The sequence below is a fragment of the Podarcis muralis genome, chromosome 12 (assembly GCF_964188315.1).
Source record: "Podarcis muralis chromosome 12, rPodMur119.hap1.1, whole genome shotgun sequence".
NCBI classification, from domain to species: domain Eukaryota; kingdom Metazoa; phylum Chordata; class Lepidosauria; order Squamata; family Lacertidae; genus Podarcis; species Podarcis muralis.
The window spans coordinates 53,504,169-53,648,347 of NC_135666.1; the positions used below are offsets into that span (position 1 = coordinate 53,504,169).

General features: G+C 42.8%; 3 protein-coding genes and 1 long non-coding RNA gene across 30 annotated transcripts in view; 2 read left to right on the forward strand and 2 right to left on the reverse strand.

The window, feature by feature from the left end:
* Positions 1–28,582: 28,582 nt before the first annotated feature.
* TRANK1 (tetratricopeptide repeat and ankyrin repeat containing 1) lies at positions 28,583–82,089 on the reverse strand. The gene is made up of 24 exons (XM_028750109.2): positions 81,886–82,089; positions 67,282–67,434; positions 66,822–66,951; positions 64,881–65,031; positions 63,259–63,377; positions 62,043–62,126; positions 61,438–61,576; positions 60,400–60,531; positions 58,367–58,531; positions 55,844–56,005; positions 53,815–54,069; positions 52,415–52,591; positions 46,789–49,746; positions 45,403–45,602; positions 44,817–44,954; positions 41,920–42,063; positions 41,132–41,288; positions 40,396–40,484; positions 38,110–38,213; positions 36,986–37,118; positions 35,997–36,142; positions 31,757–34,797; positions 31,249–31,350; positions 28,583–29,751 (listed from the first exon to the last, which is right to left on the reverse strand). Exons 2-24 carry the CDS (start codon positions 67,431–67,433, stop codon positions 29,639–29,641), a joined length of 8,991 nt encoding a protein of 2,996 aa, XP_028605942.2. The 5' UTR covers position 67,434; positions 81,886–82,089; the 3' UTR covers positions 28,583–29,638.
* Positions 82,090–88,765: 6,676 nt separating this feature from the next.
* On the forward strand, positions 88,766–89,624 carry LOC114607208 (uncharacterized). The gene is made up of 2 exons (XR_003709105.2): positions 88,766–88,848; positions 89,310–89,624. It is a non-coding gene; the product is annotated as an uncharacterized LOC114607208 (long non-coding RNA).
* Positions 89,625–101,085: 11,461 nt separating this feature from the next.
* On the forward strand, positions 101,086–130,130 carry MLH1 (mutL homolog 1). Of its 7 annotated transcripts, XR_003709244.2 has the most exons (20): positions 101,088–101,423; positions 104,649–104,739; positions 104,829–104,927; positions 105,861–105,934; positions 107,240–107,312; positions 108,663–108,754; positions 110,109–110,151; positions 115,115–115,203; positions 117,776–117,888; positions 119,495–119,588; positions 120,686–120,839; positions 121,555–121,907; positions 122,753–122,898; positions 124,211–124,319; positions 125,441–125,504; positions 126,141–126,305; positions 126,998–127,090; positions 127,481–127,594; positions 128,901–129,290; positions 129,854–130,130. XR_003709244.2 is itself a non-coding variant. In XM_028751493.2 (19 exons), exons 1-19 carry the CDS (start codon positions 101,308–101,310, stop codon positions 129,066–129,068), a joined length of 2,250 nt encoding a protein of 749 aa, XP_028607326.2. In that variant the 5' UTR covers positions 101,088–101,307; the 3' UTR covers positions 129,069–130,130. The 7 variants fall into 7 exon arrangements, 5 of the variants coding, with proteins under 5 accessions (XP_028607326.2, XP_028607328.2, XP_028607327.2 ...); XR_013390259.1 differs by lacking the exons at positions 128,901–129,290; positions 129,854–130,130 and adding an exon at positions 127,209–127,401 and having other exon boundaries at positions 101,086–101,423; XM_028751493.2 differs by having other exon boundaries at positions 128,901–130,130.
* Positions 129,786–144,179, reverse strand: part of LRRFIP2 (LRR binding FLII interacting protein 2) — a 51,632-nt gene continuing 37,238 nt past the window's right edge. For 8 of the 21 annotated variants that reach the window (XM_077916490.1, XM_028751525.2, XM_077916485.1 and 5 more), the window contains 10 exons: positions 142,620–142,790; positions 140,666–140,758; positions 139,852–139,944; positions 137,690–137,791; positions 137,331–137,463; positions 136,390–136,439; positions 135,189–135,309; positions 132,548–132,627; positions 131,520–131,624; positions 129,786–130,661 (listed from right to left, as the gene is read on the reverse strand). In XM_077916490.1, coding sequence (XP_077772616.1) covers positions 130,551–130,661; positions 131,520–131,624; positions 132,548–132,627; positions 135,189–135,309; positions 136,390–136,439; positions 137,331–137,463; positions 137,690–137,791; positions 139,852–139,944; positions 140,666–140,758; positions 142,620–142,790 — 1,059 coding nt within the window. In that variant the 3' untranslated portion in view covers positions 129,786–130,550. The remainder of the gene's footprint in view (positions 130,662–131,519; positions 131,625–132,547; positions 132,628–135,188; positions 135,310–136,389; positions 136,440–137,330; positions 137,464–137,689; positions 137,792–139,851; positions 139,945–140,665; positions 140,759–142,619; positions 142,791–144,179) is intronic. The other 13 variants (XM_077916491.1, XM_077916487.1, XM_028751529.2 and 10 more) reach the window with 6 other exon arrangements.

The following is a 144,179-nucleotide window of genomic DNA, read 5'->3' on the forward strand; positions in this document are numbered from 1 at the left end:
TTTCTTCCTCCTCGCCCTCTCATTTTTCTGTAGCTGCCCTGCCGTTTTGAAATGCCAGACTCAAGGACTCACAGAACACCTCATGAACCCTCTATGGTGAAGATGAGTGAATAAAATAAACATTTTGCTGATGAAAAGTAGTTGCTTGCATTTGACCTATAGGCAAGCACTTCAGGGCGGTTCCTCCTAGTAGGTACTGGATTTTGGGTGTCACAAATGGGCAGCAAATGGTTAGTGTCCTGTTGCTTTCTTTTGACTACTATGGAGGTGTGAGGTTGTTGTTTCCACCCCTCAAATGTCAAAATGACTGGACTGACGTTGAGTACTAGGCGCCCGGACTTGCATGGGTGTTGTGCTGATCCGTCTCAAGAAGTGGCAAAATGGCTTGACCTGGCTTGGGTGATGAAAGGACCTTAAACTTCGCCCGTCCATCAGTTTAATCTGGCTAAAAATCTGTGAGATTGTACAGCCTGAGTGGCAGACGATGGGAAGGGGAGTTCAAGCCTTTCCTGTTCTCCATCACCCTGCTGTTTCTCCCCCACTTAGATCTCACCCCTTTCTGAAGCCACAATCCAGGACTGGGGAACATAACTGGAGGAAGGTGGAGCTCCATAAATAACAGACTCAGGGACTAGTCACGGGTCCACTTGCCATACAGCACCTCCACGTTTCCAAGGCTCCACGTTTTCAAAACTCTTCTTCACTTCTTCACAATTTGAAAAGGAGAAAAGTTTTTTAATTTTTTTAAAAGCATTTTCAATTGCCACTTGTAAAATGTGGGCATTTTCCTGCAGCACTGAGAGACCCGTCCATTTTCTAATAAGCAGAGGCTGGTTAGCAATGAAGGCCATGCATTAACATTTTTTAAATTTACTTTGTAATTTACCCAGCAGTTAATTAGAACTTAAATAAATACCCATCTGTGTACATTAAGGCCCTGTTTCGTGTTGCTATCAAGAGGCAGCCGGAGACATTTTGGAGACTGAAGTAGAAAACCCAGCTTTTATTTAGCCTGTGTACATGATATACCTTTAAAGCGTTTGAAATTCTGCTCCTTGGAGAATTATCTGCCATTTACCTCTCACCGAATTACGATTCCCAGCAACCCTTAACAAACTACAGTGCCCAGGATTCTTTGAGGGTAAGAATGTGTTTTGAATGTGCTTTAAAGGAATATTATAAACACTATTCTGCAACCACAAAAGGGTTTCTAGGGCAGCTAAATTGCACAATCCATAGTGGTAAATAGATTAAACTCTTTCTATTTGATACTTCAAAAATAATCTGCTCCCTGTGGTGGGTTGCCCCTCCTGCCTAATGGCAAGGCTGGCCCTGGTGTTGTTTGACCTACATAGTTACTATAGCAATCGTCTGCCTCTGTTTCTCTATGCAGCATCTCACGGTCACTTCATTGCTCTCCTTCTAAGGATGACTAATGATAACACTGTTACTCCCCCCCATTCTGTACAATACAGTCAAACAAGGAGTGTTGCACTGTATTGCCATGCAGAATGAAATTGCCACCAGGATGAAAATACCCAGTATTTTTGTTGGTCTGGCTACTTTTGGAGGGGACAGGGATGCGGGGAAGGCAGTAATTTCATCTCCCACTAAGATGGATATGGGGAATGAAATATACTCGGAATCGAGCATGGATTTCATGCTCTTTATTCAGCTCATAGTGGTGAGGAGGAATGGAAGTTCCGCCAGAATGTCTGCCTTATATACATTATTTACACAATGGGCCCCACGTGATTGGCTAATTCCAGGATTCTCCTGTAGGCCAATCAGGTTGCGGATTCACTTCCACCTGGAGCTGGATTGGGTGGCTCCTGCGGACCAATCAGACTGCTGCATTCTGGATCCTATTGTTCTAGGACCAATCAGACTGCTGCATTCTGGATCCTATTGTTCTAGGACCAATCAGACTGCTGCATTTCGGATGCTATTCAACTCAGTACATAACAGGGAACATGTGGCCTACAGATATTGCTAGAGCTCAGCTCCCATCATTCCTGAGCTTAGGCTGTGCCGGCTTGGGGTGATGGAAGTTGGAGTCCCGCAACATCTGGGCAACCACAAGTTCCCCAGCCCTGCTGTAGAATGGCCACAAAAAGTTAGAAGGGTTCAGACAGAATGGCATGGGATAGGGCAAGCCCTTTGTCAACCCTGTTACTGAGCCATAACCTCAATATTGAAGAGGCTCACCCAGGAAGACCGAAATGTAGCAACAGAACTGAGCTGAACAAATGAACCTGTGCTCTGGAGAGCCACCGTAATCCCTCCTCCACTCTGTTTTCAGCTTGCCTATTGCAAATAGTTGTTCCAAAACAGAGCGGGGAAAGCAGCTTGCAGAGATCAAGCCTACAGACTCAGCACGGGCCAAATGGTTTGGTTTGTTTGATTTGTTTACAAAATACAATACCGCTGTCTATGTGTGCAAGATGCGACTTTAAAGCTAGCCCATTTAATTTTTACAGCTCCTGGGAGCTACCATCTGCCCTGCTGATCAGCAGACACCTGACACATAATACAATATAAAAATAAAAGTGGTTGTTTTGTCTGTTATATTAGCTTCAGTAGTAAACCAATTTATACGCAGTTATGGCATTAAAAAAAACACAGAAGGGAATTTCATTGCTACACAAATTCTTCTGGTGCAATATTTTTGCACCAGAGTTGCAATGTGATATCAGTGCCTGCCAGCTCTAATCCACCTTGGTACTATGATATTTATCCTACCAATAGCAAGGTGCCTGGCAGCGATGACACACTGGGCGCTATAGACATTTTATGAATCATATAATCTTGTTCAGAGTGCACTGACTCTGCTGCTTTTCAACAAGCTGTCCTGTACTTCAATCACCTCACAGGTCCTGAAATACTGCCAGCTGAAAAGGATTGATCTAACACCGATTCAGATATTATTCTGTTTAAACAGCTTGAAAAATGTTGCCCTCCCCCACCTCAGTCTGCCCCATCAGCACCTGCTCCACAGCAGCTGAATGACCCTGGGATCTACAGATGAAGGGTGAGAGCTGGACCATAAAGAAGGCTGATCGCCGAAGAATTGATGCCTTTGAATTCTGGTGCTGGAGGAGACTCTTGAGCATCCCATGGACTGCAAGAAGATCCAACCTATCCATTCTTAAGGAAATCAGCCCTGAGTGCTCACTGGAAGGACAGATCCTGAAGCTGAGGCTCCAATACTTTGGCCACCTCATGAGAAGAGAAGACTCCCTGGAAAAGACCCTGATGTTGGGAAAGAAGAAGGGGACGACAGAGGACAAGATGGTTGGACAGTGTTCTCGAAGCTACCAGCATGAGTTTGACCAAACTGCGGGAGGCAGTGGTAGACAGGAGTGCCTGGCGTGCTCTGGTCCATGGGGTCACGAAGAGTCGGACATGACTAAACGACTAAACAACAACAACAATAATAATAATGGCATTAAACATAGGAGTCAGCAGTAGAGTAGCCAGGGCTGGCTCATGACATTCCTGTGTCCTTTAAAGATAAAATAATGCTTGAATAGAGTTGTGGATGTTTGCAGACTAGGCAGCAGCAAAACCCTGCCATGAAAGAATCCCTTGCAGAGACAGACAGTCGCGTTGTGCATCCACAACAGGGACCAGGGGAGGAACGACGACCCCTGGGAGAAGCATGGAGAGAAGAAACACCCTGGTTCATCTGAAGCAGCACGACTAGATGCCTTCATCTGCCCCAGCTGCAACAAAACATGTCTCTTCCATATCTACAGCCACAGCAGACGCTGCGACCTTCCAACAGTGTGATTCACTCCCAAAGGCGCACTCCTCCGTTGTTTCCCGAGACAGATGGATACCAACAAGTACCATATATGGCAGAAACCGATTTCGATGCGTTCATAGCATGAGGGGTGGGGTCCTAAATTCCCCTGCGTTGACTGTTTGGTAAGTCGTACATGTAATTTTGAAGTAGTGCATGGGAAAGCTTTTTAATTAAACTGCAGCCAACAATCGGAAACTCACAAGGGACTAGCAGCTTGATCTGATAATTAGAGTGGAAGCACACATTACTTTAGCAAACATGTATTCCCAAGCTCATGCTTGTAAAGGTAAACACAGACGAGGAGGCAAAAGGAACATTTATAGGGAAGAACAGGGAAAAAGGATCCCTCTGGTACCCACCAATCCTGCTCTGTAAATACCCTCCTCCAACTAGGCAGCTGTTTCTCTGCCAATCTTCTTCTCATTTTAGAGCCTGGATGTTGAAAAGGCTTATTAAACATGGCCCAGGGAGGGCATGTTCCAGTGAAAAGTTGTGGTCGTGAGAAGGGTTAAGCCCCCTCTTCCTCCTGGCTGACGGAGTACAATTCAGTTGCCGCGTTGTGCAGTCCTTGCCTGGTGACAAATTAAGAACCCGACCAAAACCAGTCATTCTCTGGCAAAACGAAATCTCTTACAATACAATCTGCGTCACGTTTGCTCAGAATTAAGTCCCACTGTGTTCCGTGAGGTGTACTCTTTAGTGAGAGCGTCTAGGAATGCAGCGTGGCACATCCAATGTTGTCGTCGCCGCTTGTTACCTAAAGGGACACAAACATATATCCATTATACCATGGGGCAAAGGGACATTTATATAAAATGTTAACAAGAATAAGGGATCTTATTTCTTATCTGAAGGGCGACTGGTGGTGCAAACCACCAACTGTTTTCTTTTTGTGAGTGAGTGGCCTGGGGGATGCGTTTGAAAACATGGATCAAGTAAGCTGTTAGCTGGCCTGACCTGGCCTGATTAATCTCCCACTGGGTAAGTGAGAGCTTTGAAAGTGCAGATTGTGCAGCTGGCAGCTTAAGGGCCAAAGCATACCCTCCAACATTTCTCCAGTGAAAATAGGGACATCCTATTCAATAATAATAATAATAATAATAATAATAATCTGCTCATCTGACTGGGTTGCCCCAGCCACTCAGGGAAGCTTCCAACATATATTAAAACATAATAAAACATTTTTAAAAACCTTCCCTGTACAGAGCTGCCCCCTAAAGGTTGTACAGTTACTTATCTCCTTGGCTCGGGGGGGGGGTGTCACATAACTCCATACCCTCCAACACTTCTCCAATGAAAATAGGGACGTCCTAAGGAAAAGGGATGCGGGTGGTGCTGTGGGTTAAACCACAGAGCCTAGGACTTGCCGATCAGAAGGTCGGCGGTTCAAATCCCCGCGACAGGGCGAGCTCCCGTTGCTCGGTCCCAGATCCTGCCAACCTAGCAGTTCGAAAGCACGTCAAAGTGCAAGTAGATAAATAGGTACCGCTCCGGCGGGAAGGTAAACGGCATTTCCGTACGCTGCTCTGGTTCGCCAGAAGCGGCTTAGTCATGCTGGCCACATGACCCGGAAGCTGTACGCCGGCTCCCTTGGCCAATAAAGCGAGATGAGCGCCGCAACCCCAGAGTCGGTCACGACTGGACCTAATGGTCAGGGGTCCCTTTACCTTTACTTTAAGGAAAAGCAGGACATTCTGGGATCAAATCAGAAACCAGGACAGCTTCCGTAAATCTGGGAGTGTCCCTGGAAAATAGGGACACTCGGGGCATCTGCCAAAGCAGTGGTGTAGCGTGGGTTGTCAGCGCCCGGGGCCGTGTGGAACAGTATCTGCATCACTCAAAAGATCATAGCCACAGAAATGGAAACAGGAGGAGCTACCTACGATAGAAGAATGGAGAACCAAAATGATGGACTATGCAGAACTGGATAGAATGACAGGAAGGATCCGGAATCGACGAGATCAAAGATTTACAGAAGATTGGGAAAAGTTTATCCAATATTTGCAAAAACTGAGTGATAATCAGATTATGTTTGTAAGTTTTAAGGAAGCTCTGTGATGGGAAAATGTGAAAATACGTATTAGAAATGAACTGAAGTTAACAGCATTAATAACGATGGGTAGAAATGTGTAAAAAGTAATAAAGTGAAGGAATTGCAGACAATTTGAGGGAAGTCAAAAAGAGAAGCAAGATGTAATTAAGATGTTTGGAGTGTGTAATTTTGTTTTTGTATTTGAAAACCAATAAAAATATAATATAAAAAAACAAAAACAAAAGCTCGTAGCCACAGAGATAAGGAAAGAAGAGTCGTTCTGTTGTCTGGAGAGAGCACTTCTGGTTCGCATGGAGAAGCCGTTTTGAATGGAGCCCAGCAACAGAAGCATGCAGCTCTATGCGGGGAGCACCGGGTGTTGAAATTTTGTGCCTCTAACAATTTTGCTCTTGGGGCAACCGCCCCTGTGGTGCCCCCCCCCCATGCTTTGCCACTTGGCCAAAGGCCTAAACAGCTGGTTTGTGGCCTGGAGATTCCCTGCCCCTGGTTTCAAAAGACCTAACCATAAAACAATATTCTTGGGTGAAACAGGACCGGAGCTTCTGCAACAAGATAGGCGTTTGGCAGGGGGCAGTATGTGGAGGCTGTGTTCTCCTATCAGCCACCACGGCTACGTCTCCAATTTTGCCATCAGTCAAACGTGGAGTGTGATGGAAGTTAACTATTTATTCCAGATACACAATTCCAGAGCAATGGCCTAAGGGAGCCAGCACCTGTTGGGTGGTTTAGAAAGGGCTATGGTTCTTACTCTGCTTTCATAAAAGAGAGGGTGTGACAAAATAATTGCCTAGCATCAGAAACAATGCCTGAAGAACACTCAAATGATATCATACGTACAGTAATGTTATGCTTCCAGCACTGATATACATTGCAACAATAGCACACTTCATAAAAGCAAGAACAGTTGCACAGCAACAGCACGGCTCCCAAATAACTATGTTGTAAGAGTTAGGGGTCGGGGGGGGGGGGTTTAATGGTGCCAGAATGACTGCAAATTTTCCTTGATAATCACTGGGGAAATTGTCAGCCAGATCGTAAGTTAGGGTCCAAAAAGGCTAGAAAATTGTAAAAGAAAGTAAGTCATTCCTCTTTCCCCCTCCCCTTTCCACCTGAGTAAGGGGCAAGCTAGGCATGCGTGGAAAAATTAATAACAGCATATTCAGAGGCAGGCTACATTTTTGGAGAGAAAATGCAAAGAGGAAGCAACACTTTTTTGGAGGGGATGACCCTCTTTGGAGAGCTGAGAATTTTCTGCTGGCGTATTTAAGCTGTGTGCTTCCATTTATGTTCACCCTGTATATTTGCAAAATATTACTAAGTAGTTACACTTTACAAATGCTTTAAAATGCCAGAAGCTTCCAGTGGCTTCCTTCCAAAGGAAGCCAAACAGGAATAAACATGCCTGGAACTTCTCACCTCTCTGAGAAGTCGTGGGTTACAATACACTGGTACCTCAGGTTACAGACGCTTTAGGTTACAAACGCTTCAGGTTACAGACTCCGCTAACCCAGAAATAGTACCTCGGGTTAAGAACTTTACTTCAGGATGAGAACAGATATCGTGTGGCAGCAGTGGGAGGCCCCATTAGCTAAAGTGGTACCTCAGGTTAAGAAGAGTTTCAGGTTAAGAACGGATCTCCGGAACGAATTAAGTTCTTAACCAGAGGTACCACTGTATGTTCAGAGTACAATCTCTGTCACATGGACCAACAAAAAATACGCACTCATCAGGCTGCAGCAGAAGTAGTGCAACATGCACTGAGGCACCCCAGAAGAAGCATCGGTTGTACAACAGGTGTGGGGGAGAGGAACTATGGAAATCAATATGTTGCCTTCATCCTAGCATTCAGACCCAACTCACCAGATTCAGTAGGTGTTTCTTCACATGATCAAATCCCAGAGTGGACACAACATTTCCTGTGGTCTGTGAGGGAACAGGAGCAGTATTGTGTAGGCCAAGTGACTTCAGGGTCCAGGTCTTCGTACAGTGGTACCTCGGGTTACATACGCTTCAGGTTACATATGCTTCAGGTTACAGACTCCGCTAACCCAGAAATATTAATTACCTCGGGTTAAGAACTTTGCTTCAGGATGAGAACAGAAATTGTGAAGCAGCGGCGCAGCAGCAGCAGGAGGCCCCATTAGCTAAAGTGGTACCTCAGGTTAAGAAGAACAGTTTCAGGTTAAGAACAGACCTCTAGAACGAATTAAGTTCTTAATCTGAGGTACCACTGTACTTCCTTACCAGGAGATACCTATCCAGAAACCATTGTGCTTGTGCATGTCTTCCTCATCTGAATGCTTGCTCTGAAAAATAAGACTCCTTGGCTCAAATTACAGACACAAAGAGTTGGAAGGGACCCTGAGATCATTCTAGTCCAATCGCCTGCAATGCAGGAATATCTAGTTGTCCTATACGGGGATCAAACCCGCAACCTTGGCATTATCAGCACCATGCTTTAACCAACTGAGCTATCTACCCTAACCTGGCCAGATGTAGCAGAGGACAAGACTCTTGCACATTTAATATTCATCCAGGTGAGATAAATTATCAGCACTGGCCCCAACGTGGTGGAACGACCTGTCACAAGAGACTAGGCCCTTGCGGGATTTGACATCTTTCCGCAGGGCCTGCAAGACGGAGCTGTTCCACCAGGCCTTTGGCTTAGACTCACTCTGACCCCTTATGTGGGATTTGGTATATAAATTTTCCCTTGGCTTTTTTGCTGGCCCATGTAGGACCAGCATGGATAGCTGGCCCGGGTGAATACCTGATGTTTCCTCGCTTTATGGTCTTGATTTATGAGCTACTACTAAAATGAGGCTGTATTTTCAGCTGTATTTTAAGCCGTATTTTAATTAACTGTTTGTTTGTTTGTTTGTTTGTTTGTTTGTTGTTGTTGTTGTTTCCCTATTACGTTTTATTTCTAATTCATATTTTGTGTTAGCCACCCTGAGCCCGGCCCTGGCAGGGGAGGGCAGGGTATAAATAAAAAAGTATTATTATTATTATTATTATTATTATTATTATTATTATTATTATACACAACTATTAAAGGGACAGAAGCCCTGCCCACTTTTGCATTTGCTTAGATCGTCTAATAATTATATCATCGATTAGACTGAGATCCTATATACCAAGAGGAAACCACAAGACGCACCTGGTTTTTGGAGGAGGAAAACAAGAAAAAAAAATATTCTGAATCTCAGAAGCCAGAACAGCAAGAGGGATCGCTGCGCAGTGAAAGCAGCGATCCCTCTTGCTGTTCTGGCTTCTGTGATAGCTGCGCAGCCTGCATTCGCTACATAAGACGAGCACACATTTCCCCTTACTTTTTAGGAGGGAAAAAGTGAGTCTTATAGAGCAAAAAATACGGTAATTCAAATAACACCAACACAAGAGAGGGAGGTATCTCCAAGCTTTGCAGAAATACAAAATATTTTAGGGAAAAGCAAAATGTTGGAGATGGCAAAAACAGCACAATGAGGACCAAGCATCCTCAGCTGTCACAGAATAGTGGCTGGCTCTCTCTTTTTTGGGGGGGGGGAGAAGGGGATGCAATGGAAAGAAGGCATCGGCCCCTGGAACCCTGAACCGGTAGAATCTGCACTATAACTTTTTGTTGCAGGTCCCACTTGTAGAATATCTGTCAACTTTGAAATACAATCATTTGGGAAGGTTAAAGATTTAGCACCTGACACTGCCACAAGTTTTAAACTAATTAATCCGTAGGAGCACAAGATAATTAGAAACCAAAGTGTAGCAGGGGTATCTTGGTGGGCGGTCGTTTTTAAATCAACTGTGGCAGAAGCTGGAGAATTCTCAATAGATACATTATTATTTTTTAATGGCAAATGTGTCATCTCACAATTGCATGTCAAAAGTAAAATGAGTAGAAATGATGACTGCCTGGCATTCTATGCTCTTTTGCACCATAGATTTTATTATGTGTGATTTGTGTTGAGCTGCAATTATGGCCACTGTGTTGACCCCTATCTTTAGGCTGCACACTGAGAGATATGTGCCTCATGAAGTATGGCTCACAATACGCTGCAAACCACAATTATAATAATTTGCATGGGTTGAGTGCTATGCCTTTTAATTAAAGCTACCAAAAACACTGTTTTTATCCTGTTCTGATGAATGAATCATTTTTTGCAACATTGTCTATATACGTGTAAAGAAAGGCAGGCTGTTACAGTGGTACCTCACAAGACGAATGCCTCGCAAGACGGAAAACTCGCAAGACGAAAGGGTTTTTTGTTTTTTGAGCTGCTTCGCAAGACGATTTTCCCTATGGGCTTGCTTCGCAAGACGGAAACGTCTTGCAAGTTTGTTTCCTTTTTCTTAACACCGTTAATACAGTTGCGACTTGACTTCGAGGAGCAACTCATCGCACACGGTGTGGTAGCCTTTTTTGAGGTTTTTGAAGACTTTGGTGATTTTTGAAGCTTTTCCAAAACTTTCCCGACACCGTGCTTCGCAAGACGAAAAAAACCGCAAGACGACAAAACTCGCAGAATGAATTAATTTCGTATTGCGAGGCACCACTGTACTGAGCTTATCAAATCCAGAAAAAATATCTTCCACTTATTAATGAAGTAAATATTTGTTTGGGAGAAGTGAATTAAAAATCAAAAGCTGGATCAAACCCGGGGCTTTTCTAGCTGTGCTCTCTCTGGTAACTTACAGACAGGAATATTGCAATGCATTCTATATAGTGCTGCTCTCGTTACTATGGCATGTATTCCTGTGTTTTTATATTGTAAACTGCCCTGTGATCCTCGGAGGAAGGGCGGTATAGAACTTTAATTAATGAGATAATAACAAATAAATAAAGTTCCATCAGCAAGATGACAAACCCACCTGTGTTTCCTTCAGCATCCGGTAATCAGAGAGAGTGCTCCGGTACATGGAAGCACAATTACGAGCTATTGAAGCTAACCAGTGTTGTGCAGAACTAGAAATGCTTCTGTCCACTTGATAAGGGAGGGTCTTCTGAACTGATGCACCCTGATTGTGGAACAGGTTGCCTAGGAAGAAGCGCCCGGTTCCTTTACTGCCTGCCTTTTGACAGGCAATAGAAGCAATTACCGTATTTTTTGCTCTACAAGACGCACTTTTCCCCTCCTTAAAAGTAAGGGGAAATGTGTGTGCGTCTTATGGAGCGAATGCAGGCTGCGCAGCTATCCCAGAAGCCAGAACAGCAAGAGGGATCGCTGCTTTCGCTGTGCGGGAAGAATGCTCCCCCTGCCCTGAAGAGGCTTCGCGTGGCTGTTTGATCCCTCTTGCTGTTCTGGCTTCTGGGATTCAGATTTTTTTTTTCTTGTTTTCCTCCTCCAAAAACTATGTGCATCTTATGGTCTGGTGCGTCTTATAGGGCAAAAAATATGGTAGGTCCAAAAAGCAAATTCCTAATTTGACCTGGTGGGTGTCTCCCCCCCCCCAATTAATCATTGGTTTTTATTTAATGATTTGTAATGATTATTCTGAGCAGACTAAAGGATTAGGGTAGCCGGATGCAAAAGAAATTGGGGTTTCTGCACCATTTGTAGTTGTGAAAAAGAAGGAATAGCTGCTGCAGCTGCTAAAAAATTTGTGGTCTACTTGAAAGAATCAACACACTAAAAGCTTTGTCTGAACGGGTAAGATACTACCAAAATATTCAGAAAATAAAAACTCCACCTGAAGTATGTAAGAATTGTCTTTTTGAATCACAGGAGAACCAGCGTGATGTAGAGTGAGTTGTCTCCAACTGAGTTTTACTCAGAGTAAACCCATTGAAATTAATGGACCTAAGTTAGTAACGCCCATAGGTCTACTCTGGATAGAACTAACTTTGGATGCAACCCTTTGTTTTGGACTGAGAGACTTGAGTCCAAATCGATACCCAGAAATGAGTATCACTAGTCCAGCATGTTGATTCTGACAATGTATTGCATCTAAGCATCCAAAAAGGGCATCAAAGCTGCTAGTCCCTCCCGTGTTGGTTGCCCTCACCACCTTGGATGCACAAAGTATGCCATGCCTGCACAAAGATCTTCTATTTATAGCTATCCTGACTAATAAAATTAAGGAGAGCATTATCTACAGAGTTACAATGACATAGAGGGCACACTGAGTTTTGGACAACTAGGAGTCTCAAATAACCAAAGCTCAGATGACAGCCGTTGCACTACTAACTTAGTGGAAAAAGCTGTTTACCCATGTTTTATTTATATAAACCAAGTAACAAACTCTCAGTAAGATTTATTATTTATAATGCAATGGTATACACAGACAACTCTCAGTTTCATTAAAGAATATCATGGGATTTGGGGTCTTTCTAGAAGCATATTCTCCTGAAGGCTAAGAAATTTCAGTCAACCTGACACAAAACTGGATTTTTAGGAGCCATGCAGCTGTCTCATTGATGTTGAAACAATAAAATGTATTTGTAGGGCTTACAGACTGCATACAGGTGAGGCTATGTACACATTTAATTGCTGCATATCTGTTTACTTACTTCTCTGAGGTAGATGATCAAACATCTCATGGGAGATATTGTTTTTCAGAGTTATTGATGTTTGCCCTGCAAACATCACGAAATGCTATTACAGCACAGACTCTTATGCAGCGTATTTAAAATGAACAGGATTCAGTTGGTTTAATCACAAAAAAAATAATATGAAAGCATGTTTCTCCTTGGCATTCAATCTAGACCAATTCTCATTTTGTCTCACTTACCTGCAGTAAAACTGAGAATTAACAGACTCAGTATTTTATTTGCTTGGGGCGATCGCTGCTGGCTAAATCAAGTTGAAAGTAAGAAACAGGGCTCCATAATAATAATGCTCAACATGACTTTCATTTCAGGGCAGAGCTAGTGTGGCTAAGAGACGGAGCTATGAACCACAAAGTATCTAGTGCTTTCCACAGTAAGGCATTTTTGAATTGTCTAGGCCAGGCAACCCCAAACTCGGCCCTCCAGATGTTTTGGGACTACAATTCCCATCATCCCTGACCACTGGTCCGGTTAGCTAAGGATGATGGGAGTTGTAGTCCCAAAACATCTGGAGGGCCGAGTTTGGAGATGCCTGGCCTAGGCACTGTTCTCCTGCAATTTGCTGAAAGTGGAATTAACTGGGTGCGTCCACAAGGTGCAGAATACTGGTGATAAATTCTCCAGAAACTTCTCAGAAACCAGACCCTTCAAAAGAAAGAACAGGGAACACTGGAAGGCAAGAGGTTGTCTGTCTGGGTTCTCTGTTATTATTGAGTGCAGAAATTACGTACATGCTGAAGAAGTGTGTAAAACCAACCCCTTCATATCTGACCTCAGCCAGCCATTCATTCGCTAGGTGCCCTTTGATCAGGAATCTGTGGCCCTCAATGTTGTTGTAGTTCAGTTCCTATCAGCCAAAGCCAGTGCGACCAATACTCGGGGAGAATGGGCAATGCTATCCACCAGCTACTGTAGCAGGGGCATATTTTGGTAACATCTCATAATGTGGCACCCGGTGCAAGGCCAAAATTTGGCGCCCCCAGGTGAATCTTCTCAATTGTGGATCTTCTCAATTTTGTGCCCCCTCAGCTCCCTGTGCGTGGTAACTGCCAAAACCACCCTAGATCTGGTGCTGTCCGTAGGCCTCCCAGGTATCAAATACCTGCCTTAGGGCTCAGTTCCTTACCCAAAACATGAAATAAAACAGGCCAACCTTAAAGGTTCACTTTAAATATGACTGAAATCATGTGTTGCAAGTGCCGTATTTTTCGCTCTATAAGACGCACTTTTCCCCTCTTAAAAAGTGTTATGTACTGAAGTTCTCACCATGGGCCAGCAGGGGGATACTGTAGATAGTTATGCAAATGAAGGATCGAAAGTGATGTTTAGTGATTGGATAGTTTGTATGCAAATGAAGGATCAAAAGTGACGTTCAGTAATTGGATAGTTTCAGAAAGTTGCTACAGTTACGTTCTTCTGGAGCTCTATATAAGCAGGCTGACTGAGCTCTTCAGTTCAGTTCTGTTCTGGCCTTTGAATAAACAAAAGCTGTTTGAAGAATCGCTGTGTCGTCTGATATGTTTGCCCACAACTTAACAAAAAGTAAGGGGAAATGTGTGTGCGTCTTATGGAGCCAATGCAGGCTGCGCAGCTATCACTGAAGCCAGGAGAGCAAGAGGGATCGGTGCGCACCAATCCCTCTTGCTCTCCTGACTTCAGGGATAGCCATGCAAAGCCTCCTGAGTGCAGCAGGCCTTGTGTTTCCATTTCTCCTCCCGCTTTGCTGGAGAGGTGCTGTGCAGAGAGGGAGAGAATATTTTTCTTTTTGTTCTCCTCCTCTAAAACTAGGTGCATCTTGGGGTGGAGGAAAAAACTCCTTTTTTTCTGCTTGATGTGACATAAATAACCCTTCACCCCAGATAGAAACAAGATCGTTGCGTTTTTATGAATCACAGGCAGGATTTTAAGAACTATGTGGGATGGATTAAAACAGGAAAGAAGACTGGAGAATGGTGAGAAAAGTGGGAAATTCTTATGACGCAGTTAAAATATGGCGTCTCGCTAAGACAGGCTTGTCGGAGGAAGAAGGACTGGGGGAGGAGAATCAGGACTGTTCGAACGAGAAGGAATGTTGGAATGCAAGTTTGACCTGACAGAGCCCCCAGACTCATTTGATTTATTTGAAAAATAAAGGACAGATCGGAGACTAATCTTGTGTATGGAAGCGTTGTACAGAGGCTGTCCCTGATCGATATGATTTTTGGAAGAGTACAAAAATGCACATAGAATGCCAGCTTTCAACCTGCTTGTGAAAATCATCAGAGATCGCAAAGAAAGGAATTTATGATAACAACAAGAAGAGAAAGGAAGTAATAAAGGACTATCCGGATCAAACTGGACAGAACTGTCTAATGAAAGCGGTAAGATAAGTGATGCTGTTTTGGACTCGAGCCGAGCTTGATGTATGGGCACCCCCAACAAAATTTAAAATTTGACTGTATGATTTGGAACTAATGTGATATGATAATGTGATGTGATTGGCCTGTTAATAAAAATTATTTTTTTAAAAAACTAAGTGCATCTTATGGTCGGGTGCGTCTTATAGAGCGAAAAATGCGGCACTTTACGGGTTTAAAGCATTTCACATGCTAAGGATTGTTCATAGGAATAGGCAAAATTCCCAGCCTAGGTGGGTTCAAGCTGTCCCAGGTATTTAGCACAGGCATCCAGTTATGGTAGGTGGATGGGGGAGAAGAATTATCTCATGCCATGAGGAATTAGGAAAACAACCTAATTAATCCATCATTGCCTCAGGTTTGCCTTTTAACTGCAGGAGGTAGTTAAGTACTAAAGTAATCTCACCTGCAGGGGGGCAAAAAAGAAACTCAGGAAATGCCTCTTTGGGGAAGAAGAAAGTAGAAGAAATGTATTTATCCTCTCACAGGCAAAGTCCCAAGGCTGGATTCTCACCTGCCTGATTCCTGGCTTGGTTTGTGCTGACACAGATGTCAGCAAAATAACTTTGGGATGTCTGCCCACAAACAAGCAGCTGGGAGAAAAAGCAAGCAAGCAAGATGTTATGCACAGGTGATGGGTACAAAAAAAAGGTTACATAAGGAACTCCTCCCTGACCCCACGCGACACCAGCAGAGAAAAGGGACTGCGCAAGACTTCTGTCTAGAACAAGGCACAAACTTGTGCGCATATAGTAAACACCTAAAGAAACAGGAAACGGCATTAAACAATGACAGGTAATAGCAAACACTGAAGATTTTGCCACCTCTTTATACAATTAGCAGCTCAGCATAATCTTTACTAATATAGATAGTATTACTAGTAACTAGCCCAGGAATGGGGAGCTTGTGGGGAACTCATTTTATGTCAGGTGGACAGAAAATGAGGAACGGGCAGTTTCGAGAGAGATAATAATAATAATAATAATAATAATAATAATAATAATAATAATAATAATACATGCATTAAACCCCAAATAAGGGCATTACTCATTCAAGGGCCTCTCACCAATTAGGTACTGAAGATAAATTTCATGATTTGCATAAGCCGAGGAGAAAGAGTTGACAAGACTTATGGGGAACATGATAGCAATTAGCAGAATCTGTATCTTGTCTTCAATCCCACAAGCTACCTGCTATGCGGTTGAATTCCCACCTCGGCCAATCACTTCCAAGTATACTTCTTTAGTTTACCACCATAGAAATGATCCCTCTCTTCTTCCACCGTTTAAGCCAAAGGTCATTTTTTTCTTGCTAAATAATGAAATGCCTCGATTTACATTTGTCTGGCTGCCTTTGGTCCAGGCGATGTGGCTGCTGTTCCACTCGCCTCCAGGTCCAGGGAGTGTTGCTTGTTGTCGCTGCAGCTCCTTAATAAACAATTTAAAATCCCTAACATATGGGGGGTATTTATTATTTATTTAATGAATTTATATACCCCCCCCCATATACCCGAAAGTCTCAGGGCGGTTCACAGAACAAAAATGCTCTGTGAGGGGTAAGAAAAGCACTCTCACGGATGTGCAAAAAGCATGGATTAATCCTTAACTAGTGAAGAGTTAAAAGTGGCAACTCTCATTTCCATGGGGGGGGGGAAAACGCAAGAGAAAACTGAAGGGATTACATGGTGTTTACTTCAGCACACACGAGTCCACATTAACCTCTTTTCCAAATTTAGGCACACCCCAGGGAAAATAAATTCTGCAGATGTACATTTCTAAAGGGCATCCTCTTTGATGCACAACGTTATCCCAAAAAAAGGGAGTCACGCAGCAGCCTTCTCAGGTCTCTCTCGGCCTCAGGCACATAAACTGAGAACATGTGGGTTGTTGCTGCTTGAGTCCATTTCAATGCGGAACATTAGGATTCATTTCACCAGAGTGCGCAGACCCCACCACCGACTGTCTATAATAAATCTGTTTTATTATCTACAGAGAAGGGGGCCCTTCTTAGAAAAGAAAAAGAACTGATATTGCCAGTGCCCCCAAATAACTCTTTAGGGCTGTATTTGCTCATGTGTTTGGGGAAGAGGGAGAACAGAGAAAAGGTCAGAACAATGTTAATTTGCAGTGCACATTATATAACAAAGAGCAATTTGTCTTATTATGCAGGAAATCATACTGCATTGAAAAATGTTGCCGGCATCATTCTGACATGGCAAACAAATCCAGAAATTTGGAGCATCGTGCAATTTTTTTAACATATCAATTTTGGGAGTGGGGGAGGGAAGCAATCACAAAGTGGCACAAATTCTCCATTATTATGTTATTGCCAAGGGCAGAGGACTCAAATTTGCATTCAGGCTGTTTTACCATTAAGACCAAACTAGAAGTGTCATGGGAATTGCTTGAATGCAATAAACATGCAGTTTTTTAAAAATGTAAAAAGGATGAGAGGAAGTCTGATCATAGAGAATGAAGATGAGGGCTTTAACTCTCTCAGTCCCTGACCCCACCTCCCACTCCCCAAAAAAAATCCTGAAGGAAAAAAAATTAGTTTATCCCACTGCTTTCCAGTATACCTGAAGGAGCGTCTCCACCCCCATCGTTCTGCCCGGACACTGAGGTCCAGCGCCGAGGGCCTTCTGGCGGTTCCCTCGCTGTAAGAAGCCAAGATACAGGGAACCAGGCAGAGGGCCTTCTCGGTAGTGGCACCCTCCCTGTGGAACACCCTCCCATCAGATGTCAAAGAGAACAACAACTACCAGACTTTTAGAAGACATCTGAAGGCAGCCCTGTTTAGGGAAGCTTTTAATGTTTAATAGGTTATTCTATTTTAATATTCTGTTGGAAGCCGTCCAGGGTGGCTGGGGAAACCCAGCCAGATGGGTGGAGTAATAATAATAATAATAATAATAATAATAATAATAATAATAATAATAATAATTTCAAGGTTATTAATCAATTTTTCAATTAATATTATTAATATTATTATTTTCAAGAAAAATATGTGCCAGAACTCACCATGAAGTTGTTACAATAAGTCACTGGGCGACTCGGAGCAGTCCTGAACAGATGCTGGTTTGACCCATGGACATCTTAGGTAACGGTAAAGGGACCCCTGACCGTTAGGTCCAGTCGTGGATGACTCTGGGGTTGCGGCGCTCATCTCACTTTACTGGCCAGGGAGCCAGCATATGTCCACAGACAGCATCCGGGTCATGTTGGCCACTATGCCAACTATTAGCATGACTAAGCCGCTTCTGGCGAACCAGAGCAGCGCACGGAAACGCCGTTTACCTTCCCACCGGAGCGGTCCCTATTTATCTACTTGCACTTTGACGTGCTTTCGAACTGCTAGGTTGGCAGGAGCAGGGACTGAGCAACGGGAGCTCACCCCGTCGTGGGGATTCGAACCGCCGACCTTCTGATCGGCAAGTCCTAGGCTCTGTGGTTTAACCCACAGCATACAAGTTATGTTGACACAAAACCACACACACACACTACGTAAATAGAAGTATAGAAGCATAACCACCCCACTCACAATTCCCCCATCCCCCCTTTTTTCTTCCTAATTGTTTGAACCAGTTCATGAGCCAAGAACTTGTACATTGACCACTAACAATGAAACCTATGTTATAGATATTTTCCCACATTTATTGTGCTATTTTTGTGATATACAAATGACATGTAGGGGGGTGGGGGAACCATACACCATTTTCGCTAATTTCATTTACTATTTTGTTAAGAAAAAAATGGCTAAATGGTCTTTTTAAAGTCAATGCAGGGGGCTGTCTAATATTTCTTGGTTGGATTTTTCACTCGGCTCAGAGCAAGCCAGCAAAGTACTGTACTTAAATTCACCTTACATTCAATAGGTACCAATGGGCACAGATCTTCCTTTAGACTGGTGGAGAGAAAGTGCAGGATGTTCTGAAAAGAACTCCACAAAACCAAAGTACCCACTTTTCAGAGGCGTTTCCCCTTCCTTAAAAAAAAAAAAAACCTAAAGCACCACCACTACAAAATCAGTGTTTTGAGTGCTGTTGCCGAGAAAGAATTGCAGAAGGAAAGTTTATCTGCACAGACTTAGGAAACCCATTTCTAATCCCTCTCTGTTTATTAGGAATAGCCTCCCCTACATGCCATGGAGAATTCGTCATTAGGCCAGCAGCCTGGGGACTCTTCCTTTGCTGCCATGGCAACTTATCTGCATCATCTACAATGCCCTGTGGATAGTCTTCCTCAAGTCCTAGTTTCAGCTAAAAACAGGAGTCAAGATAACTCTAGTCATCTGTCTTTCCCATTAATACAAGTCGCATTCAGAGGGAGGGGAGGCTGAAGAGGATTAAAATCGACAACAAATTTGTCAAGAAGCATTATGTTTAGGGGGAAAAGACGCCTTTTAGCTAAGGCTCTGCAGGATTCCCTATACGCACAAGTACAACACAACTATAGATTTTCTTCTTCTTTTGAAAAAGGCTCATGAAAGGGTCTCCCTCCGCAAAGCTCTCAAACGAAACAGTGCTGGCTATAGCTTGTTCAAACATCTCCGGCCGTTCAAAGTCACACAGAGAAATGGGCCCGTTTCTTAGCTACAGAACTGAAATGGTAGCTCCACAGGAAAGCCGTCAGAGATCATGAAGCACTTTCTTCCCTGCTGGTTTAAGAAGTCCAAATTTGGGTTTCTGTAGACATGTGGTGGTATTTGCAACCATTTTGTCTCACTCACTTCCCCCATTTTATTCAAGACCCATGAATTGGAGGGGGTGGGGGGGAGAGAGAGAGGGAGGCCTGTTTTGTCCACTGGCTTAAATGGAGGCAGAGTGGTTAAAAGTGGATGGCAGATGTTTTCTTCTCAGGTCATCCTATGAAGAATGTCACCTGACCGTAAAATGACATTTGTCACAGCTGATGGCCCACAGCAGGCCATTTGCAAACCGGCAGTCTGATCCAAGAGCAATCAATCCCTTTTCCACTGGGTGGAGACAAGAAGAGAGGGAGCCAGGGTTGGTGCCACACACTCCTGGCTTTGGCCTTGCCCACAGTCACCATGAGGCCCATGGCAGATCCCTCCTAAATGTATGTGGCCCTCAATTTTAAGAAAACGTTGCCTAGCCTTGAGCTAAGAGAGGCAGCTGCTTGAGGCTGTGCCTGCAGACCCTCCAAGTGTCCCTATTTTCCAGGGGGAAGTTCTGGATTTACAGAAGCCGTCCCGGTTTCTGATCTGACCCCAGAATGTCCTGCTTTACCTAGGATGTTCCTATTTTCATTGAAGACATGTTGGAGAGTATGTGACCCTTGAGTCAAGGAGATAAGTAACTATACAACCTTTAGAAGAGATCTGAAGGCAGCCCTGTAGTGGGAAGCTTTAAAAAAAAATTTTTTTTAAATGTTATATTACGTTTTTATATGTCTTGGAAGCTGCCCAGAGGGGCTAGGGCAATCCAGTCAGATGGGTGTGGTATAAAAAATCAAATTATTATTTTATTATGGTGGAATAGGACATCCATATTTGCATTGGCTGGACTGTGGCCTTGAGGTTTCCTGCCCTTGCTTTAAAAAGACCTAAATATACAATAGTTAGCAGATAGCAAGGTGCGTGGGGGGGGGGGGGAGACTACCCTGAGCCCCTAACCTTGCCTGCTGCCCTCAGTCCTAGCAGCAAGATTCAAGAGCCAGTCCTGTCAGCTTCTGTATGCTCAGTGGGAGACGGGCGAGAGAGAGATGCCACCTTGTCCTTTGCCTTGCAGCCGACCCGTCCGATGGACCTTATTTGACCATCAAGAGCCACCATTTTCCACTAAGAATTCAAGGGATCATGACTGTCGAGATTGCCACTAAAGCCTGAGGTTTTCCCTGTGGTAGTTCTTTGAACCACAGGACTGCTTTGACCAAAGCTATTGAAACCGAGGATCAAATGACCCAAATGTTGTTGTTTAGTCGTGTTCGACTCTTCATGACCCCATGGACCAGAGCACGCCAGGAACTCCTGTCTTCCACTGCTACCCGCAGTTTGGCCAAACTCATGCTGGTAGCTTCGAGAACACTGTCCAACCATCTCGTCCTCTGTCATCCCCTTCTCCTTGTCCCAACATCAGGGTCTTTTCCAGGGAGCCTTCTCTTCTCATGAGGTGGCCAAAGTATTGGAGCCTCAGCTTCAGGATTTGTCCTTCCAGTGAGCACTCAGGGCTGATTTCCTTAAGAATGGATAGGTTTGACCCAAATACAGAGAGTTTATCGCGCTTCACGTGGACCACTTGCGCAGGATATCATGGCCTATGGCCATCTTTCTTTCTTCAGGTAGGGTTCAAATGTGTGCTTAACATCATATTGAACAGCAAATGTGGGAATTTTCCCAGCACAGAGATGAAGCACCAAGATGTGCGATTCTACGCACATTTAACACTGACCTGCTTCTGAGCGCAGACCCCTATTTCATTTCGTGTGATAATATGGTTTATGCTCTACACAGGAAAACCGCTCAGTAAACTTCAGATAAAGGAGTCTTTCTTTCATTGTGCAGTTGGGTTTTTAAAATTCATCCTTTTGTGCTCCTAATTTGTCATAAGTGCACACACCCCCTTGCAGGAGCAGCAACAAAAGACCAGAATGATGACATAATAGATTCTGAACTCCCTCCTCCATCCTCTAGCGAGAGAGATTTGTTTTCTTTCTTAAGAATAAGCTGGCTGGTTAAAAATGAGAGACGAGAGATGATATTGAGCTCTCCTCCACAACCACCCACACACATAGTTGGTTTTAATCACAGATGAATGTGCTTGCTGCAATGCTGCATGTTTGTGTAAGAAGAAATGGCTTCTTAGTAGCTGTAATAAAATAAGCCCTCATACCTTGTAAGGTGGGATAGGCTGCAAGGCAATGTTTGTAACTCATTGACTGCCACCATGACACTGGAGTACTAAATCTGGACACTTGGAATGCCCAATCTGTAGAGGTTTTTTATATTTTATTTTAAAGGGAGGAGCCAGAGAAAAAATGCACTCCTTCCAGTGTTAAGTAGCGTTAGACAGGGCAGTGGGCTGTTGGTGAGATCACTGAAATAAAAACTCTTTAATCAGTTCTAGCTTTCTGATTTAAAATGCTTCATTAACTGATTCAGGAGAAATCGGCAGCTGTGCTGAAACAAAAGCAAACCGTATTTGCTAACTGGTGCTTACACTTGATGTAGATCCTAAAACTATTTTCAAAAACCTATGTACGAAAGCATAGTTTCCTGTTGTGCACAAATGGCACAGTTCTCCCTTCTAGAGCTTCATTAACGTGTGACTCCAAAATTCCAGTTCCCCCCAAACTGATGTCAAACTTTACTGCTAGTTTCATGCCATTTCGTGCTGCGAACCCTGCATTTTGTGCTGCCCCCCCCCCTACCGAGTAATTGACACAGAAAATTTGGGTCACAAGTTAATGTCAAACATCCCACCTTGTCCGATTGACTCTAAACAGGTGCCAAAATTTTGAGCTCGTTTTGTGCTGTAAACCCGACGTTTAGTGCCACCCCAAAATCCAATCTTGTCTGATTGATTGCAAACTGCTGCCAAAGTGTTGTGCTAGTTTGGTGCCGTTTTGTTAATCAAGTCCAAGCAAAGCTTCTCCAGCCAAAAAGACAAAGACATGCCCATTTAAGGTTTTCCGCTTTCGTGCATACACACTGGTCACGATACTTTAACATGTTGAGAGTATGCACACATAATGTGTGCAGAAACTAGCATATAGCGCAAAGGCAAAATTCATATTGCTCCACCCACTATTGCCTCTGATCACACCCACCACTGGCATGCGGCCCCCAGCAGGTTGCTTAGAAAAGAATGTGGCCCCCAGTTCCTCCCTCCAGTCCTGGCTTACCATGCCACCCAACCCTGGCTTGTGGTTTGGTTTGGGGCTTAAGAGTTTCTGTTGGTCTGGAGGAGAAAGACCACAAACCTGGGTTTGGATGGCATGCCCAGCCAAATCATGGCTTCACTCTGAGCAACAACACAATAAAAGGAGAACTGGGTGCCACCATCTCCTCTCTAGGAACCCACACATTTGCATTTAGTCATGGTTTGGCTTGCAGTACACGTAAAACAGCTCATTGTTGAGCTGCTGATGAGGTTCATCTGATGCTTCTGCTAAATGTGGAAGGGGCTGCAGTAGCAAGTGCTGCTTTCCCCCAGCCAAACAGCCTTGCCTGTCGTGCCATAAAGGCAAAGGTAAAGGTACCCCTGCCCGTACGGGCCAGTCTTGACAGACTCTAGGGTTGTGCGCTCATCTCACTCAAGAGGCCGGGGGCCAGCGCTGTCCGGAGACACTTCCGGGTCACGTGGCCAGCGTGACATCGCTGCTCTGGCGAGCCAGCGCAGCACACGGAACACCGTTTACCTTCCCGCCAGTAAGCGGTCCCTATTTATCTACTTGCACCCGGGGGTGCTTTCGAACTGCTAGGTTGGCAGGTGCTGGGACCGAGCAACGGGAGCGCACCCCGCCGCGGGGATTCGAACCGCCGACCTTTCGATCGGCAAGCCCTGGGCGCTGAGGCTTTTACCCACAGCGCCACCCGCGTCCCTCTGTCGTGCCATAGTGACCTCTGAATTTGGCTGCTTTTAAAAAAGAAAAGAAAAGTTTAAACTGCAGTTTCTGCTCAAAGCTAGAGTCAGGGGGCTGCTGGTTAATACTGCCATGCTTGTTTTATGTGATCTGCACTGGTTTTTGATTAGTTTCCAGGAGCTGGCTTTGACATTTGAAGCACTTAAGTATTTTACTCATTTAAAAACCTTTAGAGTAAACCACCTTTCCAAATGATACTCTGCCAAAGGCAGCTTTCATATTAAAATTCTAAAACATATAATTTCTACCCCCCCAAAAAAAAGACCACACACCTGTGTATCATAATACAAAGAGGAAGAATAGAGTTATTTGCAGATGAAGTGATTGTTGTAGATTCCATTCCTTTGGGTGACATTCATGTAGTACATTTTAAGAGTGTTGCTTAAAATTTTTTTTGAAACTGGCATTGTTGCATACACATTCTCAACCCCGGTGGCCCCCAAACTATGTTTTGGGTTCCTTAGATGGAAGGTGATTGTTGACAAGAGCTGCTCAGTGTACTAAAAGCAGACAAAATTCTCTCAAAGAAGCTTGCACTGACCTCTACTGATCTCTTGGAATAATTAAATTGGGGAGAATATTTTTCCCCTTGTAATTGATGTCAGGGATGGGCAGACGTCAAGCTTACTTTTTTTTACTAGGACCCCTGATATCCACCAACCTGAGCCAAGCCAAACATACCATTAGAATCAAAACAAAAAAAATTCCTTGCAGTAGCACCTTAAAGACCAACTAAGTTAGTTCTTGGTATGAGCTTTCGTGTGCATGCACACTTCTTCAGATACACTGAAATAGAAGTTGCCAGATCCTTCTATATAGTGAGAAGGTGGGGAGGGGTATTACTCAGAGGGGGGTGGGAATGGGTGATTGGCAGATAGCTGTGATGAGCCTGTTGACGACTATTAACGACTACAGTAGGTCTTACAGGAAAAAGCAAGGGGTGAGAAGGTGAAAAATGGCTTTGTCATGTATAGTGAGATAAGAATCCAATGTCTTTATTCAGTCCAGGTGTCTCCATGGTTTTAAGTTTGGTACCAAACTTAAAACCATGGAGACACCTGGACTGAATAAAGACATTGGATTCTTATCTCACTATACATGACAAAGCCATTTTTCACCTTCTCACCCCTTGCTTTTTCCTGTAAGACCTACTGTAGTCGTTAATAGTCGTCAACAGGCTCATCACAGCTATCTGCCAATCACCCATTCCCACCCCCCTCTGAGTAATACCCCTCCCCACCTTCTCACTATATAGAAGGATCTGGCAACTTCTATTTCAGTGTATCTGAAGAAGTGTGCATGCACACGAAAGCTCATACCAAGAACTAACTTAGTTGGTCTTTAAGGTGCTACTGCAAGGAATTTTTTTTGTTTTGACTATGGCAGACCAACACGGCTACCCATCTGTAACTGGAACATTAGAATCAAGTAATTCTAGATATGTTAAGAAAGTAAAGGCAATATTAAGTTAGGAAATGCGTAAGAAGTGATTAAGATGGAGGATTATCAGAGGTGCTGATGGAAGTCCAATAAGAATGTATTTGTGATAAATTGTGTGGTATGTTTTATAATTTTGTATGTTAAAAACCGATAAATAAATAAATATATATATATATATATATATATATATATATATATATATGTTTTCGTAGATTTTCACGGGTACAGGAATGCAGGTTTTGGTGTCCTCGGGTATCTTCCCGTGTAAAAGTTGGGGTGTCTAGGCGACGTTTCGACGAGGTCTCACTCGTCATCTTCAGGCTGGTGCTTTCGGCTTCTTGTTACTGGAACAGAGCAGGATCTCAGTGTTTGAGTTCCTATAAACGAGACCTCGTCGAAACGTCGCCTAGACACCCCAACTTTTACACGGGAAGATACCCGAGGACACCAAAACCTGCATTCCTGTACCCGTGAAAATCTACGAAAACAAATATCTCACCTCTACGGGGAGGAAACCTTCCAGCTGACAAGAACCTACGAGAAACTAGAAATCCGAAGGGCAACCATCTTATGTGATCTCTTGTTCCTACGCAACTGCCGAGACAACAACTTAATTCCCACAAGCTTCCAACTTAAATTCCACTCTAAAACCCCAGCTACCGAAAGGATCCTGAAACGAACTGAACTATCCCTAATCAGAAACGAACTACACAAGAAAAGATACCTACTAAACCAAACCAACAAAGATCTGCTCACTCTTCACCTCAAACTCTGTAACAAAATCCACCCTGCACTCTGGGACAAATGCAAACAACTAGCCGTCTGGAGAGCTGAAACGGAGACCTCACATAAGACAGACACACATACCAACAAACTCCACAAACTAGAGAAACGCCAGAAGCCCAGCCACCCTCCACAACAACCCATGAAACAAACAGTACATAACATATCAGACAGGATCCTCACCTCAACTGAAACCAAAGTACTCTCCAAAGGTTTCAACTTTGCAGTCGCCCCGAGACGCATCCCCACGGAAAACATCATATGCGGAGTCGAAGCTAGCCTAACCAAAATCAACCCAGATGAAGCCAATAAAATCAGACTTGAAGTCACCAACATCCTCTGCTCCAGCAAACCACCCAGAAGCAATTTACACAAAGAAGAACAGAAAGCACTCACCAACCTGAGGAAAGACAACAACATAATCATTCTCCCAGCAGACAAAGGTAATGCCACTGTTGTGATGAACACATCGGACTACCAAGCAAAACTATCAAATCTACTCCAAGACCCTACCTACCAACCTATAAAAACAGATCCCACCACCTACCTGGAAAAAACCACCAAATCCAAAATAAAAGCCTCTCCTATCAGTGAAGAAATCCAGCTAAGAATCATCCCCAGAGAAAAATCATCCAGATGCCCCAAACTCTACGGCCTCCCCAAGATACACAAAGAAGGAACACCACTCAGACCAATAGTCAGCTCCATAGGCTCACCTCTACAAAATCTCGCTAAATTTCTCGCCAAGCAACTCCAGCCCTATGCAGAATCCATCTCTTCACACGTTCCAAACTCCTTCCAGTTCATAGAAACAATAAAGAAGCAAAACCTACATCCCAATGACCTACTTGTGAGCTTCGATGTTGTATCTCTCTTCACACAAGTGCCCATTAATGAAGCCTTGACAGCCATTCAAAACAAATACAATCCCCCCGAATACATCTTGGACCTGACCAACCACTGCCTAACCAACACGTACTTCATCCACAATGGACAAAGATACAAACAGATAGAAGGAGCACCTATGGGATCACCCCTCTCACCGGTCATCGCAAACCTGTACATGGAACACTTTGAAACCAATGCTTTAGACAAGTCAGAACACAAACCCAAACTTTGGCTCAGATATGTTGACGACACCTTTGTAATTTGGCCACACGGGAAGGAAAAACTGGACAGCTTCCTCACACATCTCAACAGCCTACACCCCAAAATACAATTCACTATGGAAATAGAAGCCAACAACCAACTTCCCTTTCTTGACGTCCTAATCTACAAAAAACCTGATGGCTCCCTAGGACACACTATCTACCGGAAAAAAACACACACCAACCGCTACTTACATGCACAATCACACCACCACCCTGCACAAATAAACTCCGTAGCCAAGACTCTCATCTCCAGAACCAAACGCCTGGCTGACAAAGACCACTTGACAACTGAGTTACAGAATCTCTCAAATGTGTTAATTGCCAATGGATACCAGCAAAACAGGGTTACGAAGCTAATCCAAAAAGAAACACCCCCCAAAAACCAAGACACAGAAGAAAACAATGGCATGGCCCTCCTTCCTTATATCAAGGGCACTACAGATAAAATTAGCAAAATCCTCCATAAACACAATATCAAAACAGCCTTTTGCGCCAACCAAAAAATAGCCAATATCCTCAGAAACCCCAAGGATAAAATCCAGTTGGAAAACCAAGGGGTCTATGAAATACCCTGCAAAGTCTGCCCAGCCACGTACATTGGACAAACAAACAGACGAATAAATGCACGTATCGCAGAACACAAGAATGCCGTCAAAAAAGAAGAAAAAACTTCCTCTCTCTTCCAACACATGAAAGAAACAGGACACGAAATTAATTTTGCAGATTCCAAATTGCTCTCTAACATGGAACATCACCACAAGAGAATAATCATGGAAGCCATCGAGATAGAGAAACACCCTCACAACATGAACAAGCGTGACGACACATCCCGCTTGCCAGACATCTGGAAATTAGCCCTCCCCACAAAAACTGACACCAGATCCAGAGGCACACAGAACGCCATCACCAATCAACCACACCAGACCCAAACCCAGACCCTCTCCACAGATAAATTACAGACACCATCCAGTAGCCAAACCATGGTGGCACCTCCGGATGCTGCACCCCCCTGCAATCCCTACACAGATCTGGCTGGCACAGGCCACAAAACCACAGCTCGCCCCTATACACGAAGCCAAGCCAGAGCACAACTAAATGTAGTACACCCATCTTCTCAGAAAAACTCTTCACAAAGTTCAAGAGGTCAAGACACAAAGGCTTTAGCAACTAATCCACACCTAATGACCCACCTAAGTGGTACTCAGGATATCACTCAAGAAATCACTCAAGATATCCCTCAAGCAATTAAGGAACAAAAGAAGAAAAGGCACACTAGCCTGGGAACTTCCTCTCTGCCCAGAACATTGGAGGCTATACACCATACCTCCTCAACAGTATTTATAGGAACTCAAACACTGAGATCCTGCTCTGTTCCAGTAACAAGAAGCCGAAAGCACCAGCCTGAAGATGACGAGTGAGACCTCGTCGAAACGTCGCCTAGACACCCCAACTTTTACACGGGAAGATACCCGAGGACACCAAAACCTGCATATATATATATATATATATATATATATATATATATATATATTAAAAAAGAATTAAATAATTCTGAAATCAGGAAACCGTTTTTTTAGAAAAAATCAGAATTCAATCGAACTTAAGAATTTCTACACCAGCACCTGTTCTTTATGCCCCCACCCCTGGCACACTTTCTTCATTTCAGCAGAATAACTGGGAAGGGGGCGAAAAGCAATGCTGTTGTTTCCAAGTTGGGAGTCAGAAATCCTCATGATAGACTTCAAGCCACCCACGCCTCTCTAAAACTGATTTTACAACCTCTGTAGAGAAAAGGCAGAGTCAGTTATAAACACCGATATTTGTTTTGTTTTATTTTGTAAAATAGTACAACACTGTATTTTATTTTGTTGAATTGCAAAAGTATAAAAAACCCTTTAAAATGCATATAAACCATAATGAAACTCTAGAGAAAGATTATCTTTTTTGACACATGTAGGAGAACAGTTTATATCAAATTAAGTTTGCAAGAAAAATGAGCACTCTCGTTATTCCTTGCAGTTTCCAGGAGACACGAGGAAAGGAGAAACGAGGCTGAGCTTCACAAATTCGCAGCTGCTTCTCACTTGCATAAGGTATTTCTGAACATTCTGCAAAAGTTAAAATTCTATGAAACTAAAAAACAAAACAAAAAACCTCTCCTGTTGTTGAGGATGCTCCTAGCCCAGCTTGTAGGCACACATTTAAAAATGGAAAGTAAAGAAGTTGAGAAAGGAAGGGGAAGGATTATTCTCTCTCCCTCCACTCCCAATTGCTTATGCATTGGCTTTGAAAGGTAGAATGACACATCTAAAAATGGCAGGAGTTTTCAAAAGCTGGACTTTTGCCAAGCAACTGCAAAGTAGCAGAGGGAAGGTGCAATTTTAAAGGGGGAAACACGAAACAGGAAGACACGTTTCCCCCCTAATGCAACCAATATCCATCTAGACACTGGTGGTAGTAGGGGGGAGTTACAGGGGAAAGTAAGAGGCGAACAAAAAAACCTAAGCATCTACCCCTCCTACCACTTCTGAGTTGAATTGTGTCCTCTCCCAACCACTCTATGTACCAGCAGGGACATGGGACTCCCTGCCAAATATGTGGCTCCAGATTCCTGTTGTGGAATTGACTCTATTCTACTTAAAGCTTATTTGGAGTACTTAAAAAAACCCCAACCCTAAATTACTAAAAGCCGACTGCTAACCTTCTATCCAAGTTACTGAGGGGAGAACCTTTGTTGGCAGGTTTCACCTTCCAATTTAATTTGTGTTTTCACATTTCAATACTCAAGTTATAAAATGTAAACGAAATACAACTCAAATCAAGGGAGGAATAAACCTCAGCTTAAAAAAAAAAGAATTAATTATTTTCTTCTTCTCTTCATCATCTTTCTTGAGGGCTTCTTGGGGTGCAGCTCTTCAAAAGTGTCCTCTTCGCATTTCACTTCACTGTCCAAGTCTTTGTCATGGTCAAACTCTAAAAGAGGAAAAATTGTTCAATTTTAAAGACAAAACAACGTGCCAAGGAATACTTACTAAGCTGCATCCTAGCGAGGGAAAAAAATTGTGGAGTCCCACAGCCTTGTTGTTCACTTTGTCATTGGCAAGTACGCCAGAATGGCTTAAATTTCTATTGTATCTAAAACCTTTTTCAACATATGTAAGTCTTAAGCCATCAAAAGGAGGTTAAACTTGCACTTGTTAGATGTCACTTATGAAATATCCCCTTGTACATGCAAGTTTAAACTTGTGGAAAAATGCTGCTAGAACTTTATGGGGGTTTCCCCCCTTCTTCACTAATGAAGCTGCTGGATCACATCTTGTTTCTTCTCTGGTCGCTTAGCCCCCAGTCCATAAGCTGCTCTGTGACAATGCATGAAAGATATACTTTCCAATTACTGTATCACCTTACTGAGAAGAGCCAGCTGGATTTGACCCTGATTCAGAAAACACACAATTTGGGGTAGGGTGGCGGAAGGGTTGTGTGTGAAAATAATCCAAATTCAATAGGACACTTGAAGTTGATGCTTCTGTTTAAATGCCTTACTGCAGTGGTTTACAACCAGTGTGGTGTGCCGCCCTGGGTTGCCTTGAATGATGGTCAGGGGTGCCATGGGCAACACTGGCCTCTGTCCCTCTTTCCTTCCCTTCCTCCTGATGCCCTCTTGCATCTCTGCCTCCCAAAGGCTTGTATAGCTGTTTGTATAGCTATATACAAAGCTTGTATAGCTGGCTACAAGCTCTGTAGGTGAATGGTGCCTCTGGAGCTGGCCAGGAGGTGCTGGTTGCCAGGGGCTGAGGTGGCAAGAAAGTGGGCGAGGGAGTCCAGCCAGCCAGCCAGCGTGCCAGCCCTTGCTGTTGGGAATGGGCAGACAAGTCCCAGGCCCCTGTGGGGCAGTGTGAGAAGGCACCTCTCTTTGGGGCAAGGGTGGCAGCTCAGAGATCAGGGGCAGTGGCAGCAGCTGCCCAGAGGACTCCCAAGGAGATGGGAGGAGGCCGAGGGAACATTCCCCAAGGGAGGGTGTTCAAAAAAAGGGTGAGGGACTGCCAGCTCAGCAGGCAAGGGGTGACATAACAGGGCTCCTGAGCCCCATGGGGGTGCCGCAGGAAGAATATAGTTGTTCAAGGGAGCTGTAGACTCAAAAAGGGTGAAAACCTCTGCCTTACTGAATGGCGCCCATGTGTCAATTCTAATTGCCAAAAGGAGGAGAAAGAAAATTCCCTGTCCCTTCAGCAGTTGAGCAAGAAAGGAAGAATTTAGTCAAGAAAAGCTCCTGACCTAGCAATAAGGCTGCATACATACTGAATCCACTATCTCAAATTACAAGTTCCATGCTAAGTAACTGAATGGGCTGCCAGCATGTCACTATTCTTACAAGCCACAGTACTGCTCACTTCTAAACGATACACGCTTCAGTTTTAACAGATGTAACATTATATAGTGAGCTGCATGTACTTAAAATTTAAAACGTACCTTCCTCCTTTAGTAGGCGGGACTCCGTTTCCTTCAGCCAATTAGAAGCTTTGTCTACATTAGAATTCAAATTGCTAGCCAACTTGGACATGGTTTCTTCAGCTAAAACATAACACAAAAAGATGTAACCAATTAGGATCATAGGTGTAATGGGAAGGGGTAACACCCCATTTAACACTTATTATAGGAACGTAGAAACAATGGAAGTTTGGGACAAGGGGTGGGCAGGAAACCACTACTTTCATCTGAAAAGGCAAGCCATTATTTAACTGTATATGTGCATGATGGCTGGTTCCTTATGAAGTGCTAGGCATTAGATCTAACACTTCATTACTGGAGTGGACTGTTGTTGCTGTTGAAAAGTCACATCTGCATAGTGTGGGTCCTGCCAGAATGCTTATATTCGCTAAATAATTTTGATGAATGACATTTCAGTATCATTCCCTGCAAAGGAAAACATTCCGTGACTGCTGAGATGATAGATGTTGAAACAACTGAAATGCCTTACCATCAGCCCATCCCTTTCTCCTATAGATGTCCTCCACCATATCAGAAATCTTCTTAATAGCCGCTTGGATTCTACTCTGCATGTGGTTAGACTGCTCGTTGGATGCAAAGTGGCCTTTGATGCATGTGTTATCGGCAATACTTCCCATCACATCCATCCCCTTTCGGATTAATGGCTCCACGTTAATTCTGAAAAACTCAAAATACCTCTGGTAAGAGGCAAAATTATTTCCATGTTCGTCCAGCATGATGTGATTTTCAAACGTTTCTCCAGCGGCAAAAATTTCATTTCTGTCCATGTTCTCTTCCCAGTCTGCCTCCGTTGGTGTTGTCACTTCTGTGGGTTCTTTTTCAGAAGGTTCTGTCTGAGCAGCAAAGTTTGCAGGCCTTTGGAGAAATTTGACTCCACAAAGGTCACACTGTGTTGGGTCAACGTCTGCTTTTTTGAAGACTCCCAGTGCCATATCCGGGGATTCTTGCTTTGAAGAGGAAATCCTTTTCCATCTAATGCAACAGTAGACAAACAGGAAAAGGCCCCGCAGCTTCCGCTTGGCAGAAGCTTTCTGCTGTTGCTTCTGTTGCCTTGTCCATGCTATATTGGCTAATGGGTCTTCTCTCTCTTCGATGTACATGTCTTTTTCAAGATCTATTTCTGCCTCTTCGAAATTCCTTGCCTGGCTCAGATATGCAAATCTGTCCAAGTCGGCAACCTCAAAGTAGATACCTCTGACAGGTTTGTTGTTCTCATACTTAGTAACCCTCGTTCCTTTAGGGTCCCACCTCCAACAACAGTCCGCTAAAAACTCTGTATCTCGACAAAGCAGCAGCTCCTTGAGGCCATCGACTACTTCTTTAACACAGGAAGTCTCACTCATCAGATCCACAATCTTAATCAATCTTTCAGGCACCTTGGAAGGGTAGTCCCTTTTCAGTTCTGCAAGGAATTCTCGGAGGGTGGGAAAAATTTTGGCTAAAAGATCTTTATATTTCCAACCAAGCACCTGATCAGCATTCACCAACATCACTAAGCAAAGCACCACAGTGCGCTCAGCTTCCCCAGACATGATGAAGCCAAGGTCGCCAAAAGCATCAAAGAGTACATTGAAGTTTTCATACCCACACAGAACATTGGCTAAATATCTCAGGTGAACCTTAAATTCCTTTATGGCTTGCTTCGTGTCCTGTGGCTTATACTCTTGTATGACAGAAAAGGTGAAGGCGTCTTTACATCGGTCCCCTCTTGCAAATAAATAGTCCCAGTAATGGAAGAGGGCAATATAACTCTTGGGGAGGCAGAGAGTCATGGTTTTGCAGAGGCGCATGAGGACAGCACAACACAGGATGAACTGAAATTCCAGCAAAGCCACAGTGTTTCCTATGCTTGGAATTAAAGGGTCAACGCATTTCTTCACCAAGACATTCATGAAACGATAAAAAAACCACCTGCACCGCTCAAGGTTTCTGTGAATGTAGAGTTGGTCCATGGATTCCTGCAAGAGTCTGATGAAACACAAGTATGTGCTCTCAGCATTGCCCGCATATTTATCAGGTAGCAGCATTCCATATCTGCCCTCTATGCCTTTGGATCTCCCTCTCCCCCTTTCATCTGCCATCTTCAGTTCTCTATTATAGTCATCTTCTTCTCTGGAAAGGAGTCTATCAAACTCTGCGGGGTAAGTGGAAGTAAAGGCAAAGACCTGCATCATTCTCAGCCACAGATCCGTCGATTCTCTCCTGTTCTGGGCCGTCTCATTTGTAAATTCGGACCGGATGCATTCTCTCAGAACCGCCCTGCAAGGATTAGAATTTTTATGGCTAAAGCAATAATGGCTCAGGATCTGTTTGCATGCTTTTGGATTTTCAGACACCATCCTCAGGTGGAAATGCTTGGGAAATATAGCATTGATAAGAGATTTGCACAGTGCATACTTATCAGAGGTCAACAGCTCATCAATGGCATTGGGTTCATGAAGCAAATCTTTTGGGAACACTTGCTTGGCTTCTAACAGTAGCCCATTTATTGCAGCCAGGTGCATTTTACACTGAAATATAGATTTTATCTCATGACGTGACAGGGAGCTATGGAAGTCCTCACAGGTTTCGTCCTCACACTTCAAGCCGGCAATAAACTTTGTGCAAATATTTGGGAAGCTCAGACCATGTAAATGGTGAATAATGGCAGTAAGCCTATTCAACAAATGTTTATTCAGTGCAAATTTCACCTCTTCCAGGCTTACACTGAGCTTATCACTTGTTCTCTTTTCTCTCTGTTTGTAACTCTCGGACAAATGTTCTAGAATACAGCCCGCTTCGTTCTGGGAGACCTGACAACTTTTCCCATCTATCAGGACAATTCCAAAGTATTCAAAACACGACTTCACCATTTCCTTCTCGGCGTTGGTGCTTGCTTTTTTGAAAGCCTTGACCAGATTTAGAAGGGCTTCGATTCCATAGGATGTTAATCCCAAGATGGCCTCACTCGCGACATCACAGCTTGTTGCTCCAAACAGAGCTTCCACAGCGCCAGCACTGTGATTCACACGCAAAAACATTCCAAAGGCCGCCTCCAACATATAGAAGTCTTTCTCTAAAAGTCCTATCAAATAGGTAGCCTCTGCGCTACCAGACTTTTGGTCTGTTCGCTGAAACAGATCTAAGGCTTCGCTCAAAATGTCTCTCACGTTTTCCACCTTACAAATCCCTGCTACACTAAGGCGGGCCGCAGCAAGCAGACACGATGCTCGGAACTCTTTTTGGTTAGTGAGCTTGGCTGCTTCCAGTACAAAGCCATGCTGCATCATCAGCTTTGCGGCTTCTTCATCTTTGCCTTCCCTCTTCAACAGGTCAGCAGCTTCAGCAAAGCATTTGTGCGTTTTCAGAAACACAAGCTGGTCTTCGGTGTCAAGGTGAGACAGCACCTCCTTCATTTCACTCATCTTGTTTGTGCGCAGGTACTTGGCAGCAGCTTCCAAATAAAACTGGTTTGCTGTGTATGAAAGTTTGGAAATTGGCAGTCCTTCTTTTCTCATCATCTTTTGATATCTGAAACAGACATATACAAGTAAGCTTCAACAGGGAATTGGAAGTAGATGCACAACTTAACATCCAGTGAGATGTGATCTAAGACTGCTACAAGTTGTTCTGGAGACTCAGAGCTTAATGTGAAGTTGAGCCAGGTCTGAGCTAGCTGACAATATTTCCGATTTCCCTTTCTTCATAATACTGGTGTTTGGTTTTATTATTGGTGTATAGACGCGGGTGGCGCTGTGGGTAAAAGCCTCAGCGCCTAGGGCTTGCCAATCGACCCGTTGCTCGGTCCCAGCGCCTGCCAACCTAGCAGTTCGAAAGCACCCCCGGGTGCAAGTAGATAAATAGGGACCGCTTACTGGCGGGAAGGTAAACGGCGTTTCCGTGTGCTGCGCTGGCTCGCCAGATGCAGCTTTGTCACGCTGGCCACGTGACCCGGAAGTGTCTCTGGACAGCGCTGGCCCCCGGCCTCTTGAGTGAGATGGGCGCACAACCCTAGAGTCTGTCAAGACTGGCCCGTACGGGCAGGGGTACCTTTACCTTTATATTTCATATTATGGTTTATAGTCTGGTTATATGTCATGGCATTTGACTAGTACAATCAACTCATTGAGTGACTGAATGATTTTCAAAGCTGATTTAAAAACAAAAAAGTACTGGGCACTGTTTCTTTTTTTAAAAAAAGATCAGCACTTTTACATTTCTATTAGATCTTTGTATTTGCACTGTAGAAATGGCTTAAATCAGGGGTCAGCAAACTTTTTCAGCAGGGGGCCGGTCCACTGTCCTTCAGACCTTGTGGGGACCTTGTGAATTCTTATGCCCCACAAATAACCCAGAGATGCGTTTTAAATAAAAGGACACATTCTACTCATGTAAAAACACCAGGCAGGCCCCACAAATAACCCAGAGATGCATTTTAAATAAAAGGAGACATTCTACTCATGTAAAAACACACTGATTCCTGGACCATTCGCAGGCCGGATTTAGAAGGCAATTGGGCCGGATCCGGCCCCCGGGCCTTAGTTTGCCTACCCATGGCTTAAACTATCTTCTCCAAGTAAAGTATTAACATTTTCATAGGCTACTTAGATATGCGGTTTTAAATGGCATGCATTGCAACCCAAGGACACAAATCAGCAATCTTTTCAAAAAAACTGGCAAGGCAGAAGAAATGCTATTTTTTTAATGAAACAGGTTCTTTAAATACAGACCTTTCAACAGATTTTGCTGCTTCTTCATACAGCTCCTCGTGGCAACACATTTTAAGCGCTAGATCAAACTCTTGCATCTGCTCAAAACATCTGTATGCGTCTTTGTAGTATTGTCCTCTTTTATAGTAATATGCTGCTTCTTTCACCTGTACGATGATGACACCACATGGATGCTTACATCAAGCATACAATAGCTGGCAACACCTTTCTAATTCTAGCAAATAGGGCTAGACTGACTGCAAGATGAGCCAACTTGCTTATGCTAATAGATCGGACATCAAATAGGAGTTTAGTTATCACCCGGAGTTTACTCAAGTACCACATATTTCAAGTGAATAAATACACATTCAGCAGCAAGTCACCAAGGGTACCACGACAAATGTAAACGAAATCAAATCATGTGCATGCATGTGTGATCCAGCCCTATCTGTGACAAATTTCTCCCTTTTAACACTTCTCATAATAGAAAGGAAATTGATTTGTCTGTCCTCATCACACAACACAAGGGCCAGCTTAAAATATTTACTGGTTCCTAGATTTTTACCACACTCTCTCCCCTCCCCCCCGTCCTCTGCTTCTCCATGGCTGACCTCAATTAAGTCTCACCCACTTACATAAAATTAAGGATTCATACACTCACATCCACACAACACACATATTCTGTTGGGACAACCACGTGTACACCAAGCTAGCTTTCATATCTGCCTACCGACTATGCAAAAGTGAAGGAATATGAACAACAGAAAATATGAAATAAGAAACCTTTTGCATGCAGAGTAGCTGTAGGATAAAATATACTGACCCAAACAGCTCTCCTGAGTCAAATGTCACTTCCATTAACTGTTAAAATAGCTCTCAATGCAATGCTTTGATGAGCAGAGATACGGTAAATCAACTTGGACTTTTTACTCTCCCATAGTGAAATACTAAAGAGTCCCCAAAAATAAACTGGACAATGAAAGATAAAGAAGTGGGGAAACCACATTTACCTTTCCTAATTTTTCATAAAGTTGTGCACAAAGCTGGTACTCTTTGGCGTGGATTAGGCATTTGAGAGCCAAATTTGGTTCATCACATTCTAGGTAAGTTTTAGCCAGTTCCATATATTCCATTTGCTTCTCTCTGTTTTTATATATATATAGAGAGAAAGAGAAATAAAACAAAGCAATCACATTTTGGAAAATAGGCAGCCAATTGATTCAAGGTATTTCATTCCATTAGCTATTTTTAAACATTAACAAGCTGAGACAGAAACAGATTCCAACATGCGCTCTTCATGCAGGCAAGAAATATAATAAACAGTGACTTCATTGCTCTAAAAGGGACCTCAAGTCTTCTTTTTGAATCAAGCGATGGTCTATGTTACATCTATCACAACTGTCTTTATTGGAAGCAAAAAGGAGTAAAGTACTTATGACAAATTTGTTCCATTGGCTTCAAAAGGAAGCTCTAGATATGGAAAGGCCAGGCAGGAGAAAGTCTGACGGAGAAACTACGTGGAATGATAATTGCAGGAAACAGAGGTGGTAGCAGCATCCTAAAGAGCTGGGTGTGCACCCTAGAGTAAGGCAAGATATTTACTTTTTATAGCATCTAAGATAGGAAGCCTAATACTGCCACAGATTCCCTATCACCGCCATGCCAATTCACAAGTCACAGCAAGCCACAAATAATGATTTACCACAAATACGCAGATTGTTCTTGTGACTCTCTACTAGCCAAGTGCAAAGAACAAAGCAAGATTGAACCTTGGGCTGCAAATCATGGTTTGCTTGGACCGAAATGAAACAACTAATCTCTGGTTCAAATTAACACTAAACCAAGGATTATGGCAGGCATAGGTAAACTCAGTCCTCCAGATGTTTTGGGACTACAATTCCCATCATCCCTGACCACTGGTCCTGTTAGCTAGGGATGATGGGAGTTGTAGTCCCAAAAAACATCTGGAGGGCCGAGTTTGCCTATGCCTGGATTATGCTTTGTTGCTTCTGTGTGCTTAAATTGGGGGAGGGCAATGTTTGCTGCAAACCAGCGTTTACAGTGATGCATCAACTGACCTTTAACCAAAAACTGTCAAACAGATTTATGTTTTTTACGTCTAGAAAACACTTACCTGGGGTTCATTTTCTTTGACTGTACTTTAAGCACAGCGTCATGTGCCAAGGCTAGTTTTTCCTTCTCGGTTGCTCCTCCTTTTTGATAGCATTTAGCAGCCACCTGAAACAGGAAAGCAACATTTATCCAGAGCGCTGGTTGTTTCACAGAGGAGCAGTGCTACCCACTTATTTGAATGGCAGACAACAGACCAGGCAGGCTTGCTAATTGTTGGGTGTGTTGTTGTTTTTTAAATCATATCTTGCTCTTGTGCCTGTAACAGTATCTTGACCTGCGGCTATTTGAGATATCAATGCTTCCCCAAAAAGCAGCGCTCCTAGAAGGCTTCACAAAGTGCCCGGACAGATGCTTGTAGGAAGCCCACAAGCGGATTGTTGTCCTTCTTCACTGTTGCTGCCCATCCCCAAAACAAAACTCAACATGGAGCTTCCATCTAGTCATCATAGCAAATAGCCACGGATAGACTTTCCCTCCATGAATTATCTGTTGAAAACCATCTAAGTATCGGGGGGTCGCTGGGAGGAAGGACATGCCCCCTGGCAAATGACATATACATGCCAGCCCATCTCTCCCTTCTTCGTGCTGCTCGGGAGATCCATCAACCTACTTCCCCGACGTGCTTCCGTGTCTCATGTCTTGAGACGATGAGCACATATTGACTTAGCAGAGTCAATAACAGCAGAGCTAGGCTTGAGGTGTGAGTACTAAGCTACTTTTATTATATACAAATCAGGACAAAGGAAACCAAGGCTCCTCTCTCTCTCTTCTTCCTCGGAGAGAAGGAATACAACAGTACAACAGAGCAGAACAGTGTAAAAACAACATCCGCTCCCATGACTCCATCAGTGATGGAATGTAAACACAGACATGTGATGAAACAATCCCACATATCTGCACAACGGGGGAATGGAATTCCAACACTAAGCAGGTATTGCTCTACACATCTTGCAGCAGTGAACTTCAAGTTAATTATAAACTGCAGAAAGATGCAGAATCAGAGTTGGGAAAGGATTTGAAAGGTCATTTGGCTCGTCCCACGCTCCAAGAGCCACTGCTGCTACAGCATCCATGAGAGGTGGCCATCCAGCCTCTACTTAAAAACCTCTAAGATAGTCCACCATATTCTGAGGCCATCTGCTTCACTCTCAACCCAAACATTTGCCCAACCTTGGTATAGGTTTAAGCTGTAGATTGGAACATGCAATTAGGGTGTGTGCAAAGAAATCGAGCAACAAACTACGGCAGAGTTAGATCCAAAGAAGTGTAAATGGAAGGAAAATAGCAACTAGCCCTGTTCCACAAACGTTGGCATAACAGCCTGGAGTTCACTCAGTGCTTTATGTAGCAGGGCAGGCTTCTACAGCAAAGAAGAACAGCATCTTTGAATTTAGTTTCATTTCTTTGCATACAACTCTGTAACCCTTGCCCTTCCATAAACACAAGCTGCCTTCTGCATCTGGAAAAGCACATCTGGATCCATTCCTAAATGTACATGCAAACCTCTCAAGAACATTGGTTTAAAAAAATAAAATTCTTAATATAAAATCCAAACTGCAAACAAAAAAGAAAACAGTTACAAAACACACTACTTTTCTATATTAACAAATATATATAGAAAAGCACACCCAATATTTCAAGTGTACCAAAGGTAACCCAAAACAAGTTGAGCATGCTCTATAGCATTTGGTTAATTAAACTACTGGGTTAAAAAACAAAAGCAGCACTGGATCTAGACTTAATTCTTAAGCATTTCTCAAAATTGTGCCAATTCGGCTATGACACACTGGTACATGACAACAAAGACAAAATGTGAAATTAGTTCCACAATTATCGGTCTACTTGCTATATGGTTTTCACTGAGTGACACTTTACCAATGAAAGCAACAAAAACAAGCCTTTGTGTTGCACTGCAAAAAAGAAAAAAACACCATTTTAAGTACAGCAAACATCAACAGGGCATACAGACTTAAAGACAGTGACTCAACAGGATTTGCAGGTGTGCTCCTAGTTGTGAATTAGAGGGACCACATCCATGGCATTTTGCCATGCCTCATCTGCAAAATTACTGAAAAGCATTAAAAAAATACTCAATTAAATGAGGTTCTGCCCCACCCTAGCAGAAGCCTGCCCCCCCCCCAGCTCTACAGGTACACAGGCTAGCATAATTCTAATCTGTATTGTTGTTTATTTGTTTGTGTTTGTAATTTCACTTCTATCTTTCATTGCCAAAGTTACTGTATTTTTCCTAAAATGCCCTCCCTTTTAAGCAAGTCTGTGAATTTACCTTCCAACACTGATGCTTTGCATAATATTCTCCTTGCGCAATCCATTCTTCTGGAGTTGAGGTTTTAACAAACATGCTGTCATCGAAATCTAGGAGGCAAAACAAGGATGGAAGGAATTGTTGCACTGTTAAAATTCTTGTGACATCAGCTCAGCTCACTTTTAATTCAGTCATCTGAGCAGTTCTTTTGACTCTAAGCCTGCTTTGGGGTGGAGAAAATGGGACACTGGTTCCCCAACTCACATCCCCTTCTCAAAATGGCCCTCTGGCAAAGCTAACTGTTGACCACAGATATAAATGTTCTTGGATATGTGACAGCCTTAGCCAATGCTTTCCTAGTATGTTGCAGTCAGCTGTGAGTTGGTTCCAAGGAACTCTTGAAGAGACAGAGATAAGAAGAAACCAGAGATATAGTAGACACAGATCTTTTTAAGTAAGACTTCCCCAACCTGGTGTCTGCCAAATGTTGTGGAATTACAACTTCCATCATCCCTGACCTTTGGCCAAATTGGTTGGGGCGGATGGATACTGCAGTTAAAAACAGGAAGGCTGTTTTTAAGCTCATTAAACTAGCCCTACTATTACTGAAGTCACTGGGCATTTCCTAAAATGTAGGCGATAAAAAACATTTAAGCATAAATTTCTCCTTCCTTAATTATTTGCACCTTCCATGCAAAAATCAAATGTTGATTATGAGACAGTCTAGTTTGCAGAATTTTGTAGCATTAGACCTTACCTTTATCTTCCTCTGTTTTGACAACCTGAACGAGTTCTCGCTTGATGAAATATCGAAATGCAGGTGCACGCCTGTCACTGTTTTCGTCAAAGATCCACAGATTGACTCTGGCCCTTGTAATAGCAGTATATAACTGCTTTAACTCTCCATTAAGCATCTAGGAATACAAATATGTTCCAAAGACTATCATAAAGAGCAGTGCTGCAGCTAAATACATTTGGACTAATGTTTCATCAAGAGAAATCAAACTCTAGGACACCATGTTTGAAGACACGGATATCAAAAGAAATTTACTAGTGCAACCTAACATGCCATTAGACTGCCAAGCCAAGTGTGGCCTTTGGTTTAAACTCGCCTGTTTGGAATTCACTGCTTGTAATACAATTATTTTCCCAGAAGTCTGAGAAATCAGCAGGTAATTTGGTGTGCATGTTCAAACCTCATTACGGGCTTCAAGTTCACATATTAACTTGCCTGCCCAGGAAAGAAGGGCAATATATTGTAATGTTGTAGTTCTCTTGGATGCTAAGATACTTAAGTGAAACTTGGAATGTACTTTTATAAGCACAATTTGTATCCAATTTAAGACAATGGATGAAAGATTAAAAATGCATTACAATGCAATATCTTCGGTTAGTCCTCAAAGATTGGGATGTCAACTATTTAGAGATGTATTCTTTATTTATTCTACAGGCTGATTAAGAAACAAAACGGACACAATTACTTGTTTAAAAATAGGTTTAAAAATAGGGACATGATGATTGCTTCCGGTTTTATTTTGTAATCACCTTGTACATTTCTGGATTCAGAACAGGAAGTTTTCCTTGAGCATCAGCAGCTTTCTCCAAGGGCGTTTCAATGACCATTTTGGTTTCTTCAGGTAAAGGAGAGGGAGGTTTGAAAGAAGAAATTATTTTCCATTCTTTGTAAGCCTAAGGGGGGGGGAGAGACAAAAAACCATAGCTATAATAGCACTACTGCACCCGGAAAGCTGTAACCAAGTTTTCAATTTTACTCGCGTTTGAAGTCAACCTCAGAAAGCAAAACAATCTTCAAATCAGTGAGCAAAATCACACAGTGCAAGGAAAGAAAGAAACCCTCTATCTCGGGCAAAAATCCCTTATCCAATCCCAGATATGAAAATGACTCCGGCTATAAGCTACGTGGAACTCGTTTGTCAAGTGTTCCCAAAACAATTTACTTGGGGTCAATGTCTTCACTGGTCCTGAATATATTCTATAAATCAAGATGTGCTGATATTGCAAAAAACAACAACATTTAGTACAAACAAGCACGTGATGGAAATCAAACCAGCAGATAAAAGAACATACAGTGGTGCCTCGCAAGACGAAATTAATTCATTCCGCAAGTTTTTTCTTCTTGCGAGTTTTTCGTCTTGCGAAGCACGGTTTCCCATAGGAATGCATTGAAAATGAATGTATAGGAATGCATTGATCAAAATGAATGTATTGCCTAGAATGTTGTTTTTGTTTCAGACCTTGCAGATTCTTGACAAGATGGAATGTTTCAAGAGGTGGCAGAAAGATATTTCGAAATTTGTCTGGCAGGGCAAAAAGCCCAGAATTAAATTTAAGATATTGACAGATGCTAAAGAAAGAGGGGGGTTTGCCCTGCCGGACTTAAAATTGTACTATGAGGCAGCAGCTTTCTGCTGGCTGAAGGAATGGATGCTCCTCGAGAACACAGACATTTTGGATCTGGAAGGTTTTAACAATGTTTTTGGTTGGCATGCATATTTATGGTATGACAAAATTAAGCAGCATAGTGCCTTTAAAAATCACATTGTTAGAAAAGCATTGTTTAATGTATGGATGAGATATAAAGATCTGATGGAAAACAAAACCCCTAGATGGGTGTCACCAGTCGAGGCTAAAGCAGTAAAGAAACTCAATATGGAGGTCGGATGGCCGAAGTATTGGGAAATTTTGGAACAGGATGGAGAGAAGTGGAAATTACAAAGCTATGACAAATTGAAACATAAAGTACAAAACTGGCTTCAATATTACCAAATAATGGAGCTTTTCAAACAGGACAGGAAAATTGGCTTTCAGGTGGAAAAATCAAAACTAGAGATTGAACTGCTAGAACCCAACACTAAGAATTTATCAAGAATGTATAACTTGTTGCTGAAATGGAATACACAGGATGAAATGGTGAAATCAGCTATGATTAAATGGGCACAAGATATTGGTCATGACATTATGCTCGCTGACTGGGAACAGTTATGGACCACCGGTGTTAAGTTTACGGCATGTAATGCCCTAAGAGAAAACATAATGAAAATGATTTACAGGTGGTACATGACCCCAGTCAAGCTGGCAAAAATTTATCATCTGCCCGATAACAAATGTTGGAAGTGTAAAGAGACTGAAGGTACCTTTTACCACCTTTGGTGGACATGCCCGAAGATTAAGGCCTTCTGGGAAATGATCTATAATGAAATCAAAAAAGTACTTAAATGTACTTTTTCTAAAAAACCAGAGGCCTTCCTCTTGGGCATTGTCGGCCAATTGGTGGCAAAGAGGGATAGAACTTTCTTCATGTACGCTTCAACAGCAGCAAGAATACTCATCGCAAAGTATTGGAAGACACAAGATCTACCCACTCTGGAAGAATGGCAGATGAAAGTGATGGAATATATGACATTGGCCGAGATGACAGGCAGAATCCGCGACCAACGAAAAGAGACGGTGGAAGAAGAATGGACAAAATTTAAAAGTTATCTTAAGGACTACTATAAACTTAATGAATGTTAAAATGTTGTGGTTCCCAGAAACAAAGGGGTACAGGATATAAGGTTAGAATTATAAAAGAGGACTAAGATGAGACAGAATGGAAAGTAATAATGGGGAGTTGCTAGTTGAACTATGGACATTGGGATGCAGAGAGGGGGGGTATGGGGAAGTCCAAGAAAAGAGGTTTATGAAAATATGTTTGAAACTATACGTGTATGTTTGTCATTTTTAGTGTTTGTTTGTTTCTTTTAAAAACTTTGTAAAACCAATAAAAAAAATTTAAAAAAAAAAAAAAAAAAAGGAATGCATTGAAAATCAATCAATGCGTTCCTATGGAAATCGCCTTCAGACCAGGTCCGGGGACAGTCTGTCCCCCGACCTCTTCGCTGCCGACCGCCAGCATTTTAAAAGCCCCCGGGACAGCGGAGGTCTTCTGAAGGCAGGCAGTGGGCGAAAGTCTTTGCTCCCCCCCCCCCCGGCCTGCCTTCAAAAGCCGTCCGGGATAGCGGAGAAACGCGCTGCGCTTCTCCGCTATCCCGGGAAGGCAGGCAGGGGGGAGCAAAGACTTTTGCCCCCCGCCGGCCTTCAGAAGAGGTCCAGGACCTCTTCTGAAGGCCGGGGGGGGGAAAGGCTTTGCTCCCCACCGCCAGCATTTAAAAGAGGTCCCCGGAGATTTCCCTATGGGCTTTCTTCTTGCGAAGCAAGCCCATAGGGAAATTCGTCTTGCGGAACGACTCAAAAACGGAAAACTCTTTTGTCTTGCGAGTTTTTCGTTTTGCGAGGCGTTCGTCTTGCGAGGCACCACTGTATTGTTATTAGCAGGAACAAAGGATGACAACTCAACCTAGCCTATTTGAGTTGTTCAGCTCTCCCCTAAAGAGAAATGAATGATATCCACTCTCTCTCTCTCCATCTCTATTTTTACATACCTCTGAATCTGTGAAAAAGTTGTAAAGGAGCACATCATCAAATTCCAAGCCTTTTGCTTCGTAAATTGTCAGCACAAGAGCTAAACTAAGTTCCTCAGGAATCTTTTCCTTTGCTATTTCATTTGCTACAAGAATCACCTACAATCAGAATGGGAGACATTAGATCACCAAAACCACAGCAACCCATGAAAATAATGCAACAAGTAGAAAGTTGCCTGAAGTTGAATCTAGGTCTTCAGATTCTGGTGATCGATAAGCCTAGACAGATCCTATCACTGAGAAGAATGGCCTCATTTAGGTGCCTAGGTTATCGTAGTTATCCAGGAGCAGTTTCCACACCTCCATCTGAAATTAGGGCTGTGGACTTTTCTTGAAGATTCAGACCTGGTGTCCATAATTTACAAGTGCTCCCAAACAAATAAACAAGAAAGACAAGTGGTCTTCTCAATTACTACAGACATGCTTAGTTTTATTAACATTCTGAAAAGCTGTTGAAAGAACTCAAGACAGCACACTGTCATTTACAATAGCGAAAACAGCAACGTTCTGTTCTGGTACAGAACATTATATGCTGAGAAAAGCCTACCTGGTGTGCTCCAAACTCTATCGGCTGTGTTTTCCTTTTGTTGCCTCTCAGAAGAATTGCCAGATCGCTAACACTGCAAGATTCCAAGACGGTTGGTTTGGGCCCATCAAAGAGGCCTGAATCCCTAGGAAGACGATCAAAGGATTCTGGGAAATAGTACTGAAGCAAGTCAACAACTCCCGAGGCCAAGTGGAGAATACCTGCAAATGATAATGAGCAGGTAGAATTGACCTATTAGATCTGTCTCTCGGGTGGGAAACAAAATAAAAGGGTAACTGAAAGAACAATATTAATCTTGAAAAGTTAGCAAATGCCTAGCTCAAAACCGCAGCTGGGGCACAAAGCTGTTTTACAGCTATGGCTTAAAAGCTGCTTCATTGATGGTGGCCACATGAGGGGACAGAGAAGGGCAGAACATGGTCGAGTCATATATCCTCCTTCCACATTTCTGATAAACTCATGTTCATCAGAAAGGTGCACAGAAGTGGGTATCACGGAATCACCGCTTTAGACCCTAAGGAACCAACCCAAGCAGGGCCCAATCCTGCACAGCAGCAGCAGCTATGAGAATCAGTCACTAAAAGCCTCAACAGTTCTGTGAGAAGTCATGTGGGATTGATTTGGGTTACATCTACGCCATACATTTAAAACAGTATTATACTACTTCAACGGTCATGAAGAATCTAAGGGTGCTGGCAACTGTCGCTCTGTGATGTCAGCACCCTTAAAAAAACCAACTTATAGTCCTAGGGATTCTCCAAGACTATTAAAATAGTGTTTTAAATGCATGTTTGTCCATGTGATCTTGGACTGGGGCCAACTTCCAGTTCAGCCATGGCTTTACTGGGAGCAATGATTCTCCACCTCTTTTCTCCGTTCAAGAGATGCCATAATCGCAAGCCCACATCAGAGAACTGTTGCAAAGATGGGTAAGAGAAATCACACAGGTGAAACGGCAGAATTAAAGGAAAATCCTCTGTAAAGCAGTGCTTCAGTATAAGACTGCAGAGGATATCTGTACAAGCTAAAATAAATTCTCTTTCAGCCTGGAAATTATCGTTTTCATTCTAGATCAGTGGTTCTCAGTTAGCCAAGTACTGTGGACCCTGTTTTTCAAAAGCCAAGCCATGAACCCCTTACTTTTAAAAACGATGATATTTTATGGAAGTTTTTGTTATGTGAATGGTGTCACAGACCCTCTGGTTGATCTGCACAAACCCCTTGGGGTCCACAGACCACCAATTGGGAACCACTGTTCTAGGTTGTTCAACCTGAATACTTCTAAGCAACTCTAGCTTAATGGAGTACAGCTATCCTCTCTTTTAAACCTCTGTCTCCTCAGCCCACCCCATGTAATGTATGTATATAGATTTAAGATTTTGATACCTGAATGAGACCTGTAGTTCTGATAAAGCTGGTATATCCTTCTTGGTTTTCTAACAATACTTTGTTTCTTGTCAGCAGAGTTTTTGCTGGCATAGTGGAAAAGTGATTTCAAGTCACTGAAACGAAAAGCAACTCCTTGCATAATGCTCTGTGCTGTGTCGCCAGTCAGGAACATCGCATTCGGGTCATCAATGCATTTCATTAACAGTGCTAGCTCTGCCTGGGTGAAATCCTGAATTTCGTCCCCATAAAGCTCATGGATGCACCATGGTAGATCACTGAGCTTTAAGAGTCTTTGAGACAATTTGTGCAAGACATCTTCTTCATCAAAATAATTTCCTTGTGATCTTATTTGTTGGTAAAGGACGAAGAGCTGATAAATTTCGCTACGGTCTTCTTTGAAGTTTGGGGACCTCTTCCGTCCTAGTTTTTTGTATTCCTCTTCTGTAAGTATGCCTTGGTGGCTGCTTAAAGCCTCAAAAGACCCTTTCAAGAAAGATTTTATTTCTTTCCAAACTAACGCTGGGTTGTAGGGACATTTGCCTTTTACCATTTTGGGCCAGATTTCATTAGCAAATATACCGTAAGTCACAAAGACTCGAGGATCACTCTCTCTAATATGGACTTCTGCAACCTTTTCATCCTCATCATAATCTACGTCAACGTCTTCCTCTTCCTCCTGCCAATTTGAGATGGCGAGATCTTCTTTAGTAGACCATCCAGCAATGGTGTGCTTAAGACTTCCGTCTTCATTTCTCAGAAAAAATGGTTCAGGCATAGAGGCATCAAGGAGGAGCAGCAATTGTCTGGATGTGAGGAAGAGAGGAAAGTTTTCGTCTTTAACATCCTGAAGTCGGTGAACATTTGGCTCAAGGGGCTTGAAATGACTAGTTGCCTTTGAAGACTTGCTAAGCTCTATGAAGTTCCTCTGAACTTCTTGGCACAGAACATGGTTTTTGGTAACAAAGATCTGATGCAAGTGTTCCAGTTTGTCAGTTTCTTCTGCAGCATGTTCCTCATCAGAGTCATACCCTAAATTCATTTCTGGGTCTCCTAGATTTGAACCCTGTTCATCTTCATCCTGCTCTTGCTCATCTGTACTTAGAGATGTTTCCAGTTCAGATGAATCAGTGGGGTCGCTGCCATCTTGCTTTTCACTATCTTCCTCCTCAGTGCTGTTTTCAAAATGCATATTAAATTTCAATCTGTGCCACATCTGTCTGACCAGCAAGGGACCTCCTGCCAACTCTGCTTTCTCCCAGTAAGAATAAAACTTTTTCCAAAGCCTGTACAAGCAACAAGTAGTCTTCCCAGTTCCACTCCGTCCAATTAAGATGACTGGCTCCAATGGTCTGGGGTTCAAGTCAATGACTGCATATTCCAACTCGCCCACTCTGAAGGGGTATTCAACAGCAGTGGTCATGTCACTGATGATATTAAGTGCCATGTTAGTACTGAAACTGTGAAATTTCATGATGTTGTATTCCGTTTCCACTGCACTAGCTGGGGGAAAGTATTCAGGAAGGACACGATCTTTTAACTTTTCTGGCTTCGTATCTTCAACATATATGCGAGGTATGCGCTTTTGTATATTCAAGTTGGAAGAAATCGGAGTTGCATTGATACCTTTAAGCTTTTTCCTCAAAATACAGGACAGCCCACGATTGTATGCTTTACATATCTTTTCAACAGCAAGGTCAACGGCGGCAGAGTCAGCAGCAAGATCAACAGCACGGTCGATAGCGCGGTCAATGGCTCGGTTGAGTTTGCAGTGATCAAGCACAATGTCCCATATCCGGATGATTTCTGTGTAAACCCTCCCAGTTTTTTCTGTGGGATGTGTGGAATTCTCATTCTCTATTATCTTTTCCGCAGCCTCGCTACAGCGAGGAGAAAAGTCTATGGCAAGCTCCCAAAGCAGCCTGGCCCCTTTGTCCAACTTCGCCTCGTAGAGCCGAATGTCACCTTTCAAATGTTTCAGCCTCTTTTGTAAACCTTGAGTCCATTCACCGTTTCCTAGCTGCTGAATTGCCAATACTACTTTCTTCTTCATATGCTGAGGGAAGCTTTTGTCTCCTAATTTCTTAAGCACCTCAGAGGTGCACTCAATTTCCCATGTCATATTATCAAAGTCCTGAAGGCACGTCTCAATTTCCTGAAGCTGTCGATTGACTTCGGCGGCGTCTTCCTCTTCTGCTTTGGCCTCCTCAAGCTCATTCTGCACCTTCTCCCCCAATTCATCTTGGTCTGGGCAAGCATTATAGGCCTCATGGGCACACGCCTGCCGATATTCACTCTTGTCATCTGCAATCCTACTCATGGAAGGTGGCTGCTTTGGTACTTGGGATGCCACTGAGTTCTCTTTTGTTGAGACTTCATTCAGTGCGAGTTTTTGGATTAACTGTGTGATTGCTTGTACAAGGCAATCTCGCAGAGTCAATGGCTTATTGGTATCTCTGAAAGATGAGCTTTGAACTCCTTCTGCCTCTTCCTCTTCACGGGAAACAGCACCTAGATTACGTTCTGTGTCTGACGGCTGTTCTTCAGGCGGCATTTTGGATGACCGTGCAGCTGAAGAATGGGTTGAATTTTGCGGCTCTGACTTGCCGCAAGCCGAAGTGGACTTTGGTATTTTAGTTTGATGTCCTGCTGTGTCATGTCGGGACCTCTTCTTGTTCTCAGCCACAGCTTCATTCCAAGCTATAAGCATCGGATCGTTTTTTTTTATTCTGTGACGCACATCTCTGCCAGATTTATTTTTTAAATTCAAGTTAATTTCAAACTTTGCAAGCAAGCCCAACATTTTCTTAACATGCTTTGTTAGGTTTTTCTGAAAAATAATGTGCATGACTGTGTCCCCATTCTTGTCTTGCCTATTGGGACTAAGATACGAAAATCTGGATGGATCTGAATCGTACAGTTCTAGAAGGTGACTCAATAAATGTAAGCCATTCTCGTCTGGAGAGAGAAAAAACAAAAATATACAAAATTAAGTTTTGTATTTCCACTCGCACAAGCCACAGTAATATTTTACATTAAAGTTGATCCTTTTTATCCATACTGTACAATGCTCAAAGCTGTTCATAACCATCTCTGTTTCCATCCTTCAAGTTAACTTACTTCTAACGAGATGCTGCCTACCAGAAACAATAAAAATTTCCTGGGCTGAGAGAAAGCTATGGAGGGCAGATATTTCATTCCAAGTGGAAGGAATTTGGTCAAAGGCCTGGAAACGATGCCTTATGAGGAACGGCTAAGGGAGCTGGGCATGTTTAGCCTGGAGAAGAGGAGGTTAAGGGGTGATATGATAGCCATGTTCAAATATATAAAAGGATGTCATATAGAGCAGGGAGAAAGGTTGTTTTCTGCTGCTCCAGAGAAGCGGACATGGAGCAATGGATCCAAACTACAAGAAAGAAGATTCCACCTAAACATTAGGAAGAACTTCCTGACAGTAAGAGCTGTTCGACAGTGGAATTTGCTGCCAAGGAGTGTGGTGGAGTCTCCTTCTTTGGAGGTCTTTAAGCAGAGGCTTGACAACCATATGTCAGGAGTGCTCTGATGGTGTTTCCTGCTTGGCAGGGGGTTGGACTCGATGGCCCTTGTGGTCTATTCCAACTCTATGATTCTATGAATTCTCCACAGCCTTGGAACAAGTTCAGAGTTCTGCAATCTCTTGATCTAGGGAGTGTTAGGTGACTTTTCTTTTTAATCCTTTTGACCCACCTTAAGGAATATTTATTCCTTTTCGGAAGGGGGTGGGGAGTGGAAGAATAAAAAGGGTGCTTCAAGAGCTGCACTCTGCATACAGGTTGTCCCCATTTTACTCCCATCTGTCATCACCAGCGTATAGATTCTCCATACAATGCTATGGTTCATTTGTTCCTAATTAACTTGGCTAAATCTCTCGGCTCTGTTGAATTTTATACTTAATTGTTCAGGTAAAGCTTCCAAATGAGGTAGCTCTCTAAGACAGAACAGAAAGGAGAATAAAAAGTGCCACGTTGTGTTCTTTGATATTTGAAAGAACTAACGAATATTACACATGATGTAGGTGGTTTCATTTGTTCATGGAAAGACTCTCCTCCCTGGAAGAGAGGGGAGTGGTTGTGGGCGGGAGCCCGAGCTCCACCCCTAGCAGGGGGCGTTAGCCCCCTGCCTCCTCCTCTCACCTGGCTGGCGCCCACCCCCCTCGGCAGGCACCCAACCAGGTGCCTCCGAGGGGGCGTGTACAGCAGCCTTTTGCTGCAGCGCCAGCCTCTCCTCGGCCTCATTCTTCTCCGCCGTCCCGTCGCGAGTCACCCACCCTCCACTCCCGTTGAGCTCAGGGTCTTAGTCATTGGCCTTGCTATGGACCTTAGGTTGGTTGCCCTGGTTGTCCAGGGGGCCTGGTAGGAATTTTTCCATTTGGCATTAGGCTTTTTGGTTTTTTCGCCTACCAAATAGCAATCGTCACAACTTTTGTGGTATTGGTGGGTAGGTTAGGCATTGGAATAATGTGTTGTGGTGTGTCGAAGGGCTAGGTGTGGCCATCGCCTATGCCTTCAATTTTTGGGTATTCCGTTAAAGGAATCTGGCGGTCGTGTACTCTGTCCGATGCCTGCTTGGCGGGAGGCCATGGCACGACCCTCGGTGACAGCAGGGGTGAGCCTATAGTTGGATTAGCATCAACAGGCTCCACCTACTGGTGAATAAACCCACTTGTTTTAGACATCCAATGCCTTTTCACTGCTGTAATCAATAAAGTTGTGGCCTTTTCTTGCCCATTAACCTTATATCACGTGTCCTTGCGTATTCATTTCACACTGCGGGGGTCGGGTCCTCGAACCACAACCCCAAGTTGCCCATTTCAACTGGCAGCAAACTCTCTGGGTTCTTTGGCAAAGATTCTTCTTACGATTTGCCGCCCACAATTCTTCCGAGCAGAAATCATGGGGGGCAGTTGGGGTAGTGGTTAGAGGCCACTGCCTCTCAGCTTAATCTCCTGCACAGAGTTTGGAGTTTGGATTTGATATCCCGCCTTTCACTCCCTTTAAGGAGTCTCAAAGCGGCTAACAATCTCCTTTTCCCTTCCTCCCCCACAACAAACACTCTGTGAGGTGAGTGGGGCTGAGAGACTTCAAGAAGTGTGACTGGCCCAAGGTCACCCACCAGCTGCATGTGGAGGAGCGGAGACGCGAACCCAGTTCCCCAGATTACGAGTCCACCGCTCTTAACCACTACACCATACTGGCTCTCCACAGGGTCCCCACAGGGTCATTGTGGGGATAAAAATGGGGAGGGAGAACTGTGCATGCCTCCAGGAGCTCCTCGAATAAATAATAATAATAATAATAATAATAATAATAATAATAATAATAATTTATTATTTGTACCCGCCCACATCTGGCTGGGTTTCCGGCTGGATGAAAGGTGGAATATAATTGGAATAATAAATAAATTAATATGGACTCTACACTGAGCTATGGAACATTCCCATCCCCTTCCTGGTGGTTTTGCACACCATGCCACTGATTTTGCAATGGTGAGAGGATGGCAGGAGAAGCTGCCGTCAACATGGTTGATGAAGGTTATAAACTATTTCAATAAACCACCACCCACAAAAATACCAAGCCAAAGTCCTTACCTTTCTTATCAAAATAAATGGACAACGCAGCATGTAAAGGGGTATCGCCTTCTGCCATGGATATATGGTGTGGATTTGCACCCGAGCTCAGGAGCACACATGCCAGCTCAAAATCATTGCTCTTTAAACATTTCTGAAGCGGTTTTTCATGGCTTGCTCTACTCCCCTCAGGTGACGCTTTGGGAAATGACATTACAAATACCAACATTACAAGCGCATGCTACCGGGGATTGGGCGAAACAGCAGCTAAATTTCAACAGTTCTAGAAAAGGCACAATGCCTCCACAGAAGTTTGCGAGATTAACAACAAGGATTTCGCTATGACTGCATGCAAGCTGCCCTGAGAATGAGATGAAAGGGCAGCTTTCAAAGCACAGCCCCATGATAAACAGGGCAGAGGTATGGAAGGCATAATGGGAGCCTCTCTCTTAAGCTTAAGGCAGGCTTAATAAAAACGCGGCTCCCTTCTACAATTGGATTGAAGATTTACACAAACTCGCAACATATGAACAACGTGCATATAAACGCAGACTTGCCATGGACAGATTCAATGCTATTTGGAATCCACTCTTACAAATACTGTAATAGGTTAAGATCTGGTGAAGTACAATACAGTGGTACCTCAGGTTAAGTACTTAATTCGTTCCGGAGGTCCGTACTTAACCTGAAACTTAACCTGTTCTTAACCTGGAGCACCACTTTAGCTAATGGGGCCTCCCGCTGCTGCTGCGCCGCCAGAGCCTGATTTCTGTTCTCATCCTGAAGCAAAGTTCTTAACCTGAAGCACTATTTCTGGGTTAGCGGAGTCTGTAACCTGAAGCGTATGTAACCTGAGGTACCACTGTAACAACTTTGCAAAATATACAGTTTTGGGTGTCCCCCCCTTCCCCCTTTATTCTTCTTTATACACGGGTTCTGTTTCTCTGTTTCTTTCTCAAAACAGCTCAAAAGCAAAGTTTATTGCGCCATCTTATTATGCAACACAATACCACAGCTTTTCCACGCCATAGTTCAGCAGGCACAAAAGGCTATTTGTAGTTACAGTCGTACCTTGGGTTTCGAAAAGCCTAGTTCTCGAACGTTTTGGCTCCCGAACGATCGAAACCTGGAAGTGACTGTTCCGGTTTTCAAACGTTCTTTCAGAAGCCAAACATCCGACGTGGGTTCTGCAGCTTCCAATTGGCTGCAGGAGTTTCCTGCAGCCAATCAGAAGCTGCACTTTGGTTTTCAAATACTTTGGAAGTTGAACGGACTTCTTGAACAGACTCCATTTGACTTCCAAGGTACAACTGTTTTTCTGGTTTTTTTAAAGGCAGAAGAGATAGACTGGCATTAGTTTAACTCAAGAACGAAGAGATATTCAGATCTTCAAAGAAAGTTTGGTATCTGTGAATACTCACCTCCCCTCTGGATCAAGCATCTCACGAGATGCAGCCGTCGCCCATCTGACCTGCTCATGTCTTTCAAGACAGTGCCAATGTCAACGTCCAACAGATTGCAGTTCTTAATAAGGCCGTCTCCCAATGTCATATTCCCTGTGGTTTTTCGGGTCAGCAGCAGCATAACCTCATGCCACCTTTGCTTCTCCAGCAACAGCTTTATGAAGCTGCTGGCGCACGCAGGAGGAATGTCACAAACTATTTCTTCAGGAATTTCTGAAAGTAGTCAAAATAAGGCTGCCATTATGCCCAGCAAAGTTACAAGATCTTTGAAATACACTTAACTAAAAAAACAAATTCCTTGGCACTTTGGATTTGATTATTGCATGTGTAGAGGCGGGTAACCCATTTCAAACAACCAACACCTCTTGAAGCCACTCCATGGTTTTGTTCCATCCAAGTCCCTTCATTCTCATTTGTTTCCCTTCTTAATTTTCCTAGCTTTTTAAAATGCCTTTTCTTCCCTATGATGTAGTTTTCAGAACAATTAAAAGAGGTAGTATTTTACCCACTTTTTCCCTAGTTGTATGGAAGTTTCCCTCCAACTCTGCTGGCATGTACAGTGTGCTGTGTTTGTGGAGCACATTAAAGGCAGAGGTACAGTGGACCCTCTGGATACAAATGTAATTCGTTCCAGGGGTTCGTACGTACCCTGAAAAATCCGCAAGTAGAGGTGCCGCTTCTGCACATGCGGCGAAACCCTGAAGAATACACTTCCGGGTTTGCAGCATTCGCAACCCGAAGGTAACGTAACCCAAGAGTCCACTGCAAATTAATTTAACCCGCTTTCCAGGAAAGTAGTCTGGGGGGGGGGGGGGAGTGATATATGTATCTCTTCTAGATACTCACTGAATCAAACCTAATCAAACCCAGTGGGGCTTATTTCTGAGGAGGCCTGGATGTAAACTGGAAATTCTAATCTGATTTAGACATGGTGAAATTTTTCGTTGTTCTAGAAAAATCCAAAACACTTTCACCTTTTGCTCTGTCCGTAATATGTCACAACTTCTATCTTATTTAAATGCCAATTGAATACGTTGACATACAAAGATGGGCACTGATTGCCCTCCTCAAAACACTTAGCACAGTTGTGCATTATTAAAAAAGCTACAAACCTAGGGAAGAAAAAACTGAACTCCCCGTAAACCTGCAAAATAGCCAATGTGACGTTTCAGTTCTCAATTTATTTAAGGCAGGAAGAAGGCAATGCAAATACATCATTGTTTCCCTTTTGTTTCTCAGAAAGATTCCATTGGTGTCTCCTATTTGCTACAAACCGTTGATCACAAACTAGCACTAGGGTACACCAAACTTTCTGGCAAGCACTGAAAGGCTTCTAAGTGAGGCAGGAGCTACACCCCCCCCCCCCCCCCCGACAACAAGTGCTTTTCTTTTGTTAATCCAACGATGCGATACAATTCTCTATGTTCCTTGACTCAGTTGGTTACCTTTCACAGAAAATCAGTTTACACAGCACATTAAAATATCCAACTGGACAACTTTTGCCGCCTAGAGGACAATATAAATGCTTTGCAATTAAGACTTTCTATCTGATGTGCTGATCCCTCTGAAGACCGAAAGTGGACATGCATCAGGAATGCAGCTGTCAGTTTGGGGTTTTATGGAGCACATCAGGACAGGAAAACAAAGCAGTTAAAATGGATTAGTAAATATTCAGCCTTCAGAACGTTCAAGTAGATAGCAAGCAGAGGATTGTATTTCAAACTGCTCCTATGTAAAATATCCCCCGGTGTGCTAATTTCCTACATACAGCAGCAGGGTGCAAGGGGCTGCAAGACTTGAACAACTGCCAAAACTGGCTATATTTAGATGAAGCAACATGAATGCTCAAGTTCTAGAAATAATAAGTAGTGGAGGATTGGTCTTTATAGCAAACATTTTACTTGGTTTCCAAGTCATCCTTGTGTTTTGGAAATGATTCAAACATGTCCCTGGCATCTATCAGATACTGAGAATGAAACATATTTACCTCTTATTGAATTCAGCAGGTTCAGAAGCCTCTGAACTTTTTCATGCCTCAATACACCGACGTTATGCACCCTGTTTTCCGAACGACAAAACCTCACAAACTGCTCAAAAGCATCATGAAGCAAAGCAACGCTGTCTGCAGGGCCTGTGCATTCATTCTGCTCTGTGGGGAACAACATTGAAAACCTTTCTGAGACATTTTCTCTCTTTCCTTTTTCGACAGGAACAGAGCTCATGGATCTGCAATCCATGATAAGGGGATATGAAGGGAAAAAATCAATAGTAAAGTGGCCCAACATTTCTGCTTCCAATAGCCATATATTTCCCAAAGACCAGTGGTTTTCAAATTTTCCCGTCATCCAAAACCTTCCGCTGTAACCATCTTGAAAGAGGCAGCTGTGACAATACCTCATGCATATAATCATGCTTATAAAATCATGCCGTTTAAAAAGGGTTACATCCTTTAATTGCTATGCCATGGGACTGTTGTTGTTTTTCTCTTCAGGAACACATCAATATAATGTGTCTTGGAAATCCTGTAGAAAATTTTAGGAAACATTCTTGGATAACTCTTTCTGTTGGACACATAACTCTTTTGTGTTGCCTATAGATAGTTGTGATGTATGGAAGTGAGAGCTGGACCATAAAGAAGGCTGATCACCGAAGAATTGATGCTTTTGAATTATGGTTCTGGAGGAGACTCTTGAGAGTCCCATGGACTGCAAGAAGATCAGACCTATCCATTCTTCAGGAAATCAGCCCTGAGTGCTCACTGGAAGGACAGATCCTGAAGCTGAGGCTCCAATACTTTGGCCACCTCATGAGAAGAGAAGACTCCCTGGAAAAGACCCTGATGTTGGGAAAGATGGAGGACACAAGGAGAAGGGGACGACAGAGGACGAGATGGTTGAACAGTGTTCTCGAAGCTACCAACTTGAGTTTGACCAAACTGTGGGAGGCAGTGGAAGACAGGAGTGCCTGGCGTGCTCTGGTCCATGGGGTCAAGAAGAGTCAGACATGACTAAACAACAAATACAGTGGTACCTCTAGTTACGAACTTAATTCGTTCTGAAGGTCCGTTCTTAACCTGAAACTGTTCTTAACTAGAGGTGTGCTTTTGCTCTTGCTGCTGCTGCACCGCCGGCACATGATTTCTGTTCTCATCCTGGGGCAAAGTTCTCAACTCAAGGTAACTCTTCCAGGTTAGCAGAGTTTGTAACCTGAAGCGTTTGTAACCTGAGGCATTTGTAACTCGAGGTACCACTGTAGATAGTTGTTGGACCTCAGCACTGGCCCCATAACCAAAGAGCATACCCTGGAATAGGACTGAGGAAGATGTCCCTCTCCAGAAGTTTTTAGACTCCAATCTGCCCCAGCCACTGCTCAGCGATGACGGGAGTCTTGAAAAATCTGGAGGCCCATCCCTGCCCTAGAATACACCCCCAACACTTCTCAGCCATTGTGAATTGTAGGAGTGAGCAAGATTCTTTCAGAGAAGAGTGTCTGGCATCTTCTCTCTGAAGATGACCTGAAAAGTTTCAGAGGAACCCCAGAGTTTCCCAAAAGAGCTTTAGGGGAACGCTCCATCACTAGCACATGTTGTGGTTTAGTCGTTTAGTCATGTCCGACTCTTCGTGACCCCATGGACCAGAGCACGCCAGGCACTCCTGTCTTCCACTGCCTCCCGCAGTTTGGTCAAACTCATGCTGGTAGCTTCGAGAACACTGTCCAACCATCTCATCCTCTGCCGTCCCCTTCTCCTTGTGCCCTCCATCTTTCCCAACATCAGGGTCTTTTCCAGGGAGTCTTCTCTTCTCATGAGGTGGCCAAAGTATTGGAGCCTCAGCTTCAGGATGTGTCCTTCCAGTGAGCACTCAGGGCTGATTTCCTTAAGAATGTATAGGTTGGATCTTCTTGCAGTCCATGGGACTCTCAAGAGTCATATGGGACTCTCAAGAATCACTAGCCCATAACAACACACAATTATATATGTATCAACCAAAACCACTTCGCCATGCAGCCCTGTTGCTCAACTGGTGAGATATTATTAGTACAGTAGCGGGCACACAAGCCTGAAGGACTGCACAAATCTCCTCGGCCTATGTATGCTTGTCTCACCTCTGCACCGGTACTGATAGCTGTCATAGTGTAGCAGCTTTGGGTTTCCAGTATCAAAGCCCAGTTTCAAAGCTTTGGCAACAAAAACACTTTGCAAAAACCTAACAGGAAACCATGGTTGGGGTGGGCAGTCGGGACATGGCTGAAATTAACACAGAGATGGAGAGGAGAAGAATGATCATGACATCCAGTCCCTGAATAATGGTTAAATGTTATGTCTACAGCAGGGTTTCCAGCTGTTTTTTTGGACTACAGTTCCCATCATCCCTGACTACTGGGTCTGCTAGGTATGAATGATGGGAGTTGTAGTCAACAGATGGGAGACCCAACCTAGAAAACAAAGAGGACACTTTTGCCAAGTGAGGGTTATTACTGAATTCAACAAGCAGGCCTGTCTCTGAAGTACCTGGTGACTCATCCCGGTGACTCATTTCCATGTGCTTGCTGATTATATCTATAACCCTGAACTTCTTGTGTTTTTTCAAGATATCCATAGCAGACCTTGACTGGGCATCACAGATCTTTGGATCCACCCCAGCGTTCAGAAGCATCAACACGTTTTCTATCAGATCTGAAATACAAAACAAATAAAAGGAGTCTGCAATATTCTTGACTTGAATCACAACAGGCTTCACGCCATGAGTTCAGCTTTGTGATTTGACACTTGCAGGAAGGAAGAACCTCTGAGAAGTGCGTGGCGCTCGTATGCAGCAGTTCTGAAACTGGTCCAAAGAGCAAACAATGAGTAACTGATTGCAGCAATCCATGCTTGCCAGAAAAATCAAAACACACTACTCATTCATCTACGCCTGGTCTGTCACACAGGGAAAAGGGGATAACAAAAATTGCAAAAAGTTCCCAGGCCACCAATTTGGGCTGAGAAATATATGGTGGAGGATTCACATTTTGGGTGCCCACTAGACTGATAAATTAAAGAAAAGAAAATAGGAATATAGGTGCATTTTTCAAATGGAACAGATAGATGCTTAGTTTCTCCCCTTCAATCTGAAAAAGGATTGCAAGACAGGAAGCCAACAAGACACCTGCCTCCCCATCCCCTCACAAAACTAGTGCAAAGCAATGCAAATTGTTATTTCAAAAAAACTGGGAGCACAAAATTATTGCTCCAATCTTATGGAACTCCTAGGTTTTTGGGTTTTTTTTAAATAATATTTATTAATTTTCAACAATTTAAACACAACACTACAAAAAACAAAAAAAAAACCCAATACAACAATACAATACCATACAAAAAACACTACACAACACTAACACAAAAAATTAACAAAACAAAACAAAAACCATTCAAAACACAATCCAATTTCAATATCTTAACTTTCATTCACTTGTTTCCACGACCTCCTCGCACCTCCCTTTTTGTCTTCCACTTCTATTAATTGTTTCAGCAATTCCTCTCCATCTTCCTCTGTTTTCTATCCTATAATTATCTTAACACATTCTAACCTTATTTTTCCCTTTAATACCCTATTAATCTATCTATACCTAATTCCTTATAACATTTCTACTAAAGCCATATAACTTCATTCCAACATTTTTCTAACATTCATTAATTTTACAGTATTTCTGTAAGTAGTCTTTAAACTTTTTCCAATCTTCTTCCACCGATTCTTCTCCCTGGTCTCAGATTCTGCCAGTCATTTCCGCCAATTCCATGTAGTCCATCAACTTCATCTGCCATTCTTCCTGTGTGGGTAAATCTTGTGTCTTCCAATACTTCGCGATAAGTATTCTTGCTGCTGTTGTTGCATACATAAAAAAAGTTCTATCTTTCGGAACTCCTAGGTTTAGATGGCCCCATTTTATTCTGGGACCTTGTACGCCCAGAGCCGTTGTTCTATTAGTGAAATACAGTCCTTCCTGAGCATGTCTTTATCCCATTATTCATTCCTTTTCTACGACAGCAGTGAATTTATTACTCATGTTATTCCAACTTTTCGGTCACCCAAGTGGCTCTGGGAAAATCTCTTCCATTAACACGATGATGCTTACTACTGCCAACCCACTTACCTAGGAGTAAGCCCCACTGAACTCAATAGAGCTTATTTCTGAGTAGATCAACCTAGGATTGCACTGTTACTGAATTAGAAGCCTACTGTTGATGCTGGAACAGACACTTGTTTTCCCACTGCCACCTCGTGGGCAAAATAAAACTTGCAGAAACTATCATGCTACAATTCTATGAGAATATGTCCACTAGAGATGGTCTCAAGGAAAGCAGATTCCTAGTCTGAGTATTCTGTTCAAAATGCAGCAACACAAAAGCCGGTCTCTGTTAAAAGCACAATGTTAGCCAGAGTTAGCCCTTTCTAGGGTTTCTGTAAAAAGAATAGGAGAACAAGAATTAAACTAGCAAGATAGTGTATTGTCCAAAAACCAGGTTACCTAAACACACACACATACACTTACACACAAACTTACTTTTCATAGGATAGCCAGCTGAATGAGATGCTACAATGTGGAGAACTGTGGCCCCCTCTTCATTTTGCTGGTTGATAAGATCCTTCAGTTCAGGCTTATAATTCAATAACCAACTGAAAAGGTAGTTTCCATCTAAATAATTAAAAAGAAGAAATACACCATCAATTTAAGGAAGACTGTGCTTAACCTTTCCAGAATACATAAAAAGGATAGGATATATCTTTGCAATATAATTTATTTTCCCTGCTTGGCTTTATCTAGTCTAGTTGGTGTATAGCAAAGAACCTTGCAGGGCAGGGATAGCCAATGTTCTTGGCACACGCGGCACAAATCAAGTCCAGAATATGAAATGGTGCCACTCTAGTTTGACGGTACAGTATTTTTACAGCTCCTCCCTGCCTTGGGGTTAGTTTTCTCTTTAAGACCAGTTTAAGGTAAAGGTAAAGGGACCCCTGACCATTAGGTCCAGTCCTGACCGACTCTGGGGTTGCGGCGCTCATCTCGCTTTATTTGCCAAGGGAGCCGGCATACAGCTGCTCTGTCATGTGGCCAGCATGACTAAGCCGCTTCTGGCGAACCAGAGCAGCGCACGGAAACGCCGTTTACCTTCCCGCCAGAGCGGTACCTCTTTATCTACTTGCACTTTGATGTGCTTTCGAACTGCTAGGTTGGCAGGAGCTGGGACCGAGCAATGGGAGCTCACCCCATCGCAGGGATTCAAACCACCGACCTTCTGATCGGCAAGCCCTGGGCTCTGTGGTTTAACCCACAGCGTCACCCACATCCCAGAAAGACCAGTTTACAGATACTCTTAATATACTGAGGAAGGGAAAATACCAGATTTTATAACATAGCTACTTCTACGCTGCCCCCAACAAGTGTCCCCCCCATCCAAAGGCTGGCCAGCCTATATTGTACATCTCTCACTATTTTTATAGGACCATAGCTTTATGTTTTGCATATAAAATTCATCTCCAAACTACCTGCAGCACCATTCAGGACATCATTTATTTTAATTTGATTTTTTTAAGCACTTACTTGCTTTGATACAAAGCATGATGATAGCATGAAGAGGATAGGTTCCAACACTTCTTATATTTGCTCCGAGGGAGACAAGCCACTCCACCAGTTTGGGCACCCTTTCCATTTTTTCATACTGGCCAAAGAGAACATATTTCTGGTTCAAGAGAAACAAAGAATACATGTATAAGGCTCTGGTCACTTGGTGCACATAAAATCTCAATCCTCCATCATCACTGTTATTATGATAAAATCCCCACCACGTAGAAATGCTGATATTAGGCAGCATAACTTGGATACAAATTTTATTTCTGTTGACAGTAGTATTTTATTTAAGCACCATGTTTGCCTTAAATAAACAAACTAAAACCCTGTTATCCACGTCCACCCACAATTAAGGGAAATAGACAAGTCTGTTAAAGCAAGCTAGTAATGGATTTGGGTTGTTGTTTTTTAAGTTTGCTGGACTGCATGCAGGCTCCTCTTACACCCTTTAGTTTGTAAAACAGATATCAGTTACCTATGTCACCTGTCATTCATGCAAGCCCTCTGGTGAAATCCATTTCCTAATTCCATTCACCCAGGCCCCAGTAAAGGATTTCTACTGGAAGATTTCGACAAACCTCAAACAGCTCTCTTAGTGATAAATTGGTCACTTGCAGATTCCTTGGTAACCGGTCTTTCTCAGCAGCCAACACTAGGCAAGACTAGGGAGTGAGGGAAAAGATTTTTTCGTTAGAACTTCAAATGCATGTAGACCTCACATCTTTTTCAGATCACAGCGACACCTGGTGCTTTTGCTAACAAGAACAATTCTTTGAAACTATGGAAAGCGTGAAAAGGAAATATATTTGGCTGTATTCTGATTCTATTTTCTCTGTCTAGCTGCTACTGTTAGTGAATAAACACCAATACCTTAAAATTTTGCTTTTCCGGAATCACCAAAGATTACACCTTGTTACTGTTGAATGAGACAGAAGTGTTCACTTGTTGGGGGAAGGAAGGGACAACTGAATTCAGTATTGCTTCCTCAAGAGACTATTGGCATCAGTAGAAAGGTGAGAGTTAAGAACCACCACATGTGTATTAGCTGAGCAGCGGGTATTTGCTTCTTTTTGCTGATCAACACAGGTTACTATTGCATCAGGCTGCAAGAATGCAATTACCTAAACATCCATGAAACAGCGTTGGAAGTAAAGAAAGTGCTTTTTGCTGCACTATGACCTGCCAACATGGAGAAAACTGCAGTGGTTGTCCTTTCCTGCTCATGCTACTGGTTTAGCTGCTGAGAGCTAAACCAGTTTGGTTTACTGTTCTGTATGAATCTGGCCTCGTCATTGGGTCTCACTTCAGCAAGCCACCAAGTCTTGTCCTTGGCTTGCCATTGTGGTTTGTTTGGAGTGAGACAGACCACAAGACAATGCTCAGACATAACATGAAGCCAAGCCATGGCTGAGCTCCCAGTAGCATGGCAGCAAGAGCAGAGAACGACTGCAATGGCTGTGCTTTTCTCCCAATGCTTGCCTATTCACAGCAAGCCATAGTTTGGCTTACTGTTACCTACATGGTCTGTCTCTCTGTTTCCTTCTTTAAAAGGTGTGAGCAAAAATAATGAACACTACACCAAAAACTGTGCTAAGCTTACAAATTAAGGAAGCACACCTACAATTCACGTCAGCTTATCCCAATTCTAAGTTGGGCGATGCAATCACAGGGCTGAAACATCGAAGCAGACATATTCCGGAACCTGCGATCACCTACTGTCATACAGGTTTTGAAAAGCCAGCCTGAGCTCAGGAGAAAAAAAGATGTCATTATTTACAACGATAAGGTGCCTACCTGCCACAGTCCTTTTCTGGCCAGCTTTTCAATCACCTGTTGCCAAATTGGTGGTGTGAAATTATCGCTCACAATTTTTTTACAGACGGATAATAAATGTGGGGTAATAGTCCTTTCATCTAGAAGAAGAAGAAGAGTTTGGATTTGATATCCCGCCTTTCACTTCCTTTAAGGAGTCTCAAAGCGGCTAACATTCTCCTTTCCCTTCCTCCCCCACAACAAACACTCTGTGAGGTGAGTGGGGCTGAGAGACTTCAAAGAAGTGTGACTGGCCCAAGGTCACCCAGCAGCTGCATGTGGAGGAGCGGAGACACGAACCCGGTTCCCCAGCTTACGAGACTACGGCTCTTAACCACTACACCACACTGGCTCTCATCTAAAGAGGGGCAACACGAAACAAGAGAGGCTTAAACCTGCATAACCTTCATCATCATCATCATCATCATCATCATCATTTACAGTTTGTGCTCTTCCAACTTAGGAAATCCCCTCACGGCATCAACAAGGAAGGGGAAAAGCCTTTACACAACAGAGAAAACAAACTGCACGATCACCAATGCTCTCTCCCTAGGGCTCCCTTCAGCTGGTCTATACAAGCAACAGAATGAGGTAGGAAGTTGATGGCAGAATGTTGTAGTGGTAGAATGGGCTGCATCATTTCAGCCTGCAGGTTTCCAATGCACCAAAATTTATACAAATAGAAAACTAATGCAGCTGGGGTGTGTGTGTAATAATTTCATTCTTTTCCTGCTCTTGGCTTTCTGTTTGTAATGAGTTTTCAACGTAGGGAAGAGTTGAAAAACATTGTCACCCACCATCTGCAGATATAGCAGGGGGCAATGCCAAATGTGCCGAATCTGGGCATAGGGATCGGAGCACAGGTTCCTTCCTATCCCCACCACGTCGTGCAAAGAGAACCACCAGACATCGTGCGCCTGAAAGCGCACTGCAAGCATGGTTCTTCCATCTGCTCCCTGAAGCTGCTTCTACGCAGCTAACTCCCTCGCTGGGCCAGGGCAAAGATCTTGTCGTTTTAACCTAGCATTGCAGACATTTTACCCACCAGCCCGAGGTCACAAATCCATTTTGCAAAGGTTACACTATAATGATGATTGTGGACGACCTGGTTTGCACGTCAATGTAAGCAATACTCTGAAACAAATTATAAATGACTGCGAATGAGAAGCCCGCTGCTGTCTGCTGCTCAATTATGACCCACTTCACTTTGCTAAGCCTGTTAACAAAAAAAACCACCATGGATTGGCTGGCTTAGTGCTGGGTGCAAACCAGTGTACAGTAGTGGTTTGTTTATCTCTGAACAAAACACAAGAAGCAGCCAAGTTTCTTTCTTGGTCTATTGCTTATAGCTTATTTGGAGAGAAATAAACTACAAGCGTTGGTTTGCACATCCACTCCAGAGTTTGTTACTCAGCTCAGCAAAGGGAGTAGTGAACCACTTGCATGCCGCTCATTCATGGTAATCCATAGTTTCTTTCAGACTACGGTTTACTGTGATTTGCAAACAAGGCCATTCATTTCAGGCACTCACCAGCCATCAGCTGCCCCCATCCTGTCCTAATTGTGACAGTTTAATGAAGACAAAATCTCACGTTATCACTTACCGTTAACGCTTGAGAAGATACCGACTATAAAATCAGAAATTTGAGCCACATCTGATGAACCATGGAGATAGTCTAAACCTTGATAAAACGTTTTAACAGCATCGAGAGGCTGTCTCAATTTAATCAGGGAGTAGCCAGCTCTATAGTACCCCTAAGAAAGAAAGAAAAAGAAAGAAAGAAAGAAAGAAAGAAAGATCCCAAGAGTCAGTCTTTCACTTCAGGAATATATGTGAAGGCTAACAGACATTTAATAGCAACATTTCAATATAAGAACGGAATAACCTAGCAGTAAATACATTTAAAATGGCAGGGTTGAAACACTTTTGCACCAAATACAATGGGCACTAGTCAACTATGTTTTACTCAGAATATATACTCAGTATTAACGAACATGATAAAATTAAACATTCATTTGGTTTATTATGGCCTTCTAAACTATGGGAGGGTGATTGCTTTTGTTTCTTACTATAGTGTGGGGTTTTTTAACTTGGATACAAATCTTATTTCTGTTGTCAGTAATATTTTATTTAAGCACCATGTTACGTTTTTTGTGTTTTTATATTGGAAACCATCCTGTGAGCCTCGGATGAAGGGTGGTGCAGAAATTAAATAAATAAATTACTGAATGGGGACGCTGTTCTGAGCCAACAGCTGCTCTGCAAATAAGTTGATGTTCATATTACGTAAAAGTGACTTGCAAGCCAAAACGTGGAGCTTCCGAATGCAACAAAATTTAACAAGCAAATGCAAATCCAAAGTTCTTCGAGCTTTAAGCTCCTTTAATGTCAGTGCTCAATCTTTGCATTTTCAGTCTTGAAATCTCTCTGTTTAAGAGTCAAACCACACATTGCTTCAAAATACCGTACTTTTCACTCCATAAGGCGCACCGGACCATAAGGTGCACCTAGTTTTTAGAGGGGGAAATCAAGAAAAAAAATCTTACAGCCTGTCCGCTTCTCCCAGAGCTGCTGGGGCTGCCGGGGGAAGCCCAGGTTTCCCCAGCCCCAAAGCGCAAAGAAGCCAAGACAGTGAGCAGGATCCATCCCACTCACTGTCTTGGCTTCTTTAGCCGCGTGCAGCCCCTCTGGCAGGGAGAGGCTGCGCGCGGCTAAAGAGGAAGCCATGCGCAGCTATGGCGGCTATCCCTGAAGCGTTTGGTGCGCAGAGCGAGTTCCCGCTGCGCTTCGCAGGCTTCGGGTTCCTTTTGCTGAAGCTAAGAGAGTTGGTGCGCACCGACCCCTCTCGCTCTCCAGGCTTCAGCGAAAGCAACGCGAAGCCTCCGGAGTGCGGAGGGAGCGCTCCTTCTGCGCTTCGGAGGCTTTGCATTGCTATCACTGAAGCCAAGGAGCCTGCATTCGCTCCATAGGACGCACACACATTTCCCCTTAATTTTTGTAGGGGGAAAAGTGCGTCCTATAGGGCGAAAAATACGGTATCTTATATTCAGAACTCTTAATCCTTATTTTATTTTTTAATTAAAAAACAACCACCCTGCAACCTAGGCTTAGAGAATCATAGAACTGTAGAGTTGTAAGGGCCAGAGCCGTCTTTCCCATTGGGCTTACTGGCACATTGTGCCAGGGCGCCGGCCTCTCGGGGCGCCCCAGTGAGTGGGGGAGCTGCGCGGCTTTGCCGGCGGCCTCCCCTTTCCCTCCTCCATGCCCACCAGCTGCTCCCTGTCAACCATATGGCTGGAGGATGTGCAGCTTCCTTCCCAAGCCCCCGCGGGAGGAGAGCAATCCCCGCAGAGGCTTGGGAAGAGGTCAACAACTCTGGGAAATGGGGGTGGGGCGCCGGAGGGATTTTTGCACCACGGCGCCAGGTATGCTTAAGACGGCCCTGGTAAGGGACTCTCAGGGTCATCTAGTCCAACCCCCTGCAAATGCACGAATCTCATCCATGACAGATGGCCACTCAGCCTCTGCGTAGAGTACAGAATACCTTAACGTAAGCTGGATCCCACTGAAGGCTCTGTCTTGCTGAGAAGAAGGCTTCTCTCCATTTATTTAAGTTGTAAAAGGCATTTGATCGGTTGCAGAGTAAAACTGCCACTTCTCGCCGTTGGGAAAAACTAAAAGATGAGAATGTTAAATGTAGTTGCGTCAAGAGAAACAGCTTTATAGTTTTACAGAACACATGAACAGATTCCCGCCCCCCTTCCTCTACACAGAAAGAGAGTAGAGGGGGGAATTGTTATACCTTATGCATTCCCTTTATTAAATCCCAACAGAACCCTGCTATGAAAAGTTGAATAAAGAGTGTAAGGAAAACGGCAAATAATTACTGCAAAGATCACAGATAACTTGGTGACTGGAATCCAAGTTCAGTAGCTTCACAGAAGGAAAGCTCAAGTCTAGAAGCTAGCGCTAGACAGCTCACAGTTCTCTAAGAAAGAGCTTACCTTACTGCTTTGTGTAAATAGACCAGTATGTTTAGTGCTTCGTCATACTTTCTGATGGCAAGAGCATAGTTTCCATTTTTGAAGTCTTGATTCCCTTGCACTCTCAAGAACTCGGCGTAACTCATGGGGTCCCCAAAGCTGAAGGGATCCATTCTGACAAAGAGGAAATAAATATGCTCTGAGAGACAGCACAAAATATTTCCCTTACCCCACAGCACGAGAGCATTTTCAGTTACTTAACCAACACCGCATATATTTAAACACCAATAAAGTGGGTAAAAGCCTCAGCACCTAGGACTTGCCGATCGAAAGGTCGGCGGTTCGAATCCCCGCGGCGGGGTGCGCTCCCTTCGCTCGGTCCCAGCGCCTGCCAACCTAGCAGTTCGAAAGCACCCCTGGGTGCAAGTAGATAAATAGGGACCGCTTACTAGCGGGAAGGTAAACGGCGTTTCCGTGTGCGGCTCTGGCTCGCCAGAGCAGCGATGTCACGCTGGCCACGTGACCCGGAAGTGTCTGCGGACAGCGCTGGCCCCTGGCCTCTTGAGTGAGATGGGCGCACAACCCTAGAGTCTGTCAAGACTGGCCCATACGGGCAGGGGTACCTTTACCTTTACCTTTAAAGTGCTTCTACCATCGATGTGAAGCTGAAGTATTATTGGGACTATCTAGACCAGTGTTTCCAAAACTTGGGTCTCCAGCTGTTTTTGGACAGCAACCCCCATCCTCCCTGAACACTGGTCGTGCTAGCTAGGGATGATGGAGACCAAAACAGGCCCACGTTTGGGAAACATTGGATCTAGCTCCAACATAAAAGGACACAAGGTGTCACAGGAAGGAAGCCTTTTGTAGCAGGAGCTGAGCAGAAACCTGCCCTCTCCAACTCTGGTTTGTTTTCGCCTCTTATTTTAATTGCATCTGTCTTCTACCGCCACCGCCCAAATTATTAAGGGGTGGGAGGAGGAAACATTTTATAAATACAATTTTAGAGATCAGAAAGTTTGGCAGAGGAAACATTTTATAAACACAATTTTAGAGGTCAAAAAGTTTGGCACATAAGAAAAATCCCAAAGTCCATATTAATGTAATACCTTTATTAACCCAAACAAAATATCACAAAGTAACGTGCAACCCTTTGAGCTCTGCAGAACTCTCCCATCCAGACAGTGGTCAGCAAAGCAGGAACATGGGACAGGGAGACTCAAAGTGCCTAGCTGGTGATAAAACCTTCATCAATGTCTGCATCTTGTAAGGTTCTTAACACTGGGGGAGAGGGGAAGTCGCAGGCAATGATACGAGGCCCTTTAGGTGCTATGCAAGTTTCAGGTTGCTGGGAATGAGAAGAGTAACAATGGGGTAAATTCCCCATCTCTGGGGCTCATCCTTAAGTAAAGCACAGAGAGTCCTCCATAGTTTCCTTCCTGTTTTTGAGCTAAGGCAATCTTCATATTAGCAAAGGTGAAAATTAATATTAGCCAAGTCAAAAGAAACCAACGAGGACAACTGCGCCTAGCAGTTAAATGAAATGTTTCCTTGGAAAATGAAGCCCTGCCCTCAGGTGGTATAACAAGCTTCTTTCTTCAGTTTAGGATTCTGCTGCTAAAACAACCAAATTCATTATTTTCCAGTCACAACCAGTTTTTTCCTTGCTGCCACCTCTGTAGCACCTAATAGACCTACCAGCTCTCTCCTCCTCTCTCCTTAAGACTCTTAGGAGGTGCAGACATACCGTATGTTTTACTCTGTAAGACTCACTTTTTCCCTCCTAAAAAGTAAGGGGAAATGTGTGTGCGTCTTATGGAGTGAATGCAGGCTGCGCAGCTATCCCAGAAGCCAGAACAGCAAGAGGGATTGCTGCTTTCACTGCGCAGCGATCCCTCTTGCTGTTCTGGCTTCTGAGATTCAGATTTTTTTTTCTTCTTGTTTTCTTCCTCCAAAAACTAGGTGCGTCTTGTGGTCTGGTGCGTCTTACAGAGCGAAAAATACGGTAAATGCACATTCCCATACACACACACACCTTTTTCCTTCCCTACTTTTTTGCTGTGTTTACCATCTAGTCTGCTAAAGAGTTCCAGAGTACTCAAAAGACTGGATGCTATTTTGCAATATTTTGGTTGGCCTAGTAAAGGGATTGTGATGAAACATCGGTGTAAAAGGGCGGGGAGAGAGAAAACTCTGTCCTTTTATTTGCAGCAAAACATAGCATTTGGCTCCAACAGACTCCCTCACACTGTTCAAGGAACTGGAAAACAATTTCTAAATTCAAAAAATATTAATTTTGCCTAGTGAGCATATAAACAGTGACCAAAACAGCCAGAACCACTCCAAAATAAACAAAAAAAGTGATTAAAAATAACTGACAAAAGGTGAAAAATTGTAAGTATTCATTTACTAGTGAAAGCATGATACAAAATAAACACAATGTATAAAAATGAGTGCATGGATAAATAAACAAAGCAATTACAATGGGGCTACTACAAGAACTAAATAAGATATAAGGCTTTGCATTAGCTGCTTCAAGTACATAAAAAAGCAGTTATTTTCTTAGCACCCTCTCCCTCCAGTCCAGTTAAAAGCAATAGCACTAAAAGAAATATAAAAAATATCTGCATTATAAAGGTAATTTAAAAATACAAGAAAAATTAAATGGGATTTAGCATATATGTGTGTCCCTAATATTGGGATAGACTCAGGGACTTTTAGGGAATAATGCGTCCATATCTACCAGACCTGCTGTGGTCAATTGGTTTCCACTACAAGATTCCTGAGCAAAAATAATCCACAAGGATTAGAAAAATCAAAACCTGATCAAAGAAGGAAAAACCCTAAGAAAAGCCAACATCTATGAGGCCACTTCAAAAGCACAGGCCTAGTCTTCAACTTAATGGGACGCAGGTGGCGCTGTGGGTAAAAGCCTCAGCGCCTAGGGCTTGCCGATAGAAAGGTCGGCGGTTCGAATCCCCGCGGCGGGGTGAGCTCCCGCTGCTCGGTCCCAGCGCCTGCCAACCTAGCAGTTCGAAAGCACCCCCGGGTGCAAGTAGATAAATAGGGACCGCTTACTGGCGGGAAGGTAAACAGCGTTTCCATGTGCGGCTCTGGCTCGCCAGAGCAGCTTTGTCACGCTGGCCACGTGACCCGGAAGTGTCTCCGGACAGCGCTGGCCCCTGGCCTCTTGAGTGAGATGGGCGCACAACCCTAGAGTCTGTCAAGACTGGCCCGTACGGGCAGGGGTACCTTTACCTTTAGTCTTCAACACCCCAAAGCCAGCTTGACTCCATGGAACTGACTGAGGCCATAGCAAGAAAAATATCAATGGAGAAACACAAATGTGAGCTAAAAGTTCTAAGAGAACATCTAGAGGGGGAGAGAGAAGCAATCAGAAGTCTTTGTCTTTGAAGTCTTTGTTTTTACGTATTTTCCATAATACTGTACAACTCTTCCCATTTCAAATGTCCAGCTACGCTCCAAATTGTTCTCTTTTGTAACACTCCTGCACAATTTTACCCCTCATTAAAATGAGTCATTCTTAAATTTATGACTTCCACCAACATTCTCTACCTTCACTGGTTCTTCTTCACTTTCATCCCGAAATCTTTCAACCTTCCTTATCAAAACCACAACACAAATTCCACCCAGTCTTGGAATAATGACCTCGAAACCATCTGCTTTCTAGCTAAGATTGTTCCCTCCTTTCTCGGACTAATTGCCCAAAACAAAGGCTTCTCTCTCTCTCTCAATAGAGACAAAAATGTTGGTTAAGGAAAAATAATAATATTCTAACTCAACTAACATATCGTACAAGGTACACACTTGGACAATTATCAGATAACACTCACCACCACAGGCTTATAGTGCCCGGTTCAAATATTATACCCCTCTTTTCACCCCCATAATTTATAATTGGGATGTTTTTCCTTCAACAGCTGCTTCCCATTTAACCAGAGATATATTGTAACTTAAACTCTGAACAGGAAGCACGTAGAATCAAAAGGGATCCAAAGATGAAAATGCATCAAAGTAATAAGATAAAGGAAACATTTGTGTAAAGGGTAAGAGAGATACATATTCTCCTTTTCCTTATTTTGAATTAAAATGGAGAGTAATCAGAATTTGCTCCTCCAGAGAGCCCTTTGGTGTTGTTCTCAGAGAACGGTCAACCACACAGACACAAGTCAAAGTACCCTAAGTTACAGGGCTCATCTCTCTGTTTCTCTCTTTAAAAAATAATAATTATGATTTTAAGTTTTATACATTTCAATAATTTTACAATCATTTTAACATTTCAAAACTCGACTTCCTTTCCCCTTTCTGCAGTTCCTTAAATTTATGTTTTATATTTTCTGCATATGCCAAATTAACTTAATTTACTGATTTATTCATCTACTTTAAATATACACTCTTATAAAACTGCAAGTTATTACACTAATCCTGCCGATGCTCTTAACGGTTTACAGTTTATTTGTAAATATTCAAAAACCATTTTCATTATTTTACAAAAAGTGTGCTATCTTGATTTCTTATTTTTCTGGTGAGTTTCGCCAGATCTCTCTGTTTATCTCAAAGCCTGTAGGGTAGGAATAATAATAATAATAATAATAATAATAATAATAATAATAATAATAAATTTTATTTATACCCCACCCTCCCCAGCCAAGACTGGGCTCAGGGTGGCTAACAACCAATAATAAAAATAGGTTGATTAAAATACAACTTAAAAAACAAGATTAAAATACAACATTAAAACATTAAGATGCAGCCTCTTCACAGGAGGAGAAAGGAAAAAAGAAAGAGGGAGACGGAATCAAATTGACTCCAAGCCAAAGACCAGGCAGAACAACTCTGTCTTACAGGCCCTGCGGAAAGAAATCAGATCCCGCAGGGCCCTGGTCTCATGAGACAGAGCGTTCCACCAGGCTGGAGTCAGTGTTGAAAAGGCCATGGCTATGGTTGAGGCTAATCTAACTTCCTTAGGGCCCGGGACCTCTAGGGTGTTGCTATTTATGGACCTTAAGGTCCTCCGTGGGGCATACCAGGAGAGGCGGTCCCGTAGGTACGAGGGTCCTAGGCCATGAAGGGCTTTAAAGGTCAAAACCAGCACCTTAAACCTGATCCTGTACTCCACCGGGAGCCAGTGCAGCTGGAAAAGCACTGGGTGAATATGCTCCCATGGCAGGGACCCTGTGAGGAGCCTCGCTGCAGCATTCTGCACCCACTGCAGTTTCTGGGACAGCTTCAAGGGCAGCCCCACGTAGAGCGAATTGCAGTAGTCAAGGATCTCATGGTGCAATGATAACATCAATTCCACTCCTTCAGCCTTCAGCATCTGCAAGTTGATCATCATGGATTCCTGAAACCATACTTTGGTGCATACAGTATATAGAACTGCTCCCTGTGCCCAGCATCACAGAAACCAGAATGGAAGGACCTAATTAACTACTTGCCACTTGGCAAGTAGCAAATTCAATAAAAGCACCTGTGTTCTCAACTGTGATATACAACAGGTTTTTTCAACAGGGAGGTGTGGGACCATGATGCCCCTTTGCACAGAATGGGCATCACTCTCTACTACTGGTGCAAGATGGCAAAAGTGAAGTTCAACAGTGAATGGCAAAAGTGAAGTTCAACAGTCATGATGCCAACCCAACTTTAACTGAAAAAGGCTCTCCTTAGGACTAGCTGCCGAAGGTGCATGGAAACATCTTGAGCTGTTTCCTTAAAAATAAAATAAAATCAGTCTGTCTTGGGAGCTACATAGAAAGAGGTTGCTGAAATACCAGACACCCAAAATATAATGAAATGGTTGCTGGATTTATTTTTGTTTGTTCCCAGCAAAACAAGGGGAGGACAATCTAAATATCGTGCTTTCAGGATTTATCGTAACAGAATGTCAGCCTGGAAAGCTATCAGAAACTTAAATCACCTTGCTAAAAAGTGCAAAGTTGGGTGTGTTTTTTGCCAGCATACAAGAAGAAATATCACTGGCCCACCTGTCTGTGCTTACCTATGTTAGTTATTTGTGGCCTAAAAATGGAGGGGAGCCGTTGTCAAGTTTCCCTGCCCGTCTGAACCAGCTCTAAGAATGGTAAAACAATAATCTCTCCGCTTAATAAGCCAATATACGAACAAGCATTTTCTTTACAAGCCACAATTAAACTAGGAAGCCTGTAATTAAACAGTGTTTCTATATTGTCCAAACCCAGAAACTATGGATACCAACTTCAGAACAAGCCACGCTATTAAAGGAAGGCTTGAAGTTGTGTATAATATCATGGCTTGTTCCAAAGCTGGCAACTATAGTTTTCAGCCTTGAATGGAAGGCTTTCTGGTTTGGTTGTTCATACCACAAAGGGAGGAATGAAGGGACAAAAGACTAGCTCGTTTCTCAGCTTATCAAGACGACATACGTTCATCTGGTTATGGCCTTAGTCACCACAGGTTGTCAGGCCAATGGCTATTTACATGCCTGCTTCAAACTCTCAAATATGGAAATTAAAGTTCATTTGTGAGTTCAAGGAGGACCCTTGCAGATATTTCACTATCCTCTGGGAAATGGATGGCAGAACACAATTTGCCACTAAAGGCTGGACGAGAAGGAGACAGAGGCAGGAGAAGAACTGTGAGTGGAGATGAAGATGATGGAGTTTATGGAGCTGGCTGATCTCACTGGAAGAATCCGCGACCAGAAAGAAGAGGAACACCAAGAAGATTGGAAGAAATTTAAAGACTATTTGAATAAATATTGTAATACAGTGGTGCCTTGCAAGACGAAATTAATTCGTTCCGCGAGTTTCGTCGTCTTGAGATTTTTTTCGTCTTGCGAAGCACGGTGTCGGAAAAGTTTTGGAAAAGCTTCAAAAATCACCAAAGTCTTCAAAAACTTTAAAAAAGGCTACCACACCGTGTGCTATGAGTTGCTCCTCGAAGTCAAGTCGCAACTGTATTAACGGTGTTAAGAAAAAGGAAACAAACTTGCAAGACGTTTCCGTCTTGCGAAGCAAGCCCATAGGGAAAATCGTCTTGCGAAGCAGCTCAAAAAACAAAAAACCCTTTCGTCTTGCGAGTTTTCCGTCTTGCGAGGCATTCGTCTTGCGAGGTACCACTGTATTAAAGATATGTAACCACTTGAAAGAACTAATTAGGCCTAGGATTAAATTAGGATTAAATAAATAAATAAGAAAAAGTACGATAAGAAAAGTTAGGAAATTTGATTATGACTGTAATATTGTTTTATGAAATAATGATAATGGAAACTGCTACATTTAATTACAAGGAAATTCAGATGGAAGAGATTAGAGGAAGTCAAGTAATGTGTTTATGAAGATGGATCTTAATTAACTAATTAAGTTTTAGTTTATGTGGCGATATATGGGAAGTTTGAAGTATTTTATGTTTCATATTCTTTCTTATTATTGTTTATTCTCTTTTTTGTTATGCTTTTGTATGAAAATTAATAAATATTATTGTGAAGAGAGAGAAAAAAGAACTGTGAGTGGAGGGGCACTCTTTTTTCATCCTTGGGACCCCCTGGCAAACGCACCAAACCTACTGCACCCAGAACCAGGTGTGGAGAGGGCAGCTGACTGTTTAATGGGACACAGCTGTGGGCAGCCTGAGGAAGCTCCATCCACCCCATAAAGAGCAAACCTAGAGGGGGGAACTAGGGTGATGCCCACAGCAACCCTTCTCCTAGCGGCACTTTTTGTGGCTGTCGTGAGACCCTGGGTGAGAATTAGGGTGGGAAGGTGGAGTCTGGGAGAAAGCAGGAAGCTGTGAGGAAGGGTGCTTCCAAAGGCAAAAGAACCGATACAGTGGTGCCTCGCAAGACGAAAAGAATCCGTTCCGCGATTCTTTTCGTCTAGCGGTTTTTTCGTCTTGCGAAGCAACCCCATTAGCGGCTAAGCGGATTAGCGCTATTAGCGATTTAGCACTATTAGCGGCTTAGCGGGCTTAGCGGCTAAGCTGTTAAAAGGCTATTAACGGCTTAGCGGCTTTGAAAAAGGGGGGGAAGCGGGGGGGGGGGAAATGGCGAGACTCGCAAGACGTTTTCGTCTTGCGAAGCAAGCCCAAAGGGAAATTCGTCTTGCGAAGCGCCTCTGCAACGGAAAACCCTTTCGTCTTGCGAGGCATTCGTCTTGCGGGGCACCACTGTATTTATTGATACGTATTAGCAACACAGTCGTGAAACTTTTTCGTATGTTGCCTGTACAGTGGTACCTCTGGTTACGAACTTAATTCGTTCTGGAGGTCCGTTCTTAACCAGGGTACCACTTTAGCTAATGGGGCCTCCCGCTGCCGCCGTCGCGTGATTTCTGTTCTCATCCTGAGGCAAAGTTCTTTTTTTAAAAAAACAATATTTTTATTAGCAATTTCAGCATAACAAAATTTCAAAACATATATTCATTATTCCCTCAGCTCCTCTCTCTGACTTCTCAGCACATATTATTCCCTGCATGTGAAAAAATTATACATATCCTTACATTATCTACCGTATTTTTCACCCTATAAGACACACTTTTTCCCCTCCAAAAATGAAGGGGAAATGTGTGTGCGTCTTATGGGGCGAATGCAGGCTCCTTGGCTTCAGCGATAGCAACGCAAAGCCTCCAAAGCCTGCGCTCCGGAGGCTTCGTGTTGCTTCCGCTGAAGCCAGGAGAGTCTGCTGTTTGAGGCTGGCGGTGGGGGAAAGCAGCGCTTCCCCCATGGCCAGCCCCAGAGGATGGGGGGCAGCGGGAAGGCGCACGACGCCTTCCCGCTACTCTCCAACCCTCCTGTGGGCTTTTGCGGGAGATGGGGGAATTCCCCCACCTCCCGCAAAAACAGAAAAAAGCCGTGCGCTCTTTAAAGGGGCTGCACGGCTTCTGCTGGCTTTTCTTGGGGGTGGGGGAATTCCCCCACCTCGTAGAAAAGCCCGTAGGAGCCGCGCAGCCTTTAAAGAGCGTGCCGCTATTGGGGGCTTTTCCCCGAGGAGGGAGAAGGGACTGACTGGCCGAGTCCGTCCCTTTTCCCTCCTGGTCGAAAAGCCCGTAGGAGTCGCGCACGGCTCCTGTGGGCTTTTGCGGGAGGTGGGGGAATTCCGCCACCTCCCGCAAAAGCAGGGAGAAGGTCTTGGAGTAGCGCACAGGTTGCGTGCAGCCTGTCCGCTGCTCCCAGAGCTGCGGGGGGGGGGATCATATTTTTTTCCTTGATTCCGCCCCCCTGAAAACTAGGTGTGTCCTATGGGCCGGTGCGTCCCATAGGGCGAAAAATACGGTATCTAACATGTTATCAACCAATAAATTTGTGTATGTTTATTCAAAACCTGCCAAGGAGTCCAGTTCATTTTGTTGTCTTTTTAGATAATGTGTAAAAAGCTCCCATTCTTCCTTAAAGTCACAGTTGTCCTTGTCCCACAATTTGTATGTCAATTTAGCAAGCTCTGCGTAGCTCATCTATTTTTCTTGCCACTGTTCTTTCATTGGGATTTCCTCGTTCTTCCATCCTTGTGCTATCAAGACTCTTGCCGCTGTTGTAGCACATCCTGGGATGGGGCAAAGTTCTTAACCCTTAAAAATCTCCCTCCTGTGCTTCAAACAAACCTGCAACTGTTCTCTTTCTGCAGTTGGACACGAGATCAGATCAGAAGAACCTTCATTTGCAACAGCCACTAACCATAGCAACAAAATAAAATATACTGAAGATAGAGGCAAAAACTTAACTAGACAAAATACATTTTGAGGGAGTTGGACACTACACGTTTTGGAGAAGAGAGAGAGCAAGACTTCGCTTTTTCTAAGCATTGCACTGGCAAATGACGGTATCTGCATCCTATTTGCAACCAATGCATTCTGAACTGACAAAGTTCGGTGAGGATTTTACCACACCCCCTTTCCAAACATTTGAACCATTTCCATTACACCCTTAGGACAGAGCAGAAGTCTGGACTAGATGTACTGAGACACACTGCTCTAGCATTTGAGGTTTTGCAAAATATTAATACATCAAGCAACCCACCCACCTAAGTTAAAATACAAAATGACAACTGCCCACAGTCCTCATAAGGTCAGGGGCAAGAAAGAGCTTCCACTACCTTTCCGAGTAGTAAACAACAGCAACAACATATACTGCCCCTCATCCCCTTCAACAGAAAATTAGTAGGAAATGAGTAATGTGAAGGTCCTTTCCACATGGCGTCTAAACAAAATTCATCTATGTGATCCAAAGTTTTCCATTTTGATGTTGCTAGTGTCATTCAATTTATTTTATATTTGTGGTCCTGAGGGGGCTTCTCCATAGCTCAAACCCAAGCAGAGCCCAATAAAAAATACATGTTTATCTGCTTCAGTAAACAATTTGCTTGGCCTGAATTTCACCAGGAGCCGCAACGAGGACATACCGCCCAACATTTCTCCGACGAAAATAGGGATGTCCCATAACATAATGATAATTTTATTATTTACATCTTACTGAGTTGCCCCAGCCACTCTGGGCAGCGTGCAACATATAGAGAAACATAATAAAACATGAAACATTTATTTTTTTAAACTTCCCTATACAGGATTGCCTTCAGATGGTTTGGGTGGGGGGGTGGATGACTCCATACCCTCCAACAATTTATCCAGTGAAAATAGGCACAACCTAAGGAAAAGCGGGACATTCCGGGATCAAATCAGAAACAGGGACACTTGGAGAGTCTGCGAGGAAGCAGATCGCGCCCTCTGTTCACCACATCCATGATTATATTGTCACTCTGATGTGCTTGTTTACACACAATTACGCATTTTACTCTGGCAGGCTTTTGTTCAGTTATTTTATTTTTATTTTTAACTGTACAACCCTCTCCGAAGGAGGATTTGGAAAATATTTCAGATGAACCAGCGCCAATATAATTATGTGCCAGGGTAATGCAAATTCTGCATGAAGAAAACCGGGAATATAATTTAAGAAAACTTGCACAAACGGGATCCAAAGAACAGTACCAGCCATTTATGTCGACCTTTGCCACATTTCTCAATCAACAGCCCTTCACGCTACATGGAAACTGAGATTCTCAAAAGCAGCTTGAGACACAGCAGTTCTTTATCTTACACAAGTCATTCTGCTCCTGCAAACAGCTATGCAATGTGAATTAAGTTCTACAGTAATCCTGCTCAACCCCGCTCTTGTCTTTGGAGATTTCTTGGTTAGCCCTTATTTACCCACACATTCAAATGAAAGCAGAGGCCAGCAGAAAGCTGAAACCTCTGTCCTGTTCAACCATCCCACATAGAATTTGCGTGAGAACCTTAAGGTAATTTAAGGGGCGGGAAGGAAAACATAAAAGGACCCAGGGCATAGTCAAAACTTCCTTCTGGGCATGGACTGATGTAAGAAGTAGCAAAAATGAAGTTGCAAGAACATGAAAGTGGCTCACTTACAATATCAGGAAAATCATAAAACACAACAGGAATACACTGAATTGCAATTGGGTCTAACAGAGACAATACAGATATAGCGGCAGTTAAAAATATACCGTATATTAAATCTTGATCACTAAAATATAACCTAAAATTGTCATTTAAAACCTTAATCATTTTAGTAGTACAGCTTGTTCCCTACGTTTTATGGCGGTCGCACAGAATTTGGCCACCCTTAGCGTGATCTCTAGATCCTTGTCCTCTACCAGGAGTTTTAGACACTGAAGTTCGGACCCATTTGGAGATTTTTGTACAACAGGAGTGATCAATACCGAGTGTATATCCCCGTAGAAACAGCAGCGTAACAAGACATGAGAGCCTTCATCAAGCCGCAGGGGCAGACTCGTTCCACGTATGCTTTACCCTCGAATCTGCCCTGCAATAAGGCAGGTGGCAGCACGTTGAATCTAGCGAGGGTAAATAACCGCCTATATTTGGGTATTTGTAATTTTGAGAAATAATTTGCTGGGGTAAATCCTCTCCTATTATCTTTTATTGCTGGGTGTTTATTCACATGAAAGTGGCATAAGCAATGTTTGTCTGGAATAATTTTCTTACGTTCTGGAAGCATTGTTTTTTAAAAGAAATACATTTTCATAAGTCACCTGTATATTAAGGGAACTTGATACTTCACAGTATAAAGCAGTTAACATTGGTTTGCTTCAGGCTTGTTGGTTGACTAAAAGGTCAAAATGGTAGACGGCTTCTGGACAGTGCTATCGCACTTTAAACTAAAGCAGTAAAGACAACCGTAACATTTTTCAAAATGCCCTTGCTTTAGATAAGAACAATCTGCCTGCAAACAACAAGTAGGAACAAAACTGTACGGTTTTGCACTTCCATGCCAAAACTTAGATAATATTCAATCCCTGGAGGATCCAGCGAATGGTTACTAACATTGTTTGGCTTGACTGCTTGTTTTCCAATGAAGATTTTTACTGCTTTGTTATTGGCAACATTTTTTTTTCTGCAGTAATGCCAAGGATTCCCAGTTGCTTCTATACGGGAACACATTGCTAATGCAATTATTAAAGAGCTAAACTAACTTGGTCTAAAAGAAGCCAACTCTCCAAACATGCACTCTAGTTTTCCAGTTTTTATAATGGTGCTATAAAATGCAAATTTAAAAATTCCAAGTTCATCTCCGCTTGAAGAAAGGCTGTTCCAAATTCAAAACCAAAGCCCCAAAGAAAAACATATCCTAAGCAGGATTGACTGTCCTAAACAGTCAATCTTTTTTGGAAACAGCTTTACTTACAAATCTTTAAAAGTTGCCAGAAAGGTTCAGATAATTGTTCTGAGTGCAAGAAAAGAAGAGTGGTTTTTTAAAAAAATGTTGACTTGATAACAATCACACCACTACTATTTCTAGGCTGGTTAAAATTTCCGCTATTAAAATAAATGTATACAATCTTTTCTTCTTTGGAAGTCATACTTTGCATTTGCAAAACACGGCCCAGCCAACGTTCAAAGGAACAACAAAGGGAATTCAAGGATGGGGGAAAGGGAACAACTTCTGTAACAAGCCTTACGATTTCAGAAAGGAGGGTTCAGGGATGCAAAACTCTTGCAAAATCTAAAGAGAAAGGAGAAGTTGCCTCTCTGCCCTGTTTTCCTCAAGGAAGAGCGTATGACATGCAATGGAATTGGTGATGCATGTAACATTTAATTTCTAACGGACATGGTACAGACTAGAGACAGAATAATGTGGAACTGTATCTTTATATACCAGCATGAGTTTGACCAAACTGCGGGAGGCAGTGGAAGACAGAAGTGCCTGGCATGCTCTGGTCCAGGGGGTCAAGAAGAGTCAGACACGACTAAACAATAACAACATATCTTTAATGACCACTTCATGCGTCTCATAAAATGAGCTCTGGCCTACAGTAAACGTGACAGCCTTTTCAAAAGACACCAGATTCCATGCTAGTTTTCAAAATGCCCTGCATCCTTCTTTGAAAACTGCATTTAGCGTGCTAGCAACTTCTCAGTTCTCAACAGACTTTCAATGCCCCCTCCCCAACAAAGGCCAACTCAGAGGCTTCACAAAGTTGCACAGAAACCAACTACTGTGGATAGTCTAAAAGGGGCACTTCATTTTTCCTGGACCAGCTTCTGGTAGTTTGCAAACACGAGGGTTGGTCGAAGCTCTCATACTTATTTTTTTATTTGCAGGACAACTATTCTGAAAGAGCCAAGCCACCAACATTAGTCAATTGGGTCAGACGTCACCACCAACGTTTATGTTCATTTTCCTACGAAGGATGTGTACACACTTCCTTTTACTCTGGTTTTGAAGAGCAGTCTACACAAGTGGAACCGAAATACTGTTTCAATGCATACTCCTCCAAACCAGTTTCAATCCAAGTTGAAAGAAAAAACAGTCTAGGTCTGAAGAGGACATGTTCTCTCAAGTGTGATCCTGTAACAATACCCAGATCTGCTCTCTCACAGTGTGTGCCTTTCCAAGCAGGAGGCAAAAAAATATCTAACCCGGGCAGTGCTGGAAGTTGTTTCTTACAACCTACGCTGGCGATCAGTGAGGCAACTGCCAGCCACTTTTCTGCAAAGCAAGGCAAGGGCCTAATCTTTCGCTCGCCGGATTGTGTTGGACTCCAATTCCCATCAGTCCTGGCCAGTGGTTATGGATGATGGGAGTTGTAGTCCAACAAATATGTGAAAAGCAGCAGGTTTTAGCCACTCCAACCCTGCAGAAACACTCAAATAAACCTGTGAGACTATGCCTGATTCCTTTGGTCCGCTTGCTTGCCCTCCAGTTATACTTAAAACCCAACTTAACTTCCTTGCCGCCCATGACTCACAGCTGCTGGCTGTGCATTTCCGCACAGAAATTAAACCAATTACCAGGGAGCTCCAGGAAACTTAATCTCGAAAAGGATTGCACCCTGAGGCTCAGCTCTCACGCGAATCCTGCAACCCTCCAAGGAGACGCAAACCCCAAACATTTCTCCCACCCTAACAATGGGCGTGCAGGATTAGGGTTTACGTGGCAAAAAATTAAAAAGTGACGAGGGGAGAGGGGGAAGCCATGCAAACCAGTTGCTTCCATTGCCCCGGGACAACACACCCGCGCAAGGAAACGCTGCTTCCGATTTTGGGGCCAGTTCGTTTGCTAAACGCAAAACATGCCCCGTGCGCGCATGCATATACATACGTTTATGCAAAAAGACGCGCCTCTCCTTCCTTTTCTTCCTGGACTGGAAGTAACCCGGCGGCCCCCCAGGCAAGGCGGCGCGCGGCGCTCCTCGCTGCTTTAAGGCGCGCGCGCCCGGCCAAAGCCGGAGCTGCCGCCGCTCAGCTGCTGCGCATCAACCAAGGCAGCCATCCTGCGAAGGCGCGCGCGGGTGGGAGCAGAAGAAGCGCAAGCCGCGGGCCAGCCCCGCCCCCGCGACGTCATTTCGGGGAAAGGGGCGCTTCCTCCCAGGCAGCGTGTTTCCTTTCGGCGAAAGCGAAAGCGAATCTGAAGCTTTTCCCAGTTCCGCCGCCGCTTCTCCGCCTGGGAGCTGGGTGCATAGCTGTCAGCCCCAGCAAGCACTGGTTGGGGGTGATGGGAGCTGTGGTGCAGGTACACCTGGAGGGCCAAACGATTCCCCACACCAGCTCTTCAGCAAAGGAGTAACTCTGGGGCTGACTGCCCCAAGCATGACTTTCCTGGAAGGAGAGCAGCTTCCTGATTGAGAAAATTGATTTTAGAAGGAATTGATTTTTAAATACATTGTAATTAATAGATTGTGATTTTATGTAAAATAAAACCTAAAAAAAAACCCTTACAGATTTGAAAATAAGGGACCAGCAGCCTCGAAAATAAGGGTTGTTGTTGCTGTTTAGTCGTTTAGTCATGTCCGACTCTTCGTGACCCCCTGGACCAAAGCACACCAGGCACTCCTGTCTTCCACTGCCTCCCGCAGTTTGGTCAGACTCATGTTTGTAGCTTCGAGAACACTGTCCAGCCATCTCGTCCTCTGTCGTCCCCTTCTCCTTGTGCCCTCCATCTTTCCCAACATCAGGGTCTTTTCCAGGGAGTCTTCTCTTCTCATGAGGTGGCCAAAGTATTGGAGCCTCAGCTTCACGATCTGTCCTTCCAGTGAGCACTCAGGGCTGATTTCCTTCAGAATGGATAGGTTTGATCTTCTTTCAGTCCATGGGACTCTCAAGAGTCTCCTCCAGCACCAGAATTCAAAAGCATCCATTCTTCAGTGATCAGCCTTCTTTATGGTCCAGCTCTCACTTCCATACATCACTACTGGGACACCATAGCTTTTACTATACAGACCTTTGTCGGCAAGGTGATGTCTCTACTTTTTAAGATGCTGTCTAGGTTTGCCATCGCCTTTCTCCCAAGGAGCAGGTGTCTTTTAATTTTTTGACTGCTGTCACCATCTGCAGTGATCATGGAGCCCAAGAAAGTAAAATCTCTCACTGCCTCAATTTCTTCCCCTTCTATTTGCCATGAGGTGATGGGACCAGTGGCCATGATCTTCGTTTTTTTGATGTTGAGCTTCAGACCATATTTTGTGCTCTCCTCTTTCACCCTTAATAAAAGGTTCTTTAATTCCTCCTCACTTTCTGCCATCAAGGTTGTGTCATCTGCATATCTGAGGTTGTTGATATTTCTTCCGGCAATCTTAATTCTGGCTAGGGATTCATCCAGCCCAGCCTTTCACATGATGAATTCTGCATATAAGTTAAATAAGCAGGGGGACAATATAAGGTGGTCAGGCACTCCCATTTCTTTAAGAACTTGCCATAGTTTGCTGTGGTCGACACAGTCAAAGGCTTTTGCATAGTCAATGAAGCAGAAGTAGATGTCTTTCTGGAACTCTCTTGCTTTCTCAATAATCCAGCACATGTTTGCAATTTGGTCTCTGGTTACTCTGCCTCTTCTAAATCCAGCTTGCACTTCTGGGAGTTCTTGGTCCACATACTGCTTGAGCCGAAAATAAGGGATCAGCAGCCAAAATAAGAGATTTTGCTTAGCTTATACAGAAATCAGGCACTGATGGAGCCATGCTGCTTTGGCTGCGACTGACTGTGTTTTGCAGGGGGTTGGACTAGATGATCCTAAGGGTCTACAACTCCCACCAAAGAAGAGGGGCAGACAAAACTGATGAACGACGTCAAGATGGCAAAGCTTACAGGCAGAATTAGAAACCAGGAAGAGGACCTCTTTAATAAAGAATGGGGAAAGTTTATAATTTAGTTGAAAAGCTATTGCAAAGTGTTACATACATTGGTAGGATTGACAGAAAACTTGTCGTAAAAATTTGAACGATGGATGGACAAATGATTTATTAAAATAGAGTTATGAAAGGGATGCAGAGGGGGAAATCATACATTAAGATGCTGCACTGGTTGGAGGGGATGCTAAGCAGCACGTCAGGGCTGCCGTCATCCTGGCGCGAGGAGTTCCATCGGCCCTTCTCCGCCCGAGAGAGAGGGAGGGAGACTCTCGCCCATGCCGCCTGCGAGCCCAGCATGAGGCGGTTGCGGCATGGCGGCTGCTGCTGAAGCGCCGCCCTTCTGCGTCCCTCCCCATCCCCTCCTCTTCCTTCTCCCTCAGGCCGCCTCCTCAGCCGCCGCCACTGCCGCCTCTGACTTCCCCTGGCAGCGCGTCGGAAGTCTCGCAAGAGAGGGGCTGCCTGCCCACCCGCCACCACCCGTCTCCTCACAACACGCCCCTAAGGGGGTAAACGGAGAGATGGAGACGCGGCAGCCTGTGCGTGCGCTCTCTTGCGGCGGAGGACCCTGAGCCGCTGCTTCCCTCCTGAGCATGAAACCCGAGAAATTTAAGGGACATCATCAGTAAGGGACAGCAGCGGGACACGGCGCTGGGATAAGGGAGTTTCCCACCAAATAAGGGACAGTTGACAGCTATGGCTGGGTGTAAAAAGTCGGTTTCTAGTCTGACCTTCCACCCTGTCTTTTGCCCGTTTCTCTCGTCCAGGGTTCCCTGTCTCAGAAGCAAATTGCATTACTGTATAGGACACGAGAGATTTTTCACCTTTGGGAGAAACTGGGGAAGCGACTTGAAATCTACAGCATGATGTTCTTTGAAGGAGAACTATCTGAAAGTGATTCACAGGTGGTCTCTAACTCCGAGTGGGCTTGCTAAGATTTCCAAGGCAAAATCAGACAGGTGCTGGAAGTGTAAAGAGCTGGAGGGAATGTTCTTTCATACGTGATGGACATGTAAAGGAGGATTGGGAAATTATTTATAATGAATTGGAAAAAAGGTTTAAAATTACTTTGCCAAAAAAGCAAAACCCCAGAGTCCTTTCTGTTGGGGATAACCCAGACTGAAATCCCCAGGTGTCAGAAAAGATTATTTATATATGCAACAACTGCGGTCCCTCCTTTGTTAGCCCCCAAATGGAAAAAGAGTGAGGTCCCAATGAAAGAAGATTGGCAACTTAAGTTTGCAGAATATGCACAACCTGCAGACTTAACATATAGAATAAGAGAACCAGAAGAACAATACGTTTAAAGAAGATTGGGAAATGTTTATTGAGTATAAGGAAAATAACTACAGCTGAAAACGCTGGCAGCATTATGATAAATTCAACAGTGTAAATATGGTAATCTGTGACGGATGTAATAATGAAAAAGTTGTTGTAAAATATGCAGAGATATAAGATATGCAAAATGAACCATGGAAAGGAAAGAAGGGAAGTCACTGATATTTTAAGTATGTACAATGTTTATTTGAAATTGTAAAACAAATTTTAATAAACACACACACACACACACACACACTTGTAAATTGCATTATAAGGTTTATATAATTAGGGCAAACATCATAAGGCAGCCTACAAAATCCATGCAGAAGCCATTTAAGGCAAAAATTAGCCCCCTTTAAAATAGGGAGCGGACAGTGAAGGCACAGGGGATAAAAATGGATGAAATGTGGATCTAATTAAAAGCTGATATGAGTTTTTAAAAAAATATCAGAGTGATGGAAGAGCGCCTCTGGCCCTCGATATCAATTAGGCCCAACATGGGTCCCCCCATTTGACTGTTATTGACTAAACCATGCCTACCTGCCCTACACAGGTATTTAACTTTTTATTAAAATCAGAAACCTAAAGTGATCGTCACTGGCAAGATGCCCCACTGCTGAGGGGGTGTGCTTTCCCTTTTCTCCTTTTGCAGGAAACAGTTTGGATCCAAACTGCTTTCTGCAAACAGAGCTTTCTTTGCTGAGGCAAAACAGGATGTCCTCAGGTTGGCTCTCTAAACAGACTTCAAAGGGGCTTTCTGGGATCTCCAATGAATTTAGCAGTTACAGCAAATCCCTTTGCAAAGCACCAATGAGCTCGTTTTAAAGGCTCTTGCTGTAACCACTGATAGGTTCAGTGACCCCTTTTGAACTCTTGACACCTTTTAATCATAGCTGTCAACTTTTCCCTTTTCTTGCGAGGAATCCTATTCGGAATAAGGGAATTTCCCCTAAAAAAAGGGAAACATTAACAGCTATGCTTTTAATTACTTGATGTCATTACAGTATTAGGAAAGGTGAGTGATCCCTATAAAGTTGGTCTATGGGGAAATTAAGTTTTCAACCCATCGTCTGGGTTTGGTTGCCCAACCACATCCTGGGGAGCATATTCCATAAGTATAGGACCACCACTTAAGCAGACCTCGTCTTTGGTTTCCATAAGCCTAACCGCTGTTACTGATGGGTCAGAGAGCTGTCTGCTTCTGAGAAAGCATGTATAGGATTAAGCTGTCAGTTGAATTTAAGTCCCACTGATTTCAGTAGAAACTAAATGCAAGTAACTGGATCAAATCCAATCACTATTGTAACACCTCATATTTCTGTCCAAACTACTCAAAGATCGACATCTGCAAACTTTGGTATGTTGGAGCCTCAATCTGAAAATCCATTTTAAAATTGTAATTACTTGTAAGTTTTCAGGAGATGATATATGCTATTAATGTTTAATTAAAAAAAAAAGTTTTTTGTCTATGTTTTTAGCTGTTCCTATTTTATCTATAAGCTGCCTTGTATCTCTGTCGGGGGGGAAAGGTGGGATATAAATAAATATAAAATAATAGTAATAATTTATGCTCCATATGGCTTCATGCAAAATATCTTTCATGCCTCACACTGGAAATGCAAATTAGAAACATGTTTAGATATCTATGCACTGGACTGCCCCAAATCCTATCACACATTAATTATTGTTATTTTAGCACTGCTGAATTCAACAAACACCATCAAGCATCCATGATGGTTCAATGCTGGCTTTGATTTAAAAAAACCCAAACCTGTTAACATATTTGCAAAGCGAAGCAACACCTACTATGGTTTCAAATTGGATGGTGGACCCATATGTTGAGATTCCAGAATTTGGACCAGATGACCCCCCGTGTCCTTTCCAGCTCAGCAATTCTGTGATTCTATGACCAAAACGGATGACAACAGAAATATCCAGCTTGTATCTTTTTGCTGAGATGGAGTAATAGCCTTGGCATTTGGGAGGCTGAAAATAAAAACGTGTGCTTGAAGAGTATTTCAAACACCACCGTAGTGAGAGAAAACCACAACACGGTTTTATTTTGAGAATATACTGATTATGCAATGGATTTACATGATTGGTGTGAGCACAGATAAAATGTTCTTTGTCGCATGAGAAATTCTGGGCATGTACTCAAAGGTGGAGAAGTCCCACGCATGGGCTCTATTCCAAACAGATATGAAGGTCTGGTCCTATTTCTGATCAGTAAAGGGAAAAGGTCGTTCTCTGCATTCAAGTCTTTGTCTCCTTTCTCTTGCTTGCAAATATAAGTCTTTGCAGGATGGGAACCTCTGAGGAAATGTAGGGAAATCGAACTTGAAGCATAAGTTCTTCAAGTCGCATATCCATTCGCACTATCAGAGCATGTCCGACTTAACTGTTCTGATCCCTGCTCTTCTTTTAATCATATTGCACATACTTATTAAATTGCACTGCCTTGTTTTTAGCAGGCATATAAAGCAGCACAGTGAGTGCCTATATTTAACAACGTATTAACCACTAGGCATTTGAACACGCCCTTCCATTGCTGAATTCCTTGGTTTATGATGCAGTGACGTTCTGCATAAATGCATTTATATAGTCCACACCTAGATGGTGTTTCTACCCAAATGCTGTATGCCGTGAAATGCCGGAGTGACTTTTCATGCTGTTTCACAGTGTCACACAAGTGTTTCCAGTAACTGGTCTCAGTATTCCCCAAAGGAAGAACTGACCCTAGCAGAGCCACCATTGGGATAGATAGATAGATGATAGATAGATAGATAGATAGATAGATAGATAGATAGATAGATAGAGATAGATAGATAGATAGATAGATAGATAGATAGATGATAGATAGATAGATAAATAGATAGATTAGATAGATGATAGATAGATAGATAGATAGATAGATAGATAGATAGATAGATGATAGATAAATAGATAGATTAGATAGATAGATAGATGATAGATAGATAGATAGATAGATAGATGATAGATAGATAGATAGATAGATGATAGATAGATGATAGATATAGATAGATAGATGATAGATAGATAGATGATGATGATAGATAGATAGATAGATGATTGATAGATAGATGATAGATAGATGATAGATAGATAGATGATGATAGATAGATGATAGATAGATAGATGATAGATAGATAGATAGATAGATAGATGATAGATAGATAGATGATGATGATAGATAGATAGATAGATAGATAGATAGATGATAGATAGATGATAGATAGATGATAGATAGATGATAGATAGATGATAGATAGATGATAGATAGAAACTTTACTCGCATTAGCCACTAACCATAGCAATAAGATAAAATATACTTGGGATGGAGCTAAATAGCTAGCTATACTAAATACAGTGGTACCTCTGGATACGAACAGGATCCGTTCCGGAGCCCCGTTTGCATCCTGAAGTAAACGTAACATGTGACTGCGCGTCTGCGTGTGTGTGGGTTGCGTTTGGCCGCTTCTGCGCATGCGCGTGACATCATTTTGAGTGTCTGCGCATGCGCGAGCAGCAAAACCCGGAAGTAACAGAGCGCCGCGGAGCGCAACCCAAAAATACTTAACTTGAAGCTACTTCAACCCGAGGTATGACTGTACATTCCAGAGGTTTACATCAATGCAAATGATGGATGTGATTCCTGATCCTTTAGCCACAGATAAAATATGTGAACCAATAGGCTTTCTGATGGTTTTTGTGGGTTTTTTTAAGCTGAGGAATGTTAGAAAGTTGATCAAATAATATATCTTTTTCTAATTGCCCCTGCTAATTGCCTCTGCAAATGTTTTGCAGCAGAAGCAAAGAGAGAAACCTTGTTGATACCCTCCGAAAGACAAGCCAGCACCTTCTTAGCTTCTCACCACTGTATCAAACCCTTTCAGCAAAGGTTTCTCATCTAGAGGAAATGCCGTATCCTTGATTTCACTTGGCCCATAGGAAATCACTGTATATTCAAATGAAGGATGCATTACTTCTGGCCACAGTACAGGATCAGATGTGCTGTTGATGGGTGTAGTATTTTAGGGTTCCTTCTCTTCTTCTCTTTCAGTAGACCTCTCGCTGGCTCAATCCACAGAGCATGAGACTCTTAATCTCAGGTCCATGGGTTCAAACCCCACATTGGGGAACAAGTTTCCTGCATCTCAGGGGTTTGAACTAGAACGACCCTCGTGGTGCTTTCCAACTCTATGATTCTACATTAATGGAAACTGGATCATCAACAACTGAAGAATGCTGAAGGAATCCTACTACTACTTGCTGAATAATCCAGGGAATCTCCCCATCCTTCTGTGACTAGCTCCATACTGGGATCACTAGGCCTGTGCTGTATTGGTTTATTCGAATAAAGAGTTATCTTCACGGACACCGTGTTTGTTAATCCTGACCTACACCAGTATCCAGCTACGGACACCCTATAAGAAAGAATGAAGCACATCTACAGTGGTACCTCGGGTTAAGAACTTAATTTGTTCTGGAGGTCCGTTCTTAACCTGAAAATTTTCTTAACCTGAGGTATCACTTTAGCTAATGGGGCCTCCCACTGCTGCCATGCCGCTGCCGTGTGATTTCTGTTCTCATCCTGAGGTAAAGTTCTTAACCTGAGGTACCACTTTAGCTAATGGGGCCTCCTGCTGCCGCTGCGCTGCGATTTCTCTTCTTATCCTGAAGCAAAGTTCTTAACCCGAGGTACTATTTCTGGGTTAGAGGAGTCTGTAACCTGAAGGTCTGTAACCTGAAGCGTCTGTAACCCGAGGTACCACTGAATATCATTCTGCTTGATTCCAGGGCACGGAGGAGCTGCCGGTGAGAAGGTGTCCCCTTGGCTTTGAACGTGCCCAAATGATGTTGTTTTGGGAACAGAGGGGAGAATTGCACTGAGACATAACAGCAGATGTGGTTATCTGGCTTGGAGTGGGAGTGAACCAAACAGGATGAGTCAGTATTGTTGCAATGTGGCTTACTTTATTGGGGTAAAGTTTGCCCTTTTACGCTGCAGTATTGTTGCTGTGGGAAAGGAACAGCCGGAACAGAACCAAAACGGCAATAGCTACTGTTCATGAGATGAAAGGCAAACGTGAACAGCAACAAGCTGTTCCTCAAACCTATGGAGAAGAAAATTAGAAACAGCAACACCCCCTTTCCGTTTGAAGCACCTAGATTCAGATATAAAATGCACGTTAGGAGTTAGAATCTGAATCTAGGACTGAGTGCATCAATCGGCTAAAAGTTTTATATGATTAACCACAGAAGGTTTTTAATCACTGCAAACAAATTGCAGCCATGCTGGCTAAAATGTAAGGATTAGTAATTACAGTGGTATCTCGAGTTAAGAACTTAATTCGTTCTGGAGGTCGTTCTTAACCTAAAACTGTTCTTAACCTGAGGTAACACTTTAGCTAATGGGGCTTTCCGCTGCCGCCGCGTGATTTCTGTTCTCATCCTGAAGCAAAGTTCTTAATCTGAGGTACTACTTCTGGATTAGTGGAGTCTGTAACCTGAAGTGTCTGCAACCCGAGGTACCGCTGTAATTATTTTAAAAATTATTTTTATAATTTTTTTTTAAATTCCCTTGCCTTCTAACAAAAGATTGTTCTACACTACCTTTTGTGTCAGCTGGGATATTGCTGGGGGCAGGGGGTGGGGTAGGACACCATAGTCTCTGAGGCCCAGAACAGTGCTACAGCCACCTTGAACCACCAGCTACTTCCTGAGTGGCCCGCAAACACCATTTCAAGGAATGCCGTTTTATATCGCCTGTATGGCTTGGAGTCTTCTCAGAGTTTGTGGCCATAACTCAGTGGCAGAACACCTGCTTGGCATGCAGAACGTCCCAGGTTTATTCCCTGGCATTTCCTGGTAGGGCTAGGAGATCCTGGAAAGCTGCTGTCAGTCAGTGTGGGCAGTACGGAGGCAGAGGGGTCTGTGGTCTGACTCCACAGAATGTATTCGCCGACGTCCTTATATCTGCAGCAGAGCAGAGCCCTGCCTCATTGCGGTTAATATTCTGTAAAACTGAATGGTTAATGTGTACCAATCTGTTGGCGAAACTGGATGGGGGAAGGGAGTTCTAAAGCCAGCTCACCTGCCCTCTGTGCAAATCAAAGGGTCCCAACTTAACAGGGCTGGCCCTGAAAGGATGCAGATAGGCTTATTGCCAAGCGCGGCAGAGGAATCCACTGTGGCCGCGTGACCTCGCAGAAACAGAAACTTACACGCACTTCGAATAAAGCAGCTGCTAAAGGAAATGAAACCTAGCTTTATTTACGTTGATAGGTCTAATCCGTAAACGAAAGGAAAGGTATCTTAAGTATTTGTAATAGTTTCTCCTGCCACCGAAAGCAACCCTTCAAGCTCTTGTTTACATTTGTGCTTGACATAATTTATTGTAATGCCTGGACTTTTTGCCTTTATAGAATCATAGAATGGCAAGATGGAAGGGCCCCAAAGGTCATCTACGACCCCCCTGAAATGTCACAAGCCTGCTCACAGCCTTCATTTTTAAACACATTGTTCCTTCCTTCCTCTCTCCTTTTCTTTCTTTCTTTCTTTCTTTCTTTCTTTCTTTCTTTCTTTCTTTCTTTCTTTCTTTCCTGATGATATACATATCCTCCTACCCAAGCTACCTATTTCACACAAAATGAAAAAAAAAAAAGGTTAGGCTTAAAGGTCTTAGTCAGAGAGGCTTCTCCAGGTTCCCCCACCAAACAAAACAAAGAGGGCCTTTTTGGTGGTGGCACCCTCTCCTTGTAACTAATGCCCTCCTCACAGAAACAAGCTTGACACTTGCCTGTCCCTATAACATCCATACAGAGGGTTTCTTAAGGAGTGGTTTTACCACTGCCTCCTTCAAGCAAGCAGGGACCACCCCTTCTCGTAAAGAAGTATGAACCACCTCCCTGGTCCAGCCAGCTGTCCTCTCCCTGCTGGTTTTTATCAGCCAAGAGGGGCAAGGGTCTAGGGCAGGGGTGGCCAACTCCTAAGAGACTGCGATCTACTCACAGAGAGTTAAAAACTGGCAGTGATCTATCCCCTTTTGGGGGGTTAGGTCAAAGCTGTTGAGTTTTTTCAGGGAGGAGGTAAAATGTTGAGCTTTTTTTAGGGGAGCCACAGTTGTTCAGCTTCTTTGGGGGGAGCCTATGATCAGTGATCTACCACAGACGTCACGATCTACCTGTTGGACATGCCTGCTCTAGAGCACACGTGGTGGCCCTAACCGATCTGAGCACCTTGTCCACATCCTCAAGCCTCATCAACAGAAACTCATCCAACACAGCAGGACTAGGCTGTGCTCTGGACACCCCATGAGATTCATGCGCAATTGCGGGGGATTCAAGATCGCGGTGGATGCAAGCGATTTTATCCTCAAAATACCTTCTTTGCTGCCTTCACTGCCACCAGGTAGGCTCAATGATGACGCCTCACCAGTGTTTGGTGGCATTCAGTTGGATCTTTCCTCCATTTGCATTCGAGCCGTCTCTCAGCTTGTTCTTGCTCTAAGCCAGGGGTAGGCAAACTAAGGCCCGGGGGCCGGATGCGGCCCAATCCCCTTCTCAATCCGGCCCATGGATGGTCCGGGAATCAGCGTGTTTTTACATGAGTAGAATGTGTCCTTTTACAGTGGTACCTTGGGTTAAGTACTTAATTCGTTTGGAGGTCTGTTCTTAACCTGAAACTGTTCTTAACCTGAAGCATCACTTTAGCTAAGGGGGCCTCCTGCTGCTGCTGTGCTGCCGGAGCACGATTTATGTTCTCATCCTGAAGCAAAGTTCTTAACCCGAGGTACTATTTCTGGGTTAGCCGAGTCTGTAACCAGAAGCGTATGTAACCTGAAGCGTATGTAACCCGAGGTACCACTGTATTTAAAATGCATCTCTGGGTTATTTGTGGGGCACAGGAATTCATTCATATTTTTTTTCAAAATACAGTCCTGCCCCCCACATGGTCTGAGGGACGGTGGACCGGCCCACGGCTGAAAAAGGTTGTGACCCTTGCTCTAAGCTCTGGATTATATCAGGGGGCCAAATAATTGGGAGAGAGTGCTCAGGGGCGATCATGTCAACAACCCACCCAGATGGACAGGGTATTATTAAGACGTTCCAGAAACCTTTGACAGGTGCACCAATTAATTTATTCCCAAAGAACAGAGGGGTTTAAAGGCTGGATGTTTTGCTGTTTGCATAATCGGCCTATTAATATAGACAAACAGATAATAGTAAAATTCTTATATGCTATTATTTGTGGACCTTACTTTCTTTAGTTGATCTTACTGACCAGAACAAAAAGCAAAAGTAAAGAAAAAAGAGGCAATGCCTCAAAAAGGATGCTGAACGTGAATGCACATATTAGAAAATATTGTGCACCCAATATAGTTCGGCATATCACTTTCTTCCAGGGCAAAGAGATTATTGCAGTTGCTCACTCAAAGCCGGATGGTCTCCCTTTGACAATATAATTCTGCCTATGTCTTACTCAGAAGTGAGTCCTGTGAAGTTCCATGTGGCTTATTTGCAGGCAAGTGGGGCAGTCTTGAAGCCTGAGCATCATTTTGAGGCTTTTGCTACACACACAGCGGTCTCACTGCAGTGAGAGATCTCAGGGGTCCCAGGAAGGCCATACATTGTCAGAGGACGTATGCCTCTAAATACCAGTTGCCTTGAATTTGCACTTAGGTCCAGCTTGCGGGCTGATCCAACAGGACTCTTCTTCTTTAAGCTCCATTGAACTCCATGGAATGTACTTAATCCTACTCTTTTCCAGGTACCGTATTTTTCACTCCATAAGACACACTTTTCCCCTCCTAAAAAGTAAGGGGAAATGTGTGTGCGTCTTATGGAGCGAATGCAGGCGGGAGGCAGGCGGGAAAAGCCTCAGAGAGCCACACACACACTCCGCGGGTTTTTCCCCAGGAGGGAGAAGGGACTGACGTGGCCAGTCAGTCCCTTCTCCCTTCTCGTAGAAAAGCCCGCAGGAGCTGCACGCTCCTTAAAGGGAGCGTGGCTCCCGCAGGCTTTTGCGGGAGGTTGGGGAAGCGACAGAGGGCAGCCCCTCAGTCCCTTCCCCCACCTCCCAGAAAAGCCCCCAAGAGGCGCACTCCCTTTCACTAGCCACGTGGAGCACGTGTGCGGCTCTTGGGGGCTTTTCTCCCTCCTGGGGAAAAGCCTGCAAGCGCCGCACACACGCTCCACGCGGCTCGTGAAAGGGAGCGCTGAGCAGAGCCTGGGATGCACACAGGCTCTGCTCAGCGCTCCCTTTAAAGAATATTTTTTTTCTTGCATTTCCCTTCTAAAAACTAGGTGCGTCTAATGGTCAGGTGCGCCTTATGGCACGAAAAATACGGCATTTGAAAATTTATTTATTTCCGTGACCTCAGAGCATTCTCAGCCTCCTCTTACACCAGTGGACAGGATTTAGAGCAGTCCATGTTAGACTTTGGCCACCTCATGAGAAGAGAAGACTCCCTGGAAAAGACCCTGATGTTGGGAAAGATGGAGGGCACAAGGAGAAGGGGACAACAGAGGATGAGATGGTTGGATGGTGTTCTTGAAGCTACCAGCATGAGTTTGATCAAACTGCGGGAGGCAGTGGAGGACAGAAGTGCCTGGCGTGCTCTGGTCCATGGGGTCACGAAGAGTCGGACATGACTAAACGACTAAACAACAACATGTTAGACCTAAGAGCTCCAGGTTGTCATAGGGCCAGATTGAGGGCAACCTCTGCCAGCTCCTTTCCTACAAAAACAGGTGTGCTCACAGCCTCCCTCAGAGATGTGTTTTTGTTTCAGCTTCTCACGTGGCTCTGTCTTCCACCCGCACTTCTTCCTCTTTCTCTGTGGCTTCCAGAGCGGGGAAAAAAACCTCCTTACTTCTGTTCTTCCAGCTCCACCCTTCTGAACTACAACTGAGCTTCATTCCAAACAGCTGGTGCAGTTGGCAGCCAAGCAACTCTTCTAGCCTCACCCAAAAAACAAAGACAAAAGCAACTTAAAACTGGTCAGCTGTGGGGGAAAGAAACCGGTCCAACGTGTCTGGGGTTTTCATTTTCGTTTGAGGAAAACTGAAACATCAATATGCCTCAAAACAGAAAGCTGAGCAGCTACTGCACTTTTTACAAGATGTGTTGTGGTTGCAATTTCACAAGAAAATGGGGTAATTTGTTTTTCTGACCATTTACAGGTCTTGTTAGGGTGGGGATGTTTTCACTGGTTTTCCAAGTGATTGCACAACAGTTCTGATTCACATTTACAGCAAAAATAACAGAAACACTACATAGGGAAACAATCCTATTTTTACTGTCTCTAGGGTCATCCTAACTTTGGAACCTAACTCTCCACAAAGATCCAAGGTCACCTTCAGGAGTTTATCTCTTTCACACAACATACAAACCAAATTCCTTCAAACTTAGCCTTTCTCACACTGTTGCTCAGTTTTTCAAGGAACTTCATATTCCAAATCGAAGTTGTAGTCAAAGTCCTGCTCTGACTTCCTGTTTCTCACAACTGCTAATCTTGCTGCTGCAGAAGGAAAATCGGCAAGTCTTCCTTTTATGGTATGGTATTGTTGTAAATAAAAATATGCCCTTTTCCCTTATGGGGTATCCAAGAGCCCATATAGAGTCCTTACATAGGTTCCCTATTGGTAGGAGAAAATAACAGAGGCCAACCAGAGAATAGTGAGAAGCAAAGCAGCTAGTAAGCTTGATCTTTATTGATCTGTTGCAACAGGGTGCTCCCCTCACCTGCAGGAAAGGAGGAGGACCCAAAAAAATGCTGTGCAAGGGCTTATAAAGACTTTTGAAATTCCCCTCCTGTAGATCAAGACCACCCCCAGAAACATCATACATACATCACAGGAGGGGTGTAACCTAAGACCACCCCTCAGATGCATCACAGAAAAGGTGGTCTTAAAACAGAAATTTCAATATTGTTTTTCCCTTGTCCTTGTTTATTTCCTGTCTGGCAGGTTACTTGATTGGATTGCCTGAGGAGCCTGGCCAGTCTTTTGTAATGATGAGGCTCACACCCTTATTCAAACACAGACATACCCTTAAGACAGGATTTGTGAAGGAAAAGACAGTGGGGAGGCTTTTCCATTTTGACCTTGCAGAGAAAACATTTGGTCAGTTTAGGAATCAAAATGGTTCCAGGTTGGTCTTCCTGTGCTGATCTATGTATGTGCGGTTATGAACATTACCATATATCTAAGACCATAAAATTCCTATCACAGTATTGAAATAAAGGAAATTTATTATAGAAAGGAGCTTTATGTTAAAAAAAAAAAGCAGCTCCTTAGGGCTGCCCTAAACTTCTCTCCAGGACTTTTCCGTACATGTGATTGGTGTCTAGCAATTTAAGCTTGTTGAAGGGCATGAGCAGAGAAGTGGAACAGTTCTGGAGATGAGTTCCTGGAGCAGATGACAAATCCAGTGTGTGCTCAGCAACCCAGGAGGTGAGAAACACACACACACACACACACACACACACACACACACAAACACACAGAGTAATATACAAAAACTGTAGGAAAATCATAAGACACACCAACAGAGTCCTGGAAAATGCTGAGCCCACACCACAAACCCTGAGAATTGTTAGTGGAATATCTCTCCTATTTTATTTTGTTTTGTTTATTTAATTTTCAAAAGTTCACATACTTTACCATCAACAACACTTTTAATTTATCCATTGACTTCCCATGCCCCCTCCATGATGTTCTATGTTTATCCTTCAATGCAATTCATCCTAGATTATTAGCCTCAATGTCTTTCTGTTGCTCATATTTCAACTCCTACTCGTGTTTTCGTGCAATTATAATAGTTATTTAGATATTCCACAAAGGGTTCCCAAGCCTCAAATAATGTTTTGATCTCTAATATTTGCTCTTAGCTTTGCCAAATCGGCATACTCCATCATTTTAATAAGCAGTACTTCCTTCATTAGAATATCATCCTCTGAATTAATATCTCCGGTTCTCCCTGACCTGCTTGCTGGGGATCATGCGAGTTGTCCTCCCCAACATCCGAAAGACTTGCTCATGCTCTCGAACAAACAAAAGCTATGAATGGAAACAAAAGGCCAAAAGCAAACTGGAAAATGTCTGAAGATTCCCTTTAATGCAGAGATTCCTGCTTTTCTTGGCATGCAGAAAGTGCAGAGGGGTAATCAATAAACACACAAGACGTAACCAGCTGTACTTTAGAATAAATAAGGTACAGTGGTGCCCCGCAAGACGAATGCCTCACAAAACGAAAAACTCGCTAGACGAAAGAGTTTTCCATTTTTTGAGTCGTTCCGCAAGACGAATTTCCCTATGGGCTTGCTTCACAAGACGATACGTCTTGCGGGTTCTTGCGAGTTTGTTTCCTTTTTCTTAAAGCCGCTAAGCCGCTAATAGCCGTGCTTCGCAAGACGAAAAAACCGCAAGATGAAGAGACTCGCGGAACGGATTAATTTCGTCTTGCGAGGCACCACTGTATACTATTCATTGTATCAAATTGTAGATTTCAACGGAAGTCTCATAAAGTTCAACGAAAAAAGCAGAAGGCCCAGTGGATCAGTTCATTCTCTAGTCAGTTCATGCATAAGGTCCATACGTGTATAAGTGTCTATTCCACCTGTCTGTTCATAGAGTCCAATAATCCACAGGAAGGGTTGTTACAGTTCCACAGAATCCTTTCACAGAGTCTAAGACAAGGAACCTCATGAACTTTATGAGGCTTCCATTGAAATCTACAATTTGATACAATGAATAGTATACCTTATTTATTCAAAAGTACAGCCAGTTACGTCTTGTGTGTTTATTGAGTATGTTTCACGTAACCATAGGTTTGTTGTTGTTGTTTTGAAAGTGCAGAGGGGGGCATTTCACTGCTCAAACTCCTGCCTCCCACATGCCAACAGCACGCCCTTGGGCAGGGGTGGGGAGCTGCAGACCTGGAGACCAGCTTTGGCCCCTCAGGCCGCCCTATTTGGCCCTCAGGTCTCTCTCCAGATGTCAGGGTCTGGTTGGATGCAGAGGAATGGTGGAAGGAACCAGCTGGGGAACCCCTAAGGGGAGAAGGCTCAGAGTCCAGGGATTGGTGGTGGGTCCACAATGAGTGGTCAGAGGGAGAAGTATGGGGAGAGGAGGTGTCAGAAGCTGAAGAGATAACAGGGCTTAGTGAGCAGGGAGACTCTGTGGCAGAGATAAGTCCAGAATCAGGGGCAGAAGATGAAGGTGGTGAGTCAGAGGACAGAGGTCAAGAGGCAGAGAGTCACTACCAGCTAAAGTGAAATGTTAGCTAAGGTTCAGAGTATGGCTGGTGGGGAAGCCACATATCAACGCTTTAAGGCATACCTCCCTAGAAATGCAAAGGTTCCTCTCAGTCCTGCAGTGTTTGTTTAACTAACAAAGCTGAGCTCCTTCATGACAAACAAGCAAAATAGTACTTGAGATAAAGGCTGTAGCTGATTACAGAGCACCCTAAATGAGCTCATGCAAACTTCCTTATCACTTTCAGCAGGGATATACCGTATATTATGAGGCATACGAAGGATAAGCCACCCTTCACCAAGCACAGTACTGCAAGGAACCTTGTACTGAAGCCAGCTTGCTTAAAAATAAAATATCAGAAACTTTACTGGAATTTTAAAAAAACTATTACCAAGCACAAAGTGTCTTTTCCAGGACAAATGCATGTACAGATGTTACGGTATGTCTCGTATGCAGTTAGCCACGTGGCATCAAAACAAACTTGGAAAAATATGTTACATTACAGGTTAAGCTCAATATCCACACTTCAATCCAAAGCAGGGGTAGTCAACCTTTTTATACCTACCGCCCACTAATGCATCTTTCTTGATGGTCAAATTGCCTTACTGCCCACCAGTGCTTGATGGAAGGAGGATTCAGCTTGTGCCGCAGAACCCCCTACCGCCCACCCAGAATCCTGAAACGCCCACTAGTGGGCGGTAGGGACCAGGTTGAAAACCCCTGATCTAAAGCACTAAGATAATTCATGCATAGTCTGCTGCTGCAGCTGAGATGGAAGGGAAGATTATTGCACTGTGTTTGGTTGGAAGAAGAGGACGAAGGGAGCTATCTGGGGGCGGACCAGACTACATTTCCCAGCATGCCTTCTGCTGTGCAATCTACTGGGAATTGTAGTATTCTCCATCATCCCTTCCTCGCCCATAGACATACAGTATTAGAAGACAGACACATTTTAGAAGACACATAGCTTCCAACTTCTGAGAATTATTTTTAAAAGCTGTTCTTATTTTTATCTGTAAGCCGCCTTGAGTCACTGTTAGGGAGAAAGCTGGGATGATGATAACAACAACAACAACAACAACAACAACAACAACAACAACAAGCTTTACTCAGCAGCATAAGCTGTCAACCTTCCCTTTTTTTGCAGGAAATTCCCTTATTCCAGCGCCATTTCCCACTGCTTCCTACTGCTATCCCGGATTGTTAGATATCCCGTAGACTGTCCCTGGGACAGGTGAGGCTGCTGATCCCTTATTTTCAAATCTGAAAGTTGACAGCTATGCTCAGCAAACCAGTGTGCCAATGGTGATTGAAGCGCCTGTATGCAATTCAGCTTCGGGTTTGAGCTGAAAGGAAGCCATTTCAGTAAATTGACTGAGGGGTGTTTTATACATAGGGAAGCAGGGCTGCTGCTGTTTTGTTCGAAAGAAGTGCGTCTTAGATTGATCCCCACCAAGGGATGGGGGAGGGGGCCCCACGTTTAATGTTTGTTATGCTTTTATATATGTTGGAAGCAGAGAAGCAATGACAAACCTAGACAGCATCTTAAAAAGCAGAGACATCACCTTGCCAACAAAGGTCCGTATAGTTAAAGCCATGGTTTTCCCAGTAGTGATGTATGGAAGTGAGAGCTGGACCATAAAGGCGGCTGATTGCCAAAGAATTGATGCTTTTGAATTATGGTGCTGGAGGAGACTCTTGAGAGTCCCATGGACTGCAAGAAGATCAAACCTATCCATTCTTAAGGGAATCAGCCCTGAGTGCTCACTAGAAGGACAGATCCTGAAGCTGAGGCTCCAAGACTTTGGCCACCTCATGAGAAGAGAAGACTGCCTGGAAAAGACCCTGATGCTGGGAAAGATGGAGGGCACAAGGAGAAGGGGACGACAGAGGACGAGATGGTTGGACAATGCTCTCCAAGCTACCGGCATGAGTTTGACCAAACTGCGGGAGGCAGTGGAAGACAGGAGTGCCTGGCGTGCTCTGGTCCAGGGGGTCACGAAGAGGCGGACACGACTAAACAACAACAAAAATGTTGGAATCTGCCCAGAGTGTCTGGGGTAACCCAGTCAGATGGGCGGGGTATAGATAGTATATTAAAATTATAATCATGATGGAATAGGACGTCCCTATTTCCATCGGAGAACAGTTGGAGGCTATGCTCCCTGCAAAAAAAAAGTCGGCAAAAGCATGCAGGAAATATCTTGTTTCGTTTTGTTCTTAGCATTATTATTTCATTTTATACCGCATCTAAAACAGAGAGAACAAATTGTAGCAAAAAAAACAACAGCACAAAACTACAAAACTGGCAGGTAGAATGACAGCAGCTGCAGGTGGGTTAAAATAACGACGTTCCAAGCTGAGACTTATCAGCGCCAAAGCGAGTCCCGTGGTTACGCAGCGCGTGGGCCACTCTTCATTTTTTTTCTCCTTTCCTCAAAGCAACAACAACAAAACTCTCTATCCTTTCCCTTTCGACGGAAGCGCGTCCCTAGAGGCGGAAACCACTTTTCACCCCGGCAACCGACCAACCTCGATTGACATGCTGGCGGACCAATCGGCTGCGCGCTGGAACCTTCGCGCGAGGCGGTTGAGGCGCGTGTTTGGCGGTTGAGGCGGCCGTTGCTCTGAGGGAGCGCGCGCCTCCGAACGGCTTTCCCCGGAGCTTCTCGGCAAGGGCGGCCCCTTCTTTTCTCCCGTCCCACAACCCCGGGTCGGCCGCCCGCCGTATCCCCTTCGCCGTCGTTTCCCCGGCGGCCCCCGAGACCCTCCGCCACAGCCGCCGCCGGCCGCCCCCTCATGGCCTTGATGGCGGGTGTGATCCGCCGCCTGGACGAGGCTGTGGTGAACCGCATCGCGGCTGGAGAAGTCATCCAGAGACCCGCCAACGCCATCAAGGAGATGGTGGAGAACTGGTTGGTTGGTTGGTTAGTTAGATAGATAGATAGATAGATAGTTTTCATATTTCTGTGTCGCCTTTACCTGCCAAGGTGGTTGGTAATTTAATTAATTAATTAATTTCATTTTTCACATTTCTATGCCGCCTTTACCTTCCAGGGTGGCTGGCAGTTCATTTTTCATATTTCTGTGCCACCTTTACCTTCCAAGGGGGTTGGTGATTTATTTATTTATTTCATTTTTCACATTTCTATGCCGCCTTTACCTTCCAGGCTGGCAATTTATGTATTTCATTTTTCATATTTCTAGCCCGCCTTTACTTTCCAAGGGGGTTGGTGATTTATTTATTTATTTATTTCATTTTTCACATTTCTATGCCGCCTTTACCTTCCAGGGTGGCTGGCAATTTATTTATTTCATTCTTCATATTTCTATTCCACTTTTACCTTCCAGTGTGGTTGGTAATTTATTTATTTCATATTTCCAGGCCGCCTTTATTCATCCCAAGGTGGTTGGTAATTTATTTATTTATTTATTTCATTTTTCACATTTCTATGCTGCCTTTACCTTCCAAGGTGGTGCACATGCTTCTCTTCCCCCTTCCTTGTTTCATCCTCACAACAACCCTGTGAGGTAGGTCAGGCTTAAGAGATAGCGACGGGCCCAACGTCACCCAGGGCGCTTGGTGGCTGAGCAGTGGATTCGAACCCTGCTCTCCTGCGTCCCAGTTCGACACTCTTAAGCATGACGCCAGACAGGCAATGCTATAAAAGCCCCAGGATACATGTGTGTGTCCATCTGCTTCGAGGCAGGACGAATCTCCTGCACCGGGTCAGTCTCTCAGGTGTCCAGGGCGGATTCCTGCGCCTACGATTATAGGGGTTTGCCCAATTCTGAATCGTGGCAAGAAAGTGGTTAGAGTGGGTTTCTCCTGATTACGATGATACCCTGCTTGGGAATGACAAAAGGAAAGTGTTTATAATCTTGTAAACTACTTAGGGGTGTTTACAATCAAGTATTTAAATCTTGCTAGATAAATAAAGGTAATCTCTGCTGTTCAACACATATTGTTGATTTAGCACTGCCCCCTCTCATTCTTAACTTTAAGACATGTATGGGAAACCTGCTATCCCTGACCATTGGTCATGCTGATGGGAGTCATAGTCCAACATTGGGACTACCCCAAGTTCTCCAACTCTGCTTTATGGTATCCCTAATAGCGCGGGTGGCACTGTGGTGTAAACCACTGAGCCTCTTGGGCTTGCCGATCAGAAGGTTGGCGGTTCAAATCCCTGCGACAGGGTGAGCTCCCGTTGCTCGGTCCCAGCTCCTGCCAACATAGCAGTTCGAAAGCACCCCAAAAAGTGCAAGTAGATAAATAGGTACCACTCCGGCAGGAAGGTAAACGACGTTTCTGTGCGCTCTTCTGGTTTGGTGGGCCAGAAGCCGCTTATTCATGCTGGCCACATGACCTGGAAAAACTGGACAAATGCTGGCTCCCTCAGCTTTTAAAGCGAGATGAGCGCCGCAACCCCAGAGTCGTCTGTAGCTGGACCGAACTGTCAGGGGTCTGTTACCTTTACCTTTTAATAGCGCAGACAAGAGGTGCTAGCAGCTAGTGCAATCTTAGGGATGTTTACTCTGGAGTTCAATGGGGCTTTCATTCCAGTAAGTGTGTTTAGGGTTGTAGCCTTGTAGCAGCAAACATTTGCACACAGTGGGCGACAACTTCCATTATGCTTATTTAAGATAAGTTTGTATTTCTCATGAAATGTTTAGTTTATTAATGGTAGGAGATTGAGAATGGGAGCCTAGAACTACGCTTTGTGCATCCTAAAACTGTAGAGGAAGAAAGCTTCTAAAGTCATCTTAATGATTGCTGTGAAATTTTACTTCTTTGGGGCGAAATGAAATTGCTTATGTACAGTTAGTTGTCTGTGTTGCAGAAAACTAGTTGTTGTTGTTTAGTCGTTTAGTCGTGTCCGACTCTTTGTGACCCCATGGACCAGAGCACGCCAGGCACTCCTGTCTTCCACTGCCTCCCGCAGTTTGGTCAAACTCATGTTGGTAGCTTTGAGAACACTGTCCAACCATCTTGTCTTTTGTCGTCCCCTTCTCCTTGTGCCCTCAATCTTTTCCAACATCAGAATAGATAGGCCAGTGCGATCTCATCGCCACCCCAACAGCACAGGGTTCCATAAGTGATGGGTGCTGTACCGATTGCAGATTTCACACAGACTTTTATTTTACATACAGCTTACACATCATGCTAACTAGTTCCACATTGTCCATTCCATGTCAGCCATGACATCTTCATGTTCTGGTCAAGACCTCCTTACAAGTCATCACTAGTACAACAAACTGACCTTAGATCAGAACAGCAACAGCAAACAATAAACAGATTACACACAAATATTAATCTTGAAACTAAAGCATACAGCTTCTTTATCCTTGGTTCTAGTCTGCATAGTCGTAATATTGGTGAAATCCTCTCCCTCCTTCCCTCGCCCTCTCTCTCTCTCTCTCTCTCTCCACACACACACACACACACACACACACACACGGTTGCTGTATATATGGTTGCCATATTTCAAACAGTAAAATCTCGACAGAAATCTGGCAAAGTTGTTGAGCTTTTTTGGCAATATTGAATATGACTAAAGCAACAAGAATGCATATTTATACATTGAATCATCTAAAACAGGCATGGCCAAACTAGGCTCTCCAGATGTTTAGGGACTACAATTCCCATCATCGCTGACCACTGGTCCTGTTAGCCAGGGATGATGGGAGTTGTAGCGCCAAAACATATGGAGGGCCAAGTTTGGTCATGCCTGATCTAAAACATTAACATCTTTTAATGATCTTCATTTCTTATTCTTATTAGCTGATTTGCTACTATTTGCACTGCACAAAGCCTGGTCCACAGTACAGTATATGTGGCATTAGATCAACAACCCTTTTCCCAACACTGCATTAGCTTTCCAATAGCAAATAAATATTCTCAGACATTGTCCAAAGCAAGGTCAGTCAATACTTCCATTACTTCAATTTCCTGGTGTTTACTATTCTAGAGACTTTATAGTAACTTGGGGAGCAATAGAGAGGGGTACAAGCCATTTTCCCCATCACATTGCTTTCCTACAGAGATAAATGTTTGTGTTGGACTGATTTGGAATAGAAATAGAATTGAAATAGACTGTGTTGTCTCTGTCACTGAGATTTATTTCTTGTATCTATAGTTTGGATGCCAAAGCTACCAGCATCCAGGTTACAGTGAAGGATGGCGGTTTGAAACTAATTCAAATCCTAGATAATGGTTGTGGAATTAGGGTAAGTAAACCTATTTGTCTTTCTAGAAAGTAGACCTTATTTAAAACAATACAAACAATATTTGAGATAATTCTGGCTTCCTTCTGCAGAGAGAAGACTTGGATATTGTGTGTGAGAGATTCACCACAAGTAAACTACAGACTTTTGAGGACCTAGCTAGTATTTCTACATATGGGTTTAGAGGCGAGGTATGTTTTTGACTAAGTTTTAGAATGTTTATCATAAGTTTTTTGCCATTTCCCCCCTTTGCTCTCCTATTCCATCCAGGTTTATCAGTTCTGTAGAACACAGCTTGTCACCATTAAATAATTATATATTTAAGTAACTTCAGGTGCACTGAAAGTTGGTTCAGATGTAATCAATGTGACTGTAATGCAGAACCATTCATAAGGTGGCTGCAAGGGTTCAGTTGAGAACAGCCACTTGGACCGTATTGCACCAAACCTCTATCATAGGGATGGAAAGCCTGGTTTTAGGTAGGCAGTAAAGACAATTACATTTAAATTGATTTGGGATTCTTCTTTTTTTGGATCCTGATGTTATGCTGTCCTCTGCAGCCCTAAATTGTTGTTTATATTGTTATAGCAACCTTGTATCAGGCATTGCTCAGGAATTCTAAGAAACAAAAAAATCAGTTTAAAAATCAGTCCAGTTGGAAAAGGTTCAGTCTGTCATTTTGAGTCAAAATGATGTCTGATTGTGTGCAAATATAAGGATCTGTTCCTTGATCTCAGGAATCATCATGCAAAATCTCATTACATCTTATGGGGTATGCAAATGCGTAGCAAACAAACAACTGTCAAAAATATATAGTAGATGAATTGGCTTTATGTTATGGGTTTTATCCTGTTTTCATTGTGTTGATTTTTTTTGTATGTTACTTTGTTAAAGTAGGCTGAATAAATAAAACATTTTATTTGAACAGAATTTGTATCCAGCTGCATGTAGATCATTATAGTGAGGATTACAAATACAGATAATTAGTTGGGATGTAATTACTATGCTATTACTGTGATTACTGAATGCTTATTTCGTGCCAGTAAAGAACTATGTACCACCTTCAACATCTGCATGTTACTGTATGTTACTCAGTTTCTAAAACTTAGTTTTTTCTCTTCCAGGCGCTGGCAAGTATAAGTCATGTTGCCCACGTTACTATAACAACTAAGACAGCTGATGCAAAGTGTGCCTACAGGTAGGTATATTCAAATATTTGTTTACTGCACTTATTCAGTGTTCAAATATAATAAACTTTTAGAAGATAAACAATGTCTCTAAAAACATTAAAAGAACAGGCAGGCAGAAGACTTCTTATTGTTTAAGAATACAGTGGTGCCTCGCAAGACGAAAAGAATCCGTTCCGCGAGTCTCTTCGTCTAGCGGTTTTTTCGTCTTGCGAAGCAACCCTATTAGTGGATTAGCGCTATTAGCGGCTTAGCGGCTATTAAAGGCTTAGCGGCTAAAAGGCTATTAGCGGCTTAGAAAAGAGGGGGGAGCGAAAAAAATCGCAAGACGTTTCCATCTTGCGAAGCAAGCCCATAGGGAAAATCGTCTTGTGAAGCAACTCAAAAACGGAAAACCCTTTCGTCTACCGGGTTTTTCGTCCTGCGAGGCATTCGCCTTGCGGGGCATCACTGTAGAAACGAGAGAAATCAGCATTGTGCAATACATCACTTAGCCACAGGAGGTCACTCATTGCACCATTGATGCAAACAAAACCCTTTCAAGTATGAGCAGAATTTTTCTATTGTTTGTAGAAATCATTTTAAAGATTTGTTATACACTGCATCCTTCATCCAGTGTAGATTATATGCAATTACAGGTTATAACCATTCCGTCTCAATAGAATGTACAAATGTAGTAAAATCCCTAAAAAAGTTAAAGGTACTCTATAAGTAACAGGAATCTGCCTTGCCTTATAGTGAGACAAGATGGATTAAGCAATAACATGATGTGCAATCTGATGCTATGTGTGTTATTACCCACACTAGTCAACAGTACTTATTCTCAAGTAAGCTCTAAACGCAGAGACTGTGTGTGTGTGTGTGTGTGTGTGTGTGTGTGTGTGTGTGTGTAAATTCATCTCATTTAGAAAGGAAGTCTAACATTTTTTGGGGGTGGCTCAAGTGCATAAATAATAAAACAAAATTTGAATACAGTATGACCACTCAGAGCTACAGAACAGTGGTAGAGGATCTGCTTTGCTTGTAGAAGGTCCCAGGTCCAAATCCTGGCATCTCTAGGTGAGGCTGGAAATACTTTCTGTCTAAAACGTTGGAGAGTAACCACCACTCAGTGTAGACAATACTGAAATAGATGTACCAGTGACAGATTCTGTGTTTACTTCACTTTTAATGCCATAGAAATTGATGAAAACATTGCAAGTGGTGGTGATAGTTTAATGTCTCTTTCTGAAGCACTGCTGGCTTGAAATAATCCTTTGTGGACCAATCTAATAACTGATTGAAATAACTGATGATTTGTTTTACTTTGCTTTTAGGGCAAACTATTCTGATGGAAAATTGAAGGCTGCCCCCAAACCTTGTGCTGGAAACCAGGGAACTCAAATCACAGTGGGTTACTTGCTTTTTGAAATTTTGGCAGCACTCAAACAGATGCATTCCTAGCTAATCTTAAACCCCGAAGCAGGAGACCTGTGTATTTTTTTGCAGAACTTTGTGGCACTAACATTATCTTGCTCAGTTGGTTAGAGTGTAGCACTGATAATGCCAAGGTTGCAGGTTCAATCCCCACACGGGACAGCTGCATATTTCTGCATTGCAGGGTGTTAGACCAGATGAGCCTCAGGATCCCTTCCAACACTACAATTCTATGATTCTTGGAATAGCCTTATTCATAATACATGCATATTTGAGTACATTAAAAACTGGAATGTAACTGTTTGTATCTATCTTAGTTATACATACCTCTTGCATAAAACACTAATTATTTACTGCTTTAAAAGCAGAACATTTGCTTTGTAGCATCTTGCTAGACACCACAGTGCAACCATATGCAGTTATAATAATAGTGATACTGAGAGTTCACTAATGGCACAAGTTTGAAGTGCATTTAATACAGTCAACTTCAATTTGCACATGTGCGTTGCCCATGTTGATGCTTTATTTGGGCTTCAACAATTGCCTTTTAACTTTACTGAAATGTATTGCAGGAACTCTTCACAAGTGGTGTTTAGAAATGTATTTGTATTTCCAGAGAATGGTACTTTTTATTGAGGGGGCGGGCAAGAGAGAAAGTCGTGTTTTAATTAATTAATTGATTGATTAAAATTCTGTTTTTCCTCCGAGGAGCTTAAGGTGGTTTGTGTGGTTCTCCCTCTCCCCATTTTAGCCCCATAACCTGTGAGGTAGATTAGGCTGGGAGGCACTAATTTGCTCCAAGTCACTTAGAAAGCTTCATGGCAGAGTAGGGACTTGGACCCTGATCTCACTGGTCCTGGTCCAGTACTCTTAACTAGTATACATTATGACTCTCATAATTTTGTAGCATTATAATTAAAATGGATTTGAATTTATTGTGCTTGTAAGTTGCATGGGAGAGCAATAGTGACCAGAGCATTTGAATTAAAAATAGGGCTTTCCTGTTTGTTAATATTCAGGTGTTCTCCTCATTCATGATAATGTGATTAAAAAAATCCTTCATTTAGAACTGGGCAGCTGCAGGGAACAGACTAAGGAGCAGGGAATGCAGCTTGTGAGGGCTCCTTCTCCCATCTGTCACACAGTCAACACTGTGAGCTGACAACGGAAAACATATGTGAAGTGGTGCAAGCAAACTGTGTGCACGCCCCATGTACTTGGATGCAATTTTCTTTCCTTCTGCCAGCACAAAAGGGCATTGCAGAGTGATCCATGTTTCTGTTTTGAGTTTGCTTTAAACTGCCTGTTTGCTTCTCTCTGTAGGTTGAGGATCTATTTTACAATGTAACCACTAGGAGAAAAGCTTTAAACAAACCTAGTGAAGAATATGCAAAAATTCTGGAAGTTGTTAGCAGGTAAATCCATTTTAAAAAGGAGCAGAAGCTCCACCTCCACCTGCAAACCTTGTTTTATGTTCGATTTGGGCATTTTTCTCCTTCTAGCCAGTAATGACATCTTTGATAAATTAGGAACTCAGAATAGCAAGAGGGATGCCTTTTTCCTGATGTCAGTATACTGACACAAATACAACTTGACAATCTCTTAGACTTGAGAAGAATCTACTGAAGCCAGTTTCACATTCACATAACATTTGTGCTCTCTAACATTCACATGACAGTTGCAAAATGCCTCTAGATTTGTTTGTGTGCAAATGTCTGAAAGAGACCGAAAGAAAGTACAAATTCCATTGTACTTAGCAGCATGATGAGGTTCTTCTGCTCCCAGGGTTGTAAATCCAACAAAAGAAGAAAGCCAAGAGGGCCTTTGCCAAGATGGAAATGTGTGGCTTGGTCTTTTTGTTCTGAGTCATCTAGCTGACAGCAAATGATTTAGTATTCCCAAGACAGATCTTGGTTAATTTTAGATGTTACCAGAGCTTTGCAGCTACCTCCCAACTCCTCCTCTCCCCCCCCCCCCCAGTAATGTGTGATAAAATCAAATGTGTGCTGTGACATAATCACACTCAAGAGTTTCTTCACGTCATGTTCTGCTGGTTCTAGAGGCATGGAAACTGTTATGTCATGGTAGCCTATTGTTTTACCACACCATCACCAGGGGAGGAAAGAGGAGGTGGTTACATAGAAAATATGGAAGCCACATGACTGCCACTGACTAACTAAAAAGGCATGTTCAGGTGTGAGAAAGCATAGCGAGCAAATGTGAGTAAAATCCCCCTCCCCTAGAGGGGTATAGAGCAGACAGGGTGATGTTGCATGCGCACCCCTGCCTCTTGTCCATGGATCCAGTGTTTGTGTGTTTAGGCAGATGCTTGAACAACCCTTATGAAATCAAATGCTGGTTTCTCTTGACTTGAAATGCTAAGAAGTTCAGCTAGTTTCCATACACTTCACTATCACTTCATAAAGTGTATGCTAAAAAATATTTGTCATTCACAGGCCAGGGTCTTGCTAGTAGCCATAGTTAAAAAACTCTGTTCAGCTCTATTCAATACCTTTCAATAGAACTTATAGAACTGTATTTTCACTGCTGTTAATGGCTGAAGCTGTGGCTGGCCTTGTGCATGTATTTGCTCATAATAGTTCATCCTGGCTTTAATGATATTTTGTACTTTTTTGAAATGTTTTGACTTGGCTTTCAAGTTGAATTGTGGTTTATTTGGGAATATTGTAGACTGAATTCAGAAACTGCTGGAAAAGCAGTCTATAACTTTAATTAATTAATTAAGGCTTGTGTATTTTCTCTTCCCAGGTATGCTATTCACAACTCTGGCATCAGTTTTTCAGTTAAAAAGGCGAGTAAACTTTTGCTTCTTCAGTATTGCTAAATAGTGGTTATGGTAATATTACAGTGTCCAAACCATATTCCTTTATATATTTATTTTTCTAAAAAAATATGTAACATGGTCAGTTAAAGAAATGAAGCTCAACCTAGTTATAGTTTTAAACATAAAGGGTGGTATTAAATGCTAGCCTTACTCAGAGTAGACCCGTTGATTGTTAATGGATATGACTAACTTAGGTTCATTAATTCCTATGGGTCTGTTCTGTGTAGGACTTTGTTGAATGCAACCCAAAATCTAGAAATTCAGGTACAGGCAATGACCAATTAATGCACAGCCAAAAAACACATGATCACGCATGTGTGCACAGCACCAGACCTGGAAGTGACCAAAAACTTCACAAAGCAAGTCGTTAAAAGGGCAGAATGGGGGCGTGGCAGGACAGAACATGGCACTCCACCAACACACACGGGCCGGGAACGGAACCTCCATGTGAAATGGTCATTAACTGTATTCTGTGGTGATCACAAAGTTATCTGAGGGCTTTTTTTTAAGCTATGAAATTGCTTATTTCAAACATACCTGGTTAGAATTCTTAAAGCTACACAGTTTTGCACATTTACCTGGGATTAAGCTCCGCTGAATACAGTGAATGATTTTGGTAAATTAATTGGCAATCAATATACAGTGGTACCTTGGTTTACAAACTTAATCCGTTCCGGAAGTCCGTTCTTAAACCAAAGCATTCTTAAACCAAGACGTGCTTTCCCATAGCAGCTGGGGACTCAATTTACAAATGGAACACACTGAACAGGAAGCGGAAGATGTTCTGTTTCCAAGGCAAAGTTCACAAACCAAAACACCTACTTCTGGGTTTGCAGTGTTCTTAATCCAAGTTGTTCATAAACTAAGGGAGGAGTGATGCTGCAGCTAGCCCCAGCTTGCTGGAAGAAAAGTTGTTGGGACGGTGGGAGAATTGCAGTAAAAATTGAAAAGCTGAGAAGATGGATAGTTATACCTTTCTTTCCTTTTATGAGCTATCCAAACATGGGAGGGTGCAGGAATCCTTGGGTAAAATCCAAAATGAAGGCCTGAAGAAAATTATTTCCTCTGCTGTGGCACATTTTACAAATCAGGCTACATGGGAGTACAGAAAAAGGGCATTCAAAGCTGGAGTTTCAGACAAATTCAGGCAACAAGCAAGCCAGGGTGTCTGGCTGCAAAACTAACAAAGGACACACTCAGAAGACTGTGGGGAGACTTGTTGAGTTCAGTGGTTCAGAGGTAGTTATAACCTTGGATTACAAGACAAAAAGAATGCATGGTCCTGGATGGCACAAAAGAAAGTCAGTTGTCTTGTTCCTGCTTAGTAGAGTGGAGAGGCGAGGGAGGTATGGCGGTGGGGGCAGATGTTATAGGCGAAGGGGATCGAGATATGGATATGCTCGTACCCCTTCCAATCTGCGCCTCATCCCGAGGGACGAGGGTAGGGTGAGCAAGGATCACTCACCTCCGTCACTGGTGCTGTGCAATGCCAGGTCTATGGCAACAAAACCGCCACCCTGTGAGATTTCTTTGCCTCGCAGGGGGTCGACCTGGCTTGTGTGACGGAGACTTGGGTGCGCGAAGGGGCAACAGTTACCTTACGAGAGATGGCGCCCCCGGGTTTCTCTGTTCTCCACCAGTCTCAGACTGTGGGCCGGGGGGGAGGGGTGGCATTATTAATCCGGGAAGATTATCCTTTCAGGGCTCTACCATCGATCCCCGGCATTGAATGTGTTGGCCTAGTGTGGGGCTCTGAGGAGAGCTTGGCTATCTGGCTGGTGTACCGGCCACCTACCGCACCAGCAGCCACCCTGTCAGGCCTATTTGAGGCGGTGGCCGGCTGGGCCTTGGAGTTCCCTAAACTATCAGTATTGGGGGACTTCAACATCCATGCTGATGCCACTCCCTCCTCACAGGCTCAGGACCTGGTGTCTTCCATGGCGACACTAGGGTTCTCCCAGTTTGTTTCGGGCCCCACACATCAAGCAGACCACACGCTGGATTTGATCTTTGGCGCCGGTATAGATGTGATCATGTCTCCTTCAATGAAGGTGCCATGGTCTGATCACTACGCTCTGAAAGCCAGGATTGACTTTCCACCCCCCCACCCTGCTTAGGTGGCGAGCCGATTTGGGCTCGCCCGCAGAGGCTGATGGACCCTGATAGATTCCGCCAAGCCTTGCGGGACCTTGCTCCCCCTGGCGACTCATTGACTGAGCTTGTTGAGGGTTGGAATATCCAGCTCCTGGCAGCCATCGATGAGATCGCACCTAAGCGCCCTCTGCAACCCCGCAGAAACCGGGCTCCCTGGTTTACCGAGGAGCTCCGGAAAATGAAGCGGAACCTCAGACGGCTAGAGCGAGTATGGTGGGGTGCCCGTGACGGAGCCTCAAGAACATCTTATAGGGCTTTTATGAAAACCTACGAGATGGCGGTGAAGGCTGCTAAGAAGTCTTACTTCTCGGCCTCCATTGCATCCGCTAGCTCTCGCCCAGCGCAATTATTTAGTATAATCAGGTCTTTAACGTCCCTTGAGGGACATCCAAATTTAAATAACAATTTGACACACAGCTGTGAGGCATTTGCGAGCTTTTTTGCAGAGAAGGTCTTGTTGCTCCGCCATGACCTCCCTGCCAATTTGGATACAATAAAGGAACTAGAGGCCCCTCGACTGTCCTCGGGTCCAGTATTGGACCACTTCGACCGGATATCCCCAGCCGATGTGGACAGACTCCTCTGAGCTGGAAAGCCCACCACCTGTCCTCTCAACCCGTGCCCGTCTTGGCTGATTAGAGCGTGTCCAGACGAGGTGCGGGCCCTCCTGGGGGATATCATCAATTTGTCCCTTGGCACGGGAACATTCCCAGGGGAACTGAAGGAGGCAGTGGTGCGCCCGCTCTTAAAGAAAACATCATTAGATCCTTTAGATCTATCCAATTACCGCCCGGTTTCGAATCTTCCGTTCCTGGGTAATGTGATTGAGAGAGCGGTTGCTGAACAGCTTGGTGGGTTTCTGGATGAAACATCGGCTCTGGATCCATTCCAGTCCGGCTTCCGCGCTGGTCATGGGACCGAGACGGCTCTGGTTGCCCTAACAGATGATCTTCTGGATCAAGGCAGGTCGGGGCTGCTGATTCCTCTAGATTTGTCAGCAGCTTTCGACATGGTCGATCGTGAACTCCTGGACCACCGCCTTGCTGACGTGGGTATCCAGGGCACAGTCCTTCAATGGCTGCGCCCGTTTCTCTCTGGTCGGGGACGAGGGTGGCACTTGGGGGGAATTGTCATCGGGCCACTCCTTGGTGTGTGGAGTACCTCAGGGTGCGATACTCTCCCCAATGCTTTTTAACATCTTTATGCGCCCCCTTGCCCAGCTTGTCTGGAGTTTTGGGCTGGGTTGCCATCAGTATGCCAATGACACCCAACTCTATCTGTTGATGGATGGCCATCCTGACTCGGCCCCAGACACACTGACCAGATGTTTGGAAGCTGTGGCTGGATGGTTACGTGGGAGCCGGTTGAAGCTAAATCCTTCGAAGACAGAGGTCCTGAGGCTGGTACGGGACGATATGGGATTGGGGGGGCAACTCCCATCTCTTGCGGGGGCGCAATTAGTGCCAGCACCGTCCGTTAAGAGTTTGGGTGTAATCTTCGACACCTCCCTTTCCATGGAGGCGCAGATTGCAGCTATAACAAAGGCGGCATTTTTCCATCTCCGCCAAGCTAAGCAGTTGGCTCCTTACCTCTCTCGCCCTGACCTAGCCACTGTGATCCACGCGATAGTCACCTCCAGACTGGATTATTGTAACTCGCTCTACGTGGGGCTGCCCTTGAGACTGACCCAGAAACTCCAGCGGGTGCAGAATGCTGCAGCGAGACTCCTTACGGGCTCTTCGCTGCGAGATCACATTCACCCGGTGCTATACCAGCTGCACTGGCTCCCGGTGGAGTACAGGATCAGGTTTAAGGTGCTGGTTTTAACCTTTAAAGCCCTATACGGCCTAGGACCCTCGTACCTATGGGACCGCCTCTCCTGGTATGCCCCACAGAGAAACTTACGGTCTTCAAATAAAAACATCTTGAAGGTCCCAGGCCACAGAGAAGTTAGGCTGGCCTCAACTAGAGCTAGGGCTTTTTCGGCTGTGGCTCCGGTCTGGTGGAACACTCTGTCACAAGAGACTAGGGCATCTTTCCGCAGGGCCTGCAAGACAGAGCTGTTCCACCAGGCCTTTGGCCAGGGCACAGCCTGACTCCCTCCCTCGGCAATCTTCGCAGAGCTCTGGCCCAATGGTTGCCAGTGGCTTGATTTGAATTAATTTTATAATGAATGATTTTAGAGTGTTGTTTGTGCTGTACTTTTGTACTGTTTTATTGTTGTTAGCCGCCCTGAGCCCGGCTTCGGCTGGGGAGGGCGGGATATAAATAAAATATTATTATTATTATTATTATTTATTATAAAAGAAGTCTAGTTTTTAGGTAGTGTTGAAAGTACTACTTTTGAAGGACACTTTAAATTGTAGGCTCTCCAGAGGCTTCTTTCTCTCACTGAGGCTTCTTTCATTAGGTTGGACCGAAGGGGTGCCTGTGTCAATGCTTTTCCTTATCCATTTCATTTGCGGTTTGGCTGGGAACTTCAAGTGCGCTATCTCCTGGTTTGTTAGATCCTTAATCTCCCCCCCCCCCCCAATCACACCTTAGCAGTTCTCCTTCCTAGACAGAATGGCCTTTTGAACCCAGGTTCTCATCAGGAGATGTACAACAGGATGGCAAAATATTGTTCACTGGCAGTACAATGCAACTGTTTTGATAAATCCAATTTGTTTTGATAAATGTAAATTTCCATTCAACGTGCCTTTTAAGTTGCCTAAATATCTTCATATAAATACATCAGAAACATTAGTAAATGCAAATCTAAATATTCTCTTTTTAGCAAGGTGATACAGTAGCAGATGTTAGAACACTGTTGAATGCTACAACTGTTGACAATATCCGCTCCATCTTTGGAAATGCTGTTAGCAGGTACACTGATCTCAAAATTCAATTTAACTTAAGAATAAATGTCAAACGCTTTATAATAGTAGCAGACAATACCCCTCTGATTATGACAACAGTTGTCTTAACATTAAGTGCTGTGGGGTACATTTGAGAGTACATTTTAACAGGCCCAGGAATATTTCATATGGAAACAGCTCTAGTGTACATCGATTTTTCAGTGTACTTCCTAAAGATTGAGGAAAGCATAATCAAGAAAATCTAGAATTTGACACAGGGCAACAGCAGGAGAGGGAAATGAAGACATAGTAAATGGTGAAGAGTATGTCGTTATTTCAGATTTGCCTACCTACTTAGAATCGTAGAATCTTAGAACTGTTGGAAGTGACTGAGGGGCATCTAGTCCAACCCTCTGCAATGCTGGAATCTCGGCTGGATCATACATGACAAATTGCCATGAGTTGTTTTTGGAGAAACCCATGCTTGTTTTTAGGAATCACAGCATCTTTAAGAGTAGTCTAGTTAACAGTAAATGTAACAGCTTAGTATTGAGGCCAGGGGGCTGTGTCAAGGACTTCACAGAAAAAAGACAGCCTTTTAAAGGCTTTTGAACCAAATTGGACAGATAGTGATTTGAATAATTAAATATCTCTTAAACCACTGCTTAAACAGGCCTCTCAATGCATTTTCAGTTGTATTTGTAGAAAGAGCCTCTCTCCCGTCATTACTCAGACAACATAGAGCAAATCAGCAGAACTGTTTGCTGCCTGCTCTTTAGGATTCCTGCCAACACTGGCATAAAGGTCAGTGTGAGACTTTCTAAATTTAGAAATGACAGTTACAGTAGTAGGGCTGAACAGTCAATACTTCCGCCATGCTGGCAGAAACAGTACTGAACAGAAGGCATTGCTTTTCTAATGAAAACTATACAGAATAGCTTGTTCATTGCTGAGTTCTGTTTACGCAGCTGTAAATCACCCTCCCTTTTCTGTACAAAACATCTTGATCTGACCTTTGGTTTCTTAAAGAATGTGGGTGAAGGGACCTGTAGTAAAAGTTAATGTTAAATCATTTCTAGGCTGTGTTGGATAAAGTTGTCTTAGAAGGGAGAGAAAATCACTTGTTCAATATATTAGTGAAGCTGCCCTTGAATTATTGTTCCTGCTTTGTCAACATTGTGTTTAGATGTTTAATTACAAGAATAGGCCTGGTTCAGATGATAATCTGTAACACCATTCCCCAACCTACTGCCACTCTCAAGTGCTGGCTGGCGCTGAGGGGAATTAGAGTCCAACATCTGAGGGTACCAGATCTACAGCATGATTTGTTTAAATGGTTTGTTAACCATGGTTAAAGTAAATCACAGTTCCCTAGCTTTGTATTTAACAGTTGGTGGATATTATATGTATTTGCAAAGTAAGAGGGGAGAGCAGAGAGCTTGCTAAGCCTTATGCTTGATATAGACCATCATCTGAACCAGGCCTTAGAATGCGTCCCTGTGAAAAGGTAGGGGTGAATCTGGCCACTCTCCATAAATGGCATCCCATTGTAGTAAAAGGAGAAAAGTAATTCTGATGAAACACTACTGAGGTGGAACAAATGGCCACCATTAAAGAGGCAATATATATTGGTATTAATTTATTTTGTGTACAATGAAATCTTACTCATTCCTGTGTTTGGGCCATTGTAACGACACAGTCTCTAATTACGAGTAATTTGACAAACTACCGTATTTTTCGCTCTATAGGACTCACTTTTTCCCCTCCAAAAATGAAGGGGAAATGTGTGTGCATCCTATGGGGCGAATACAGGCTTTCGCTGAAGCCTGGAGAGCGAGAGGGGTTGGTGCGCACCGACCCCTCTCGCTCTCCAGGCTTCAGGAAGCTCTGCCAAATCGCGCCGGGCTCTGGAGGGTTTCACAGAGCTGCCTGCGCTCCCGGGCTCTGCGCAGCTCTGCGCGACCCTCCGGAGCCCGGCGCCAAGCCGCGTCGGGCTCCGGAGGGTTGTGCAGAGCTGCCTGCATTCCGAAGCCTCGGGCGCGCTGAAGAGCGCGCCCGGGCTTCGCACAGCTGTCCGCAACCCTGGGGAGACCAGCGCGGCTCCCTAGGCTTGCGGATAGCAGGCTGTTCTGGGGGCTGGGGTCAGGGGAAGCTTGGGCTTCCCCCGCGCCAGCCCCGTGCCTGGGGGGGAAATATTTTTTTCCCTTTATTTCCCCCCCCTCCCAAAAAAACTAGGTGCGTCCTATAGGGCAGTGCGTCCTATGGGGCGAAAAATACGGTATGTAATGAATTTACTTAAATACAGATACTTATGTGTGTGGCATTCTGAAATTTGAATTTGGAAGAGAGCAGGCCTTTGTACTCATAACTGGGAGTAAGTTCCAGTGAACAAAGTGGGGCTACCTTTTGAGTCAGCATGTATAGGATTGCCCTACGAAAGACATAAAATAGCTTTAAGTATGTTCTATTGCTCCTTAATTTTTGGTCAGATTAGAGTTACTGAATATGGATATGAAGTTTATGAAGATTTGATTGTGTCATAGAGAAATGGTTTCTAAGAATACAGAAGGGGGAATTAATTACTTTTTAATTTTATCCAGAGAGTTGATTGAAGTGGGCTGTGAAGATGCAACATTGGCTTTTAAAATGAAGGGCTACGTAACCAATGCAAACTATTCAGTAAAGAAATGCATCTTCTTGCTTTTCATAAACCGTAAGTACCAAAGTACACATTTCTCTGTGTTCTAGGGCATTACATGGGGTTGGATTAGATGATTCTTGGGGTTCCTTATGATTCTATGAAATTTTCTGTAGTCTTAGCAAGGTAACACTTTCTCTATTAAACAATGGTGGTGAGCAGTGTTTAACGTTGCTGGCAGTGAAGTGCTGTCCAGAGAAAGAAGGGGTTGCTTTTGTCTCCTGGCTTTATTTCTTGATTTTATTATGTGTTTTAAAGGGTCAGGGATTATGCCCTAAACTCCCAAATTTTGCTGTTTTAATGCATTGTGCATATCAGTCACATTTGCTCTGCTTTGATAGTAAGGGTCATTTCAGACAGAGGAGTTTGTAAGGGTCAGCCAAGCAGAATCGGCATGCCAGGCATTTCCAAGCCACATGGAAGCTGTGCTTTTGCAGCAAGAACTGCTGCTGCCGCTGTCCCAGTGCATCGGCTTCAGCTCAGATGGAAATAGTGAGACTAACCATTTGGTGCTGCCAAACTCCTGTACTAAACAATACTGTTTCTTGAGGTGGTGGTAATTCTGTTTCCCCTCTTGTGCCCAACAGCTGGGGCAAACTGCCATCTGGAAACCCACTCACTTTCTTTGTCAGAATTTACGGTGTTTGTCCACTGTATTTGTAAGAAATTGGGACTGGCATAACTGAGAAACAGTGACCTGTTTCAGACAGGATGTTACAGTGGGGTAGGAAACCGGGGCGGGGAAATCACATATGGGAACAAATTCTCTCTTTTGGTTTCAGATAGTTCATTAAAAAGCCTAGGCTCCAAGGAAGCTTAGTTTGGTCAGAATCAAGTATATACTTCAGAGTTAATCCAAAAACATAACCATAGTTGCTAGAGGGCCATGAAAATATGTGTCCTGGGCTTTTTAGACTCCTCTACCCAAGAGGTGCATTGGTTGTCAGATGTGAAATATATTGGCCTTATTTACAGTTCTCCTGCCCTTGATATAATTTAATATACCATATTTGAGTCTGAGTTCACACATAACTGCAAACTGACTTGCCAAAAACAGAAGGAAGAAGCAGTGAATTAAGTTGAGTATAGGACTGCTGTACTCAAGGTCTTTGAAAGAAATATAAGCCCCTGTTTGACTTTCTTAACTTTCTACTTGATACAAACAAGTAGACCTAAAATATTGCACCTCTCAGTGCTCCAGCTTTGTCTTCCAACGTAGGTATCCTACTTGGTTAGGGCAGGGCAGTTAATCCATTCTTTACACTTTCACTAGATAATCCTTTGCAGTACAGACCTTAGCTGTTAATCCAGAGAAAGTGAAGTGCATTTAAGTGTCATTGAAATAATCGGTTCCAAGGCAATGTGGGAAGGTTATTTAGGATCAGGGTGTGGCATTGCATCTGGTAGTCATGAACATGCAAAATTGCGGATATATTCTGAGGACTGTTGATGATAAAGTAACATTTGCCTTTTAAATTGTTACCATATATTTCCAGTTGGTTATATAAATAAAAAAGTGAAGGTCTAGACTGATCAGAGATGGGTGTAAAAGTTGTATTATACAGAAAGTAATGTAGACTGCTTACCTGTCTCCCCTGATTTTTATGTTTTTCCTCCCTAGATCGCCTGGTTGAGTCAAATGCTTTGCGAAAAGCAATAGAAACTGTATATGCGGCTTATTTACCTAAAAATACACATCCATTTTTATACATAAGGTAAAATGTTTTTTTCTATGTAGAGTCATGTGACCAGGAAAAAGATAAAAATGCATCTAGGCTGCAATCATATGCACACAGGGAGTAAGCCCCCCTAAACACAGTGGGCCTCACTTTTGAGTAAAAATGGGCAAGATTTTGTTTAACCTCAGTTAAACAAAATTAACCTTGCTAAGCAGTGCTTGCTATCATTTGTTTTTATTAAATAAAAACCAAGTACAAATCTAGAGTTAAGAGCAATGAAAACAGTGGATGTAGTTTATCATTACCCTAACATGCATGTACGTCAAAAATATTCCTAATGTCATTGCAGTATGAGTACTAAGTCATATTTTAGTTTTTTTAATTTCCAGGTGATACAAAAGCTAAATAATCGTCAGCTCAATAATAAATAAGAGGCTTGAAATGTTATTTCTCTGCAGTTTTAAAAACTCAAAATCACTACAAACAAGGATCCAATCTCTGAGAAACACAGAGCACCCTAAACTCTGTGGCTGTGGCACTGTGGCGTTAACATATGAGAGTGCTGGAGGTGAAATATTTAAACAGGTTACCCAATCAGAACCCAGGGGGGTGGAGTCAGAGGGACTATAAAACAAGCTCTGGGAGGGGCAAAGGGAGGAGTTCGTTGGGAGTTGGGTGGTTGGTTGGTTGGTGTGGGAGTGAATTGGGATAGAGTTTGTGGGTAGGTTGAGTTAGTGTAGCAAAATAAGCTGAGTAAGGAATAGTTAGGGGCTAGGAAAACAAGTAAATATCTGAGAGGTGGTTTAGTGAGTGAGAACAGGTAGCGGAAGTTATAGGTCTGGATAGGCACCCCATGATTGTAATTGACCAATACCGTTTATGAAACCACACGCTTGTTAAACTGCAATAAATAAACAAAAGTTTATGTTCCAATTTAACCCTGACTGGACTCAGTATTGTACCAGGTAGGGCCTGGGTGGTAGCAGCGAGAAATAAAGTGGTGGCACAGGGATCAATAGACGGTGAAACGTCCGGGGACCCTGTGTGATCGCCACAGGCACCCACTCTAACAAATCTGCTGAATTGCCGTTCTTTTGATTAACTTCGCATGGTGTTTTCAAAATGTCTTGCAGCCTAGAAATAAACCCTCAGAACGTAGATGTGAATGTGCATCCCACAAAGCATGAAGTTCATTTCCTTCATGAAGACAGCATCTTGGAGAGTGTACAGCAACACATAGAGAGCAAATTGTTGGGCTCTAACTCATCAAGGGTATATTTTACACAGGTGAGTGAATCTGAGCATGTCACCGAAAAGGAAAAGGCTAACCAGTCTGCTTTGTTGGTGGTTGCGAGAGTGAGTGCTCTGCATTCAGGATTTGGATTTGTTTTGTCCAATGAAATGTTTTGGATAAGCTGGACTTAACAATACGAAATGTCATTTTTAGGTGTGTTCTTTAATATAGATTAGTGGTTTACACAAAAAAGGGCCCAAAGACAGACCATTGCTGCACACAAACAGATAAAGTGGCCTCAATTGAACCGACAGAGGTTTTATCCCAGGCAAATATGGAATATACTGGTGATGGGACATTTGAAAACCACTGATAAAGGGCATTAACATGATTTTATTTGACAGAAAGGGGATAATGGACAGAATCAATGTTAAGTAGCCAGTTGTGATTCACTTATATGTGCAAATGGGATAGATTTCTGTATGCATTTGGTCTTCAACTAGAAGGCAGTACTCATAGAATCATACAGTTGTAGATTTGGAAGGGACCCCAAATATCATCTAGACCAATCCCCTGCAATGCTTTTGTCAAGAGCAGGCTGTTACGTTTGGCATAATCTGTAATAGCTACTCCACACAGGTAGATTATGTTATAGTTGCAGCTATGTGATGCCCATGAACTGTGCTTATCTGGTTCTCCAACTAGCTTAGAAGGAGACTTGTACAGTTCCAGATACTGAATTGCTTCTCTTTCATCTCTTCCTTTAAGACATTGCTGCCAGGTGTTACTGCCTCTTCCACCGATGTTGTTAAATCAGCAAGTTGTTCAACTAATCAAGGGGGAGACAAGGTCTGTGCCCGTCAGATGGTCCGCACTGATTCCCGGGAACAGAAACTGGATGCTTTTCTTCAGCCAGCAAATAAACCCAGGCCGTCTGAACTTTCTGCAGTGACATCCCAGGATAACAACAACAAGCAAAGTTGCAAGGGAACTGGACTACAAGATGCTGAGATGGAAGACTGCAGTGACTTGAATTCAAGAGATCTAAGAGTAGAAGCTGTGGAGATTGCAGAAGGGTCAACAGAAAGCCAACCAGCACCTCTTGAAGCTCTACCTGCTAGGTATGAGCAATTTCTGTGGAATAGCGTTTCTAAGTTGATGAGAACTCGGCACCTTCTTCTCCCTCCTCTTTGCTAGGTGATGCTCCTGAATCCGAGCACTTTTCTGTCTTTGACATTGTCTTGGGGGGGGGTGGAAGGTTGCCCCTAGGCTGAATTAAGAAGTGTTGTCTTTTTATTTTTCTTTAACACATTTATCACCTCTTTTTCGGAAATAGCACTAAATAAAAACCACACAAACTATCCTCTGTAAAACACTTAGAAATGTTAAAACCAGTAGCAGAGTGAAACAATAAATACATCTAGTTAATAAAAAGGACCAGCATAATAGGTCACCTTGGCAGATTAAGACTGGGTCTAGAAGCACTCACTAGCATCTACTGTATTTTTTGCTCTATAAGACTCACTTTTTCCCTCCTAAAAAGTAAGGGGAAATGTGTGTGCGTCTTATGGAGCGAATGCAGGCTGCGCAGCTATCCCAGAAGCCAGAACAGCAAGAGGGATCGCTGCTTTCACTGTGCAGCGATCCCTCTTGCTGTTCTGGCTTCTGGGATTCAGAATATATTTTTTCTTGTTTTCCTCCTCCAAAAACTATGGTCTTATGGTCTGGTGCGTCTTATAGAGCGAAAAATACATTATTTCTGCTTGTGGCCAAATTTTGCTGGCATAGTTTAGCTCCATAAGCCTTGGGCAGATTTTCTGGTAAATGTAGCTTTTGAGTGTGAAATGTATTTTTGAATCTACTTAACCAAATACCTGTTTAAATACTCCAGAGTTAATCACAGCACTCTGCTTTGACTTGTATACACGTCAAATAGAACAAAATGCATTTCCTTTTCATATTCCAGAAAGAGGCAGCGAACAAAATGTGATGTGGAAATGGAAGAACAGCAAAAACAGGAAATGACTGCTGCCTGCGTTCCAAGAAGGAGAATTGTGAACCTAACTAGCATAGCAACCCTTCAAGAGGAAATCAGTAATCGGGCACATGCAAGTATGCATGTTCTGCTATTACCATTGTATTTCATGTGTAAATTTAGACCCACTAAGATAGCATAACTTGCATTACAGGATTCATAAAAACTTATCTCCCATGACAGGAATGCTCTTTATTTTTTATTTTTACTATACTATGAAGTATTAAATTGCACTTAAGGCTAATGCTCTGCTAAAAAATCAGCTTGGAAAATCAAAGCTTTATATACTTCAGCTAGAGATGTAGGGATAAGGGGAAGAATTTCTGAACAGCACAGAAAGGGTCAGAGTTGGACATGGAGACTAGGCTGCTGCAATTTGTTGATACTGTTTTGGAAATAGTCACTCATGAAGTAGGCATTGATTGAGAACACTGTTGGCAGCTGCTCATGACCCATTATGTAAGTAGTTCAGAAGAATGGAGCAGAATTCTGCTCTCAGGTCCCGTAAATATTTATTTTGAAGGAAACAAAATAGCTTGCAAATTCTTTATGTGGGTGGCTTCCTTTCAGCTGCTGCTTGTATTGTTCAGAGCAAAATTATTCTGTAATAGAAGCAGCTGAAGTTTAACAGGCATTAAATTAATTAATAGTTGTATTATGAAGTGGAAGTACTATGGTTCCAGTACTCTTTCCTTCATTTTAGTACCTGGATACAGGTAGTTAACACCACTAGGCTACCTATAGTCTGACAGCTAGGTCTGGAAAAAAATGGACTGGCACCCAGTGTTCTCATTTGCCAGCTCAGCTGGTTGGAGGCTACTGAGTTTTAAAGAAAGCATAAATGGATAAATACATTGGTTAAAATGAAGTTTTTGGATTTAAACAATCTTACAAACTGCTTGAAAGCCAATTCCTGGTTTGTGGAATGGGCTTCTTGAGATTCTTGGCAGAGTAGCAAGTTCAATACTCACAGTAACTATGTTAACTATCTGGAGTACTTTGGACTATATTGGCTTGAATTCCAAAAGAGGTCTGATATAACTGCTTTGTAAATTGCCAAAATATTTATTGGAGGAAACTACTAATTTCTAGCACTTGAAAATTAGTGCACACGGGAGCATGTAGGTTTGCTGGAGGAAGCATATTCCAATGAATTTCACAGAAGGAAAGTACATGCAACTTTAAGAACAGCATGGGCAGCTCTTTCCAAAATGCTTTTTTTCTGAGTGAAAAGGATTAGGCTCCAATTGGGTTATATGAAATTGCTTAAGAGTTGATATTTGAAGTCCATGATGCTTTAAGTATTTTAGTAAATTGAATAGTTGACTTCTTAAAGGGAAGGATATTCTTCTGTATTGTACTAAACACAAGTGATTTGGGTTATTTCAGATCTTCAAGAGATGCTACGTGATCATTCCTTTGTTGGATGTGTTAACCCTCAGTGGGCGTTGGTGCAGTATCAGACAAAACTGTATCTGCTCAGTACCACAAAACTCAGGTAACAGAACAAAGTTAAATATATTGTTTTAATCAAGACAAATAATATCCAGTAGCTTGAGAAAGGAAGAAAATAATCATCACTGAGTACATTTCCAAATGGAGTGGTGTGGGCTGTGCTGTAGTTTTTAACTTTTTAGTACTTTTGGGTCACTGCCCCAAAATAACAGGAACACATGGACAGCTGCAGCTGTGGAGGAACAGTGAGTGAAATCATAGGTCATTAGGACCCTGAAGATATTGTCTGGATTTTAGTCATCAGAGGAAAAAGAGTTGATGAACCTCCCAGAAAGGCTTGAGAGAGATAAACTCTCTCTCTCTCTAGATATATATATGAATATGAGAAGTAGAAAACACAGAGGGTAATATGAGTGGAATCTGTTCCTAGAAGACCAAAGAGTGGTTGATGTCAAAGGGAGTTGTGGGTGCAGCTGGGGTAAGTTGGCCTCACCCTGTAGTTTGGGACCATTGCATCTGCTAACAGATGACTTTATAATGTATATTTTGAACTGCTTTGAGTTTTATAAATGGAAATGGGAATGGCAGTTTTTAAAGTGATAAACTTTCTAACCTTATTTGTAACCTAATTGTGTTTGCCTTTTATGATTACTTATAGGTATATTGCTTCTTATACCAGCTCCCCTTCATTAATACTTGTAATGTTCTTAAGTTTCACAAGGATTATAGTCAGTGATGTGTTCTTGCCCTTTAATTAATATTAGATTACATAGGAAGCTGTCGTCTACAGAGTCATTGCTACATCTAGTTCAGTATTGCCTGCATTGAGTGGCAGCTCACCAGACTTTCAGTCTTTCGAGGCTCCTGCCTGGAGATGCCAGGGATTTAACCTGAGATCTTCTGTACAAGAAGCAGCTGCTCTGCCACTGAGCTACCTACACTGCATCTGTTCCACTACTGGGAAGCTTATCTGTTTTATTAAACAATGCTGGATATTTTATCATAACTGCTGTTCTCTAGAAAAGTACACACTTCCCACTCGTAGCTAAAACCCATAGATTTTAGTTGCCATTGGAATTCCATATTAAGGCTTCCTATTCATTGACAGTATTACAGAGTGGACCATGAGCAAATAGCAAACTCTTTGTTTTTCCTTTCTCAAAGTCAAGAAATGTTCTATCAGATCCTTATCTATGACTTTGGAAACTTCGGCGTTTTAAGATTGTCAGTAAGTATACACTTAAGTTATCTATCTTATATATAACTTACTAAGGTATAGATCAGATCTTGGGTAGAGCAATCCTACCCAATATCTGGTGGTGGTGCAGGGAGGTTTGTGGTGCAGCCATTTCTGCATCCAGAGCCCTAATATAGTCCTTATTTTATACCAAAACATTTTTGCTGACATTGATTTCAAAGATTATCATGGGGCAACAAAATTATTTTGATTAGCCAATGGAAAAAACTAAATTGAACGGGCTGTTGACACGATTGTGCCTGAGCACCCTCTCCCACTTGGTACAGTCCGCTTGACTCCTTGTGAGGAAGCAAGCTGGGAAGATGGTTTGAATGTAAGTGAAAGAAAACTCCAATGGAATGCAACTGAACACTGGTGAGGGCTCATCATTGAGCCTACTTAGTGGCAGTGAAGGCAGCAATACTTTGCCGCTTCCATTGCATCCTCAATATGCTGTCCAGCAGAGCTTTTCCAGGTAATGTGGGGTCTTTTACAGTCTGGTCCGAAAGAGGTGACAGAACCTAAAATAACTTGCTGTGACTTTGTTTACAAAGCATTTTGAGGATAAAATCACTTGGGTGCATGAATGACAGGTAATGATTTGTGCTATTTTTTTGGTAAATGTAGGAACCAGCTCCACTCTATGATCTAGCTATGCTAGCCTTGGAGAATGATGAAAGTGGTTGGACAGAAGATGATGGTCCAAAGGAAGGCCTCGCTGAATACATTGTTGACTTTCTAACGAAGAAGAGTGCCATGCTGAAAGACTATTTCTCTCTTGAAATTGATGAAGTAACTACCTTTTTCTATCCTGGGGTGGTTTAGTCGTTACCTGCTGTACTGTGCATTTTACAAAATCCATTGAGTAGTGAGCAAGATTGAATTATCAGATGATCTTAAGAAGATATGAACAAACACTCTAAGCTTCTCTCATTTCATGCAAACCAAAAAGTAATCCCTTAAATATAGCTTCCTATTATGTCTGAACCAGGAAACTATGCCTTAATGCTAGGATAACAGTGGTTTAGAGCAAATTGTAGCAAATTGGCTGCACATGAGAAAATAAGACTTGATCGTATCTCTGATTATTCATCTGAGTAATAATCACCTGAATGCTGCCGGTAAATAAAGAAACTATATAAGTAGCAGTTTTGGGCCACTGGGGAGGAGTGGGGATACCAAAGCTACAGGAAAGCAATAAATTTATTATTATCAAACAGAAAGGCAGAAAGTAGTAGTATGTCACACCAGCTGAGCCGAAATCTTTTTTGTTTTACGTATGAATTTTGTTTCACGTTGGTAAAGGTTACAGATAAATAAAACGGGGTACTACGCTAGTTCCAAAGAACAGAAAATACAAAAAATGTCACAAGCAGACAGCAGGTAGATTTTGCCATGTTTGTAGTCCTTGGCTTAGGAACCAAATATTGATGTATACATAGGAGAATAAGCATCATAATAATGGAGAAACATTCTATTTACAGATGGGAAATCTTACAGGACTACCACTCCTGATAGATAATTACGTCCCTCCACTGGAAGGGCTGCCTATGTTTGTCCTTCGTTTGGCCACAGAGGTATGTCAATATTCAGCATGAATTAGTGAAGCCATATTTACATAGAATTATTTCATTTTGACTAATGCAGTTGGGTCAGTCTTAGGTACTTGCTTAGTCACATTCCTTTTTCTCACAGAAACTCATTTTTTGTTCAGTCTAAAGTGAAACTCAAGTGCTTATGCTAGCTACAAAAAAATTGAGTAACAGTTCTGCATTAAGGAGATTTTCTGTCCTGATCAATTGAGCCAATACTAGTTGCCTACAAGAGGGCTGCTGAAAACTTCCTCCTATGTGACTGATCTTTGCCTCCAACTCCACATTAGATTTTCGTATGTAGAAATAGCTGCAATTGGATATGTAACTGCTGTAGGCTTACTGTATTTATTGAAGTTACATTTTCTTTTCCAGGTAAACTGGGATGAAGAAAAGGAATGTTTTGATACCTTGAGTAAAGAATGTGCCATGTTCTACTCCATTAGAAAACAGTATATAATGGAAGACTCTGATCTTACTACTCAACAGGTACATCTTCATTTGTTATTTTTCCCTGTATCAAAACTACATTCTGAAATCTTGCATTTAGGGTTGGGAATGGAAAGAGTGAGTTAAAGGCAGTACTACAGGCAAAAGAGTTGAAGAGGACTACCTCCCTGATGAAACCAAAGCACCTTAGGCCAACTGAGTGGCACAAGTACAGCCTTAGTGGCAGCCACCTTTCCCCGTCAATGGGGGAATTTTAGAAAATATGGGTGATAGATAAATTAGTGCATGTTTTAAATATGCTGGATCTCTCACTGCCAATGCTGGGGATTGCACTATGAGCTCTGAGGGCACCTTGTATGGAGGGATATAAATGCTGCTACCAAACCCCGTGATCATTTAGGTTGGATCAGGTTAATAAAAGTAGCATCTCTAATAGGCAAAGATCCTTACATGGCAGAGCTTTGCCCTTATCAAGATCACAAGAGTAAATTAGGGGAAATGAGTCTCAATCCCTGGGACAACAGTGGCAGGTCATGCTCTCGCATTCTGAGGTGGAGAAAGGACAGTTAAAGGTAAAGGATCCCTGGACAATTAAGTCCAGTCACACTTAACTGGGTGTGGCATATATCTTGCTTTAGGCAGAGGGAGCTGGTGCTTGTCCGCAGACAGCTTTTCAGGTTGTGGCCAGCATTGACTAAACTGCTTCTGGTGCAACGGGACACCGTGACAAGTGCCAGAGCGCATGGAAAAACCATTTACCTTCCCACTGCAGTGGTACCTATTTATTTACTCGGGCCACTATGCTTTCAAACTGCTAGGTTAGCAGGAGCTGGAACAGAGCAATGGGAGCCCAACCTGTCACACAGACTTAAACTGCCGACCTTCTGATTGGCAAGCCCAAGGACAGCAAGTACTGTGAATGCCACAGATTTCAGTCTATATTCATCCTTAGTTATAAGCCAAGTGCTACGTGAGGGGATGGAGTTCCTTCACTGAGACAGTCATTGCCGTTAGCAGAATGATCAAACGAGGGTTCCAAACAGAAAAGTATAGGTGTCATCAGGAAGAGTGATGCTCAGAAGTAGCTTACGGAACATCTGTTGCCAGAATGGTGGCACATAAGAATGAATGATCCTTTCAGAACAATTAAGCCTCATGTTAATAGTGCATGACTCTGACCATTTCTTCTTTTGGTATAAATTTCACAAGCTGAATGAGCAGTAGATAGGGAAACAAATACATAGAACTCTAAAAGGTGGTGATGCATTAGCCACAGAATTATTGAACACAACATTAGTATTTACTAAAACCTTAGTCAAACTGCTTTATTTAAACTTCTTTGCAGGCTGAAGACTCTGGAGCTGGTAAGAGATCATGGAAATGGACAGTGGAACATGTGCTTTATAAAGTTCTTCGGACATACCTTTTGCCTCCTAAAAACTTCACAGAAGATGGCAGCGTTTTGCAGCTTGCTAATTTACCAGACTTGTACAAAGTGTTTGAAAGATGCTGAACACAGACATATGTAGATCAGTACCTATTACACAGCTTTCCCTGCAGTGGTGCTGTTATCACTGAGAATTGTAGAAGTGACTGAATTGCAGACCAGGAAGTGTTCAGCTTTACAAGATGCCAGAATATGCAACTTTTGTACAGGATGACTAGCAAATACCAAAGCTTCCACCTGTGGCTGAAAAGTGGACAAGGTAGCCAGTTCAGAGTTCTGTAGACAAAGGTATGGAGCCTTCTTCACTTTATCTTATGAATTAATAATGAATTAGGTAGGTCCATTTGGGGATGGATTGGATAAATATAAAAATCTGACAGCAGTATCCTTAAATGCTAGTCATCCAGGACTAGAAAAGGTTACCATATTAAAATTGAGGAAGTACCAACTTTGCTTCTGAATGCAAGAAACAAGGTTGAGGGGGCAGGAAATGCTCAAAGCACCTACCTGTATAAGGGCTAGATAACAGCAGACTAATATTTCTGTAACAAGCCCTAGACATTCGGCAAATCTGCAACTGTTGCTTGAGCACACACAGCCTCTTATAAAAAGGTTAGCCACATCCACGGTCAGTTGCAAAGTAAGGTAGCTAACCTGTATTACAATTTCATAATGTAGTGAAGCTGTTTGTGTCACACATTTGTTTTTAAGTTAACATTGCAAATGCTTAACACAATGAAAAGTTGCTAACTAAAGTAAAAACATACCCAGACACATTCAATGTTCATTTTGTTAAGCAAATTGTCCATTTATTGTTTATATCCTTCACCACATTTCTCCTACCCACCCAGTGTTCCACTCCACGCTTGAGCAGCTGCCAACACCAGGTTTACAATGTACAGCAAAACGTAAGTCACCACTCTTAACATAAAGAGTAGTTACGAATAGTACTTTAGGAAGTCTAAACTCAGGTTGTGCATCACCCATGCAATAAAGCAAATTTTATACAGTCATTTCTATTTTATATAAATTTAAATATTTTACAAAAGTGTTTTCCATCAAAATGTATAAAGTTTAGCAAACATAGAACCCCCAAAGGTATCTTAAAATAAATGTTATGATTCCAAAGGTTATCTTAATCATTGACGTCTACATTGCACCATATAGAAGGCACTTGTGCCATGTGATGTCTTCAGCACATAATTGGTTAATTTGTAATGCAGCATTCACTTGAATTCATGCAGTTGTCTCCAAGCACCAAGCATTATTAAAGCAGTGGAAGAGAGTTTCAATGAATACATTTGATTTCACAATTGTGAAATAACAGCATTGGGCTCGAGAAGACTCTAGAATTAAGCTGCAAAACTCATTCGCATAAAAATTCAAAGTTTTTTTTTCATCCACTTGTTACAAAATATTTGCCACTTAATTATGAAACTAAAACTCATTGAACAACTCAATGTTCAAAGTTTGTGCCAAAGAAAGTCTGTATTAAAACAAGCTAGGGACAAGTTTTCAAGGAGCAGTGCAATTTTTTAAACTTTCTTTCTACTGTTGAGATAGGAGTGCAGTTCTGTTTGCCTTCATTTTCTCCAACCGTTTTACTAAGTGGCTGTTGGTCATCTCCATCTCTTCTATCCTGTCCAATGCTGTTCTTAACTGAAAAGAAAAGGCATTACCTTGTAAGTGCAACAATTTGAGAGGACTAAAGAATTCTAAATCAAGCCAATGCAGTTTCAAAAAACAAAGGAAAAACTAAAACTTTAGTGCAGTTTGAAAACATGTTTACACAATGAAGGTCCAAAGGCCATGTAGTTACTCAAAAACAACCCATCTACAAACAAAATTTCCACTCTGCCAGTTTGACTAAATTACCGGTAGGTAATTTGAATCCCCAAAAAGGTAGGTGGATAAACTGGATCTAAAGCGATTATGTAGAACTTGAAAGGATATCTTAACCGCAAAGGGGGGCATAGAGGTAAGTGCAGAACCTTCCATTTGCCTCATCACTTCTCCAAGTTATGATTGATTATGGTATCAAACCCCAGTAGAGAGGAAGGGGAGGGGAGCACAGCCACTTTTTTTATTAACATTGGGACACATTTTCTCAATTATTAGAGCACACACAGGTTTAAAAAAGTAATCTGTTGTGATTTTCAGTCTTTAGTATTTTTTTCCACCAGAGAACCCCCTAGCTATAGTTTGCTAACAAGCTATCGTACATGAGTATGCAGTAACGACATTGATTTTAAACATAGGGAAGCATACTGCAATAGCAGAAGATTGATCTCTCTATACAGTTCCTCAGTAACCGCTAACCTTTTTATTAATGTAACAGTCCAAAAAAATCCCACATGACAATCTCTGTGCTCACCATTCCTGTTTCCAGAGACAGTCAACAGGAAGAATATTTTAAAGATTTTGATATAAAAATAACCCCACCCCATCTTTAAATATTATTGCCTCCTATATTTAAATTCTTAGAACTTTTTCACACAGTGTGAAAGAGACAATTACCTCTCGCTGAAGTTTTCTCTTTTCTGCTTTGAGTTCATCTTCTACTTTTTCTGCATTCTCAGCAGCAGTTTTATATCGTACTACTTGTCCTTCAAGTCTTACAACCTAAAAGACCAAATGGGTTTAAAGCAATGATTCGCTCATGTTCCCGTATACAAGGAATGCCCCCTTTATCTGTGACCTTCCTTTATGTAGCACTTAAAGGGCACAAAACATGTCACCTTTACTGCCTTCCTTGAGGCAGCCAACTCGCATTGCTGTATTCAAACTATCATGTCTCAGCTTCATAAACCGACTTTTGAACAAGCCTGCTTGACGTCTTCATGCAAGTGAAAAAGGCAGGAAGTCTTCAGTTAAACTATGGCTCCCTATTGTGTCAAACATGCTTAATAGCTTAATATCTTGGGCTTGTTCACAAGGCATTAATCCTAAAACTTAGGAAATCAGGTAATGATTGTCTGAATGTGGCCAGTATGTGCTGAATGGAATAATGCTTCAAGAATCTTACAGGATACCAATGAATTTATGTGAACAGTGAGACTAGGCTCAACTCTACCAAGCACTTTTATAATAATAATTTTGTTATTTGTACCCCACCCATCCATGTAGCTTGTCCCAGCCACTCTGAGCAGCTTCCCACAAATATAAAAGCACCAAACATTAAAAACATCACTTTTACAAGGCTGTAAAAGCCTTATTTTTAAAATGTGTACCTGTTCCCTGCAAATTTTCACATGCACTAACTATATAGCTGTGTTTTCATTTTGTTAGCTTAGAATACAAGTGGCTATTTTCTTGCAAAGTTCACACCCACCAACTCATATACCTAATAGCTCTGGTCCTCTGAAAGGATGAAACTCACGTTCAGGGACAAATTCTCTATAGGAGCATGAAGCTCTCAAGATAATTTGCTTTACTGAATTATGATGTGGAGGTCATAGTTTTTGCAATCTATTACACAAGAGCATAATACATGTATGTGGTATCAAAAAAAGTTTAGGAAATACATATAACAAAAAGGTACCTACATTTTGTTCCAGAGTAGTTATGTCTTGTTCAGCTTTTGAAAGCTTAAACTTGAATTCACTTATTTGTCTGTTGGCATCTCCTAGACACAAGAAAATTAAGCATTTAATGCCTGTCAACTGAACATTTAAATCAAATGTCAGTGAAGATTATATTTTTCTGCTTTGGCTAAAAAAGGGAAAGGAAATGTTGGATGTACCTATACAATTTGTTATTTGATGAAAGGATAGCACATAGTACATAGACTTTGAGGAGTGAATTTCCTATGGGTTTTTATCCCTCAAAATCTAAAGACCGCAATCATTTTATTGAAATAAAACACAGCATCCCTGGATAATGGGCTCTTCGTTTTGAGTGTAGTGATGGGTTGGTGATTAGAAAATATAGTCAACTGGTTACATAACGATCAAGAATATTTCAAATACTAGATGTCTGCTAAGGTGCTGGGTTTGTCCTTGCTTGCTGAAGGGCTTGTGGGTGGGGTATAAGCAGTCCTTCGGAAGTTTGAGGGTCAACTTCTTTAAGACCTGATCTGAGAAAAGTTGTAACAGGTTACCCTTTTGCAAAAATTAATCTGGAGAGTTTCTTTCCTAAATCATACCTCATCCAGTAAAGGATGCTACTTTCAGAGAGAATGAATTTTACTGAGAGTAGACCCACCTTAGTTGTGTTCATCAATTTCAATAGGTCTGCTCTGAGTAAAATGTAGTTAAAAGCCACCCAAGGAGCCCTCGTTGGTACTAGCTCTTAAATGAAATATTCCCTCAACTGTAGTCTTCTGTTAAACCTCCTGAACCTATTTCTTCCTACCACTGTAGATCTTCACTCTTGAATCCCTATCTCATTTAAGATAACTATATCAGGTCCAAGTGCATTGTGGGGAGTGTGCGCTAAAGTAAAATGAAAAGGGATGTTTCCTAACATAAGGCAAAATGATTTTGAATACAAATAAACATTTTCAAATTCAAATGGCTAGATTACACTCCAAATCTACTAAAAGTACCCAGCACTGTATAATTTCACTAGGGTCCAAAGATTACTTCATTCAACAATTCATAGAATTGGAAGGGACCACAAGGCTCATCTAATCCAACCATCTGCAATACAGAAATCTTTTGTCCCCTGTGGAGCTTGAACCCATGACCCTAAAATTAAGAGGCTCATGTTTCACCGACTGAGCTGTACCTACTATATATGAATAGGTGGGTACAGATGACAATATACGCAGCAGACATGTAAAGATGACACACATACACACACACACCATGTGTACACATTGTAGGAAATTCACTGCCTTCTGGGTTCAGGGTGTGCATATATGACCAACTGCAATCTTCACATTACAAACATGTAGATGAAATGTAATGTGTGATGCAGGATTCACTTAAAGCCATTAGAAGATGAAATTCAACTTGCAGGTCTCAACTTCAGTAATTCATTACTGAATAATCATCTTATTCTACAAGATATGTTTATATTTCTCCTTTTGCTTCCGTCTGCTACATCACTTTGTGATGTACAAATTTTGTTGAACAATAATCCAAAAAGTTCATGGGAAATGAGCAGAGATTCTTGGTCCCACTCTTGAGCAATGCAGAGACACAGGGTTCCCTGCTTTAGCCATGGGACTACAAGCTCTGCAAACCTCTAGACCAGGGGTTGTCAACCTGGTCCCTACCGCCCACTAGTGGGTGTTTCTGGGTTCTAGGTAGGGGGTACTACGGCACAAGCTGAATCCTCCTCCCATCGAGCACTGGTGGGCAGTAAGGAAATTTGTGTTACCATAAAGCACCAATGCTGCAGCAAGCAAAGGCTCCAGCAGCTCAGTCAGCTGCTTGTGGCTGGAAAGCCAGACAGGATGTTTGTGACTGTTGCCATGGGAACAAAGGGGCAGTCCATTCTGTACTGAGCACCGGATGTTAGCTCAGTGTGTGTGTCATATGACCTGTACTGGAAGTACATGGGTGGAGTTTCTTCTTACTGCTGATGAGTGCAGACATGTTTCTCTGTACTGATAGAAGAGACAGAAATAAAAGATGTAAATAGTTTTCTGTCTGCTTCTTTCCCCTCCCTGGGGACCTCAAAGGGGAGAGAGGAAGAACGGTGTGTTCCTCTCACACATCTGAGAAGAATCGCCGAGACCTCGCCTGCTTATCAGCAGAGTGGCGCAGCGGGGAGGTCGACAAGGAATATCTGCCGGTGCCTACGCTGTGGCACATTCCTCTGACCCAGGCAGAACTCCAACAATTTGACCATCAAGAAAGATGCATTAGTGGGCGGTAGGTATAAAAAGGTTGACTACCCCTGCTCAAGATGTTTCTGAAATGCTGTTCTGCACACAGGCAGATCCCATATGTGTAACTGCAGAGAAACCACAATCTAAGTGTTCCTACTCTCATTTAATTTTCTCAAAATCTGTGTAGCAGCTTAAGCAAGAAGATTAATCCAACAAATTCCAGGAATTTAAGCCAAGGTCGCCTTATGCTCCCATCTACCGCATTTTACTGTATTCTATATATTTTATATTTTGCTATTTATGTGGGAAGTGGCAACAGAAAAACGTTCAGGCATGATTGTTCCTACCATGTGCACTCTTCAAAAGTAGAAATGCCATACGGAATTGAAGGATGAAAATATACATACTCTGCATTTCAATAAACTGCAAATCTGAACCGTTTTCCAATCCCGTTAAACTAGTATTTGTGCCATCATTTCCAGAGGATTTCTGCCGTTCTTCCTCCAACTGTAATTTCATTTTTTTAATCTGAAATGAAAATATAGCATTCTGTGAGTAGTTCAATATTATGTCTATTTACATTTGATAAGGTGTATTACTGGCATTTACAACCTTTTTTTTTTTTTTTAATGGTCATAGTATACTGCTCCCATAAGCAGTTCATAGTAACTATTTTTAACCTAAAATAATTGCACAGTATGTGTCGGTGGCACTGTGGGTTAAACCACAGAGCCTAAGGCTTGCCAATCAGAAGGTCGGCAGTTTGAACAAATCCCTGTGACAGGGTGAGCTCCCGTTGCTTGGTCCCTGCTCCTGCCCACCTAGCAGTTCAAAAGCACGTCCAAGTGCAAGTAGATAAATAGGTACTGCTCCGGTGGGAAGGTAAATGGCATTTCCGTGCGCTGTTCTGGTTCACCAGAAGCGGCTTAGTCATGCTGGCCACATGACCTGGAAGCTGTGCACCGGCACCCTCGGCCAGTAAAGCGAGATGAGCGCCGCAACCCCAGAGTCGTCCGCGACTGGACTTAACGGTCAGGGGCCCCTTTACCTTTATGTGTCGGAACAAGGTTATTAGAATGCTACTGCTATTCCAAGAGAATAGCAACTTAGTTGTGGATATGTGTGAAGAGTGGACTTCTTTAAATAATAATAGTATCACAGGTTTCCACCAGTAGCAATGAATGACCTTAAGTGACCAACATTCAGCAACAAGGAAATATCGAGACAGTTTTACAAGGGGGTAGAAAGAGAGTCCTAGTGACAGACAAATGCTACAAGCACTTCTAATTTCAGGGTTGTTGTTTGCTTAAGTATATATCTTCTAGTTTAAGTCTCAGGGTTTGGGGTACATAGTTCTCATGACATTAAGATTGTAACATTAATTTCTTCTTTGGAACATGAGGCAAAGCTATGGAAGTAGATGCAATCCCTGAAGGTCTGCAAGAAACATTAAGCAGTTCAATGTAGTGAAGTTTTTCAGTAGCAAGCAGTGTTGCTCAAGCACAGCAAGGGCCTGGTACTGTTTAATAACTTCCCCCAAATTGAAAAGAGTCTGAGTCTGAGCCATTCAATCACTTTTCGGTTGCGGGAAGGGGAGAGAGACTTTACCTGTGACAATAGCTCTTCCTTTTCTCCCGCTAGCTTTCGTAGCCTAACATCTAAAAGAAACAAACAATTCAGTTAGAAAATTCCAATTCCTTCCATTGGAAGTTTAGCAAAACGAAAAAGGTTAAAAGAAAGAACTCTCTTGTACGAACAGAATTTCATCTGAAATTTCATCAAGAAACAGCAAGGTCAGTAAGAAGAACTTCAAAAAGTGTAAAATTGTGTATTAAGTTTTTTTAAAAATGATACTTATTTGGAACTAAGAGACTTGCTTCCAAGAATGAAAGATTGGACATGCTACAATTGAATAGCAAGTAAACTAACAATTCCATATTTGGTACTTTTCACATGACTGCTGAAAGTATGGCAATAACAAACAACACAAGCAACACGAAGACCAGTATACTAGATATCACTGTAGTTCTTATTGCATAATATACATGATTTAGTACAACAAAAACAAAATGTGTACACTTGTAAATTCTCTAATATATCTGAAAACAAATGAACACACGTCTGTCAATCTTTGAAAGTCCGTAGAAGTATAATGAGTCAATGGTTGATACAAAGTGACTCTTTTTAAAGACATAGACCCTAACACACAGTGCTGTAATTTCTACTGAACTAATATTCAATGGAGTATAATTGTTGCTTTTTGCACGCATTTTGAATTCTGACATTCATTTCCACATGATACTGCTTTATTTATCTTTTTTAGTAAGCTATATAGGTGCATTACAGTGCATCTATAAATACCATGATATCTCTGAACAGATTCCAAGACTGCTGCAACTATGTAATTCACACAACTAATAGTTCCATCGATTCAAAGACAAGTAAAACTCTTTATAAATGTGGGAGGGGGCCTAAGCTACTCATTCTTATCTATACACATTGAAAATGAAAGTCAGCATTCTGAAGAAAGTGGTTCTCTGTAAATTTACCTAGTGGTCCTTCTCCTGCGGATTCCAAGACCTGAGCAGCTTCTTGCGATACAACGGTTATTGAACCAACTACTGGTTCATGGTTGACATCACCATTTGGAGTGCCATCTGGGATGATAACTAATCCATGCTTCTGGAAAAAAACACAAGATTAACAGTCTCTAAGAGAAAGCTTATGCTTATTATTGAACACTTTGCTCAGTAGATGCTGCAAAAAGCAGCAGCACCACTGCTCCTGTTCATGCTTTAGCTTCAGTGGAAAAGGGGCATGCTGAAGTAATGATACGTCCCTCTCCAACACACTGACTATGGCTTCATCCAGCAGTCGACATTGCCAAGTGCTGCTACGGCTAACGTACCTCTCCTGTCTTCATTGTTTCCTTCAGGTCAGCCAGCTCATCTCTGAGCTCATCCCGCTCAATCCTAATGCAGTCAAAGTACTCTTTCTGTCTCTCTAGGGCCTGGGTGCAGGCAGGTAGCGGAAAGGAACAGCATAGAGAGAGAATGTGCGATAGGTAAGAAAGATTTCTTGCAAATAAAAGATAATTAGCTGAACAAAAAGTGAGGCAAAAAGGAGAAAAGAAAGTCGTGCACAGTCCTGTGTTTGCCACAGAAGTTCATGCTTGGCATAAATATCCACCACCACCCCGGCATTACAACAGACCTGGGAAATGCTAAAAAATCTCAGCGATTCCATGTTACGTACTAAACTATAAATACAATTCATGTCTATTTTAATAAAGTAACCTTAGGCTTTCTGCCTAGTGCTTGAGCCAAGCTGAATGAGTTCAACAATCCCATAGTTCCAAAAACATTTGGATTTTGAAAGATCAGAGATAAAGCATGTTTAATTTTTGTAATCTATTCAAGCATAACACTTTATGCAAACAAACACAGCCAATTGTGTTGCAGGAGGATACAGTGAGCTGTACTGATTTTTTTTTTTTTTTTAAGGGATCTGGGACTTTTGGTAGCAGTCCTAGAAAACCCTATCCGTTACACTAGAGATGATCAATGATCAAGGATGGAGGAAATCCAAGAACACCTAAAGGACCATGGACACCCATTCCTGCAGTACAACTTTTTCAACAGGAAACGAGCAAGGGCTTTTTATGGGAAGATAGTCATATATGAAAGAAGTGAATCTGTATTGTGCCTGCTCAGAGGTTAAGCATCCTCTAGAGGGGGGGGAAATGGGCACTAGGCCTTCCCTCACCAAGCGGAGAAGTTAATAACAAAATGAGAGATTTTTTCAGTTACTTGAATGCAGAATTTCCTATAAATTTGGGAGACTGGATCCAAAGTAGATTACTAACAAACAGGATCCTATTTATGGAATCGTCAAATAATTCTGTGTACATTGCGGCAGCCTTTGGCTATGTGCAATAAAACTGACTGAGACTGAGTATTTATGGAATCTCATTTTAAAATATTTTCACATGTGGAAAAGGTAGTTCACAAGATCTGATCCATGGAAACAATCCTAGAGAGAAAATGTCCAACAGACTCTAAATCTATGCCCTGGCAGCTTTCGATTATGCTATAGGCCAGTTTTTCTACTACAGTCGTACCTTGGTATTTGTATGTTTTGGCTCCTGAACGCCGAAAACCTGGAAGTAATTGTCCCGGTTTGCAAACGTTTTTTGAAAGCCGAATGTCCGATACGGCTTCCTCTTGAGTGCAGGAAACTCCTGCAGCCAATCGGAAGCTATGCCTTGGTTTTGGAACGGTTTCGGGAGTCGAACAGACTCCCGGAATGGATTAAGTTTGTGAACCAAGGTTCTACTGTACTAACAAGTTGTAACACTTTTTCAAATTTATAGTGTCAGTCTCAGAATCTCTTAACAGAACACAATCGTATACACCCATTTTGCATATTACTTGCATGAAGGGGCATCATGGCTGTCTGCGGGGAAAGGCCAAAGTGCTCAACACAGGGATGGCAGGGGAAGGACTGAGTAGCCATGCAGATTTGCACAGCACCTTTTTCTACTCATGATGCCCTCTTATATGATTCATATGTGAATGGGGTACAGTTTAAATGAAATCAATGAGGATTAAGTTACAAGTCCAATTGACTTCAATGACCTTTAACTTCTTCTGGAAGAAATACATACGTATGTGTGAGCCCAACCAAACAAAATTGTTTTTATGCCCTATCTGAATGCTTAAGTATTTAGACAGTAAATGCTTTTGAGGCAAAGCTCTATTTTTAATCAGTGCAACGAAAGGTCTAGAACAGGCCTATCATCCAAATCCAAAATAACTGTACTAGAATCTAGCTATAACACTGGAATTAAATCACTGCAGTGCTTGAATATGTTTATCTTTATGTTCAAAATCTGCTAATTCATGAAGTTTTAGGTTCAAGCTGCATGCCGTATTTATTTACTCTCAAATATTCAGTATGAAATACTTCTATCTGCAACACCCAATTCAACACTGGAACCATCAACAATCCCGCTGCCAATTTATACCAGTCTATTCCTAATCACTCTTCACCTCAGTATTCATCTCATACCCCAATTTTTTTATCTTTCCAATTAACTGTTTCCTGGAGGTCAAACACCTCTTTGGTTATAGATTCTATTCTCTGTTGCATGCGTTGGTTCTCCTGCAGTAAACACAGGGGAAAGAATAAAAGAAGGGAAAAGACAAGTAAAGGATATTACAAGGAGATACGAAGAAGTCAGTAAGGCAGTCAATGAAACACAGAAGATGAAGGTTTTGTGAATAAAGGTTTGGCTAAAAGGTTCTCTCCCCTTTGTTAAATAAAACTATGAATAGCTTTAGGATAAGATCTATATTACATCGAAGTACACCGTACAGCTGACATTGATTATATTGGAACCACAAGCTTAGGCATAAATCTATTTTGCCATTCAGCTTTAAAGCGACTACTAAGCAAACCAAAGTTAATTTTACTCAAACATATTACTGAAAGGACTTCTGCTTAAATGCTAAGACACGACTAAACAACCACACAATATTTGCTACCAATCTCCTAACAGAATAGCATACCTAAACAAAAATTCTGTTTAAGCAACGGATGGGCAGTACCAACTCGTAGGGCTGAAAAGCTCATTGACAAAAGTCATTGATGAGCCAGACTCTGAATATGTGCTCCCAAACAGGCACATGTGACACATTGCTTTTTGTCTGATGGTGTCATGACTTCTTTTGATCCCAGCACACTGCTCTAGCTCTTTATAAACCGGCACCCAAGTGCCAGAAACAGCACATGCTGCAGTCTTTCCTGAATGAAAGCATTTTAGACAACAGAAAAAGCAGATTTTATCTTGAATGCAAGTTATTTGCCAAGTATGAATATGTACCTCTATTAGTTCGTCTCTCTGGCGAAGACCCTCTTTAAGTTCATCCATCTTATGCTGCAGAACGGTGCACATATGTTTCTGCCTTTCCAACTCCTGTATTAAGGAAATATAAATTAAGCAGCTGAAAATTAAAGTCCAAGCATATTACATATTAGTTAATGAAATAAGCATGATAGGAACATTAATAGTATAATTACTTGCTATTTAATTGGGCTGATTCACAAAAATGGAGCTAGCTTATATGAGTATAGATTTGTTTTAGCTGCTCTGTCTGTTCTCCAACACTACTCTTTTAAGGGGTGGGCTGACTCCTGAAATAGGTGGGCTATTTTAAAATTTATTTATTATTGGTGAATGCTCTGGATCCAGAATTTGTAAAGCAAGAATACACACTCAAAATCTCTTTGCAGCAGAACGATCCTAAGCTTAAGAACTTAAGTGGTGCCCTTCTGGCTCAGATTAAGGCTCATGTAGGTCCCACAGTGGCCAGCCAGATCTCTTTGGAAAACCACAAATAGGACATTTGTGAGACCTACAGTGGTACCTCGCAAGACGAATGCCTCGCAAGACAAAAAAACTCGCTAGACGAAAGGGTTTTTTGTTTTTTGAGCTGCTTCGCAAGACGATTTTCCCTATGGGCTTGCTTCGCAAGACGGAAACGTCTTGCAAGTTTGTTTCCTTTTTCTTAACACCGTTAATACAGTTGCGACTTGACTTCGAGGAGCAACTCATAGAACGCGGTGTGGTAGCCTTTTTTGAGGTTTTTAAAGACTTTGATGATTTTTGAAGCTTTTCCAAAACTTTCCCAACACCGTGCTTCGCAAGACGAAAAAAATCGCAAGACGACAAAACTCGCGGAACGAATTAATTTCGTCTTGCGAGGCACCACTGTATTACCTACTTGTTCCCAGTAATTAGACAGATTGACTATCAATGTAGAGGTTTCACTTTGAATTATTATAGTTAAAAGCCATTAACCTCTGCCTGGCATTTGTATAATCCTTTTTGAAGCCAGAGCATCATGATTTTCCAAAATCCAATTCTTAAGAGGAAACAAGGAAGCAACTTGCCTACAGTTCTGTCCACAGGCATTCTCCATTATGCTTCCTAACCAAAGCAAAAGCAGTGCACAGTCAAGATAACTGACCAGTACAACTTACGCCTACCCTTAACTGGGAGCCTAATAACTTGCAGGAGCTAGATGGTTTACTGGCAGATCTCAGTCTACCTCAGTCGCCTCTATATTCAAGACACCGCACTAAACAAAATGGCTTGGATGCCTCTTCGAGAAGATGCTCTAGTGAGCCTGTGAAGTCTTCACCAACCTGTTGCCCTCAGGATGTTTGGGAACACAGCTCCCATCTAGTCTAAAACATTTGGTGGGTATCTGGTTAGGGAAGTTTGAAGAAAGCATGATAATCAAGTTCTGCACGTAGCTGCAAGTAAACCTCTTTACTGATGCAGTTACTAGTGCCTTAAGCCTTTGCTTGCAGCTAAGGACCAGAGCAGCTTTCAACTTTGCAGACAACTGGTTGCTGCCGTTTGAAAAGAACCTCTCATTCTGAAAACTTGGACGGTGTTGCCAATTAGTTTAAAAGAGGCCAGACTGCTGATAGTTCAAAGGGATAGAAAGTAACTAACCTAAGATTAAACAAGCAATGACCTGGATTGCCCCAGGATAAGTAATTGCATAAATAAGCCTGAAAATGGTTGAATGCAAACCAATCTATTTGTAAGTTGCAGAAAAACATTCAATGGTCTTAAGAATCATTACATTTTCCTACTTGTGAGCCCATCAACAAAATTAACCTTGTAAAGTTTTCAACTTCATTAAAATTACAGAGACCAAGTTGTTTAACAAATTACAGGCATGCAGAAACACACACTTAAGCTTCTTAATGATAAGCTAATAATGCAAATTCTTTATTAGTAATAGTACAGAAAATACAAATACCTTTGTCTTATCTTCATTTTCTCTGTAATACTCTGCTAACTGCTCCTCTCTTTCCTCAATGACATCCTTTAGAGTATCCACTTGATAGATTAAGTTATTTTTCTCATTATCCAGTTGGGCATTAGAAACCATTGCTTTTTTAAATTTCTCTTCAACTTCAGCAAGTGACTCCTAGATACATAATGTAAGACCTTATTAAACTTAATTTTACTCATCGTATTAAACATTAGAAATACATAATACAATTTTGCTAAAGTAGCAAACAGACTTTTGTTTCATATTCCACTGACTTAACTATCTTTAATAAAACCGAATAATAAAACTGCAGAAGTCAAATAAATAGGGACCTATAGAAAAATGTTAATCACATATCTTATTTTTCTCTTATTCTTCTAGCAGAATGCCAGTAACCCAAGCAATTATTTTTTTTACATATGAAAGCCTAAAGAAAAGCATTTACAGAGAGGTAGTTGTGTTAATGCGCTCAGGAAAACAAAAAAAAGTCTTGTGGCACTTTAGACTAACAAATGCACTTCGGCGTAAACCTTTATGAGCTAAAGTCTCAGCTTCAATTTAGTACAGATTACACAGACCTCACAGCACCAAACTTCCGTTCACAGATAACGAAGGACGCTATAGTGTATTTCTAATACTAGATGTACCAGTTAAGTAAGACTTCAGCTATTTAACCAAGTAAGTGAGCATTCAATATTATCAGAGCTTTACTGTTAGGAAACGATGTTATTTGCAGATGTTTTTCTACACTTTCCCTGTCCACATGAAAAGTTACAATCGCCTCTAAATAAGCCATTCAACCAGTCTGCTATCAGTTTGGAGATGAAACAGGGTAACTTTTTTTAAAAAAAGAGTTGCTGCTACATACTTTGGACGACCTAGTACACGGAAGTACATAAATTTGTAAATTAAAAGGCAATAGTATTTTAAACAACCACCTCTAAACTACCTGTCAGGAACCTGTGAATTTACAGTGTTGATGGCAGGGAAGAGGGTAAGGAGGAGTAACGTCAAAAGATGACAGATCAGGCAAACAAACTCAAGCGTTTTGACAGACAACCTGCAACAACTCCCTCCAAAGGGAAAATGGAGACTGGAGAAAAAAGCAGGAGTAGATCTACTCAAGTCCCGGATAGCATGTAGTATCTTGGAGGAGGAGATTGGGAGTTAAGCTTTTCCTAGCTTCAGAGCTGTATCTTTCCTGCTACATTGCTATAAAATACGTGGGTTTGGGGCTAACAGCATGGGGAGACTTCGGCATTATTTACAACCCTGAGGCCTAAACAGCATTACAGGGCTCCTTTTGCAGGATGGTTGGAGCCCTGCAAAAGGAACAACCCACTCGGGGGGTTGAGTTTGCACTTCAACATTATGCTACAGGTCTCACTGGTCATCTGACTATAAATAAGAAGTTTTTAAGGCATTAACAATGTAATTTATGGGTGAAGCACAATTATGCCCATCTGCTAGTGAAATGAAACTGGTCATTTCTCACATCCAGCCCCTGCAGACCCAGATCTGCTTGAGGGTTCCCAATCCACTGGG

What these genes read in the sequence shown, in the direction of transcription:
- TRANK1 (XM_028750109.2), bottom strand. Translation starts at nt 67,433, where the DNA reads ATGGATCCCTTCAGCTTTGGGGACCCCATGAGTTACGCCGAGTTCTTG. An exon ending in TATTTACACAAAGCAGTAAG is followed by an intron (nt 66,952 to 67,281) that starts GTAAGCTCTTTC and finishes CTCATCTTTTAG; the next exon opens with TTTTTCCCAACGGCGAGAAG. An exon ending in CAAAACAGAGGAAGATAAAG is followed by an intron (nt 40,485 to 41,131) that starts GTAAGGTCTAAT and finishes TTTGCCTCCTAG; the next exon opens with ATTTCGATGACAGCATGTTT.
- MLH1 (XM_028751493.2), top strand. Translation starts at nt 101,308, where the DNA reads ATGGCCTTGATGGCGGGTGTGATCCGCCGCCTGGACGAGGCTGTGGTG. An exon ending in TCAGTTTTTCAGTTAAAAAG is followed by an intron (nt 110,152 to 115,114) that starts GCGAGTAAACTT and finishes TTCTCTTTTTAG; the next exon opens with CAAGGTGATACAGTAGCAGA. An exon ending in CAAGGGTATATTTTACACAG is followed by an intron (nt 120,840 to 121,554) that starts GTGAGTGAATCT and finishes TCTTCCTTTAAG; the next exon opens with ACATTGCTGCCAGGTGTTAC.